The following is a 113523-nucleotide window of genomic DNA, read 5'->3' on the forward strand; positions in this document are numbered from 1 at the left end:
CTGGTTGAACTTGTATGGGTATATTGGATGATCACTGCAATTATTGGAGTAACTTGAGGGGGGATTTTGAAATGACAAAGCTGAGACACTAGGAAAGATTATACAAGTCATAGGGTTACATCAATATCAAGTATATAAATACAAGTCAGGCTTTTTCTGTGGCAGCCTAAGAAAGTATTTTATATTATGTAGCATTGCAAGCACATACTGATCTATCCAATAACTGCTTATCCAGCGCAGGGTTCAAAGCTGGGAAATCTTGCCAGTGGATGGCATATAGTACACATTATACATTGCAGTGCTTCTGTTGTAAATGGTGTTGCACTTCAGTATTAGTGTACAGTGCATCATCGGTACTGTCCTACAGATGCCAAATACAGTAATTCTACTGAAACTGGAATCAAGTTTGATTGTCCAGCACTGTGCAAAATCTTGGGCATTCAAAAGAAATGTTTAAAGCTATTTATCTGGGTAGTCAGTGCACATTTGCTCAGAACAAAAGAGCACAATTTAACATTAAAACATAAGCAAATTAAGAGTGATATAATAAAAACTAATAAAAATTTCTTCTGTTCTCAAAAAAGTCACTGGTATCTAGTTGGATGGCTAGATGAACAGCGCTTCAGTCCCCAAACCTCTCCTCAGGGGCACCTCAGCCGTTCCATGTGTTTGTTAAATTTCACCACGAGCTCAATTAACTTAACTAGTTAAAATTAAGTTAATTAAGGTATGCTGGTGGTCAAGTAAAAAAAAAATACATGGCTGTATTATATGGTTGCTGGATATAATGAGCTGGTTTTTGCAGAGGTTTTAAAATGGCTGTTAACACACTTTGACAGCCATAACCGCATAGTTTTGCTGTAACATGAAGATCATTTAAACAACATTTTCATTGGCGGCTTAAGAATTTTGTACAGTACTGTGTGTGTAGTAGCTAAATGATAGTGCACTTTGTCATGAGATAAAACGGGGACTGAGACCTGATTAACTCAATTTCAATAAGAGATGCAGTTACGGTGTGTTGCTGCCTTTTCCTGCAGCCTGCCTTCACGCGCGCATGTCCGCCCTTCCCTGCGTTGCACAGACTTCCTACATCTGCTGATGTTTCACCAAAACAAAACACAAAAAAAATCATCCTTGGCTGCCTGGCAATGCATGATTAACAGTTTGTTCTGTTAAAACTACAAACAAACCTTTGACCAGCAGATCAAACCTTAAAAAGGGTGATTAAAATTAATGAACTGGACTTCTTCAACAGGCTGTAATTTAGCAATCTGGACTCATCTAAAAGAAAAAAACTTCATTGTGCTTATTCAGTACCAGTATTAAATCCAACTCTCATTTAAGCTTAATTAAGGGGTCAGCTGGAATGGGACTCAGCATATATACACACGTTAAGGGCACGTTTTGTGTGTTTGTTGGCTCTGCCCCTTGTCACGAGCCCAGTGGGTCCTGGCTGAAAAGCTGGCTGTGATTCATTTTGCAGGATGGAAATTGGGCAACAGCTTGGGCCAGAGACTCCATAGGAGGCTAAAACTGGAGACTGACCATTTTCAAAAAAAAAAACTAAGCTTGAACTTTGAACTGATAAGACATTTTTACAGAGGGTCCTGCTTATATTAGTCTGAATTCTTACCCGGAATCCTCAGCCTATCAGCATACGCAACCAGGTTATGTATTGACCTAAGCTCGTGTTCATTTCGAATGTTATTTCTTAGCCAGTGCAGTTGTAAATATGTAGTCAGTGTGGTCGCCCATCTCTCCAGGTGCCTGTGTTTATGCAGGTCTATCCATCAGTCTCCAAATGTTCAGTTAGGTAAATTAGTGACTAAATCGTCATGTCTGTGTGCCCTGCACTGGACTGGCATCCGTCTATGGTGTCCCCAACCTGTGATACCTGGGATAATCTCAATGTCACTGAAATGCTTTATTAGATACACAGATATGGAACATGAATGTTTGTGTTTAAGTATATCACTATACATAAACTGTCACCAAATACTAGATAAGCAGGATGGATGAACTATGGAGCGAGTGTGCTAATTACTTCCTGTCTCATCATCCTTGTTGGCGAATGGTGGAATTTGTGACTTTTTTAGCTCACTCATGGCGAGTAAACTACTGGTGGTGATTCGGTCCCATCTGAGTAGAGTTGGACCTACTATCAGAGCCAGGAGCTACTGGTAGAAGCCCAGCAAAAAAAAAAAATGTGCGGCAAACAGGACACCATCACCAGCTGTCTCAGGTCATTCGTTATTAGAGAGAAAAAACAAAATCATTTGTACGATGCTGTGAGATTATCAGGAGCGGCTGGAGCACGATCGGTACGCTGAGCTTTCCACAGGCTGCTGCTCATCTGATACATTTCTCATCCAGACACTGCATCATGTGAGGGGGAAGCTATTACTTCTGTATTATACCATCTGTTCTAGATGTTGATTATATTTATGTCATATAGTTATTGGGCAGCGTCTTTCAAATTCATCACATGACCTTGCACGCTGAAGGTCAGAAACGAAACCAATGCCACAGCTCTCGAAAGCCACAGTTAAGCATTCGAAAGAGTGAAATGGTGTCATGAGATGTCCATGTCATTTAGTGAAGGTTCATGCCATTGGCGCAGCTAGAATGCTGTTCCTGTCCCTCAGGAAGGACACGATGGCAGCCAGAGAGCATTAATGGAAGCGTGAGGCCCGGGCCGGCCAGGGACCAGGTGGGCGGCCTGCTGGGAGAGGCCCGGTAATCACGCTTCACCTCCTGCGCGTGGACAGGCAGCTTCACACCCCACAGGAACGTGCACAAGCGGCCAAACTGACAGGAAGCACGTTGCCTGTTTCTTGTCCCCAATTATTGCGACGATAAATGTGCACTCATTTTGTCCTAAGTGGGGGAAAAAGATCATGAATGTGTCATTAACGGCAAATGAAATCGCGGTACCTCCAAGAACGTGGCAGGGAGCAAAAATATGGACTGTGGGAGGGAGCAAAAACATGGACCGTCTGGGGGTCCTTGTAGACTGGGTTGAGAAACACTGCTGTAGACACATGAGAAGGTCACGAGTGAAGACCATCCGAGTGTATATCCGTCTGCTCTCTGCTTCTGTTGGCACCACTAGGCTTCATTCCATTTCGCCCCGCAACTTTTTTTGCATTGCAGTCTTGTTTATGGAGAGTTGGGACAGCATGCCACTCGTCTGGTACTCCCGTCACCCAAGACTGACCAGCTTAACCTACCTGAAACACCCATTACACTCAAAGTCAAAATGAAAGACTAATATATGAGTTTCCTTTATCAGCCGCATCTTGTGTTTTATTTGCTGGGAAAAACATCTTGTCAGCCAAAGTCAGGTTTGAGGTTCTTTCATTTTGTGTGATTTATGCGAAAGCAGGACACATTTACATGCCCTGATACACATTAACAGTCCTGACCATATACACATCGTCATGCACAAATGTAATAAAGATATTAAGGGCAACACAGCCCCAGTGACAAATCTGAATCTCCATTTTCGGGGACGTTGATAGAATCTGGATAGAGATAATAGAAACTATCCCTGATGTTGTCATTCCCTTTTGTACTAAGTTTTGATATACACACAAAAACAAAATCATTAGCATGAACATCATTGTTTTGCCTCTCAGGGCTTTTCAAGCACCAGATGGTCATTTTAACATTGTAGATAACGATATTTTTTTCATCAGCTACTTTGCAAATAACGAGGCCTTACATCAGCAAACGGGCACGAATGGAAGAGCAACTGAGCAGCTGAAATGATCTTGAATGACTGATAATGGACAGGGTGTCAGAGGATAATATGGACATGGATTTTGAAAATTCCATCGCTGTTTCCTCCACCCCAGGGATTTTGCATTAACACCCAAGTCTCCCATATAATTAACTATCATATTTTTTTTTCTTCTACGGGAGAGATATTCAAGTAGGTCAATAGACAATCGAGGACATTGTGCGCTATCTGCTAATATTACTGTTTTTTTTATTATTTTTATATGTTTAATCAAGGGGAAAATAATGAAGGATACAACTGTCCCAGCAGACCCAGCATTCATGTATATGAATGTCATGTCAAGTTTGCATGTCAAGATACCGATATTATTTATAGATGACCTTACATAATCCTCCCATAATTCTAGCTCATCATAAATGACTGACCTACTCATTAAACAGAAACATATCTCAATAAATCAAACCTACAACCTAATCCATAAATTTTTGTTTGGCTTTGAAAATGTTTCACTCTATCAGTATTTACATCTCCGTCTACAAAATTGTGTACTACATATTTCAGGCTAGTTGCGTCATGTCTAATGTTGGATAGCTGATAGGAGCAGTGACAGGTTGCGTGTTGACAGTGCCTGACATATAGGGTCATGCTCACAGTAGATATATTGCATGGCTGGGATTTTCAGCTACCTACATTTACTTAAACGGGATGAGTCATACATCTCAGCTGTGAAATTTGATCTGTCCCATTGATTACCTCAGCAGATGGTTACATCAGAAAGGATAGTATGTCCAGCTACTCTTTACTTGTCTTGAAAGCACTAAGAAGTGCAGCGGGGAAAGGAGTTCAGGTGAACTGCTTCTCGGGTCTGTCAGGCTTTGAGGTGGCAGTAAAATCATGACTGTGATCTAACCTGAAAAGTTCCGGATTGTTTATTTGTTAGACGATACAAAGAAAATCTCACCAAAGTGTCTTCTGCCCTGTTTCCCTTTCTGCTGCTTAATGGCACATTTTCAGCTTCACTCCTTCTTGGAACGCTGTCATATAAGTCCTGACCTGTGTGTAGTAGAGTAATGGATGGTCCTTCAGGAGAAAAACTCCTGCAGTTTGAGGGATGAAGGAGGTAGAAATCTACTTTTTCACTAACTCCAGAGCTATGCAAAAAAGATCTATGAAGTTTATATCTTGTCTGACCAAATACTTTTATATATTTTTAAATGTTTGCAAATAATGCACCTGCACTTCAGGCACAGATAGTTTGGCATTTCTGGAACTCGTGATGTTTTCAAAACTCATTTATCAAAATGCTTGTTAGACCAATTTTGTATCTGGCATATGCTGGTATTTGGCATTTAACCTCATGACTCACCTTTATAGCTCTGTTTGTATTTGGGGTTTAGTTACATCATGGTCCTTTTTTGTGGTGTTTCTATAATCCCACTGTGTGTGCGTGTGTACGTGTGTGTGTTTTTGTGTGGGTGGGTTATGTACTGTATATATTACATTGTGGGGACCAAACGTCCACACAATGTGATAAAAACCTGTTCTTTTGACTTATGATTTTTTATCCATTCCTACAAGGAGAAACTCAGTTTTATTTAGAAAAAAACAAAAAAGAAAAAAAATCAAAAAACTAAAAATGTCAAAAGTGTTGTATTTTGTTTAGTTATTTGTACTTAAGGTTAGGCCTGGGTAGGGGTTATGGTTGTCATTGTTGGGATTAGGATTTTGCCCATAGAAATGAATGGACGGTCCCCACAAATGTGTGTCTGTGTGTGTATTTTCAAGCATAAAGCCCACTCCCCCCCAACAGCAAACTATGTGACATACAGCACACAGGCAGAACCAAAGGGTTCAGTTCCTGTATGAAATCTGTGGCATAAGCATTAGAACAGTTAATATGTAGGATCCAAGTCATTTTGAGTGTAGTTTGATTGTTGGTGCCAGATAAAAATCAGGCATGTTCCATTGGCTCCGGCTCAGCAAAACAACCAGAATAAGACGGGGAAATAAAACCTTTCTCTATTCTTTTTGGAGAGCGTGCTTCTTTCATTACTGAAAACAGCATCAAGCCAAATCACACCTAAGGATGATCAGCCTAATTAGAGCTGGAACCTTCAGCTGGATGAAAACAGTTATTTTTAAAGAAGTTTTGGTAACAGTTTAGTTGAGCTGCAAAAGTAACTTAACTCAAGTACAAGTCATGAACAAATACGTTTTTATTCTTTTATTCTATTGTTTTATTTTTCATAAATGATAAGAAATACAGGGCCACTTAGTAGTGATGTGTAACAAACTGCAGTTTCACATCTCTCAACTAGATTAACTGGGTTTGGATTATTGGAGGCACTTTTTGAACGAAAAGTCAGAGATAATTGGACAGCATAAGATCCAAAATCCTTAGTGGAATCCCTACTGAACAATAAACAAAAACAGGCACCATTATGGCCTCAAGCTGTTTCGCGGCACAAGATCCTGAGAGCATGTTAATCTAGTGAGTCTGAGTCCCCTGTTAATTGGCTGAGGTAATCAGCAGATCCTCACTGGAGGAGACTATAATAAATAGAGTCATCGCAGTGAGTGGAAACTCGGTCCATGCTAAAAGTGCTGGTGCGTGTGCCTGATGTGATTAATGCTTACTGCTGATTCTGTGTTCAACCTGCACTATGAGTTAAAGCTCATCTACTGCTTGCTCTATAGATACTGTGTTAATCAGGCCCCGAACCTAGAAAAACACATCCACCACCTTCTAGAGCAGATTTATAATGTTAGGGTAACAGCTTCTCTAGTTTCCCGGAGGAGCACAGAGCTTGGTGGGGTATCTGAGTACAGCTGCTGTGTTGGTGGAGAGCCGGACACTAAGGGGGAGTTCCGGATGGGGGCTGCATGGAAGGCAGAGTCAATGCAACTGGTGCAGGCAAGTTTGATAAGATGAGTAATAACAATAGTTTATATGTGCCATGTTCTCCCCTAGCTGGAGGAATGGTTGGAACGTGTTTCACAGATGTGAAATTACTGGAGTGTGCTCCCATTTCCCAGAACGGATGGTACCAATTTAAGGGCTTCACGGGGGAAATTAATTTGGAAGGGAGTATTCACTGGAGCCAAAGAAAGTAATGTGTGCTTTGGAGGATGTAAGAACGTGGGGTACAAGCATGTTTGCGTGCATTTCACGGTAATTTAGTGGCATGTTGTGTATGTCTAACGAATGAAAAGGAATTCAACTTCTATCGCCTCATCAAAGTATAGAACAATTATTATTATGTCAATCTAAACCACATGCAGAATTATAGGGCAAGGGCTATATGGGTGTTATCCGTAAAACGTAAGCATAAAAATGCACACTTATCTAGAGAGAAAATGTTACATAACTCAGTTACAAAGAAAAATAAAAAACACTTATCAGGCAATCACAATCTGATTGGATGTCTCTCCCTTCACCATGAACATACAAAAATAAAGTGTTGGCCATTCTGAACAGTACATTTTTTAGGTTAATGACATTACATCCTCCAAAGCACGCCTTTCTTCTTAAACACCGTCAGGAACCATTATCCATTGAACCAGTCAAGATTTTATATCACGTTCACTTATTTATTTCATAGACGCCTTTGTCCAAAGCAACATACATGTGAGGATTTTAGAGCAAGATCAGCCCCAGTGAATGTGGAGTTAGGGCTTGAGGGCAGTAACACGATTGCTCTGCCGTCCCCGGGATTTGGGATCTCCCTTCCAGACGTGAGCACACATCCCAGACCCACTGAGATGCACACCATTACTCATCCTGCATTAGGCTGGGCAATAACGACAACCTCCCCGCGTTCTCAGCCCCAGAGAAGTGCACTCGCTGCCACTTTGGTAAATCTCACACCTAAGTGCAGTGCAGTGGTTCTTAAGGGGTTTGAACGCAGGCGATGAAAGGTGCCAGTAGCATTCAGTTTGTGGTTAAATCCCTGCTTGCGTTTTTTTTTTTGTACCGATGGAGAACTTGTACTCCCAACAAAATGAGCTGTATTGCATCATTGCTGACAGTGCAGGGAAGCCTGGCCAGTGCAGTAGAAGCACCACAGCCTGAGGTCCCATCCCTGCAGTGATCCAGACAGATAACTGGAAAACATTAAAAGCCCTTCTTTCTAATGATCTGTTTTGCAATCTATTTTTTGAAAATATATTCTGCAAAGCTGAGTCGTCCTATTTATGTAAGCATGAGCCTTCACAAGCCTTTGCAGCATCAGACACAGTCATCCATCACATCTCCCCATCTGCTCATTCTCAGCTTTACATCATGGGGACTGCACTGCGATCATGGGGTCTGCGCTGCGATCATGGGGACTGTGCTGCGATCATGGGGACTGCACTGTGATCATGAGGACTGCACTGCGATCATGGGGACTGCACTGTGATCATGGGGACTGCACTGTGATCATGAGGACTGCACTGCGATCATGGGGACTGCACTGCGATCATGGGGACTGCACTGTGATCATGGGGACTGCACTGCAATGGCTCCAGTTTTTCCTTTCAGATAGATCCTTGCATTTTTCTCGAGGACAGAGGTATCAAAATCACATCATGCAACAATTGATGTGCCCCAAGATTTGATTCTTGGAACTGCCCCTTCTCTTTGCACACCACCTCTCTTTTCCTTCCCCTACTACACAGATGATATCCATCTCTACCTGACCTTCCCTCCAGAGGACACCACAGTCTCAGCACATATTTCTGCACGCCTCATAGACAGCACAGCCTGGATTATGGAACTTCTGCTCAATCTGCTACTACTATGTGGATGACATCCAATTCTACCTGACCTTCCCTCCAGAGGACACCACAGTCTCAGCACATATTTCTGCATGATTCACAGACGTTGATGCCTGGATGAGGGAACTTAAGCTGAATCTCTCAAATACAGAGCTTCTTATCTTCCCTGCCAGCTGTACTATTCAACACAACATCACTGTCCAGCTTGGAACGTCAACATTACCCCTGTCAAGTTGTAGTAAGAGTAATGACATCCTGTGTGTGTGTGTGTGTGTGTGTGTGTGTGTGTGTGTGTGTGTGCATGTGTGCGTGCGTGCATTTATTCAATCAGCCTAGATGCAGGACACATTCCTCTGTCTCCCTTGATTGGCTTCCTATTGCTGCTTGCATCGAATTGAAGTCCTTGATGCTTGCTTTCAGAGCTATCAATAGAACGATCAATAGAACCTTCATCAAATTATCATGTAACCAGAGACTATATTACATCCAACCTTTTAACACTGACAGGTGAAGGTGCCTAATAATTTATCCACGGCATGGAAACAAGACTCTTGCTAGATGTTTTACACTGTGGTTCACTGACAGTGCAATGAGCTAATGCGGAGTCCCTGATACACTTAAAAAGCAACTTAAGACTCATCTCTTCCCCAAAAACTTCATCCCCTACCACTGACCCTTACTGATTATCTACTCTTGACTTTGTTAAGTGGTTTGTTTGGCCCTACTAATGGTTCTTCTGTGTCATTGTGTGTTCCACGTAGTTTCTTGCTAGATCCTCTGTTGGGAGTTACTACAGTAACAGGCTTATAGCATTTCCTCTACAGATGTTTTTTTTTTAGCAGCGTTTGTATATCTTTTTCCCACAACAATCTTTCACTTTGTGGTTTGTCTTTGGAAATTTAGCCTAATAGTTGCTGAGCTGGCTCCTTGATAGCTCCTCTTCATAAACTTTTTAATTTAGATATTTCTCTTTATTCCTGAGATTTAGTAAATATAAACTATACAGAAGCACAAAGATTCACAGCATAATACTCTACCTTCTCAATTTACCACATGCAGGGTGTCCCCCTGCCTTGGCGCTATGCTGTCTGGGACAGACTCCAGGCCCCTCCTCGCAACAAGGGGCCGGGAAGGCAGCTGGTGGATGGCGAGAGGGGTGGATTTAATGGACTAATAAATGAAAGGAGGTCATATGACAGTTATAATAAGTAATGAGAAAACATGTTTGTATGAAATCAATAATGATTTTTTCTGCCATTAGGATTTTAAAGGAATTTTTACTCATTTGAAACTTTACATAATAGGTATAATAGGATTTTACTGCAGGGCTGTTTGATCATCTCAGATTGTGCCTACTTTGTGTGCTTGATACCCGTTGTCAAATCATAGTTTGAACACAAAGCTAATATGTTACTTAATGTATACAATAGCACAAATATTTTCAACGACAGTACAATGGAAACACTTTATATTGTAGAACATATGCTCTAGCTATGTTTCCCCTTTTTGTCTATGTATTATGTTTATAAATTTACACAAAAGTTAGGAACTGGAAATCAATTAGATGAGGTATGTTACAGAATTTACTGTTGAGCAGCATTGTTTAAAACGTAAAAGTTTCAGATTATGCTGTCATTACTATGAATAGCTTTTAATCAACTACATTATAATAAGACAAAAACTACTAGAAATATATAGACAAGAACTTTAGTGAATACATTATTCGATGTTGATGTTGCTTGTGTATCTAAGAAGGTTATGCAATGTCCCACTGCATGAAAACATAGCTCTTCTTTAAAAATTAATTCCCTGGCCCAGAGCAGAATTCATAGTTCTTTCAGTAACAGTGTCCGGGTTCAGATGCAATAAAGCATCATCAAACTACGACACCACCTCCACCACACATTACCGTTGATTGGAGGTTTTTACCATGGAATGTAGTGTTTAGTTTTCACCAGACATAACAGGAATCATGGTTAGCTTAGCTCACCTTGGCTAGTGTGACCTTTCAGCACATTGTCCTCAGTGAGTAGTGGTTTCTGCCTTGGTTTGCTACCTTGAACATCATCAATACTGATGTTGCAATCTTATAAATGATGGTGTAGCAGACAAGATTAATATGATTAATATGATATTAGACATGGCCTAGTCTGGCCTGATTGTTTAAAAAGGTGACCACAGTCGACCCTAATTATCATAAGGACTGCAATAGTTTTTCTCCAAAGACTCCTTGACTAAGCGAATGAAAGAAGAACAAATGCATGGTATTACTTGCCTTCTATATATAACTGTGTGTGGAGCCATTTTTACAGTCCCCACAATGTGTAACTCAATTTTACAAAAATCTGCAACTGCAATCAAAAAACTAAAATAGTCAAAAGTCTTGTATTATGTTTGGTTACTTGTGGTTAAGGTTAGGGCTGGGTAGGGGTTAAGGCTGTTATTGTTTTGAATAGGGTTTTGCCCATAGAAATGAATGGACAGTCCCCATAAAGATATGAATACACAAAAATACACCACTGGCCACTACTAATGAGCTTAAATGATATTTCCAGGGCACTGTCTTCACTGGCTGTTTACAGATGCACCCTAAGGTGCTTAATGTTCCTCAGCTAGTAAGAATTGCTCCTGGAGCCAAAGGCCAGCTGTGAAAACAAATTATACAGGATGACCGAGATGTTAGTGCAATGCTGTGTTTTTCTTCTCTTTTATTTTATTAAATTGATGACAAAAGCACTGAACAAAAGTAACTGCATTTTCTATCAGAACCAAAGCTGTATTGTATTAGTTGTGGTGGAGTGCTATGCAGTGGTGGTTCTAGACCAGTTCGATTTGGGGCCTGTTGTTCTGTTAGGAGGGGCCAGATGCATTTGACCTTAGCGTCCTCCAGTTATTATTTACACACAATTGTCAGCATTAAGAAGCAAAAGACAATTTTGAAAAATGTTATTTATGCAGTGCTTTGCAGTCACATTTTACTGTTTTTACAAATATGTAACTCACTCTGATTGTTTAGACTGTCTTTCTTCCACAAGGTTGATTTTTTTTCTGTCTTTAACTCAACCACCCAGTGCACCCGCGTTAAGAGTCCTTCAAAAATATGTACTTACATTTGTGTTTCACCTGTTCAAAGCGCATATATATATAAATAGATAAATGTAAATAATAATAATAGTAATAATGATACATTTATTTCAGACCCAAGTGGCGTACGTATTTACGGGGGCCACGGGAGGGCCATACATGTTGTCACTGGGGCACTGACCCCCCCCTGAACCTCCCCTAGGGCTGTGGGTACTCAACTAAGTGTTTTTTATGCTAATGCTCGGTTGAGGATTCACCCGGATAATGGGCAGCTATCTCAGGCATGACGCTTTCCTGGCAATACCTGTTTCTCTGGAGAGCCAAAGTGGGCGAGATGCCACTATGAATCCACTTGGTTCATCTGCAGTGTGTAAACAACTTCCCCCCTGCGACAAGTCTGCACCTCTGCGATTTGATCTCCTATTTGGAAGAGCATCAGGCTTCACTGTGCCACTGCCACTTAGAAATAGAAACTGCAGTGGTGCAACTGTAACATCTCTCTGAGCAAAGATCCTTCACCGCGGAAGCAACATCCTCCATGAGGGCTTACGGCGAAAACTTTGCACATGCAAAAATGTACTGTTCCCCACACCTGCGTGGGGAAAGCTATGAAGAAATATGATGCGAGATGGCCAAGGTCAATTGATTTTAATATGTCTTATTAAAATTGACCAACCAGGGAACAGCCATTAACTGTACTTAATTTGATTGGTCACCCCTTTCAATTCATATATGAAGCGAGTCCAAAATATATCATATGAACAGCACATGAGGCGCATATGGAAATGAAGAATAGAAACGTGCATGTGGGGACTTGGACATGTTCAGGGATTTCCTGGCTCCTGTTGCTCCGTCCTGGTGCTGGTGCTGTGACAATGATGGCTGGCAGAGTGTGGTAGTCTCAGAAGCAGATGGCGGAGGGACCCTACTGCCTCGGGGGGCGTGGGGCGGGGGGCTGCATCTTAGCATCACAGTGCAGCGGTGCTACTGTAAATAATTAGTGTAGCTGTCAGTGGCCAGACCCGTCTGCCTCCCCGCCGATGTGGCTCTGTCACCTAAGGCCCCTCACCTCTCTTCACCCTCTTCCCCCCATCGCCGCCCCCCCCCCCCATCTGTCCACATGTCACCATGAGGCTTGTTTTCACCTCCTCTCCTGTGTCTTCCTGCAGTTGTCCATGTCCATCACAGACACACACAATCACCAGTTAAATAGAGTTAAATCCCTTATCTTTTTAGTAGGGAAAAAAGGAACGGTAATGCCCACTGGGAGTCCAGAAAGGATCTTTTTCTTTGAGGAATGGAAGGCGAGCTGGAGGTATATTCTTAATCCGATTAATTATGCAAGCTGTATAAATGGACCATGCATTTTTAATGTCTGCCTTCTGGTAACAAAAACGGCAACAGCATCATTTCTGGACACCACTCAGATATGTTTTTATTGTGACTAACAACATATGAAGCGTTTGTGTGTGTGTGGGGGGGCGGGGGGATGAATTAAAAATGCATGATCAAAGGAGGTGGGCTTTGTTCTCTCAGTTGGGCAATTTGGGGATTTTATAAAGGGGGGGGGTTAAAATGAAAACGATGCCTGGAGCTGGATAGGGTAAATGACCTCCATGACCCCCACCCAACCCCTCCAGGCCAGAGAGAGAGGCAGTTGTGCTTCTGAGGACAGGTGGCCAGAGACCTTCAGCCCTGTGAGGAGGTGTCCTTTGACCTGCATCTATGTACACATTGTCTACAGGTGGTCTTACTGCTGGCGTGAGTGGTGATGAAGCAGGAAACATTAATGCGACCCAGAGGGGGGGCATGATGGTGCTGGACTGGGGAGGCTCTGGGGAGACGACCAGCCCGATGCTGTCAGGCAAGCCAGCCACAACGTCTGACTCAGGACTGGAAAGTAACGAAATCCATCGAGGGGACTAGATTTTAAGCTGAAGGAGGCCTTTGCATTTGTTTGTGATCTGAGGCAGAATGAATTTTAAAACATTTTCCAGAGAAGCACAGGCTGGCAAAACTCTGATTCTGTGTCTCTGATGGCCCAACGAATGAGTTAAGAGGAAATTTGACCGGCGGCAGAATTGAAGTAAAGAACATCAAAGCATGTGAATGCTGGACAGGACACTGCTGGAATTAATCCAAAAGCGTGGTGTTTCTGCCCACATCCTGGGGCCCCGGTCCCACATGAATATAAACAGTAGTACCAATAATAAATGCTATTTATGCAAGAAGAATTCATGACACATGCTCTCTCAATAAACTTGCCATTCACATATACATCAATAAAACAGACATACACTATATTGCCAAAATTATTGGAACACCTACCTTTACACACACAAACTTTAATGACATCCCATTCTTAATACATAGGCTTTAATATGGAGTTGGCCCACCCTTTGCAGCTATAACAGCTCTTCTGGGACGGCTGTCCACAAGGTGTTTATGGGGATTGTTGACCATTCTTCCAGGAGAGCATTTGTGAGGTCAGGCACTGATGTTGGACGAGAAGGCCTGGCTCACAGTCTCTGCTCTAATTCATCCCAAAGGTGATCTATTGGGTTGAGGTCAGGGCTCTGTGCAGGCCAGTCAAGTTCCTCCACACCAGACTTGCTCATCCATGTCCTTATGGACTTTGTGTGCAGTCATGTTGGAACAGGAAGGGGCCATCTCCAAACTGTTCCCACAAAGTTGGGAGCATGAAATTGTCTAAAACGGCTTTGAATGCTACAGCATTAAGAGTTACTTTCACTTGAACTAAGGGGCCAAGCCCAACCCCTGAAAAACAACCCCATACCATAATTCCCCCCCACCAAACTTTACACTTGGTACAATGCAGTCAGTCTGGTGACCACCAAACCCAGACTTGTCTATTCGATTGCCAGATAGAGAAGCGTGATTCGTCACTCCAGAGAACACGTCTCCACTGCTATAGAGTCAAGTGGCGGTGTGCTTTACATCACTGCATCCGACGCTTTGCATTGCACTTGGTGATGTAAGGCTTGGATCCAGCTGCTCGGCCATGGAAACCCATTCCATGAAGTTCTCTACTCACTGTTCTTGAGCTAATCTGAAAGCCAGATGAAGTTTGGAGGTCTGTAGTTATTGATTCTGCAGACATTTGGCGACTTCTGCACACTGTGTGCCTCAGCATGCGTTTTCCCCGCTCTGAGATTTTACATAGCCTACCACTTCATGGCTGAGTTGCTGTTGTTCCCATTTGCTTCTGCTTTGATATAATACCACTAACAGTTGACCGTGGAATATTTAGTAGCAAGGAAATTTTACAAATGGACTTACTACACAGGTGGCATCCTATCACGGTACCACACTTGAATTCACTGAGCTCCTGAGAGGGACCCATTCTTTCGTAAATGTTTGTAGAAGCAGTCTGCATGCCTAGGTGCTTAATTTTATACACCAGTGACTATGGAAGTGATTGGAACACCTGAATTCAGTGATTTGTAGGGGTGTTCCAATATTTTTGGCAATATAGTGTAAGTATTATTAAATGAAATATTTCAAATTAAATGCACCATTCATATGGAGGATATTGGCCATCCCTGTGAAGCGAGTACACCATGACACCACCTGAATGGTCTTTCCAGGAGATACACTGTGCATCAGCATGTCATACACTGTAGATACGAAAGGGTGCTCTGCCTGGCACCGATGCCCTTCAACAGATTACCACAGGTGTGTAACCCACTGCAGATTTCTCCATTCACTGCAGATTTCTCCATTCACTGCAGATTTCTCAGTTCACTGCAGATTTCTCCATTCACTGCAGATTTCTCAGTTCACTGCAGATTTCTCCATTCACTGCAGATTTCTCAGTTCACTGTCGCCTCTCAGCACCACTCTTTGTCCACTTGCCGTCCACCCCACCACATTCCCTGTGTCCATTTCTTGCCTTGTACTCCTCGCTATCTCTCACTTGCAGTTTAATCACTTCTGTTTACCTTGCTTTCTGCTCAGCTCCTTTCCTCTTTTTCTCTCCCGCCCTGCCTAAACTCACCTACCCTTTCACTGTGTGTGTGTGTGTGTGTGTGTGTGTGTGAATGTCCCTGCTACGTGATAAAAACCTGTTATTTTCAACTTGTGTGGACATTTTTCCCACAGGGAAAACTCAATTTTATAATAATCTGGAACTGCAATCAAAAAATTTTAATACCCCAAAGTCCTGTATTTTGTTTGGTTACTTATGCTTGAGGTTAGGACAGGGTAGGTTTTTCGCATAGAAATGAATGGAGAGTCCCCACAAAGATATCCATGCCTAATGTGTGTGTGTGTGTGTGTGTGTGTGTGCGTGTGCGTGTGCGTGTGCGCATGTGCACGAGAGAGGGAAATGCTACCAGAGTTTACCATTCAGCTGAAGAGTGTCAGCTTATGTTTTTTCCCCTAAAAACATCTGTAAAAAATAAGATGCTGCTTCAGTCTGCTACAGACAGGGGTTCCCGCTGCCTCTTTGAGGCTGGGTGATGCTACAAAACAAACTGTGCCTCTTCCATACTGACTCTGTGTTCACATACAGGTATTCGTCCATTTTCAGTTCTCCAAAGCAGCTGTGAGCAGTGCATGTGCACGCCACACTCCCATGAACACACGAACTCACTCTCGCCTTTAGCACTGAAGCCTGCCAATAACTAATGGCTTGGAGAAAACACAGCGATTATGCAAATGGACCTGCACATGTGCCACTCACTTGCATTGCATGGATCAATGAGGCAGCTGCTTTTTTAAAAAAAAATAAATAAATAAACATCTAGGAAGCAAAAAGAGAAATGTGGGTCCTGCAATTTAAAGGATTGTCAGTTTTCTTTGTGTGATCAATTAGAGGGTGAGGGAAAACAAACAGCATGATTAATTATTCACTCACTTTAGCAGCAGTGGGGAGGGGTTATGTGCACGGTAACTGGTCCTGCTTCTCTGCACCAGCCTTATACAGGTCTGTCTGAGCTTTGATTTGTTGCAGTACATGGACTTCAGCTGCGTCTGCCATGTTATGCGCATTTCTCATAATTCATTGCAGAGTTCCTTTTCACCTAAGCAGGCAGTGCTGCTTCACATTGTGCATTTAGTTATTAATTGTTTTTCATAAAGTGCTGCTTCACATTGTGCATTTAGTTATTAATTGTTTTTCATAATAGATTCATCCTTTGCCATTCAACGCAATATATCCATCCATCCATTTTCCAAACCACTTATCCTTCTGGGACGCAGGGGGTCCAGAGCCTATACCAGAAGCTATGAGCACAAGGTGAGGAACAACCCTGGATGGGGGGCAGCCCATCACAGGGCACACTCACACACCATTCACACACACACCTATGGGCAATTTAATAATTCCAATTAGCCTCAGCATGTATTTGGACTGTGGGGGGGAAACCAGAGTACCTGTAGGAAACCCCATGATGACACGGGGAGAACATGCAAACTCCACACACATGTAACCCAGGCAGAAACTCAAACCCTGATCCCAGAGGTGTGAGGCAACAGTGCTAACCACCGCACCACCATGTCACCCCCAACACAATATATTGAAGAAAGAAAAAAAAAGCCAAATTTCAATGATACATTTGCTGAATGAATTATTGATAAACCATTGCGTATACTGAGAGCCATCTCATTTTGTTTTTCTGAATTATTTAAATAATTATGAGTGCCAAACTTTTTCAGTAATGCTGCTTGAAAATCGAAGTAGGAAGTGGTCTTGTAGTTAAATAACCAGAAAATGGAAGGTGTTTCTCCCAGGAGACAGAAACGAGATCTGCCCTAGTTTTGCAGCTATCCAACTTCCCAAATGAATGTTAAAAACAAAGATTGTAACAAAAAAGATGGATGCTTTATTAAGTTCTGACTTTATGGACCTTGTTGAAATGTAGAGGAATGGATCTTCTCCTGAACTGAGCAGTATCTTTTTTTCATTCATCTGATTGATTGAAGGTTAGCCTGCCTTCTAAGACCGGAAAACACAAGTCAATTCCGAGGGTTTCTATGGAATATTGTTTCCCAATCCGGTCCTCGAGGACTTCAGACAGTCCACATTTTGGCTCCATCCCAGCTCCCTGCCAGACAGTAGTTTTATATGATAAAACATGGTTTAATTTAGCAATTTTCCCATTTAAACTTCTTTAATACATTGTACCAACATTTCCAGCGTAGGTGCTTAGTGGACCAAAATTTTTGACAGTTGTTCCACTAAACAGCATTCTTTTTATGGAACATTCACAGGAAATTAATGTGCAGCAAAAATCGCCCATATAAAGCAACTTTGTTGGTTTGTCACAGAGCTCATTGACAGTAAAACAAGCTTGCTGTGATTGTGTACAATGACAGTGATTAAAATACATCTTTGTGTTAAGTCTTTTGTAAACCTTGTTGGTATGAAAAATTCACTGACCTGTCAGGTGTTTTGTAAGGAGCGGCCACAGGCATTTTCCCCTGAAAAATAGCTCAGCAGGCATCGGCTGTAATTTCCCACTGAAACTGAATGCCAGCCAGATCCCTTCCAGGCTACATTCCAGCTCCTGACCTGCCCAGGACTACGTTGGGTCCTCCTCCACACCCATGCAGTCGAGTTAGCGTGATGTGAGCTAACAGTCCCATGAAGAACCTTGGTGTCGTCGTCAGACCAGCAGAGCAACCTCACTGGATCCAGAGGTGGGGTGGTAAGGGATGGGAATAAGCCTTGCATCAACCTGTATAAGGTCACAGATATTTGGCACAAATTCATTTATTTTTCATTGTTAGTTCAACATCAAAGCATAACAAGCCTTATTCGTGACATTATTTCCTGTCTGTCTACCATGTTATGCAGTGTTTTGATTATGACAGTCCTATACATCTAGTCAAAGCCAACACCCATAGGAAGGAATTCTTTGTCAGTCTAGTTCCAGGTTTCTCTGAAATGTATTTGTCACTCTCACAGATCTGTCGCAGCTTAGCAAAGCATGGGAAAATAGAAGCAACTGTGATACCTTCTACAAATCCTCTATGAGAGGCCGTAATTGTAATGGGACATGTAGAAAGCCACAGAGAGTGTGATTACATTTATTTTTTTTAGTGCTGCATCAAAGCTGAGATTAGTTAAGTCGACCATCCTAAGCCTTCGGTATGCAGCAGAATGTTTTAGCAGCACTGGACCATTCTTTACCTGACTGCACCCTGCGGCTTGTTTTTCAAGGTCTTCCTTTGCACTGGTGCGCATTCATGCTCTGTTTGCAGCGGATACTGTGCCACTCCACTACTTATTAGTCAAGTTATATTCTTATAACTAGCCACCTGATCATGGGATACCAGAGTAACACAGAGTAAAAATGCACCGACAAAATTATTTGATGGTTCATGTGAGTACACATAGCAAAATACAGTATGTGCTGGAAATATGAATGCATCAAATGTAATGAAAAAGATCCAAACGCAAGAGATCATGTTTTAATCAAACACAAACAACATGACTGAATATTCACTTGTAGCCAAAGCTTTGGAATCTAAAGTCTGGCAATGTGTCTTTCTAAAAATATCAGTTTCTGTGCATGACCGAGTGTGCCACAGCTTCCGCTGAGAACTACTATTCTCATCTCCGTCATGGAGGCCTTTGGTCTCATTAACACTGTGGGAAAGGTGCCCCACTTCAAATGACTGCTTCCCCTCCACCCCAGCCATCTGACCAGCAGGCTGTGCATCTACAAAGATGGATAACGTCACTCCTGATCTGTCTGTAGAAGATCGCACGCAGGTGTCCTTGATTACGGCGCGGAAACGAGAGGATGCGATTGAACTAGGAGAGCACGTCGCGCGCCTAATCCTTATTCAGCGCACGTCGAGTTCCAGCAGCATAACGATAAAGAGCTCCGTCTCCTGGAGACCATGATGACGTTCATTTATTCTACAGTGAGAATTAATAAACCACCAAAATGACAGTACCTAATCGCAACGTGAAACAGTGTGGTAACACGTCGGATGTTTGGACGCGCGTTTTTCTTTCTCCTTTTACTTATGGTACCAACACACACAAATCATGGCAAAATATTCATGTTATATCAACATTATGAAATAAGACAAAAGTTTAGTTTAAGCATATATGTTATAGTGTAATTACCAATTTAATTAACTTAACTGTGTGCGCTGGTGGAGTTAATTCTGTCAAAGAATTAAATTAGTAATTTACGTGTCCCCGCCCGATCGAGCTACCAAATGTTTACCTTCGGTAAAAAGATTTCATATGGGAAATTCGTATTGAGAATCGTAACGTAACCAAAAGTTGTTTAATTTGAAATTGCATTATTATTATTATTTGTTTTCGATAAGAATTCTAATAAGAATAACATCATCTCTGCTTCTAAATATAATAATAAAATTTAATAAATACATATAAATATGACCAATATAAATAGAGATCGACCCAGCAATATGGTCTCCCTGGCATTATAATTTAATAGGATTCAATGTACATCACCGGCCCAGACAAGAAGTATCTCATTTCCTACATTGTTTCGTGGCCAAGATGTGCCGACGTTTTTGAACTGTTTAGGAACATTCTTCTTTCTTCTTATTCTTCCTTATTTCCCATTCTCACTTCAATCATTTTGGTCGTCATGTCTCTGGAAATCTGTATTAGGTCGCTTATTAATTCTTATTTACTGAGGTTTCTGGGGAGAAGCCGGGTGTATATTACTTTGTTCAATTTTATGTAAGTTTGTAAGGCTTATAATTAGTCTCTATTGGAAAAAATATATATATTTAAATTTAGTAGTTTTGCACGACGTGACTTGATATTATTTGCTATAGTTTGTCATTTCGACGAGCAGTTCTGTTTTTCTCTTTGCAGTACGGATATGTGTCCGTTTTTTTGTTATGAATCAAGGTGGACTTACACGCCACCGCTATAATCGCCTACTTTACTAATTATTTTATGTCTACTTTTCAATGCCATCTTAATTTTCAAATGTAATCACGAATCGTTTGTAGAACCCTACGGGATGAGGTTTTTATAGTCACCATCGCTGTGACTGATAATTTGCAGTTTTACATTCAGTTCATGCAAATCACTGTTTTTATTTGTATTTTGCTAATATCTGACCATGATCAAACCCTTAGTCATGCCATTATCGAGGCATTTTTAGTTTATTGCTTACAATGAATCTGAGTTTGTAGGCAATTTTTATTCAGTTATCAAAATATGTATACCTTGTTTTAAACTGGAATTTAGCATTTTTTTATATGTCAGTAAAGTTAAATCCCTTCTGAATTTCTGCTGAATTTCCAGCCTACCCTTACCTGTGAGCCAGGTGGGCAGCCTCTGGCCAATCAGAATCAGTAATTATTAAACTAAGTACCTGGGAGAACTAAAAACATGGCATGGATTTAGAATGGAGGGCCAGATTTGAAGAGCCTTGCTTTATTCTCTCCTGCAGTCCTGCTGTTAATCCGGATTTATAGTATAAGTAAACCTATAATGGATTAATGTTAGGAAATCTGTCTTATTAAGGTATAATGTTTTTTGCCAAACATATCAACAATGCAGTTATTGTGCGGTATTCTCGTACACACCAGAATGCGCTGAACGTACTGAACGTCTGATATTAACAATCTGTGGTGTAAATCCAATTCTTGTATCATTTACTCAATTTTAATTGCTTATTTGAATGTAATTTCTTGCTGTTTCACTTGGTTCAGTACTTGTTCATTCTCTTTCTCATCTAGACCTATCTGCTACAGTTTGTGGTAAAAAATAAAAATAAGAAATTGCACAAGGCAGTGACTGATTCTAAAAGATATGTAGGTGTGTTTGTGATTCGCAGTTAACATCCAATGAATTCATGGACTGTTACCATAAAGGAATGAGTCAAAGAAAATTATTATCATTTGTTTACTTTGGTGTTAGTCATGATGTTTCTTTGTCTTGCCTACAGCTAAGACACCACACTCTGGATTTGCACAGCAACAAGGGCCTGTCAGTTATGGACTGGTCTTTGGTTTCTGACTCTGTCAATCAATTCCAAGAGGAAGGCACCCTATGTTTCAATGTTAGCCATGCATGGATGGATAGCTTTTGGGGCACCACTAAGGATTCAGTATTGAACAATCAAAAAAAAAAACAATGAAAAAAACCTACAAATAATGTAAAGTAAACCATCCATCTTCTGTAGCCATTTGTCCCATTCAGCATCCTGAGCCTATGGGTGTAAAGCAGGGGCAGGCTGGGGTCCTGACACATCACAGGGGGAACAGCCTCAATTCACCCCAGCATGTATTTGCACTCAAGTACCCAGACGAATCTCTTCACTAATACATAGAGAAAACACGCACACAGACACACACAGAACCACAGTGGGGACTTAAGCCCAGGTTGCGGAGGTGTGCAGGAACAGTGTTAACCCCTGCACCATTACACCACACCTAATGCAAAGTGTTAACATTTTATTATTAAAAGCCATATCAGTTTATTAAGCAGAAAGTTATATCTCAGCTTTTCAAAAGTAGGCCCCTCTTGTTCGGATGGCATTCTGCCATCCATGTAGCCATGTCCTTCTTTATGTACACCTTCACCTACTGTGTATGTACTGTGTCCTTCAACCATATATATAGTCAGTAAATATTTCACTATGCACCCCTGTTCATTAATGTAAAAGGCCTACTGTACTAAACAGTGAGGCAGTATGCAGAAAAGGTCAAGAGGTGGATTTACTGTATAGCTAGGCATTAAAATAGGTAAAATGTGTAATCTAAGTCAGTGTTTCTCAGCCCGGTTGTCAGGGACCCTCACACAGTCCACGTTTTTGCTACCTCCCAGACAGACCACATTTTTGGTAGGGAGCTGGGAGGGAGCAAAAATGGACCGGACTGAGAAACACTGATCTAAGTGATATTGAATGTGACGTGATTGTTGGTGGCAGACATGGTGCTTCCAGCTTGTAAGAAACAAGCCCGTACTGCAGTGCCTAGGGATTACAGAGAATGGTCCCGCACGCGAAACATATCCAGTCAGCAGCAATTCTGTTGCCAAAGATATGTTGTCAATGAGGCATCTCCAAACACAGAACTAATCAGCCTATGAAGTGGTTCTGGAGACAATAAAGGGGTCCTACCTGGCACTATGAAGAGACACCTAATAAAGTGGCCACTCGATGTAATTAGGTGTAATTCACCATGTACTCCACTCAAAGGCTGAGTGTGTGCCAAGTACCTCTGAGAGACGGGGACCCCCCTCCCTCCAGAAAACAGGGAATTATGAACGTGCATTCTCACTGGCCCACAAGGCACCCGCAGCCCCCCAGAGTCGCTGAGGTGATCCCAAACATGTCTGCCTGGACAGGGCCGGCGCCGTCAATGGCTTGTTACAGGAAGCTGTAATTAATGTGCTGTGACGGGAGCACGTTCAGTTCCCGGAGCGGGAGGGTGGCTGAGCTGGGCCGGGGCAGCCCTGCTTACGGAGCTGTGGGATTTATGGGCTTGGATGGGGGGGGGGGCTTGTGACTTCTGACTGTGGGTGTCAGAACAGCTGCCACTTTTGAGGTGAATTGAGGGGAGGCAGGCAGTAGCAGCGTGACACGTCTCATATTCCCAAGCGTCAGTCCAGCTCTCAACTGTTCAAACATTTTACCAATCAAACTGGAGGCTCTTTCTTGCTCTAAAAAGCTTGTTTCTTTTAATCAATGACTCAAATGAGGCAGGACATTATGCCTTTCGGTAATAATACCCCAGGTGTTTGTATGATAAATAGAATAGATTAGACTGAGCACTTCTGGAAAACCGTGAAACAATAATCAGTGGCTACAAATAAAATACATTATTCAGCGGTAATCAGAACAAGCATGTGAGAATTATGAGCAGCTGTATGCGACTGTATGCGCTGCTTTAGGGTGTTTTAGTACTTAACGAGTCGGCGGTGATGGAGATTTCCCTGCTGCCTGGCGGTATCTATACTAGGGGCCCGCTGTATTAGGGGCCCGCTCACCGGGGTTCGTCCACCACCACCGAAGCCCTTCAGGAACTAGGCTACGGCCTTTGTCTAAAGATAAACGTGATAGACAGTCCCAGGTTTAGTGGAGCTTAACGATTCAGGGGAAGCCAAGGGCCAGCTTTAGGCTGCTCTCTTTTCTCACCTCCCTCGGATCTACGATGCTAATCCGCTTACTTTTCGCACACCCGCTAGGGGCATCTGTCTATCTACGCAACGTGCGGGCACCAGGACGACGGCCCCCTCTTTCCTGACCCCTTTATTATTTAGAACAGGCCTGTACAGAGCCGTCTGTATTGTACTGGTTTGTGGTCACTCAGAACCTGTCACATTCTAGGTAACTCTGACACAAAAAGCACCTGACTTTCCATCCGCGATGTGCTCCCAGGTCTCAGCATAGCGTCAAAGCCACAAAATGTCACCTTGTCACTCTTCCCTCTTATCCCAGAGTCCCTGTGGACTGCAAGACGTTCTTTTAGACCTGGGCAAATGGAGGAAATCTGCGGCATGAAGGGACCAGGCAGCTGAACTCAAGAGAATCTTGAGGGTCCTTATAGATCAGTATGCAGATTGGCCAAACGCTTGTAGCCAGCAGACCAACCACCATCAGAATATATATATATATCAAGCACATCCTACAGCCAGCAGAGGTTGGCGGGAAGCTAAAGTCATTGGGACTAAAGATGTTACCATCAAGAAAGAGAAGTTCGTAGCGCGAACAGACCCGGAACCGTGCCGGCTGCGCGGGTTGCCAGGTGTCACACGAGCAACAAAGATGGCCTTCTCTGTGAACAAAACCCCAGAAGCCAGTCACTAAATGAGTCATTTTATTTCCATCACAAATACACAACCCAAAATACTGCGAAACAGCCCGATACCATTATTCTGGTCTCTGGTTAATGTTAAAACATAACAATCTGACAGAAAGATAAAAAAAAAGACAGAAAGAAAGTTTCTAAATAAAGTTTAACGCAATCCGTATTTTGAAAACAATCGAAAGAAAAACATAGATAAATTATAAAATTAAATGTGTACAAATATAAAGTGACTTTAACTTGAAAGCACTTGTGGTTTAGAGAATTAGTCCTGCAGGATTTCAAAACCTGAAAATATACTGAAACACTACTCTCTAGTCATCCCACAAGCTGTCTTTACCCCTCAATTTTCTATCATAGTTGTGCAATTATTTTATCACAGTTTTTTTGTGTTACAAATTGCTAGAGTAGGATATTGTATATGACAGTCAATTATGGTAAGTCTCAGCTCTAAGCTAAGAGCAGAAGTCATTGTTTTTACAGATCACAGGTCAACCACTTATTGATTCTGATGTCAGCTGATCAGGACCAGACACTAAAACTTATAAGGACATGAAGTGGCCATGTCACAGTGCGCAAAAGGCCCAATGCTTCAGAAATCCCCACTCAACCTATTTCCTTTGCGAATCGCTGCATTTGACTGCTGAAATCCCCATTCCTCCTACATCTCCATTCTTCTCACATTCAGTGCTCAGCTTGCCATCAGTTGCTTGGCACAGCCAAAATGCACAGTTCAGCACAAATAAAAGCGAAGTCCGTACGCTCGGTGGTTTATATTTTTAATTTATGACATAAAGCCTTGTCTGCCCCAAGAACTTAAGCAAATCGAAGGGTCACCCAACAGCCCCCCGCAGCTTCATGTTCTTTGTTGCTTTCCTTGTCTTTTCTCTCAGCAGTGCAAAGATGACATAGAAAACAATAAATAGAGTTCCTCTATTATACATATAGATCTCTGTTTCTCTGCCTTTCTACATAAGCACGCAGCTCTTGGCCCGCTCCTTCCTCAAGCCCGGGGTGTTATCCTGGACCTCTTGTTGGCTGGGCGGCTGAGAGATCCTCTTCAGGCCACGCCGGGTGGTGGTGCGCTTCAGGTGGAGCCTACTGCCTACTGACGCCAGCGTGGTCATGTGGAAGACGTCCCGCACGCTGTTCTCCGACGTTCTGGAGGAGCATTCCATGTAGGCCACCGCGCCGATCTGCCGCGCCAGCATGCTGCCCTGGGGGAGGGGACACGGGGTCAGGAGCTTTGCCCTACTTCCTGTTACCCTCCCCGATAGTACTGACCATACACCTGCATGGTACGGAGTTATAATGCCAAATACATTCCCACCAATCTAATGCCTTCACCTCCAAGTTAACCAGAAGAGAACCTCTGGACCCCAAGCTTCTGTCCCGTGCCGAGCTACACAGAAAATGCCAGTGTCAGGTTGGAAATGAAAATGAAAGTGGCTTAGGATGGGCTGGGTGTCACTCCTGGACTGATCAAAAGGCTGACCAGTATGCTAATTATTAAACTCTAAGTATACCTACATATAACTAGACTCAATCAGGGGAGATATCTAAGAATAAGGCTTCCTCACAAGTGAAATACCTGATTTTTTTATATATACGTAGGTCACTATAGTGAGAAGGAGATTAAGGCGGGGAGGCAAGAAGACAACCAATCTGAATTCTTTGAAGCTGACTGGCTTTTAACCATGCAGCCCTAGTAGATAAGCATGGCCCATTGTGATACCGTAAGCCTGCCAGACTCCCTCATTTAAACTGATAAGGGGATCGCATAACAAATAAATAAACAATGGAGAATGAAAACATGGGGGAAGATCATTATATTCCACTCATTTAAATGTCAGTGGTGTTATTTGTGTATTCTTGGCCATTTCAGGTTAAGGCTTATTACCGAAATGCTCTTTTCAAATCCACAGAAGGATGCTGCTGTTGCACTTTCTGCACTTTGCTTCAATAAACCACCAATCTTTAAGAAACTTAACTGAAATTTATATAAGTTCATCAACAGAATAACTCTTATTCCTTCTATAAAGTAAAATTCTTCCGAACAATTGATTTACTGAAAGTCTACTCAAGGAGTTCATTGTCAATTAGTACAAAACAATACTCCCCATTTATGTTGCCACTGTCCCTACACATGCATATCAAATTCCTTGAATGTTTTCATTAGTGACAAATCCAGAACCTTCTCATTTTAGGGTGTAATTCTAGGGTGGGGGATGTAATTGAGTTACAAAGATAATTTGGAAGTATTTCCTCCCAGTGGATTTCTGTTAAACTCTGATTGGTTGAAAGAACAATCTGAGAAGAAATGGGACACTGAGAACTTGTTTTGTGCCCAAAGAGCGAATTAAAACCTTGTGAGGACTTAACAGATGTGGCCCTGTAGAGACAGAATTATTAATTTTCTTGAATTTTCTTGAAGACTGTTAGGTAACTGTTTCTTGGAACATAATTTAGTTATGTTGGGTTAAGATTTTCTATCTGCTTATCTCATTCACTTCACGCTTGTTATGCTCTCCTCTATCACCCTTCTTGTTGACCAGAATGCAAACATTCATTTTCAATCCAGGCTTCCTCAGAGGGAAAGATAATTAACAGCAGCATTGAAATCAGTGTTGTACGGGACTCAATTTACATGGAAAGAGGCTATTAAAATACGCAGATTAAGAAAACAAAGGTTTGCGCTGTGCGTACCTGGGGGACACTACGGCAGACAATCATAGTCTTCAGAAATTTCATTTTGTTTTGCATTCAAGTCCTTTGATAGTTGCATAAAAAAAGTGTCACGTTCTGCGGAAAAGCCGCTATACTGACCCAATGCAGCCAAAAATAAAGATAAATAGCTAACACATAAAAAAACAGGACTTTAATCTGAAAACAACATAGTAGTATCAATGAGGGTTTGTTAACTGTAAATATGTCCCCCTTACACCATATGCTCTTTGTGGATTAGCCAGTCTAACTCAGGCATTTTGTCAGGTGCCAAACAAAACCCCTGACACATCCACCACAGCCGAGAGAGCTTGGGAGTTTCCCACACTGTCGCCTGTGCGTCTCTCAAAAGCCGAAGTCCAAACATGCCTTCTCGCAGCAATCATACACAAAAAAATGGCAACAAATTCCAAAGGAAAAATGAATTCAAACCACAGAATTTGCATGGCACCGAATCCCATGTCAGCCGCCCCAAACAGATGACACCCATTTGAATAATGTCAAACAATGACCCGAGTGCTCATGTGAAAGTCAAATCCTGTGCTTTGTTTTCACATTAGTGCTTATCTGTGTGATCAGCATTAGGCACCATAAGGTGTGGTACTAAGCTGCCATCTATATTGCTTCAAAAGATGCTTCAGATTCCATAGCTGGGTCACACCAGCATTCCTTCGGTCACCCTGCTTGGCAATTTAACGGCAGCGCCTGAGGTGACCTCACCTGCTCGTGAGTGATGGGGATAAGCCTCTGCTTGGACAGCTCCCTTAGCGTGCTCAGCTCCGTCCGCTTGTCCAGCTTGCAGCCCACCAGGACCACCTTGGCGTTGGGGCAGTACTCCTGGGTCTCCCCTTGCCACTGCAAAAGGGACAAACAGGAAGAGGGGACGCTGTGAGCACACGTCTGAGGTGACAGCCTCAGGGGTTAACGACACACTGCAGACGAGGCTGCAGACTGAGGCTGAGTTGCTTGAGATCACCTATATGGTGACCTAATTACAGCACTTCATTACAAGATGAGACAGGGCCAGTCACACTTTCACACAGCATCTCTGTGGAACCTTAAGACAAGGATTTTCCTTAAGATGTCCTGGATAAAGGCCACTGTGAAAGAGCGACAGTGAATCACATGTACAGTGCAGGTGTTGTGGTAGAGCAGTGAGCCTATTAGCAGAGAAACCATCTCTCACAGAACAATACATTTTTCAGGAGCGCAAGTCGTCATGGCGTAAACCTGCAAACGTGTTTTAACTCAACCTTTGCCAAGCTAACTTTTAGCTGTTACGGCCCAAGTATTTCACGAAAAGCATCTTGGCAGTTACATAAACTACGGGCAGAATTTAACCTTCAACCCTGAGGTCTGGATATTTAAAGCCTAAAATATATTGCCCATGACCTCTTAACCCATCTCAGCCAAAGTATATGTGTTGAAAGCTTGGGTAGCCAATCATGACCCTGAACGTTTCATGTTGTCTGCTCTCATACAAAATCTAGCTATACTTACTGTGTGAACACATTTTCTGTTTTATATATTTCAAAGCATTAATGACTCACCTATGATGACGTAAAGTGTAATTTGTTCTTCAGCTGTCATTATTTAATTGTTTCTATTATTTACAAATTAAGGGCTTTATGTTCCTTTATGTTGTAGAAACTGGGACAGTTTTTTTCATCCCACTGTGACGCTGGTAAGTGAAGAGTGCACAAGCACAGCTCTCACACTTAGATGAAATCATGCATTGCATTATAGCCATTGCCTGCGAGTCAACCCAACCTAGAAACTTCCCCATTCCCGGTGCAGAGGAACACGCAACCTATGGCTCTTGGAACGTTGGCTGAAAGCCTTGGATAACGGCATGTTGAAATCCAGGTGCGGGGCACACATTGTTCCCCTCACTGAACAATCAGAGATAATTGAATTATATACTGTTGCTTTGGTCCCCTGATTAGTAATCATTTCACGTGTCGCGTTTTTCTTTCATACGATACGAGAAAGTTCTGAAGTAGCTCTCTACTTTTCCTTAAATAGAAGAACGGTTCTCTGGACTTTGGCCAACAAGGAGGGTCACCGGATACATATTCAGCAGACAGCAGATTAGAGGGCATAATGCCGGGGGGGTTAGGCCCCCCACTCTCACCACCCCCCCCAAAAACGGTAAGGGAGAGGAGGCAATGTGTTCACACCTATACAAGCGTATGCAGGTTCAACAAATCTCCAGCGATGAGAGTGTGATACATCCTGCGGGGCCATGCCAAGTCATGGGGGGGTGGGGGAGTTGGGGAGCGGCTGTGGGGGCTGGGTGACTAACAGACAACAGGCTGAAATATATACAGTCAACAAACACAACCAAGGCTCTGAAGTAGGGAGGCTCAGCCAATTCCTACATTTACCGGAGAGCTTTGTTGTTTTTTACTTTTAAATGCCTTAAGATTCTTATAGCATTGGGAAAATTAGCATCAAATCCATCCATCCAAACATTCATTTTCCATTCCCACTTGGGGGGGCGGAGCCTATCCCGGAAACAAGAGGGGAATAACCCAGGATGGGGCACCAACCTATTGCAGGGTAGCATCAGATCCGTTAAAAAATTCAACATAACAATTAATCTACTTATGATGAATTTATCTTTCCCTCTATATTCTTTATATCTATTCGGTAGTGATTTCTACATTCTGTTTTGTGCCTGGGTAACTAAAGTAATTTCATTTCACTTATTCATTATGTCAGTGTCCCCCAAGCTGAGTCTATTTGGGGGTCGATAGCCCCTGTCATGAAACATCACACTTTGATCCCGAGCCACAAGACCTTCACAGGCGTGGGACCCAAAAGCTGCTCCTCCTTCACAGGAGAAAAAAAACTGCTTTGTTTCTCAACATCTGCCTCATTCCCAAGAGGCTCAGAGGGTCAAATAAGCTCCCAGGAAAGGGGCATGGGTAAGTGCCAAATCAGTGTGTATACAACAAGCCTCCCCTGCTCACTCATACATTAAAGTATATACTTAAAAAACTATAAATCTATCTTCCAACCACTTCTCCATTTCAAAGTGGCAATGTACATAAACACAGTAACAAATTTCCGATTTCTTATTTATAATGACATTTATATTCAGCATTGTGGAATGTAACAGTAAACTAGTGGCCAAAATTGAGAAAAACCGACTCTAAAAATTACTACACGAATATTGGCAGTAATGTTTATAAACAATCAAAGAATGTTACAAATATCATACACTGGGCAATTAAATATGTAACTGGAGCAATAGTTGAATAAAGTTCTGTAATCTCAAAAAACTGGAAGTGTTTCCACAATTTTTCCCACTGCTGTACAGTGCTTCGGATATAAAATAAAATACGATGATCAGCTTGGCAGCGGAATTAATTCCTAGCTGCCTTTAGTTTCTTTAGCCGTGTGAGCTCTGTGCTGTAATCCTGTAATTACAAAAACTGACAAAAACCTTTGGGTCTCACCGGTGACCCAGCCGTTGGGGGCAGTATTGGCAGCTGTAGGTCGCTTCACCAGTCAGAACTGAGATCTAATGTGCTGCGGGAGGCGGGGGAAGTATTGGAAATGGGTGCTTTGTGCACTCTCTGACAGGTATGGCACATAGGGGAAGTGACCATATAACTGCTCATGCAACTAATTCATAGCAGGAAAATGTCTCTGGTGTTAAAAGAGCTTCCTGGCCGTGTAAGACCTGGAGGTGGTGGATTCATTAGATTTTTAGATATTTGGTATATGTGACAATAAGAAGTACAGTGACTGAGAATCAGGTGTAATTACTGCTGTGAGAATAATGATGCATGAGAGAAGTGATTGGTGATGTGAGCAGGAGGAAGAGGGATTCTGACCTTCTTCAGTACGCTGTCCAGCGTCTCTGGGCGGCTGATGTCAAAGCAGATGAGCACGGCATCTGAGTCCGGGTAGGCCAGAGGTCGCACGTTGTCATAGTACGAAGAACCTGTGCACACACAAACACACACACACACATATGTAAGAGTGTGTATCGATGTCAATCCTGTCTCGTGGAGAGATTTCTGCAGTAGAACAGACTGCACTTAGCATACAGGCATACCTTTGGCCCCATTCTGACATCATCCTGCGACTCTTTCTCAACATCGAATTACAGGCGGCACATCCCAAACCTAGACAGGGTGTGCAGAAACACACAACGACAACTAGAGGAGCAGGGTGTGCGGAAACACACACCGGCAACTAGAGGAGCTGTGCAGGAAATGTGCATTAAATAAACGATCACTCCGAGTGTCACACCTGTCGTCACGTGACACATGCCCCCCAGCACGCCTGCGAGGCACAGTCAGATGACCTACTTGGCTTCAGAGCACACACCCCCCCCATCCCGCTCCATAGGCCATGGGGAACGAGTGTGCCGAAAATGATAGGGCACCCCAGGAGAAAGGTCAGACGGAAGGCCGTGCCCTTTTCTCCGGCCCGGACCGCCAGCCCTCATCGCGCTTTGCCCCCTAAGGCAGCTCCTCAGTGCCAGCTGCACATGCTGTGGATGCAGTAGACACACGGCACCCCGGCTCTGGCCTCCCCAACTTCCATTAAAGTCCCCATAAAAGAGCAGCAGCCTCCACCAGTTCCGGCTGCATCTGGGTGCCATTCTTGCCAGCCACAGACTTTTGGTCCAGGAGCTCTGATCAAGAGCCCCCCCCACCCCCCCACCCCCCCGCCATGCCAATGCACCCCACTGAAAGCAGCAGAGTGCCAGGAAGACAATGCTCCATTCAACGTCCTGCAGTGTGGCTTTGCTGGCCTAAGACACTAAGGCAGCCTTCTAGCCTGTCATGGATCCTACTGACAAGCTCACAACTAATACAATAATTCTATTTGCACTGTCTGGGGTGTCACTGCCAGAGATGCATGATGGGAAAGGAAATGGATCCTGCATATTTCAGCGTGGCTCCGCCCATTCAGAAATCGATATGGTACAGCACACCTGCGACAAGTTAAGAAACTGCCCTCCTAGCCGCAGGCGAAGCCTTCGGCTAGCAGGGTGGCGGCCTAGCGCAGCGAGTTTGCTCAGCCCATACATACTCCTCCCTTGTACACGGGCCCTGCTTGCCTTCCCTGCTAGGCGCCGTGCCCCACCGGCGCAGTGCTACGCCCAGCTCTCAACAGGAATGCGGCTTAATTGGTCACACATGGCGGCGAGGGGCAGTTAACGGCAGTGTGTGATACACGTTCACACGGCCGGGGTTAGGAAAGGCGCCAGAGGCATGGAGAGCAAGGGAGGCGGCAGGAGAGAGAGGAAAGGAGACAAATAAAGAAGGGAGGAGAGGAAAGAGGGGAAAATAACAAATAAATGATGGAGAGTTGAAAGAGGGGGAGGTAGGCTAGAGCAAGGCCCCCCGGGCAGTCGTGAATACATGTCAGGGGATGTTGCCGTGGAAGGAACCAGAATTGTGAGGAAAGGCATAGGAGCTAGCAGACGTGAAGAAGAGCCCAGCTGGCAACAGGCTGGCACTCAGGCATCCTCCGGGAGGCCTAAGCGAATTGGATGGAAGACGAACGAGCAGCGTTGACAAGAAACAAAGGTCTGGGTCTATGGAACGCCCTGTTCAGTCCAGCCGGGAGGGAAAAAGGAACTATAACGACCAACTGCCTGAATATGACAAAAAACAGGGCCGCCTGGCTTCAAAAACAAGCACCTTCACAATCATACACTCCTCGTGGCTAAAACGGAATTATTCAGTTATGCATGCCCCAAAGTGGCTGATGTTTCCCCAACACTGCGCTAGTGTAAGTCGTTTTTTTTTCCAGGCCATGGTGTAGTAATGTTTTAGCTTTTTACTGAGCTTGAAGAATAGAGCAAACTCAAAGTCCTAGGGGATGTCAGAGTTCAGAAGATTTTATAGACACGTCAGTTACAATACAAGTCAAAAGCACTCTGTGTGTCAGTTGACTTTAATAAGGCCATCAAGACCTGGGGTGGAATTAAACCCAGAGTCTCCAGCTGCATCCACCCTGTGACTGGAAACCGACTCATCACTCTCACACGCAATTCCTTCCTTGAAGAATCGTTACCGTCTGTCTCCATTTGAGAATTATATCTGTCTCATCTGAATACGTAAGCAGCCCATTGGCCTCAGACTGAATCCCTTGAATTATGAAATTAAGCTAAGAAAAATGCTTCCTGGCAAATAACACAACTGGGCAATTTAGCAGGTATGCAGCAAATGACTTCTGCTTATAGGAAAGACGTGTTTGTCATGCACCTTCTAATGAACATGAATCGTCCTTTGATTGCCTTGTCATCCTAAACATGAATGAAAATGAAAGTGACAGCAAAGAGAAAACACTTTTAGCCAAAACCCAAAGTTTGAAGTCTGTACATCATTTTTCATTTATATTTCTGGTCAACCTGCAGATGTTAGAAAGTTGGTATAAATGGTTTTTGACCACTCTAACGCTAATGGTAAGGCCAGCTTCACGATGAAGCCAATACTCTAATTCCACATAAGCATGAATTATTTCATGAGATTCAATATAGATGCTGCAGTTGCACATCAGGCCTTTGCATTCTGCTTTATTTTGAGTTTCTTCTGCAAGTTTCTTTTTAAACAATGTAATGAGCGAATAGGAAGGGTGTGTCTTCATGACCACTGACTGGGAACCATCTAAAATGCTGCGTGGGACAATTAGCATAAGAAGACAATGCAGTCACATTTAGCATGCAGCTTTGATTATTTCAGATTAATTTTATGCTGCACTGAAACTCCCCTCACAGCCCCACCCTTTTCAAAAACATAAACATTTCTGCTACTTAAGGTCAGGGTTTGCACCCCGGTCCAGTTTTCCACCAGGCCACAGAACGCTAGGAGTAGAGTTACCACCTATCCTGACGTAGAGTTACCATCTCCTGATGTAGATCCCATGGTGGCCTTGCTTTGCTCTACTGACATCCTGTCTGATGTCCTCCACAATCACAATCCTCCAGCACTATAAGCTTGAACAAAAACTAGGCTGAATCTCACAAAACATTTAAAAAAAAAAATGCTGAGAAAACTTCATTCATAAATTATGTATTAAATAACCCCTGTTCCAAAAAATGTAAGTGTTTCTAAACAGGGAAATAATAGCGTGTAACTGCAGTACTACAAGCTTGACAAAAGGGTCACTTGAAAACCCATAACAGCATTATGAATCATGTGTTAATCTATACCACCTGACTCCTGTCTGCCTATTACCAACAGGCTGCCAATGCCTTATAAGTGCCCATTAGCTTACATTACAGCCCTCAGCCAGGTGATTATTGATCTTATATCCCTGTGCCGGGGGCCTCTCAGGAAAATAGATAGCAAGACCATTCCCAGCTGCACTAGAAGGACAGTCTATCATGCTCAGCTCTGTAACTGGCTCGGAAACAGCTAAAACCTGGAGCTATGAAAGTTATAAGGCGATAGTTCAGGCCTGTTCAGCTTTTCTGTCGTTTCCTTCTGCTATTTTGTTGCACCTTGCTGTCACAAAGCAGAACTATTTGTATATTTGATTTTTTCTTTTGCATTTTTGATCTCTGACTCTCTCTTCCTGTTCCTATCCGTCTGTATGCCAATATTTGTGACATTTCCTCGGTTAAAAGAAGACCGTATTCCCAAAATACTGGTTTTAATCAAAAGCAAGCATGTGCTTTTCTCTGTCGCCGGTTGCTCGTGGATGTGTCAGCACAGTTTGCTAATGGGGCTCTACTGAACTGGGGGGGGGGTCCTAAAACAGCCACCCTGCACAGCACAATGTGTCATATCTACCCTTCACATACACCCAAAAACAGATCATACATGACAACGTACATAAATATGCAAACAATGTTATGTCAACAGCAGGAACAAAGGGACCAAACAGGAAATTCCAGTTTATGACTAATTTGCCTGGTGGTTTTATCAGCTGGTAGTGGGATGGGAACTGAAGAGATGGGCATACCTGTTTTTTTGGGGGAAGTGAGGGGATGAAGGGTGCTTTCCCGTCTATTGTTTGCCGCTCTTCCGCATACACACCCGAGTACCAGTAAAAATGGCTCCACCCTTCACCACAATGTACCCCCATCACACTTTGAGCTGCCATCTGAAAGTCTCCTAAAAGCATCAGTTGCGAGCTCTGAACTCTGATCTGCGATCTATATAAAAGGCTCGGCTCCACCGCAAGGTGCAGATACTTCAATACAAACTGGGGCCATCCGCTCGGTCCGCCCGCGAGCTGGCCAGCCGTTTCACAGTCGCATTATTTTCGCCGATTCCCAGAAACTCCATTATGCAGTTAAGGGCCTTTTTACGCAGCTCGTGCTTTCGAGCCGTGTGCGAGCTCTGTGCTCTGTGCTCTGTGCTATGTGCTGTCACCTGCCCGTCCCAAATGTTTTTAATTGCTGCTTTTGAAAAAGAAAAAAAAAACAAGCACATGCACAAGAGAAGAAATTCTGCTTTCACTCAGAACAGCTAAAAAAAAAAAACCAACCCCGAAACTGGGGTTACACGCTCTCATTTAAAGAATGAGAACAAACGTGAGAACAAAGCAAACCTTGGAGCCATTGATCCAACACCCACAAAATTTAAATGTTATTAACTAATTCTGCTCTTACTGCTCTGGCACAGTATTTTGATAGTTCAATCTTTCAGGTTGCTTTAGTACAAAAAAGCGCAACGGTTTAAAGCTTTTTCTCCTCTCTTTTTTCAGTCTCCTTCCTGCCTGGAAGAATCCACCCTTGCACGTTGTCACGGCCATATTGGGAGGTCTGATTCGTGGCTGAGGTGCACAGCGGGTCAGAGATGGCGCGAGGCAGGAATAATGAGCCGTGTGTCTGTGGTGGCTGGAAGGGGTAAGACACCCAATTACCCGAAGGCACGGGAGTCGTATGTGGAAAGTATGACATTATGACAAAGTTCCTAACGACTTCAGAAAGAAAGTGGCAGGACCCAGCCGGTCTAATGGCCAAATGATCTGCCTCTGACACACACCCATGACAGGCCAAGCTCCCCCCGGCAGCCATGCAGCCCATGTGGCCTCACACATACCCCCCCCATGCCCGAGGGGCGTTAGATTCGCTGTAGGATAGAAAGGGAATAGAGGTCACGAGGGTGGGGGAAGGGACAGCAGTGAGGTCACCCCCCCCCCAAGCCAGACAGGCCCTGCATTATTAAACAGGAAGCGCATTTGTCTCAGCTGTCCCAGGAAAAATCATCGTATTGCATTTTCGGGAAGAGAAACACGGTCAGCGAATGGCGTGAGAGCAGCCACTGACTCGGAGCGTCGCCTTTGTTCAAAAGTATCGTGCCACAGTCCATAGGGGGAAGGGGGGAGTAGGAATGGAACATTATGACTGTCTGCAGCTCTTCATCCAGCCCCACCTCTTCGTTGACTCCATGCTGCCAATCGAGTCAGGGGCCACTGGGACACACAGGGCTGCCTGCTACGACAAGGGGGGCAAAATATGAATGTAGTTGGATATGAGCCAGGAAGATAACGGGAGGAAGCCTAAAGGGGAGGGCAGGAGACGGCAGGTGGACTCCGAGTGGCTTAATAGCCGATGGACCAATTTCATGGGAGGTCAGGAGTACAAGGGCCTCCAGCAGCCCAGCTGCTGTGAGCCCCTCCAGGCAAGAGGAGAGCCACTGGAAATGGGGGGGGGGAGATACTAGCACCGTGTAAAGTCCTGCATTCTCAGTCCATGATAAATAGCAGACCCTCATGCCCTCAACCTGGGGGCTGTGGGGTTGGGGCACAAAGACTGCTAAATCGGGTCTGTGTTAACTGGCTGCCATAGCAGGCACAGAAGGTTGGCGTCACTGGGGATATACCAGCGTACTGGTAGGAGCGGTCTGGAAAGTCTGCGCGCATCATATCACCCAGTACTGCCTGCACTTTTTACTTAATTTTATGACCAGTGTAAGTATAGATGCTGCTGGACACCACTGTATGAACATTTAACAGGTTGATGAAATAATAGTGGCTAATGTGCAGCCTAACAGGAAATAGCTGTTCTCTTGCTACTTAGCACCAAGCTGAAATCAAGTTGAACCAATGAGCTCATGACAGTAGGACACAGAGGGCTTTACCCCAGAATAGTGGTGCACAGTTATGTCACAAGGCTTGTTATTATGAGATCAGTTGTACCAATAGCAAGAAAGAAAAACAAATCTTCTATAGCGGGTCTGTTTCTGCTTCTCGTGGCTTCTTCTTCCTCACAGGGGGCCTTGTGGGAGTTGGGCATACTGAACAAGAGTGAAGCAGCAATCATAAGCAGACTGTTAATTCTACACCTGTTCCACCTACTCCCTCTTGTCTCCCGTTGCTCCTCCCATGCTTTCATCGAAAATACATTCTCCTGCCACTCTGCCACTCTCTAAACTTCACCCCCCCCCCCCCAACCCCCCACCCCAGCAGAGAAAATGGGCCAAGCAGCACAATTACTCAGGACCTCTGCCTAACCCTTCACCCTGTTCAGTCCATCTGAACTCTCCTCCCGGCTTCTCTGATCAGCTTAGATGTAATGAAGAGGTCAGTGGGTCAGGGCTGCTGGGATTCCCATGGGGGAGGGGGGGGGTTGTGGCTTAATGAGGAGTAGGTCCACCTCTCCATTCAGGTCCATTCTGGGGCGGCATGGCATGCGTGAGAACTATGAGTTCAAGTGTTCAAAGCATGAGGAAATGCTTGTAGCAGTACCAGACCTGGAAGTTAACGTTCTTTATGCAAGAAAGCCGTTAAGGTAGCTTGCTATCAGTCTAGCTGGTTCATTCATGGACAGATTTTGATGATAACTGAAAAACAGTGAGTGCCTTAACCACAAACTGGTATTATTGAATTCCTTTGTGAGCTTTCTGCCAGGACTACCTGTGAAATAACGCGATAAATCATACAAGGAAACAAACTATGTTTGGATGACTGTGGTGTAGAGCTGAAGTTCTGCTCAGTTAATGGTCTTATATGCTTCTTTACGTTAAAGGTTTAACCCATGTGAAAAATGTTTAATGGTTTGTTTTCCTAATGAATGTAACAATTTCATCAGTTGCAGTGATGGTGAGATTATAGCAATGACCCTCTAGATAAACCACTGAATTAATAATAATAGAACTACTCCTAGTAGTAGTCATCTAATTGTGTTCTTGCTTCGTTTACTTGTGGCTCTGGCACCAGCACGGCTTACACATGTACCTGGACATTCACTGAAAGCTCATCCCAGCCTCACTTACGCCCAGTCGTCTCCCTAAAGGCCATACGTTTGCCTCACTGCATACGTTGATTTGCACAGTACTGTGCCTGTCACAGTGTCACAGTGTCACAGTGTGTCAGAAGCACAGAACAGTGCTAAATCACAATAAATGTAAATGTGAAATGTGACAATAATACCGAAGAAGAAGTGTGAGAAGGAGAGCATCACACACGAATACATAAGGTAAAAACAGAGTACTGCAAGAAAGCGGAATATATAAGGTAAAAACAGAGTACTGCAAGAAAGCGGAATACATAAGGTAAAAACAGAGTACTGCAAGAAAGCGGACAAAAGTAATGGAGCTTTTCTTAAGCTGCATTGAAGCTTTGGGAAAACGTGTTATGCTGAAGGAGGAAGGGGAGGGGCTAGTGAGAGGAAGTATAAGGGTCATATGGGGAGGTCAGAGGAATGGAGCACGACCGGTGACCTTGGTGGGAGAGGGAGAGAAAGAGGGACAGAAAAGGAGATGGATGAGTGGATGCTCAGCATGCTGGTGGCTGAACAAGGAAGAATGACAGGGCTAATTGCTGCTCCCATGTTCCTGTCAGCAAACGGGTCTCCCCAGTGTCTCTTACACCATGTCCCCAGCTTGCCGTTAATCATGGTACTAATGACCTGGAGAAAGGAGGGGAGAGGGAGCAACAAACCCCACCCCATCTGTCCTCCCTGCCAGGCTTATTGTCCCATGGGCTGAAGTTACAGGGCAAAACCCTGAACCAAGAACACGACTGGGGTGAAAAGACCCAGGTATGAACTTCATCTCCCAGAAGCACCTCTGTTTAAACAGACGCCTGTCAGACGCATGTATCTGTGTTTAGGGACACACGTCACCAACACCGTCACAGGTTGGTTCCTCGAACACAAGCACACGGACAGACAGTGACAGCTCATATGCCCAGGCCTCACCAGTGCCCTCTCCCCCCCAAAAAAACGCTCAGCCATTCATGAAGAGGAAAAAGACAGGCTTAGCTCTCATAACGCAGGACCCCAGCGCCATTCGTGGCGGTTACGGTGGGCAGCTCCACGTAGGATGAGGTAAGGCCCCAAGGGAATCCGCTTCAGACTCAAGGGAAATTCTGCTGATACCAATGCAGAGAGCCATGCTACCTCCTTATATCCCTCAAATCCCTCAGATCCCCCTTGCGTTCCCTAGTGACAACCCCCCTACCCTCCTCCAGGGGCTTAGGACACTCCCACTGCAATTTAGGCTTATCCCAGCATGTCGGAAGTGGGACTACTGACAAGCCCCAGTACACAGCGTTGACATAAGCAGCAGTCAGCAAACTAGCAGCAGTTTATGTGTGGCGATAAGCACTGTGTACCGTGATGTCATAATAGGGGGTGGGCGGGGGTGGACTGGTTTGGAGTGGCTTCACTTAATGTATTGATCTGTTGTTCAGCTAAATAAAAATAAAGTTGTCCTCCGAAGAGTGGGATGGTAGTGGTTGGGCATTAAGAACAAAAAGAAAGCATGTAATGGCTCTGGATAGACCTCACATCAGCACTGAGGGTCCCCCAGGTTAGCTGGTGCTTCTACGCCAGGGCTGGGGGGCTTGTCACATATTCATTCCAACCTAACACTCCCTCAGCTGCTATGAGGAGTGTGTAATCAGGTGCCTTGGCAGTTGTTGGTTGGGTTTTGGGAGGGGGGGGGGTGTATAATATGCATAAACAACTTTTGCAACGGGCATGCCTGCGGTTTTCAGTGGGGTAGATTCTACTACAGAATGCTATAAAAAGGTTTCTAGGGAAATTGCCCAATAATGAGTTGGATTCCTGCTAGCTGTGTTTAGAAAAGACCTGTATTTACCTCAGTGGGAGTGTCAATGTCCACCCCCGTGCGACAGAATTTATAGGCAGCACGTACATCTAATCTGACTCTCTGTGTAGCGCTACTAATAGCAGCTGAGTAACTATTTGCCCAGCTACCAAGACCTGCATTATCAGATCATGATGACTGTCAGCAATCACTGACTTGCCAATCCTGTTACTTCTCCTTTTAACATTCCAACTGCTCAAATGAGGGGAAAGAATGTTACACTGTAATAGATATTTTTAGGAGAAATGTACTAGAGGCCAATCACCAGAATCTCTAATCAAAGCCGGCTGACAATTTTAGCATTTATTTCCCACATTACCATTGTCTACAGAGAAAGAACAGATGTAAAACTAAAATCATGACATGCGAAGATCTTTGCACCGAACAACAAAACTACTGTCAATGGGCAACTATGCCAAGTTTCCAGGACTAATCAGATACCATGTAAGAAATCTGTCTGGCACACCTCAAGCACACACCCTGCCATTGTGTCCCTGTCTCTCTAGAGCTACGGCTCTGCGCGTAACGGGGCTTCTTTGCTTCTTAATCACCAAAAAATTGGGAGAGGCCTTTGAATGCAGGTGCGCACACCTGTTTTTCCAGTGTGCTGAACGAAGAGCACACAAGCCCGTGGCGGTTATGAGATTCAACTTTAACCAAGAGAAAATTCCCAAAAAAAAAAGAAGCAGTGCGATAAATATTTTTTAAAACACAATGATGCAACCATATGTTAGTAATGACTTGTTTGGAAGCTCGAGACATAACTCAACATTTGCACTTTAAGAAAACTTAGGAGAGCGTGCAGCAGAGCGTACAACTGATGCTGCTTCTCAGCCCAGCTGAAGATGTCAAAAACAACGTGATTTGGCAGCGAGTGAATTGCTGTGCAGTGTTCCGCAGACAGAATGAGGATAGAGGATGTGAACTTAAAATGTGTCACATGAAAGGACCGTAGAACATGTTCACCCTTCATACTTTATCTATTGGATCTATCATAACATTTCCCCCCCGCTCAAATAGCTTCTAAGAAGTTATAGTAAGGGAAAGTTTGGGCAACAGAGCTGACATCTCTTGCAGAAATAAAGTGATTGACTCCAAGCCCCTTGTTGGTCTGCACGCTTGCCCAAAAGCAGCTACGTGCCTCCAGAGCCATGGCCTCCAGCATTCCGGCTTTGCCCACAGGTGGAAAGGTTACCTGAGTCACCGCGACTTTGTCCGGTCCGGCTCAAGGCCGACATAACTCACCCTTTACTTGTTATGAGTCAAGCTAGTCTCATCCATTCTCTTAAACACCTAAGTCTCCTATGTAAACAGGCCGCCATCATTAATTAGCATTTTCCTGCTGCTTTCCGCACCTCGAAGGAACCAGACTGGCTAAATGGCTCAACCTCCTGTCACCACGTTAATCAACGGACACAGCGGCATTATCAATTGTAATGCGTACCCTGCAGAACAAACAGTGCTTACAGGTGCGAATGATCATTCTACAGACACTACTCCACATCGTCTGCAAATTAGATCAACTAAGGGCACTCAGACAAACATGAGAGGACAGGTGGCCAAGTTACATTAATGTGTGTTTTGTTTACGATTTGTTTTTTTTTTTCTAGTGTGAATCTCAAACATTCATGTGATCCCCAGAGGACAGGTCTTTTGTTCTCACCAAAGGGGCTTAACAAGGACTGTATGCTGGGAAGACAGGCCAGTAACTCCGAGTGTAGAACTTTATCCAGTTAAAACCAGAGGGTTTAGCCAATGTCCGGCCTCCAGTGGTAATAACTGCTGAGGGCTTGGCAATGTACTGCCCAGGTCTATATCTATAGAAGCCACATGCCTTTGTGGTAGCGTGTGTGTTTTAGTGCATAAATGTGAACATGTGAACGGGAGGGAAGCTAATGATGTGTGTGTGTGTGTGTGTGTGTGTGTGTGTGTGTATGTGAGTGTGCGAGAGAGAGAGAAAGAGAGAGATGAAGCAGTGTCAGATTACCTTATATTTATTTTCTTACTCATTCAGGCTTAATGTCAAGCCCTCAGTTGTGGTCATGACGTAATTTTTCAGGGCAGGGGGTTCTTCGCTGAGGAGGAAGAGCTAATCACTGGCTAAGTGTCACTGGGTCTGCTAGGAATAGACTTAAAACTGCTACTATGCACTTTCCAGCTTTGGAAGGCATTACACAAAGAAAGGAAATCAAAGCTGAATGCAACACCCATTGTTTTCTGAATCAATGAATCAGTGTCAGTTATGGGAACAAATGGTTTTCAGTGTCAATAAAAATGCAGCACATTAAAAAAAAACCTGCAACTACCACATACCATAACTATGCTATATTTACATATAAATGGCCACACATCAGTAAAGCCATCACCTTCGGGTACCGTCGTTAGGTCCTATAGTAAAAGCTACAGTATGACAGTTTACACAGGAGAAACTGGTGCGATGCAGAAAACGTGTCCCGAGCATCGTCCGATGGCATCAATAGTGCGCATTGAAAAGGGGGAGTCACTGATGTGGCAAGCTGTTTTAATAATCGTAGCTCAAAACCCCTCAAGATAGAAAACACACTAAAATTATAACTATTTATATGTAGTACATACAAAATGATCTGGTCAAATCAACCACAGCCGCGTCAGGTGGTCGACAAAATACATCTATAAGAATTTCCCATGTATTTCAAACAAATTTAACCATAGGTATACTGACATTTACAGGAGTGTGTGTTTCTACTCTTAAACCCCGACTGCAGTGCCCTTACTTTTAACTTGGACAAAGTCCAGTATCCCGCATAGTATTGATGCGATTAGACCATCTGTTCGAGTGTATGTCAATAAAAAATCTCAACCACGTCTCGTCATTGCGTTTACCGGGACAAATAATATAACTGTTGCTTTTATATTTAAGGCATAAATACACGAAACAAGTCATGGCTATTTACCTGACGTGTCCCACATGTTCAGTTCAATCCTTTGTTTGTCGATCTCAAAACTAGCAGTGTAGTTCTCGAAGACCGTAGGGGCGTAATTCTGCGGAGAAAATCATGTTTTGCGGCATTAAAGCGCCAATCCGCCCATTCAACAAATTCGGTTAAATAAACACGGTGGCAATGATCCACTTTAGTTCTCGAGTTTATTTAGGACTACCGGTATTTTTTACTGTACTTATCCAGTACTGGCGTATTTTATCTGTGTATTGGTGCCGTCTTTTCTATTGTTTTTGCTTTTACTTTGCTTGTACCTTAGTGATAATAATAAGAAAACAACTAGAATAACGTCAAGGAAATACGGTTAAGTAAGAAGAACTTATCAGTGTCATTATCTTGGGTAGATTAAATATACTAGGGCTCAGTAAATGAATGCAGCTATTAAAAGTCTCGAAATTATTGTTATGATTTTAAAACATTCAAAATCTCAGAATCATCTACACCTCTATAATAAATAAAATATAATAAAATAAAAAGGACCATGCAATAATCTTCCCACGATTGCTTAGATTCAAAGCACGCAGGTGCTAAATGAATATTCGGGAACATGTAGATGTCCGCCTAAAAACTTAAAATTAATTGTTAATTTCGTGCGTTCAATTATAAACGTCATTTCATAGCGAAGCGTGTGAGTCTAATCAGTCGACCTATACATTTTTAAATTGATTTATTTATACATTTTCGTTTCCCATAACTATAGTATTCGTGGCGATATCTAGATAAAACTGTTTGATACTTGTGCACACACGCTGTGCCGTAATTATACAATCACTCTTATAACATCACTTTCAGAAAAAGACATATGAAACACGTACCTGGGGATAGTAGTCCTTCGCGAACACATGTAACAAGGCTGTTTTGCCACACTGCATATCCCCAACTACAACAATCTTACATCGGATGCCCTTACTCGCCATTGTGGTGTGTCAGTGTCCCTTCTGGACAAGACTGGTTTTAGGGTCCGATGGGCTTTGGGGTAAAACTAGATGCGTAAAAATCCAAAGGGCAGCAAAGAAGCTGCGGGGCGCCCCTCAGTCCTCCGACTTTGCGCTCCCTTCTGTCGCCTCGTCCTCCCTCTTTCAGCCTCTCCGGTTCCCACGGTGACACTTATGCACTAGGCGGTTGCAAACTCACCGCCTGAGCATGCCGCTTGATTTCCTATAAACTTAATTTTTTTCTTTTGGGCCCCTCCCAGCAGCTGATATCGCCCAATAAGATTGAGGCGAAGTCTTACTGTTTTTTTAATTCAGATAGACAGATAGACGATAGATAGATAGATAGATAGATAGATAGATAGATAGATAGATAGATAGATAGATAGATAGATAGATAGATAGATAGATAGATGTGGGTGTTTTAAAGTACACCTTTATGGCTTCCGAAATTTGTTGGGAGAAAACATTATTTTTAAGCAAAGGTGGGGAAAATACATTACCATTATGATTATATGGCAATACCAACTTTTGTAATAAAAGAAACCAAACTATAAGTAATATTTGCCAAATGAAATCATTCATCATTCTGTGTTGTAATTTATTTTTAGATGGCTAATTATGTCTGGTCGCCTGACTATGCTAATTACATGTACGGTTACAAGATGTATAGATACATCGATGGATCGACGTATGTTATATAGGTGGATGTTAGATGGATTTGGATGATACCCATTGTTTTATGCTGAATTACGTGCAATACATTGACATTATTTGAATGCAACATTTGTTGTTTCTTTTCCCCCAATAACTGTTGTTTGTTCTTATTTGCCTTTTATGTCTGCTGACTTCTTAAAGTTTCCTGTATGGTGGCCTACCGGTTCTCGACATGTAACATTTATTGTGTCAGTGCATAGGAATGTTTAGGTGAGCGAATGTACAAGACGGAAGACTTATACAGCCTATATAACACTTAACTTACTGATGAAGGCAAAATAATAAGAGCCCTGCGTTTTTTTCCGTCCATTTTATTGACAAAGTGAAACTATTAAACTCTGCTACGAACCAGAATTGTTTATTCCCAGTTTACTTTTTGCCATAGGGCTCAAACAGCCTGGTACATGTTTGTCACACATGCGAAGTGAAACGTCACTGACGACCCGTAATAGCTCGAGATGATTGTTCCAAATGTCAACGCATCTGATAGCAATCACACATCTCTGATTTCATCGTAACTTTAACCTTTACTTTGTTTCAATTACGACCCTTATCTGTGTGATTTTTTTTGATTAACTTCTTTTTAGCTGGTATTTTTTATAGCCTATAATTTGGTTATTTGGTTTATGGAAACGCAAAATAGGCCAACATACTGTCACCAATGGCTATATGAACTGGTATGTTGTCGCCATCTACCGTCTTAGATGTGAATTTGTTCTTCTAGGAATCCCTTGTCAGAAATACATAACTTCATTTTGGAATATCTCTTATTATATGGAAAAATGCATCTCCTCAAATTTTGTGAATCTTCAGTGAATATGAGGACTGGGTCAATAATAAAAAGTGTACAATTATTTCAACTGTTATGGTTGTGATGAGCAGACTGAAGAGGGTTTAGAAGTAAGTCTGTGATTAACTTTTGGTGTGACAGGGTCAGGAACTGAAACGTTTTCATAATCTTTGAGTCCATTTCTCTTATCCTTCTTTGGAACAGGAACGGCGACGGGCGTTATGAAGCAAACAGGAACCCTGCACTGGTCCCAGGACTAGTTAAACAGATCAGTGCATCTAGCTGGATAGCACAAGTTCTCCAGTGATACAAGAGAGAGTTCATTCAGAGCAGCGGCTTTTCTGCAGTACTATCTCCCGAGGAGCCTTCAGATACTGTGCTCTTTGATGAAGAGGTGATGTGATGGAGGTGTTAAGCAGACAAGAAAGGTAGGCTTGTAAGTGTTCAGGCAGCGGCAGGGACGTGGGGGCAGGGCATGGCGAGAGCCAGGCTGAATGGCTAGAGGTGAGAAATACGGTCGTTAGTTGTCTGGCTATTTGAATTGTAATCTCACTGAAAGTTCCGTGATCAAATTGGGTTCCTTTCAGTTTTGATCATTTTTTGTTAAGTTCTGATATTGCCTTCTTACAGCCCTCGTGATTCTCCCTCTTGTGGACCGCCTGCTCACCACTCAGACCTCTCAGCTCTTTAGCGAACCATGGATTGTCATTGAGGACAAAGGTTTTGCTAGAGATGCAGGGCTTGTGAGAGGGATGTGAGAGTATCAGTGTACTCATCAATGTCATCACCACATGCAACTTTTAAAACACATATATAAGAAAATGTAAGATATTTGACTGAAATGTTATTTTTTAATATCAAATGATCTCTGGATTGAATGAATGACAAAAAGAAAATACTTTAAATGTTAAACTCAATGTCTTAACTGAAGTAATAGTTTTCTGGTAGTATTCTAGTTTAACTGTAATGTTAAACAATGATTTATTTTTAATATATCTTGGTCTTATTGCTTTAAATTAGTAATACAGTGTTTGATTAACCTTGACTCACTTAAATTAAATTTTTAAAAAATCACCATAGGTACCATATAAAGGGAATGTCTTTTAATAATAGGTGTAAGCTTTTTAAAATAATGGGTAATGTGATTGTGGATAATGTGATTAAGTAAGGTATTCTGTAATGCAATTTGAATCTCACAATACATTTAATTAACATAATTTAATAAGTCTAATTGACAGCTCAACTAGACCAAAAGGCAGAAACCATTTATCACAGTTGGGAAATTCTATGTATAATGTTGGTTCACAGTCCTCTGATGGCTTTCTCAGCAGTGTATTTTGAAAAATGTATCAGAACAACTAGCCTAACCAGAAAAAGGGATAAGTGTTGCATTACATTAGCTATAAATGCGTATGCCTTAGTGAGTCAATAGACAGTCAGTGTATTCTGGGTGGTGCAGGGCAAAAGACTGGGGACACCCTAGACTGGAAGTGGAAACTAACTAGATAAAATGTAAATAGAGCTGCTTTCAGTTAAAGCCCATACAAACTAGCGGCAAGGCCTAGACGTATATTCACAAGCAATCAAACACAGGATAACAAACAAGGGCCTGTATCACAAAGTCAGATAACTTAATGGATGTAAGATATTGCAATTCAAATAAACTTTTCTTAGTTCATTACATTCAGCCCAGACCACCTTAAATCCAAAATGTTATCTGGCTAATGTTGGCCTTACACCAAATGACTTTTCAAGCAATTTCACTGTCGCAGACAAATTTCCAGTGTCGGAATAAAATCATGAGTGTTTTGCTGGAGTTGTGGCTTGTTCCTGCCTTCTTGATTGTTTAGCTTAAGGTGGTCAGGATAGCTGTCTTAAGTCAGTCTTTTTCTTGTCTTGACATTCCAATAATATCAACCATTAATATTATCATAGATTTTAGTTCACGCAAAGAGTGACATTGACATTGTCAACAACCAATAGGACAGCTCTCTCCAGCACCAAACAGGAAGTAGCAAAGTGGCTACAGAATCTCAAATAGGACAGACCAACATGGAGGAGCAGGTACAGTATATCATAGAGTATATATAGTATAGAGGTACAATATTTTGAATGCAGGTTGCATTGAATTTCCACTGCATTTGAAAGTCACTGTTCTATTTCACACTATTATATCATATTGTGCAGTGTTGTTTTTATATGCAATAAATACACATCTTGCAAGAATTGTGGTCTTTATTGCATTTATTTTATGTACAACAATTCTGTATGTACGGCTATTCGGTACAGCAATTCTTTGTTGTACAAAACTACAGCAAAATCAGACGGAATCTAGTTGCAGTCTTGCAAATCGTGACCCTGCAGGATGCCCAGTTTTTGCAAAATCATAGTCTGTGGCAAAAAACTCTATCTTAAGAGAAAAGAGCAAACTGGATCTAACCAGATAAAGAAGTGAAAGGCCTAGATGCAAAACTGCACAAGATGGTATGTACTTCAGAGTTTGTAGTTCGAGAAACTGGTGCCTTACAGGTCTTCGGCTGGCCACTTCCTTAAATAGTTCATGCTAAATATCACAATATCAAAAAGAAAAGGTTAAAATGGGCAAACATGTACAGACTTTGACTGGTGGATGCTTGGAAAAGGACATTATGGATGGATTAATCTAAGTTTAACGTATCTCGATCAAGAAGGAGAACAAATGCAAAAAGGATGCTGGAGGGCTGCTTGTTACAACACATTAAGTAATAACACTGCATTGTGCAATAACTTGACTAAGTGTCAACGAAGACATCCATTTTGGTTGTTTATTGCATAAGGCAGAGTAAGACATTTTCATCATTAAAAAGTGTCACTCCCACATTTTGTAATAACCATCACAATAGGCAGTGGTGGAGGAAGTACTGAAGCTTAGTAATTAAGTAAAAGTACAAATATCCTGCAAAATATGTACTCAAGTAAAAGTAGAAGTGCTACATCAACAATCTTACTTACGTGAAAGTACTAAGTACTTACTTTTAAATTTACTTTAAAGTATTTTTTTAAGTAAAAGTACTCACACAATGGTTTGTCTCAACGTCTGGGGTGTGCCATTTTGTAAAAGAATAGTCGATATACTGACTTACGCCTCTACCGATGTCATTGCTCGTAATAATTACAAGGAACTATACAGTATATGTGTATTGGAAAGTTTGGTGTGCTTATTGTGCGTGCACTCTGCAATACTGTGTGTACCCTAACTTAGAATTATGTGGATGACAAGTTATCTACTAGGTATTACCCACTAATATACCATTAAGATAAACCATGTTGAATGGGTCCATGTTGAATGTCTCGTCTTCTTGAGATCAAGCTAGTCTACCAGCTCCTGCTGCTAATTGACGCGCGCTCTGCCATCATTGGAGCTAATAAAGCCACCTGATTGGTAGGAAATTCATTGCATATTGTTTTCAAGTTGTCTATTACAAAATGCAGCAAATAATTACAAAACGCTGGTACTGTTACACAATGAAGTGAAAATTTGCTGAGTTAGTACATAACGTGGTATTACATACTGTGTTGTAACACTGCTTGATGCCTTCTGTTAAACATAGTGGAGGAAATGTTGGGACTGCTTTGGTGCTGGTAAGATGAGAGATCGAAACAAGGTGCTAGGGCTGTAATTAGCATTTGCGTGGTGCAAATTTCATTGTGGAGGAGGTCAACAATCTGAAACATAAGCTATGTAAAACCCATTTGGTGAAGACAGGCTCGACCTGAAGGAGGGAAACATTGTACCTGGCCAGTCAGATGGGAAGACAAGTTTCCAAAAATAAATAAATATGTAAATATCGTATATATTGTAAAAATAAATCAATAAAAAGATGAACTGAGATTAATTCATTTAATGTTAATATCAAAAGTAATTTAACAGTAGAACAGTAAATGACACAGGCAAAATACTGGACTGCTAAAAACTAATGTTAACTTGGAGGTGGGTGGAGACTCAGTTTTCTGACTGACTAGCATACAATTGTAGGCTCTTGAGGATTAATTTGAATAAATGTGGTAAAATGGACATTCAGCTCTTCTGACGGTTCTGTCGAATTTGGTTTCTTCACTTGCTTAAGATTAAAACATAGGCCTTATATGTTGGTTATGCTGCCTATGGTTCTATGCCAATAATGAGTGTCTGTCAATTGTTGTGGCTTTAATATTGTCATAGCAGTATTACTAGCATTACTGTTGGTGGGTTAAACTGTACCCCCTGCATGATGTTTAGCCCAGGGCTGGGTATAGAAAGGGGAAGCCAGAGTACAGTCTTTCCTGAACAGGCTGGTGCAATTATCAGATGTGAACCCTATCGAGATCCTGTGGGAAGAGCGTCACTGTGAGGTCTGAGAAAATGCACTAAAGCTACCTCTGGGAAAAGCGTGAAGGCGTGAGTTGAAATTTCCTTGTATATCTTCAAAAACCGACAAATAAAGCCAAGGGTATGATTGCTGGAAAGTGAGGATTCCTTGAAGAATGCAAAGTTTGATGAATACAACAAATTAGATGAATTAAAAAGAATGTTATGACACTATGAGTATAATGACTATAATTTCTGGTTGTTTTAATGCCACCTTGGTGAATAAAAGTATCCGCTTCTACCAAAAAAAGTTCTGGGTGATTCCAAACTTTTGAGCACTACTGTATTTCATTTTTATGTTTATTTCACCATGATGTGGACCCTGATTTTTCAAACCGAAGGCAATGCTTGGATGGGTTGAGATCAGTTGAGATTTTGAGAGGAGACTGATACTACAGATTCTGAAAACACTGAATGCATTCAGAAGATTCTAGTGTTGGTTCTATCTATCCATCTTCAGATTGATTTTCCAGGTGAGGGTTGCAGAGGCAGCACACCAAGGCCTCCAGCTCCTTCAGCAGGAAGTCAGCTGAGAGATATCATCCCCTTTTGCATGCCCTGGGTCTGCCCTGAATCTCCACTCAGTGGAATGTGTTAGGAAAAGCTTCAGACAGGTGACTGGGTGATATCTTTCTGAGATGTCCAAACCACTTCAGTTCAATCCTCTGACTGTATTTGAAGATTACTTTAACATTTAACCTGTAACAGCCAAGCAATACTGTTGAGAAACTTAATTCTGCTTGTTTGTATTTGCAAATGTTCTTTTAGTTATTACCCCTAACTCATGACCATAGGTGAGGATAGGGATGGAGATTATCCGGTAAACTCACGTCATGTGACTAACACAGACCTGTAGCAACCAAACTGATCCATCTGTCAGTCTCACGTTTAAGTCACTTGTGAACAGGATCCAAAGGTGCATAGACTCTCCCATTCCCCCCAAGCCATCCACTCTTTTCCAAGAAAATATGATGGCCTCAATGGTTGCTTAAAACTAAACTGCTTAAATACTTGCAGGAGGTTCTGGTCTTATGATGCCAAGAGAACAATATCAGCTGCAAATACCAAGGATGTCACCTCAAGCTCCTCCCACCTTTTCAGCTAAGACATTTCCAACAAACAGGAACAGAGCAAAACTAACACTAACCATGACCTGGACCTAAGACAATGTTAAGCAGATCTTGGTGAGGGATGGCCCATACACTATGTTGCCAAAAGAATTGGGACACCCCCCAAATCATTGAATTCAGGTGTTCCAATCACCTCAGTGATCTGTGGAGCTTCTTCCTACCCTGCATTGTTGGTGGGGTTTGCTGTCATATAGGGCCATCTTGGAGAACACTGGCTCTGGGGGGAACTGTCATCGCCCTAGTCACCATGATCCCACTGAGGATGCTGAGACCCAAGAGAAGAAGAACTTGGTCAGTCTGTCCACAAGCAGTATTCCTCTGGCCTCCAGCCCCAAGCCCCCCACCAGCTCTGCCCCTCCCCAACACAGCCACAATGGCAAACATGGCGTTCATTGGATCCCTGTATTAGCAGACCAGCGAGGGCCTCAATGAGGGGAAGCAAGCCAAGCTACGGGTGCACAGGCCCTGCTCCCTCACCCTGATTAAATGTGGAAGAAAATTAGACTGGAGGAGGGTGTTTGGCCACGGGTGGGCTAGAGCATCCACACCTAATGGTGCATTTACATCCAACAGGGAAAAGTACAGCGGACACTGAGCATTTTCCTGCAAGGCGAAGAGATCTATGGTTGCCCATCTGTCACACCCCGACCACAACCCGAACATGCAAAGTGCACCAGCTAATCAACGGGAAATCACCCACACCTGAAGAAGCGTTAATAAATAGACTCACCTCGTGTTGCTACAACGTGAGGCACTGTTGGTTTCAATGCAACTTACTGAGCGCTTTCTCTTTGTCTTCTGTACAGCCCTAGTCCAGTCCTCTCGTGGTGCTCCCATTCCTCCCCGCTTCCCCAGATCCTGCCTGTCTTCTCCTTCCCCTCGTCTGGTGACAAACCACGGCTTAACTTCCCTGGCTTCTCCGACCTCTTGCTTCGTGCCCCGTTTCCATCTCTGGATTGCCCCTTCTGACTCTGGTCGCCTCTGCCCGAATAAACCTCCCCACCTGCAAGAATCTCCTGTTTCCAGTGTGTTCTGTTCTGTGACACCATCCATATCTCTGCCATATCTGCTCAACTACCTTCACTCTTCATAGAGGGCGGGTTTCCTCTGGACAACAGATCTGCCCCCCTGTTCAGAACACCCACCACCTACATCGTATGGAGCAACAAGAACTGGGTGCTGTACCACATGATCAGCTTCCTGGCTAACTGATGCAGCTGCAGAGAGCGAGTGCCGCCCTGACGACTGATACAAGCCACCACCTTCGAATTGTCCAACTTCACCAGAACATGTCAGCTTTGGAGAAAGCACTGGAAGTATTTGAGTGCTAGAAACACTGTATGCAGTTTCAAGTAATATATGTGCATTACATCTATATGGGGGGGGGGGGGGGGGCACACCATTCACAGCCCTGCCCATCATGGTTGCATCCCACCCCGACTGGGACCCATCTGTTCTCAGCGTCACTCTTGGGGACACCACCCCTAAAGGGGTGCCCGACATGACAGCAGTCGAGATTCTCCACTAGCGAAGTGCCCTCACACACGCCACAGTCACCTTTACCAGCCGGCCAAAATAACGGAGAGGGCAAAGATGTAACTGCACCACCCAGCACTGAAAGTTCCTTATCATGAGGAGACCTAAATGCACCATGATATCACTGACACCATGAGTCTTAGCAGACGCAGGCTGGTTGAAACCACTTACCCTAACTGAAAGCGGGCAAGATATTGCGTGGAATACACTATCCTCCTCTCCGCTGTTACCCGACAGGAGAGGGAGTCATTGTGGAGACCCAAGTATTCCATGAGCTGCAAAGCGATCAGACGGCTCTTTTCCATATTGATCCTGAATCCCAGATCCATGAAATGAGTCCAAAGCATTTTGGAATCTCTGATTGCTTGCTCCTTCAAACAAGAACATATTAAATAGTCGAATATGTAGGAGAATATCCTGATGCCATAATGGCCCAAGAGCCACCTCCACACACTTGCTGAACACCCTCCGAATGTGATCTGCTGATACTTGTAGGCTGTGCCTTTGGAATGCAAACCTGAGGAAGTTCCTGTGTGGAGGATAGATGTCTATGTGAAAATAGGCATCTGACAGATCGATCGTTCGAACTACCTGTAAGAATCAACTGACAGAGGGTTTTTTGTGTTAACATCCTGAAAGTGTACTTCCGGAGATGAGTGTTTAATGCACAGAGATCCAAAACAGAGTGAAGAGATGAGCCCTCTTTTTTTTAATGACAAAGTTACAGCAGTAGAAGCCCTACCGGCTTTCCCTTTCCAGGACAACTGTCACGTCCACAACAGGAAAACAGGTGAAGGGAGCCGTGGAGACGAATGAACAGGGTTTATTCCGGGCTGACACACTCCAAAACACACAATAACATCAGTAACATCAATGACCGGACTGGGGAAACATACTTAAATGTGGACTTAAATACATTGGACTAATGACAGCAACAAGAAACAGCTGGTAAACAGGAGGATTCCAGATGGAATAGATAAGGGGGCGTGGCACATGGGACGATCGGACAAGTGGAGCATAAACCCACTCCCAAAGGTGCGCACTCTGAGGAGCCGGTGGGAACCCCGGCAGGCAAGAGGCGAAAGTGGCAGGGGCAGCAGGCCACCACGAGGCCAGAGCATGAGGGACCCTCGGCGAGCAGGAGGGAATGTCGGAGGGGGCGAGGAGGTAGGTGGAGGGAATGGCGAAGGTGGCGAGGAGGAAGGCAGAGGGGGCACTGGTGGAGGGGAGGAGGGAACAGAAACCGCAGCAGGCAAAGGTGTAGCCACAGCCTGCCAAGGTGCAGGCGACCCACGAGTCGATGACGAGGGACCCAACAAGGCACCACAAGCAGAACCGAGGCCGACCCTTGAGCCGAAGCCAGGGGGACCGCAGGCGACTGCCGAGCCAGAACCGGAGGACCCGCAGGCGACCGCTGACCCAGAGCCGGGGGGACCATAGGCGAGCCAAGGGGCAGGGTGGGCGGGACCTGACTATGGCACAGGTGTCCTCCCCCTTTCCAGGAGACTGAGAGGCAGGGACCTGGCCGGGATCTGCCACGCTGGGGTGGTGGCTGGGGTACTCCACAGGAGGGGTCCAGTGGGGCCATCAGGGAAATCCCTGAGGGGTCCCATTCAAGCTCCTTCTCCACCAAGGGGGAAGGAGTGGTGATCTGATAGTCCGGGACCTCCTCGGGGACAGGGACTGGGGTCATGGGGGCAGCTCTGATAGTGGACCGTATGGAAGACCGCTGTCCCACGCTACCTGTCGCAGGTTAGATTCCACCACCCCACATCTCAGCCGCCACAGGCTTTCACGCACCTCCTGCGTGAGGTGCGCGTCTTTGGGCTGGGACATCTCTTCCAAGATGTGCCTGCTCCGGTGGGCTAGAGCCTGAAATACGGGATTGTCCTGGACTTTGGGCTGATCAAGCCAGTAGATTACCTCGTTTGTAAGACCGAGGTACTTCTCGGTCAGGGGAGGCGTCTTCCTTTGGAGTCCGGTCATTCTGTCACGTCCACAACAGAGAAACAGGTGAAGGGAGCCATGGAGACAAATGAACGGGGTTTATTCCGGGCTGACACACTCCAAAACACACAATAACATCAGTAACATCAATGACAATGACATTGGACTAATGACAGCAACAAGAAACAGCTGTTAAACACGGGGATTCCACATGGGGTACATGAGGGGGCGTGGCACACGGGAGGATCGGACGAGTGGGGCATGACACAACTCTGATTGCTCATGGCAGCAATGATACAATCTCTAAAGATGGCCAAATGAAGCTTCATTAAGCATTTACTATGTTTTTGGCCCCCACCAAATGGTGCTATTGGTTTGCTTTGGGGCACGCATTGAGCCCTTTTTTGCATAGAGAGTACCATCTAGTGGTGTCAGATAACACAGCAAATGTCGATGCATGAAGCATCATCACGCAGATCTCATCCCAAAGGACCAGGCTTGGTATCCCTGAGTCTACCTGCTGGCCCATTTTCTCCAAGATCTCTGCCTGGTATGCAGACAGTAGTCTGACTGCATTCAGAGAATACAATACACATACATCTTCGGGAAAGTGGATGCGGTCAGGCTGTCCAGCTTATCAGGCAGAGAAATGTGGGAGCAAGCATAGATGGATCTGCGAGTCAGGTGGAGGTGGTAAGCCACTGGAGGCTCCACCACTTGGGGCTCCAGCCAGCCCCAGCTCCTCCATCCCCTAGATTTTCAGCTTAGAGTAGCCCTCATGCTCTCATGCTGACACAAGAAATCTTACGGCAAATCTATATTATTCCAGATAAACTTAAAATGAGCTACATCAAAAGAATTGGGGTAGTTTCAGAATCAGAATCAGCTTTATTGTCATTCAAACCACTTGACATGATAAGAACGAAACAGTTTCAGGTCTCGGTGTACGCAGCGTGACTACTAAACAGTAAATAGATAAAATAATAATAAAATACTAGAATAAAATATCTAAACTAGGTATGGAGAGCCTAGGGTTTGGTAACTATACAGACTATTTGCAAGGTAATAATACTGTTACATACATGTAAGCCTGTATGTGTGGGCAGACTTATCTTGAATTGAAAATCTCACTCCAGTCAGCTGACTAAAGTTCAGTGAAGGTTTTAGACTATTCGGGGGTGGGCAAATGGGGCCAGTTGTTCTGTTAGGGGGGGCAGATGCATTTGATCTTCATGTCCTCCAAGTATCACTTACACTAGATTGCCAGTATTAACAAAGCAAAATTTTGAAAACGGATGTTACTTATGCAAGGCTTTGCGGTTAAAAGAAAATATGTGCTTACGTTTGTGTTTCGCGTGTCCAGCAAGCAAAATTTTAGCTCACATATATGAATGCAAATAATAATAATCATACATTTATTTCAGTCCCAAGTAGCATACGTATTTAAGGGGGGCAATGCCACCCCCCTCAGAACCGCCCCTGCCAAAGTTAGCAATATTGTTCCGCTTTCATACGGGAAGAAAGCGTGAACGACGGTCGACCGCCTCCTAAGTGCAGGGGCGGAGCCTGGGGCTTCAGTAACTGTTTACGGCCAAAGCTATTACCAGAGTGAATTACAGGGCGAAGTTAGAAAAAGTTAGGGACGGAAAGTTTCGGTTGTTTGCAGTCAGAAGAAGAATTTATTACTATGTCTGCTGAAGAAGCATCTGCGCTGCAGCATAAAGCGGAGGAGCAAATGCAAGAAACTGAACTGAGCAAGGAGCCTAATGAGAAAGAGTCGCAGCCATCCTCCGACACAGCTGCTGCCAGCCCGGAGGCTGAGGAAGACGCCTTCACCTATCGCTCCTTAGTACTCTGCGGCTACGGTGGCTACGATAAAGTAAAGCTACAGGTTATGCAGGGGATGCCCGTCCCGAAGAAGGGAGAGGTGATGATCCGCGTCAAAGCATGCGGGCTGAACTTCGCGGACCTAGTGGCCAGGCAGGGTCTGTACGAGCGGCTGCCGCCCCCACCGATCACTCTCGGAATGGAGTGCGCCGGGGTGGTGGAGGCTGTGGGTGAAGGAGTGACGGGGAGGAAGGTGAGTCCTCTTTCAACTCTATTTTTATCGTCAACCTCCTAATCCACATATTGTCGTGCTACGCCCCTGGTCGATATTTTGGGCCCCTGACACAGCAGTGCCACAAATTTGTTTACTCAAAAATAACTTTTCAAAACAAATATATTATAAACATATAGCCTACGAAAACAAAAAATATCAAAGTCATAAGCCAAAGATGCAATAATAAATTATCTGGGGAAAGAAAAAGGGGTGCCACTTCACAATAAGTCTACCCGTATAAAGAGTTTGTGAATGGTTTATAATCTGGTTACTAACTATAGGTTGTAATACTTTGTAAATTATTAATAGACAATTTTAAGCAAGTTATAGCACAGTTCTTTTTATTAATGAATTACTACCATTTACAAGTTGCAAAAGGGAGCCTCATTGTAAAGTGGTACCGAAAAAGAAACACAAAAGGTGCTTTACGTAACAAAATCAGGATACATCAGCGATCTAATTTGTTGCCAGCAAAGTGGATGCTGTATGTAAAAGCGAATGTATCTTGCTTGTCTCCGTGTGCTTAACACACTGTGCGATCAGATTAACCATAGATCAAACGGTTAACCACTGAAACCGTGCCACGTGCAAAAATTGTACCAAACACAAATCATCTGAAATTCTCGTGGAGTGTGCTTACAATTGACAAACCATATGCTGTTGGTGTCATGTGATCTGTGGCTGCAAGGAGTCACAAACCTCTGGCGATCTGAACTTTACAGAAAGTCTCAATACTTCTAGTTTCCTCCTCTCGTCTCATCCGTGAATACAACGATGAGATAGTGAGACTGATGAAGACAACGAAATACAGTGGTACCTCAGAACTCGAATTTAATCCGTTCAGAACTCTGAATCCTAAAAAGTTCGAGTTATGATCGAATTTTCCCCATAAGAAATAATGGAAAACCAATTAATTGGTAACAGGTGTTCTGTCATAAAATACTACCTATCGAGACGTGCTATCGAGCCTTTCTGCGCATGTGCAGTTCCACCGTTTTGGGATTAGGGTTAGGTTTTAGAGGTTAGGGTTAAGGTAAGGGTTTTAGGGGTTTTGGGGTGGTTAGAGTTAGGGTTAGGGCTATCGATTAGCACTACGGTAGCATTTTTCGACAAGGCAGCATATATCGACACAACACCGGCCCCAAAAAATTACACCTAAATATGTCTTTTATAGCATTTAAACGCAAAAATGAACCGGATAAAACAAGAAGAGCATATACTGTACTAAACACATCTAAGCACATTTATCAAAACAGTAATTTGTAAAGTAAGAAAATAAATGTATCCAAACAATGTCTCCTGCCCGGATCGTCCGCTCCTTCCGTGTGCCACGCCCCCTCGTTAACCCCGTGTGGAATCCCCGTGTGATCAGCTGTTTCTGGTTGTTCTCATTAGTCCTCTGTATTTCGTCCGCGTTTCAGTTTTTTCCCCAGTCTGGTCATTGTATTTTCCGTCTGCATTTTGCCTGCCTTACCTATAATTGAACCCAGTATTCCCCGATACCCTGACGTCTGCGCCTTTGTCTCCGTTCTGTCCACGCTCGGCACAACAATATTATTATAATTAAACGTATTAATGGTTTATTGATAATATTAAAATAATAAGAAATCTTTATTTTAAAATGAGTTTTATTGTATAATAATAATTACTGTTACTGTCTATCATTGTCTAAATGTATTTTTACTGTGTAAATATATGCATTCAGTTAGCGTAAACTTGCGCGATGCTATCACAGCTAATCGAGGCTGAGACTAAGGCATTACCCTTTGTTTCCGCTGAGAGATATGCTGCGTGACTCATTTCACCGCGCGTACAAGTTATCTTCAAGTTATCTGCGTTCACGGTTTGACTTCTGAGATTCAGATCAAGCTCTAGGTATTTTTTTTTCGAACTGGTTGGTTCGACTTTTAAGAAATTCGAGTTCTAATGAGTTCGAGAACTGAGGTACCACTGTACTAGTAAATTGATTATTAATACTGGAATACATAGGGAGGCTATGGGGCGGGTCCTCTGGGTAAAGTTTGCTAACGGGTGGGTCCTCGGTAAATTGTCGCAAATTTTTGATGATGGTCTATAATGAAAAGGGGACCTCAGACCCCTGGGGCACCCACTACCGTGAACACCACTAAAGCTGTATGGGGGGGTGGGCAAGATGTCTTTAGATACCCCCCCCCCCCCCAAAAAAAAAAAAGAGAATCTACAGTAATTGGTTTAAAGTGTTTTCTCATTCATTTATACTAAATCAGACCCCTCTAGTAAAAGCTCAAACCCCCTTTTCATATGTTTGTAGTGACGATCTGGCACTCCATTATACGGCTCTCTCTTCGCTGCGTGTGAGTGAGCTCTGTCAGCCTTCTATATCTCAGTTAGCTGCTTCTGCCCTGCACTGCTGGTCTGGCCCTTCATCCCTGAGCCCCGTCTTGGAAAAACAGGAAAAAAAACAAAATGAGTAGGCAGGCTTTTTAGAGGGGAAGTAGATGTTTCTGTAGATAAGTATGCAGTGAGCTTAAATGGCTACTATAACATGGACCTCTAATGTCTTCAAAAGGCAGCCACCAAATCTGAAAAACAAAGATCAAATGTCTTAAGGTAATAGAAAGTCCTTGGACCGGTATGTGCTGCACTGTGTGATAGCATTTCAAATTGTGAGAGTTGCATTACAGATTTCTGTGGTCTTTGGAGAGTGTCTGGCTGGTCTAGATGGTTGTTGTGCTGTGCAGAAAAAAATATATATATCCAAATTAAATGCTTTTGCATGCTCGTTCTCAATGCTAGATTCCTCATGTGGTCATTTGCCACAGTTGAGGTGATTTTTCCAAGCTGAAAAGCTGCGCTCTAGCCCTACAGTCCCCTCTGGATACTGGTTACGGATTCAGATACACCAGTGTGTGGCAGCTATTTTTAATAAAACGAAAGCTAGCTCATTAAATCTAAAATGCTCCTGAAGATCACCTCTTTGAACACCGTTTAGTGAGCGAGTTTAGTCTACTTTTGTCTAACATTAAGGTAACACACTCTTATTGTCACCATTTGCATACAAGACATTGTCAGTTTAGCTTAAATTACATTAATTACTACATTAACTTCACATTGAGATGCAGTGCAGCTCAGTTGCTCCTCTCTGCACCGTCATGCAGTCTCCTGCTGTGAGCAGACGCTGACGTACATGTTTTAGCGCAGTGCTGTAGCTAAGTTTTTTACAAGTACACTTGTTCTGATTTCCAGATTTGCCTTTGAAATGTTTCTATGGACCCTATTACTGATACTGTCCCCTTCATAATCTGTTTATTATTTTGCATTAATGGCATTATGTGAAATGTGAGTTACACTAAATGGGTTAGATTAGGCTAACACGAAAGAAGTCCAATCTTTGACATGGTCAGAGTACTCTAGCCTTCGCTTGTATTTAACATGTTTTCTACAATTATGGGGGCGGCACGGTGATGTTGTGGTTCGCACTGTCCCTGGGTTAGGGTTAGGGTTAGGGTTAGGGTTAGGATTCTCCGGTTTCCACCCACAGTCCAAAAACATGCTGAGGCTAATTGAAGTTACCAAATTGCCTGTAGGTGTGTGTGTGAGTGAGTGAATGGTGTGTGTGAGTGAGTGAATGGTGTGTGTGAGTGAGTGAATGGTGTGTGAGTGTGCCCTGTGATGGGTTGGCAGCACATGCTAGGTTGTTCCCTGCCTTAGCTCAGCAATTCAGCGCATTTTGAGGATGATAATGATCAATGGCCCTCATCCCCCACCCACCGATTTCTCTGTTTTCAGGTGGGAGACAAGGTGTTTGCTGTGAACGCTTATGGGCTGTGGCAGGAAGTGGTGCTAACGGGCGCTCAGTTTACTTTCACCATGCCGGAGGGGATAAGCTTCGAGGAGGCTGCTGCCTTTCCTGTCAACTACATGACTGCCTACCTGCTGCTCTTCAAATTTGCCAACCTGCAGCCCCATCAGAGTGTGCTGGTGCACATGGCGGCAGGTGAGGAGAGCCAAAAAGGTCCATAGCGTTGCTGAAAATTGCGCCACCTGGTGTTTGAGGAGCGCTTTGTCATTCGGCATGTGTCATAATTACCCATGGAGTGATCGTTCTAAAATTTAGCAACTGCAAATGTCCATCCAGTCAAAGTTGGAGAACCATGTCTGGTGATAGAGAAATGAAAGGTGTGTATATGTGTGTGTGTGTGTGTGTGTGTCGTGTATTTGAGTGGAGCATGCAGACATGTATGGGGGCCGCCTGGGTTTGCATTGAGAATGAGTGAATAGCTGCAAAGGAACTCAGGATTAGTCATTAGCAATGTGCACATGATGACTGAAGAAAGCTTAGCAGTGCTGAAGCTGAGTGAAATGTTTCTATCCATTAATTAAAGTGCTGAATAGCAGTGGAGCAGTTTGACATTTAATTAAGGTGTCCCTCCATATCCCTTAATCTCTCTTTTTCTGCATGCTGTCCCTCTCTGTCCTACCTCTCCCTTCTTGATGGGAACCCTTTAAACGCGAAGCCCCATGCTGTTATTTTACCGTGAGCTATTTCTTTTACGCTGGGAGGTGTTTGGCTCTGCGGGTTAGAACTCTATGCCTCTGATTGGAGTGATTTAAGCCCATTTTCTCCAGCGACTGGTCGACCCTGCTTTGTCAGTTTTGTGTTGCTTTGAATAACAGTGCCTGCTAAATAAATAAATGTGAATACATTGCTTGGAAAGTTCTGGCTGTTCTGTGGATGGATGTTCGATTTTAACAGAAGTGGAGCTAGTTCAAAATGTCCTTTCCTCCTTTCACGGAGGAAGATGGCACTAAAATCATGCTGGCTGTCCCTGCCTTTTGCAGCCATAAGTTCTCATAACATCTTCACCCAAACAAATACAGCTGCACAGGTTTTTCTTATTGCTGAACATATGTTTCTATCCATCAATATGCATAAAATTTCTTAAGAATGGTCGTACACTTTGACTTAAGAGTTAAAAAAATCTTAGCAACAAGTAGGACCTAAGAGCATTGTATAAAGATGTAAATGCACATGTATTTATTATGGGTCAAACACAAAATTCATAGCACGCCAATGGATTCTAAAAGAGAACCAAACTGGACAACAAACGAAACGATTCTTTTGGCACAGTTGGTGCTTACATGGAAGGAGGTAGTGCGAGGAAAGTTTGGCCCAGCTGTTACAAGCACGGACAAAAAAAGCTTAGGAGGCTATTGCAAGCTCCGTACGTGCTGCGACACCTCGGACAAGGCGTTCAGCAGAGGAATGTGAAAAAAGGTGGTATAATGTTTTATCAACCTCGCGAAAGGAAATCACAGTTTATAAAGCAAGCATGCAATCTACGGGTTTGTGTCATTACTTATATTGCTCTCATGACCCTCGCTATAATAGATGATGATGATCATTATTATTATTATTATTATTATCATCATTATGTTTTTTCCAGTTGCCAAAAAAGTAACAGCATCACCTTCAGTTCAACTGTAAGTGCATTTTTAGGTGACGTAGGAGATTGTATCCGGTTCCTAATTAGGTTGGTAACAAAAAGAACGCCTTCATGATCGAGCCTGTACCTTTTTATCAACTCATTATTGTCGTACGTCTGCAGGACGTCCTTTCTTTGACGGAAAGTGCGCGGTCAACGTCTGGGTGCGCGTAGTGCTGCTGCCATCGAGCAACTCCTAACTGGCTTAGGAGTCCTCTCCAGCTCTCTTAAATAATTTAGGAGCTGAGACCAAGTCTTAACACTTATGAACTTTTATACATGCCACTTACTCTTAAGTCTGAGAGTAAGAGCAAAATCACATCACTCTTAGAATTGTGACGCATTTAAGAGAGAAATTTTACTCTGAGAAGTTTTATGCATACCGGCCCAGGTCTTTGAATTTTTTGCCTCCATATTGTAACTATTTGTTTTGGGGTGTCCCAGTCCTTGGATGAATTATTACATGGTGCAATTTCTTTCCCTTCTCTACCTGATTTTGTCTTTGCCCTGGGTTTTGGCCCAGTAGGATTTCAGCTGTCACTGGGTGTAATGGCTAAAGCATATTGCTGTTGTCTTGGGGAGATGGAATGAGAAAAAGAGAGTCGGAGTGGAGGATGCATGCATGCGCGAGTGCAAATTGCGAGGACATTTCTTATAGTGCAAACAATAAATAAATGGGTAAAAATAATCTTGGTGGTCCGTGAAAACTACCTTCCCTTCTAATCTTTCTGTTCACCTAATGCAAAGCAAGACTCCATTATGCTGTACGAAATTCTCATGACTAATTTTTTTTTTCATACATTGACCCGTTAATGCAAATCTTTGACTAATTCACCTTTAATGCAACTAGTGACAACTACATACACTTTTGATTCATTGGAAGAGGTGACAAGACAGTATTTGTGTTGTGATTCCTGTCTGTTATCTTCCCATTTGGTCAGCAGAGGTCACTGCTAATGCGTGTCAACCCACATCCCAGTTCACGTTTTTAGATGTACTGTCATGTCAAGGTCTGAGTTGATGGTATGAATTATTGGCATGCACATGCTAATAACCTGCAGTTCCCTGCTTTACAATGGGTGTCACCATTTTCCAATTTGAGCAAGATGATGTGTGCAACTCCTGAGTCTCTGGAAATGTATGCATTTTTCCCCATCAGGTTTTGTTTAATGAATTTGGGATTTTGCGTAAAAAGTTATGTATGCACATTTTGGGTGTCTTTTTGGTCTTGCATCTCCCCCGGTCATTACTGCCCCTCCTCAGGTGGTGTTGGCACCGCGGTCACACAGCTCTGCAAGTTGGTAGAGGGCGTGACTCTCTTCGGAACGGCGTCAGCCAGTAAGCATGAAGCCATCAGGCAGGGCGGAGTCACTCACCCCATCGAGTACCAGAGCTACGTGGACGACATCCGCAAGATCAGCCCCAAAGGTGAAGCTACTGTCAAGGCATTCCACAATCGTTACCATATTTCAGTTCCGCTGATTTAGTTCAATAATGATTTATTGGTATTAACAGTATGTGGTAGGCATACTGCCAGTGAGGACACATGCATGCTGGCAATAAAACAGGTTCATAAAGACCATTGTCCTTAAAAATGCTGAATTATTTTGCTGTTGCAATAAAACATTACTGCTGTCATTAAGCTAAAATTCTGATTTCTCAGCTCTAAAAAGTAAACTCTGCTGTCATTTAGGAGTCTGCACATATTGAGGATTGGTGATCTCATATGTCTGATACCTTGGGATGGCCAGTTTGTTTGAATTCCTTGTCTGATGACCAATGAGCTCCTCCCTAAGGGAAGGTGGCCAATCACTGAAGACAGGCTTTAGCATCTAAAACAGCTAGCATAAAAATATTCATGTTCTATACACCTTCAGCAGTGGTTATAGTGAGAAGGAAGATACCCAGATGAATAACTTTAAAAGTTTACTATGGCTCCCTAAGACTTTTGTACAGTTTTACGAGTTTTGGCCTTTTGCAGGTACAGTAAAATCTAGTATTAGCTGAACAGTATAAATAGACTTCACATGAAGTTTTGAAAATTTTTCTGTTTCAGAAAATGATCTAGAATATTTAGTAAAGTAGAAACAGTTCAGCTGGGTAAACATTAAATTGCTACCAATAAATAAGCTACAACTATAATAATGTATAATTCATAATGACTACAGTATCTACAAAATATGCCCTTTGTTCTGCAGTATTTCCTGTTTTATTTATGCATTTTTTTGTTTAAAAATGCTTAAGCACAGGGTGAGAGGACTGTGACCTGATAGTTACACATATAGTTCCTCTAGTATCACCTCCTCATTCTTCTCTCATCATTCCAAAGGTCTGGACATTGTCCTGGACCCTCTGGGAGGCTCTGACGTCCAGCAAGGCTTCGACCTGCTGAAGCCCATGGGCAGACTTGTTACTTATGGTAAGAATGAAAATTGAATGGATGGGATGGATCAAGAAAAAAGAACCACAAAAACTTAAACGTGTGAAAAAAGTGAGCTACTCTGAAGCTAAAAAATTGGAGATGTATCCATCTTTTCGTTTGACCAAAACCGCTGCTTCTGTGACAAAAAAATCAGTCTGAATAATTGAGCACCAGACAGACCTGACCTGTCACCAAAGATAGACTTCAGTCGGTTAGTATTAGTAAGAGTTCTTCTATTACAAGAACTACGACTGCAAGTTCTCAAAGTCAGACTGTACCAGGCCAGTTCCAGACTAGTCAAAACCAAACTAATAAAAGAACATCAACTACAACAAAAGCAAGTCAAGATGATTATTCAAAGACTCAGCAAATTTAGGGATGTAGAAATGAGTAATGTTGCTTGTTCTCAAAAAGGCAAGACTTGGGCAACTTTACCAGTTTTACCCACTTGGTTTTGGAATTGTATGATGCAGTGGAACTGTGGTTTTACAGTTAATTTTGCTGAACTGTGGTGGTTGGCTGAAGTCTTCAGATCCAGCTTACTTTGCAGTTTCCAACCAGAAACATTCAAATCTGAATTATTATAGACTTAAGTATATTCAACCTTTAGAATCAAGGATCTAGACCTCATCTGGATCACCTAAATATGGACCTGAGCATCCTAGACCAGACGCACATCTATAGCATCCCTCCCCAGGACCTGAAGAAAGCAAATGCAGTCCTGGGCCTATCAAGGAACAAAAAGTCCCAGATTCAACCCAACACTTACCATGAGCAATATTTGGATGTTAGGGAAAGTTTCCATGTCATGTTTCAATTTCTGCAGACAGTCCAAAAACTGACTCTTGTGTCTCTGCTGTGGTGATAATTGAACAACTGCATGTTGGTATTGACATACCAGAAAGCTCAATTTTTACATCGGATTCTGGTGCCCTTCTGTTGGCGCTCGATTATATTGAACATGAGCAACAGAAGGCCTCTTTTAGTATTACACCATTGTAAAAATGTTGACCAAGCTAGCTAAACAGAATATTAGTATTCATTTTTGTTGGGTTCCAGGTCATCAAGTCAACTTTACTCAGCTGGTTCCAGAAAATCATTAAATATCCATTGGAGTAATTGCATACACTGATGGCATATTCTGAGTCTAATTGGTTTAAACATTCAGCTTGTCCAAGCTTTTTGAACTAATTAAGAATAAGTGCTTAGTTAAAATATGTTTCACTCCAAATGTATATTGTAAATGTATATTGTAGAGTTATGACATTTTATGTATATATTTAAAATTATCTTAAGTGTGTCGTACAACTCTGCCTTCTGCTTTACTGTCCTTGTCTGTTTAGAATTCTGATCGAATTGTGATATTGCTTGGTGAACAGAGATGATTCTAATGTTCCTCACTGTCCTCACCAGGCTTTGCCAATGCACTGACGGGTCCAAAGAAGAACCGGATGGCTTTGGCCAAAATGTGGTACAACGAGTTCTCTATCAAGGCCATGGCTCTTATGCAGTCCAACAAGGTGGTGTGTGGCTTCCACTTGGGGTACCTCTACAAGGAGCGTGAGGTCTTTGAGGAGGTGGTGGGCAAGCTGCTGGAGCTGTATAAGCAAGGCAAGATAAAGCCACGTGTGGACTCCGTCCACCACTTCGAGCAGGTGAGCAAAGATGGAGAGATTGACCAGCAAGTGTAAATGCTAAACTAGATTAGTGATGTTTATCGTCACCTTGAACAGAAATCTATTTGATCTTATCACTCTTGTTTTATCTTTAATGGATCTTATTACCACTATAGAAGAACATGTGGATGAGAATTTACACTTGATACACCTCAGACAAATCACCCTTAAACTGAAGCAGCAACGATAGGTGGCAGTAGAGGACATCTCATGAACACAGTCATCTAAGCCATCTAAGCATATTTTCTAATGTTCTTCAGCCTGTACAGGAGCATTATACCGGTTAGCAGTTCTCAGACTGTAGAGGTGTGAGATGATTTTCTGAATATTCTAAGATAAAGTTTATATGTATGTTTTTTCATCAGCCCCCCCCCCCCCCCCACTCGGCAAAATTTATCAGTAGCTGTCAGTACCTCCTCCTCCTCGCAGGATTCTTGAAATTATGCTTTTTTTTTTTTTTTTTTTTTTTACTAAATTGAAGTATATTGGAATGTTTCTTCTCACTCATCCCATTTTGCTCATTTTCAGACATACACACATGCACAGTTGAGAGTCATGCTTGGGGTTATCTGGTTAATGTTGGGACAGGGGGAGAAAAATGATGTCCAGTCACCCTGCTCATCCATTATGCTTTTGTTTTTTATTCCCCATCTCTCCCCCTTTCCGCTCTCTCCAAAAACCTCTTCTCCCAATGGCACAGGTGGGCGACGCTATGAGACGTATGCAGGAGCGACTCAACATCGGCAAGGTGATCCTTCTGCCAGAACCCAATAAGGAGGAGGAGTCGAAGGATGAGGCCAAGAAGGAGGCAGAACTCAAGGAAGACACAGCAAAGGACGAGGAACCCGAGAAGGAAGATAATTAAGAGGGGGAAATGTGACTTTTTAGATGACTGGTCTGCTTCTGCTGTGCGCTGCCCATAATTCTCAGTCATGGAGTCCTGCATGGGTTCAGGTGCTCACGGCTAGAACTTATTGTATTTTTTTGATGATGTAAAAACACTCTTTGCTCTAACTAGTTGCTTTGTAAAATCACTGTGGATCTGTGCTGGTGCATCTCTGTGTCTCCTTCTCAATGCTCTGGTCCACATTGTCGCTTCAGCCATGAAATGAAATGGGTAGAAATCACAGGCTGTGAAACAGAGGAGATTTTTTCTTTAGTATTTGAGTAGGATGGATTGCTCTAGGCTTTAAAGAGGTGGTTGCTAGGATTAACTTAATTCCTCCTTACTAAACCAGCCTGCATTCTGGCACCAGACTGTAGTACCTGTCTGAGACCTGGATGTTCCATATTCAGGAACTGTAGTTTGCTAGCGTTGCCCACGTGGTGTAAACAGGTAGTGTGTGGCTCCGCAGGTTAGGCTGCCGTGGTTGGATGCTATTAGTGATGGCCAAAACAACGTTTGCTGTATTTTTTGACCCCACTAGATGGTGCTATCTGCTCAGTAAAGGGGTCGAAGCTTGCCCCAAAGCAAGCGTAGAGCACCATCTAGTGGGGTTAAAAATACAGCAAATGGTTCATGAGGCATCGTTTTGGTCATCTAGTTTCCATATTAAGTGAGAAATTAACATATTAGTAACTCCATCCATTCATTTTCTATATTACCAGTTTCATTTTCTTTGACTTTACGACAGTGCCATATCAATGCAATTCATGTAATACATGTTTGACAGTTTGACTTAGCGGATATTTTGCATGCTAGTATTTACACAATCAGCATGATGATATATTCAAAAAAACAGTGTAATCCATTTTCATGACTAAGACTGAATGAGAGAGACAATTGTACTTGCACAATTGCATAAATTGATCCTTCATTTGAATTTTGCGTCAAAGCAATGAGAAATGCTTATAATGTTGTGAATAAATGTGATGTTGATATAGAGAATTACAGTGATCAATGAACAGTAACTGTCATTTGAGGATTGTCCTTAACCAGACAGCCACAGTAACTGGGTGCTTTTCATATGATGCTGTCCTACTTGAATATTGTTGCAAGCCCTAAGGTGATGGGTAGTGTGTGTGATCGGAGCCAACAAGATCCACACCTTGACCTCATTTTACAAAATCCCTGATATAACTAATAGCTGTGTTTAATATATTCAATTGCTTCATAAATTACCATAGTGAGGGCTTTTCTATTGACTGGTGAGTCATACCCACAGTGAAATAAAATAAGATCAAAAACAATTATAAACAATTTTATAACTTGTTAATGCTGCTGCTGATGCTCTCCAAATGCAAAAGGTCAGCGCTGCTCTGCATTAGCTGTGAGAGTTTGGTCATTTAGTAGAATTTATTTGTTCCCATTTCTATATCAAAAGAGCAGCCATGACAACAAACTTACGGTCACCCATGGTGGTCAGATTCACAGGGACACATAATGGAGGGAGTGCAGCAAACTAAGCTTTCAGAAATAATCTTCTAAATCCTAGATAAAATATTCTATAATAGATCTTCAGAATATCCTCACCTTCCTTGGTTACAAGAAATACCAGGTTTTTGGTAAAGTGCTTTAATTAAAGGAGCAATTGAGGGTTCGGCACCAAAAAATGAAATATAAGATATTGTTTTGTACAAGTTGGATATGTGCATTAGACCAGTGTTTCCCAATCCAGTCCTCAGGGACCCGCAGACAGTCTACGTCTTTGCTCAGATGAGCAAAAATACAGACTGTCTGGCAAGGAGCTGGACCATCCGCGGGTCCCAGAGGACCAAGTAAGGAAATACTGCACTAGACCAATAGCCTATACAGTAGCAGTTTGGTAGAATTTTCCCCAGACCATACTTTGAAGATCAGACACTCACATACATTAGCAACTGAAAATCTTCTGTAAATAATTACCTTAACTGAAATCTTACCTACAAAAAGAACAATTAAGGGAGCTCAAGTGTCTTTCAAGGCTGCTGGACAATCGTATGTAAAAATCTCCCCCTGTATCTCATCCCTTTTTGTTAGTGAGACAATGCAAATATTTATGTCAACACAGTAATAGCCATTCCAACCTCTGTCTTTTTCATCCTCTAGAATTTATTATTCTATTTAATGGATCAAATGTGTATTATACTGTCCCCTGGTAGAAAATTAAAAACTACAATCTCTCTCTACATGGAGGACCACATCACAGTCCAACTTTCATAGACTTTACACTTCTGTTTTGCTTCATACAAATGTAATTACTATTATAAAAACACACCATACAAAATGCTATTATTACAGAATATGATGATGGATTTACATAATAGAATTGTAGAATTGTGCATTTTCCTGTAGATTTTATTTACATTCAGGCCTGCATGTCAGAGAATAATGTGTGCAATACAGCCAGCAAATATGTTTTTTCTAATGATGCCATGGCTGAACCACATCCAAACATAAACCCAGGTGGACCTTACGGAGTTTGGATCATCTTTGCATATCTCTCAAAAAAACCATTCCATCTCATCCCTCCTGCTTATTCAACGTGGAGCAAGACAGCTTTGCTGACAATGGGCTAACGTGCCCGTCATGTCGTACACTTACAGAAATCCAGAGGATCTGGAGGAAATCAGTGCAAAGGGAAAACATACAAACACATGCATACAAATTGGAATTAAACCCGTAATCTTGAAGGGAAACCGCAGTGCTACTTACACAGACACTGATAGAATGCTGTTGCTTGAAGGAAAACAGTCCCACAAAAACATATTTGTCATTTCCAAGTTTTTAAACCAACCAATAATACTATAGACATTTTCTCACCGTTAATAAAATTGTTAATGATAATGTTATATACTACACCATATAAGAAATGATTGTGTAGTTGCTGTGAGTAAGCGGCATGGTGTAACTTACATGCTGTGGAAAATTTGGAATTCCAACACTCCATCCAAGACTGACTGTTTATAACTATCAAAGTGAATATTCCTGTAATATTCTAGCTGCCTCCTTTGTATATTGCTTTGGACAAAAGCATTTGGTAAATAAATAAATGTCAATAAATGCAGAAATATAGGTAACGTAGTTATCGCTTCTTCAGTGATATGAATAAACCATGGTACCTGGGCCTTCCACTAATGTGGCTTATCCACAAATGGCCACATCGGCTATATCCAGTGGTTGATGCTTGTCCACATTAGACTGACAATCAGCATATGTCAGGAGTCCTACTTGCACATATAAACATATCCTCATTAGGTTTTTTTCTGTTTCTAAATTTTCCAGCAAAATTGAAAAATTTTGGTATCAATTTTCACCCTGTAAAAAATCAGTTTAATTATTTACTAAAGCTGACAGCCCGGAATATTTTCCTCAAAAGCTTTGTAAAATGAACAGAAAATTATTTTTGAGTTTTCATGTTTGCATGGATGTCTTTATACTATGTTTTATTAAAATCCTGGAAGACTATGCGGTACAAAAAGCTAAGAGGATTATCAAGTGCACGTGGTTTTCTACATTGTGGTAGCTTCTGCCAAAAATGCACTTCTTCGCATTCAGCTGTTAGTTGCATAATTAAGACTGCAAAATATACAGAAATGTGGCATGTGGCATGCCCTGCAGAAGACTGGCATCCTATCCATAGGGCACCCCTGCCTTGTACCCTATGCTTAAAGGGATAGGCTCCAGACCCCCCCCCCCCCCAAGCCTGTAATGGATATGCATGGATTGGAATAGATTGTTACAAATCAAATTACCTGTTCATAATTCACAAGTGATTACAAGTAATTTTGAAATCTATCATTATATACTGATGTAAAGGCACATAAGTAAATGTAGGTTAGACAATATTCAGGTTTTGTTCTTTTCATGTCTTCTTGTACTTTCTCTGCCATCTTCAAGGTCCAAAGCTGTCAGCACTTCACTTAACTTTCTGAGGTAGCTGGAGTCTGGGTATCCATTTCTGCAAAGGAAAAGCAGAGGATGGTGCTGAAATGCAAACCTCAGCCTTTATCTCACCATGTGCTCCCTTGCAGTGAGCTTTGACTCACTACGTTTAAGCCTGTTGTGTTGTTATACATACCACATTGAACCATAGACTGACTCACTTTGACTTGAGTTCCATACTGGTCTTGTGTGGTATGCTGCCCCAGATGACCTGGCCGACCTCGCCTTCCCCAGAGACAGTGAAAGTCAGGTCCCGATAAAACGCCTTCTCCAGCAGTGGACGCAGCCTCTGCACCTGATCGTTGAGTGGGAGGTACGCTTCAAATGTGCCTCCTTCAAAAGGGGCCCCCGGATTTGGATGCTTCTCCTGCAAAAGGGGTAAGATACAGAATATGTATTGGCCGTTCAAGTAAACACAACTGTCAGCCACAATTAGTAAATTCAAAATATATGTAGCACTTCAGTGTCACTGTAAATACAGGACCAGTCAAAAGCCTGGAGAAACATGCTTTTAATGTATTGGTCTCTCTTTTAGATGTTATTCATCTTACAGTAAAAGGCTGCAGGGTAATAAAGTGATACATATCAAATACTGCAATGACCAAGAGAGCTGCTGAAACATCTCAAAGTTCTCTCAGATTTTAGATTCTTCAAGCCCCCCTTTTGCTTCTATGATACATTGCAGACTCATTCTTTCAACCGGTTGCCAGATGTAGCCACCTAGAAGATTGCTCCAACAGTTCTGAAAGAGTTTCCACAAATTTTTGGCACAAGTTTGCTACGCTGCTCTTACTCTTTGATCCTTCTCACCCCAAGCCAGCTCTATATGGTTTAGGTGGGGGGTTGTGGGGGCCAGGTCACCTGTTTCAGTACTCCATCTCTTTCCTTGTTCACAAGGTGTGCTTAGGCTCATTATCTTGTTAAAAAACAAATGACTTTCAGTGTCTCCAGACTTATGACTGGTATAGGTATCTCCTGTTTAACATCCACATTATGTTCTGTTAAACAGTACGTTAAATGATTTGGATGCTGGTCAAACATTACCATAGTCACTTAGAAAGTTTAGGCTACTCTGCCCTGCTGTAAGAAAAACATTTAGTACAGAACAGTAATGCACAATCATTCTTATCTCTTTATCTTTTATAAAACATGAAACCCTTACCCTGCATAGTACGTATCAATCACATATCATGCGACGTAGCATGTCAGTTTTAAGAAGTTCCATATTCAAAGATTCTTTAAACATCAGGCAGGGCTGTACAGTACCGTGTCTTCATTGGCTGTCAAAGCTGCCCGTGTGTTTCATAAACAGCGGCCGCTATGTCCAGCATTAAGACATAGATTTTAGTTTTTATTATAATACGGCCACAGCCGTTCCCGCGAATGGACGGGGGGTGTCTGTACTCTACATGCTACTCACCTTGTCTCTAGTTTCTAGCTTATATACAAACAGGAAGCATGAAAAGGTTACTTGCTTACATATAGCCTTCAAGAGTTAAGACAAAAATCCCAGCAATTCCAGCTATGGCTTTCAAAAATTATTTTAATGGGAAAAACTTACCCCTTGGATACCATTCGGAATGATGTAGGTAATCTTAAGTGTCATGTCCTTTGGGTGTCCAGGCAAGGTGAAGGACATCTCATGGAACCTTATTTTGCCCCTGATGCCACTGACTTCTCTTCCTTTGTGGCAGACCTTGCAAGTGTAATGGGACTCCACAGGGCACTTGGAGCAGAAGGGGAAACCACAAGCCAACCTGATCACTGGTCCCTCATTCGTTCCACATGCACATGTCTTGCTTTCATATTCCTGAGTCTGGATCTCCTCGTGTGTCCGCCTCAAAGTTTTGGGATCCTTCTGTTTGGAGTGCTCCCAAAGTGGATTTTTTTGGTCTTCTGGATCAAGACAAGTGTGGTTATTAAGAGCGTTCGCCTGTGTATTTTTCTCTTTTGGCCCCAAGACCTTCTGAGTCTTATAAGCAGAGGATGACAGTACTTTTGGTCCACTCTGTGCTACAGCAATCTGGCTGCCCTCTATCAGCGGAGTCTGAGGTGTATCAGTACTGAAGCTCGCTCTGCCTGTTTTCCCATACCTTCCCATATGCTTCAAACCAGAATCTTGCTTCATAACAGACTGATTACCTTCACCACGACTGGTTGCCAAATCACATGTCTGGATATTGTTTTTTCCTAGTCTGCTGGGCACACTTCCATCTTCTCTCTGTGTGCCTTCACTGTCCAGGGTATTACTGCTGCTGGTAGAATCCCGAAGTAGACTTCCATTAATCAATCTGCCACTTTTGTAGGGAATCTCTTGGTCTTTATGGAATTCGATCTGTTCCTGAGGGGGGGAGTGCTGAGTCTGACTGGGAGCTAAATTGGTATGGTTGGCATCCACCCCGAAGATCTCCACTTCCTTTGACATCTTCCTTTTTTTTGCATTACTTAAGGCCTCTATTATATTAAGATGCACCTCATCACACAACTGTTTTGGTCCCGAAAGATGTATGGTCTCTGGATTTTGAACAATCTTTACCTTATGAAACTTTCTTCTCAATTCCGTGCAACAAATCTCCAAGGTTATGTTTAGGTCTTTTGCACCCAGCTTTGTCAGTGATAGCTCCTGTACGGTAAAATCAGCGGAAACAGCAGATACTTGCTTCTTAACCTCTTGCTGGCAGTTGCTGAGCTTTTCTGGGTCAGTCCCACTCAACACGAGAGTGAAAAGGTCTGCCGATTTAGCTTCCTTGATATTCACAGAGGACTTTATGTCCTCAACCCAAGTGTGATACATATCCTTCATGTAAATCCATGTGTCTTTTGAAACAGGAACCTCCAGACTGTAGATTCCCCATCTCCCTATGCTGTCATTGACACCAGTAGTTCCAGTTTTACTCTTACTTTGGTTGCCCTTTGACGCATCTCTTTCTTTCTCATCCTGCTGAGAGCGCACTAAGCCAGAAAAACTGTTACTCCTTCTCAGAGTGGATTGGGCTCCCAGTTTCGGTGAAGGTGCTACAGTATTGAAGAGACTTTTTTCCTGAAATAGGTCACTCTGCAAGGTAGAAGGAGAGCCCATAAAGTATTTTGCTTTATTGGGTAACACAGCACTGGTTGGCACCAAGGTCCGGAGTGAACTAACTTCACTTGTGGAGGCAGATGCAGAGTCGGTCCTCTTAAAAAGCTTACTCTGACCAGGATCACTTAGTCCTTGAAGGATAGGTAACTTTCTAAGTCCACCCCCATCATGAACTCGTCCACCTAACCTCTGCTCATTACTTGTCATCTGTTTTATATTAGGAGAGGAGAAATCTCTCTGTGTATCTACATGTGAAAATGTATCATCCAGTGAGGATTTTACCCAGTTTTCCCCAGCAGTTTCATTCTTGACTTCCTTGAAATTGGCAGCTAACATGTACTGCCTACCTGCCTCTGCTCCCACAGCTCTGGTTCCTTTGTACAGCTTGTCCTCACTGCTGTCAAGTGTTTTGGGCGTGGAGGTGAAGAGACGTATATCCCTCACCTCCTGCTCCCCTGACTGAGTGTAATTTGCTGTCTTCTGCTTAAAGCCTTCCTCTGAATCTCGAATGTAAAGGAGATGCTGTTTAGCCTCAGAGACGTCGCTGCTGCTGCCCACAAGGTAAATGTATGTTTCATCATCAGTGAGCATCAGCTTGGGCATCAGAAGCTGCAGGGCCTTGCAAGTTGCCCTGAGGTCAGTCGTGAGAAGGCACCTCTTGGGAAGCTGCTCCTTTCGTAACTTGATCTCCTTCTCCTGGTACAACTGGCTCAGCTCCCCGTGCACCTGCTGTATACGGTCCAGCTGCTTCCTCGAACCACCCTTTGCTCCCTCCAGAGCCCGCAGGTAGAGCGTGGTGACATCCTGGGTGGTAACATCCACAACCTCCACCCTGTGCTGTTTTAAGATCTGCATGTATTCTTCACCACAGAACTGCTGCAGGTAGCGGAAGATGTCAGAGTCCAGAACCAAGGAGTAGTCCTCCAGTGAAGGCTCCTCTGTATGGGCTGCCCGCACCCCATAATCATCCTGTTCAAGGCCAGAGTAATAAAGTCTCTCTGACTTCGCTTCCCCAGATATTCCAACATTCAAATCAAGGGCTTTTCCAGGCTGTGTGCTCTTCTCCTGACTTTTGCTGCTCCTGTGCTGATGCTTTCCCTTACTATCAGGGTTCTTTTTGCTTACTTGTCCATCTGTCCCAAGCACAGAGGTGTCTCCGGGTGCCTGTGTCTCTAAAAGGCCCAGAATCTGGTTGATCAGGGCCTGAACCTCAGAGTAGCTACCACTCAAGGTACAAAGCTCTTTCTCAGGGTTGAATTTGAGCTCCACATTAGGGAAGCCTTTTTGTAGGTGGGTCACTGTCCCTTTTCCCAGTGGAAGCTGGCTGTAGTTTACAGTGAGCTGTAACTGTACAAGAACCTAAAGGAGATAGTAAGATGACAGAAAGGTTAAGAGAGATAAATAAAGAAGGACATGAATTAACATTAATATCTGAATTTTATGTGAAATAACGCTGATATTTTATTCTAACGCGCCAGTTATTCTGTCACACCCATGTAGAATTTTACATTCACCAGAAGGCACAAGAAGTAAAGTGATGGAATCATGGCTTGAAAGAAGGTGTGATTTGTTTTACCTCATCTCGGTTCACATTTCTCTTGAACAGACTCACAGAAAGCTCGTACTTCTCATTGTCAACCAGTAGGATGTGTTTTCCGTGCTGAACTACCCTCTGAGCCACTGCATTGCAAAAACCATCACTGTTACTATGAACAGGCACCAACAGACAGCTGTGATCCTTCAAATCCACTTCATATCTAACCTCAAACTACTTGTAAGTAATATCTTTATTTCCTGGTGATAAGATAATCCCAAGGTAACCTTGATCCTGGATTCCTCCCCATTGAAATTTATTTATTTATTTATTTATTTATTGAGTCATGCATTGACGTTCTTCAAATTGCCAACTGACCTTTACTGTCCTCAAAGGTAATTAGTGCACAGCCAGGATGGACTTTGGAGATGACGACTATGGCTATTTCCCCACCTCCGTTTCTCTGCCTCAAAAAGTGGATGTAGAGCTTATCTGTTAGCTTTTCTTCCTCAATGTCCGTCGGTAGTCCACATACCCTGACAGTCTGTCCATCTCCTTCCATCTTACAAATAGAGGTTTGGCCGTATTTACAGCTGAACTCAGAAAAGAAAATTAAACAATGCAACATTAAAGCAATACTCGTACATACTGCAATTTTATCATGTATTTTAATATATACTTACTTTTCTGTTATAACGTGTCTAACGGCTTTGCTTATAAGCTGTGTCCTTGACAACAGTAGGCATAGTAACTGAGTTAAAGACACTGGTTCAACCTACGTCGTGCACTGAATAACGTTGTTAGTTATTAACAATTCATCGTTAGTTTAACTGGAAATGGAGACATGCACTGGAACTTCTAATGCAACATCTCGGGAAAAAAATTGACATGCAAATATTAACAATTGCATTTACCTCTTTCTTCCTCAGAATGTGCGAAGCTACAACCCGTGTTTCTTGACACGACAAAATCTTCCGCATGCTAAGAAAAAAAGTAAAAACAGCAAACTTACACGAAGTACAGTTTAGTTTATCTTTTAATGTATTTTCACGGGGTTTTGGCGTCCGTGTATTATAGTATGTTTCAAATAAATGACGCAGTTTTATAGAATCCCAAATTACCTATTATTTCCTTCTCAAAATGAGGACTGTTTACGTGCACCGACATTTTCAAGAAAGAGAAAGTAAAACAAGATTGTATGCGTTGTTTCTTCTGAAACGCTAGATGGCGTATAGTTCAGAGACGTGGGAAGGTGTTATTCGCGTGTTAATGTTAGGTTATGTTTAGGCTTAGCCCGTCTTTTTAGAATAAGGATTATATGACTTTTGTAAATTATCTTTCAAATGAACAATTTCCACGGTGTGATATTTACTACAAAATGATGTGCGCTGGACAGCTTGCATTGCATTTCTTTCTATTTTTGGACTTTGTGCTTCTTCCTTGTCTAAAATAATGGATAGTTCTGATTATTGACTCTGTATTTATTCATTTTTCTTTATATCCACTCATTGGAATAAAGTATATTAGAAGTAGGGTGCATTTGATACCTTCATATAATCATCACATAGGCCTAATGTAAAATGTTAAACATTTTGTTCCAACATATTTTGCCGTATGATGAATGAGTCTTTTTTTGGACGTGATTTTCGATCGTTGACCATTAGCATTGTGAGAAATATAAAATAACCTATTTTACAGAAAATAGATGGATAGATAACCTATTTGGTCTAGATGACAGCACATTTCAATTGTGTATTACTTTTTCAGGATAAGCAATTGGAAGATAGATGGGTGGTACATTTTTAACGATACAAGATTTATAAAGTAGCATAGGAAGGTCTGGGGGAAGTCTTAGTGTTTTTATATATTAGTATGATTTTATTTGAATTGAAATACCTATGTATTTAACATAACGCTTCAGAAGCAAGCTGGAATTCTGGAGTGACAATGGCGACATTAAAACTACAAATCCCGGTATGTTTATTGCAGCAGAATCGAGCCAATCAGGAAAGAGATTGTTAAAATTGGTGGGCATGCGCTAAGGACTATTCAATGTTTGCGTTTGAGCCAGTACCTAGCAGTCTGTTGGAGGTCATACCGAAGGATCCGACCGGTGTATAAAATAGGTAATTTGGTTTTATTTGTCACAGAATGAAGCGCAATCGTAAATTGTATATGCTGTTCATATCTCATAAATGGAGTTTAAACTGAGAAATCTATTTAAATATACTGAATTGTCAACTTTCCGATATTTATGCATAGATATGGCAGTCTAGCGAAAACTGGCAGCATGGCCTTTTAAGATTTATCTATACATTTTAAAAATACCGTTTTGCTGAAAAGTCGCATCATGCAGTGATAACTGCGAGTGTGTGTGTGTGGTACAGGTTCGGTAACTGGTAGTAAAACGTTATCTGAGTCGGCGCTTGCTAGCTAAGCGCCAGCGTGTGTGATTAACCCAAAGACGGAGTGCAGGCCGATTGCAGGTGGCGGACAGGGATCGAAGGCCAGGCTGCAGCTACAGTTAGATTTTATATTAAAGTAGCTAGATAGTCGTGTCTGCTCGTTTCGGTTTTCGGTAAAGTAAAGCCCAAAGATCTCGGTTAAAAGCTGTATTTTTGTCCTTGACTTTACGAAACATGTGAGAGGTAGGGCGTAATTTTGTATTCCTAAATTCTGGAAAAAATACGATGTACAAAGATTTTGCCTAGGGTAATGTGCCCTTTCTATTTTTCCTTTTTATGTTAATCCAGTGTGGATTTTAAAACAAGATTGTGTCACTCACTGTAATTATCACATAAATGTTTACATATAGGCAGAAAATGTTTCAATTTTGACTGATACGTTGATTTTGAAGTGTGTTCAGGGTTGCCACTGTGCAGTGAAGTTTCTGTAGTTAACCGTGCGATGTTCCCTTTCCTTGCAGAGCTGCTAGTCAGAATGGCAAAATTGTTTGAGTCCCTTGGGAAGTTGGGTCTGGCCCTGGCTATTGGCGGTGGGGTGGTGAACTCTGCGCTTTACAATGGTGAGAATGCAGAGAAATTTCTTTATGCTCATTTAGAACCCTGGAGAGGTTGGTTTTTGCTTTAAAAATAACAGAAGTTAAGAGAAGTGATCTTGCCAGTATGTATCCTGTGTTTGATCGACATATTTAAGATGTGACCATAAACATTTAAAACAAGGTGTGCATCATATAATATTTGTATGATGTTTTTAAAAATATGTTTCAGTGGATGCTGGCCATCAGGCTGTGATCTTCGACAGATTTCGGGGGGTGCAGGAGACTGTGGTGGGCGAGGGTACCCACTTTGTCATTCCTTGGGTGCAAAAACCAATTATCTTTGACTGCCGCTCCCGCCCCCGCAACGTCCCTGTGATCACCGGCAGTAAAGGTGTGTGTGTGTGTGTGTGTGTGTGTGTGTGTGTGTGTGTGGTCAATCTCCCAGCCAATATGTCTGTTAGGCAGCAGCCAGGAACACTCACCATGCATTCATTCCTGTCCTGTTAAACACTTGTGCTCCTTTCATTTTCTACCTTGGTGCTTTAGTGAGTAAAAATCAACCAGTTGTGTGTCATTCCTGCATCGACTATAATATAAAACATTATACAATGAATTAGGCAATTTAATTATCCAGACCTTGACCAAAACCTGTCTCAGGTGTCTTTTTGAATGAGGCACAATTACCGATACATTGGGCTTGATTCAGTTCTGGCTTTGGTCCCTGAAACGGTTCCTTACCTCCTCCTCACGGCCTGCCATCCCTGTCCTCCACAGATCTGCAGAACGTGAACATCACGCTGCGCATCCTCTTCCGGCCAATGTTCAGCCAGCTGCCACGTATTTTCACCAGCATCGGGGAGGACTACGACGAGAGGGTGCTGCCTTCCATTACTACAGAGGTCCTCAAGTCTGTGGTGGTGAGCACCTGAGTGGGAGGGGTGGGTTTTTGCAACTGGTGACGCACAGGGGACGTGGCTCTCCGTACCTTTCTCAGCCATGAATGATGCTAATGAGCTTGGGTTGAAATGGGCAAGATGTTTCTTCAGTGATGAATTTATTGTGTGTGTGTGTGTGTGTGTGTGTGTGTGTGTGTGTGTGTGTGTGTGTGTGTGTGTGTGCGCCTTTCTGTTTTCTAAAGGCTAGGTTTGATGCTGGAGAACTTATTACCCAGAGAGAGCTGGTGTCCAGGCAAGTCAGCGAGGACCTGACAGAAAGGGCCTCCACCTTTGGCCTCATTCTGGATGATGTCTCATTGGTATGTTGCCTTTCCGACCAGACGTGCTGATCCAAGGCGGCGTTTCAGTGACACCTCAGCTTCAGTGTTGACATCCCCCCCACCCCCTTCCCACAGACCCACTTGACATTTGGGAAGGAGTTCACAGAAGCTGTGGAAATGAAACAGGTGGCCCAACAGGAAGCAGAGAGGGCGCGGTTCGTTGTGGAGAAGGTACTGGCGGCTTTCTGGCATGCGAGAGAGAAGGTGCTCGGGGTACACAACAACTGGGAGAGGCCCTGTTCTCAGGGACATTTTAACTCTAGTTCCTAATTCCGAAGAATCCAACAGGTAAAACTCTTTTGGCTTACAGAACTGTGTCAGGGATACAGTCCGTGGTTGTACAAGTGTTACAGTAAAGTCCTAAACTGTGTGGGTGGTCAGATATTCAAGGCAGCCATTTCCAGGTCTGCCACGTCATTCCTGCCGTTCGCAAGCTTGTTAAATTTGGAAAGATGTCAGCTGACTTATTAACCATCGCTGTGTATAATTTATCATTAATATAATGATTACATAAGCCTGGCTCTGGACACTTGATTCCCAAATGAGAGCTCTGGCCCGACCCCTTGCTGTCATCCTCCTCCCCAAAAGGCTGAGCAGCAGAAGCAGGCAGCCATCATCTCTGCGGAGGGTGACTCCCAAGCAGCTCTGCTTATCGCTAACTCCCTGGCCACGGCAGGCGACGGCCTGGTGGAGCTGCGCAAGCTGGAGGCGGCCGAGGACATCGCCTTCCAGCTCTCCCGTTCCCGCAACGTCACCTACCTGCCCTCGGGCCAGAGCACGCTGCTTCAGCTGCCCCAGTAGGCCCCACCCCCTTCGCGTTCTTGCCCCCCAGCCCCCATTGGTTGAAACCGTCACCCACTTGTGAGTGGTCTAGATCGTGAAGTGTATGCCCAACTCTCATCTAACTGGGGTCCAGTGGAAGCGAAGCCTTGAAGAAGCTTGGAGCTTTGGGGGTGTGTGTGTCTGTGTGTGTGTGTCTGTGTGTTTGCCAGAATACACGGGCAGTGGATCCTATAGCAAGTGACCATTTATCCCAATCGGAATGCTATAGTGTGTGTCCTATTGTAGTAATTCTGATTCTCAGGCTCTGTCCACTTCATGTGTGAATGCATCTGTGGGTGTTTCCTCCTCTGTGACTGAGGGCTGGGGGGCAAGTGTGTCACTGGGGGGATTTGAAGGTATCTAAAGTTCAGCAACCCGTTCAGTCCTTGAAAACTGTGGAACGGGATAAAAATGGAAGATTATTATTATTTGTTTTTTTTTTAATTTAATGATCTGCCCTTTATTATAAGCTCTAATGTAAGAGTCAGTGGGTTTGGGCTATCCCTGAAGCACAGTGAGAAGATCTCCCAGTCTGGCTTTACAGGAGAGATGCACCCAGTGCCATTTTGTCTAGAAATAAAGTTTTCATTCCACCGTATGTCTCAGCTGAACTATTAAAGTATACAGTTTCTACTCAGCCTTGGTGTCTGTGCTGTGTTTGTATGTCACACAGTCCTGGGTGACATTATAACATGCTCTTAGCTAATGCTGCAGTTGTTTTATTATTGTTACTCATTTAGTGAAACAGTAATTGACTGCGAATGAAAATCCTTCCCACGCTGGAATTTGAATCCTCCTCGCTGTCCACTGGATGGCGACAATGAGCTTAAACGGCTCAGAAGTAACTAAAATGTATTCCGATGCAGCAGTAGCTTTTTCACCAGTTCATGAAAAACTGTGTTGTATTTATTTACATCGGAAACTGCCCATACTGTGAAACATCCCCTGCAGTATTTAGGTATAGATTTGAGTACATGTAAGTTAGAGTATAATTGTGTGCCGTAAAATGTTATGCTGAGTGTTTTTTTTTGTTTTCCTAATTTTCATACTCTGGTTTATTGGGTCTTGTAACACTCAGAGGGATGTTCATTAGTAGTCAATATTCCCGTCTTGATTAGTGGAGGACCACGTCTTGAAGAGCAGACTATGCTGGGCAGTTCTTTCAAGTGTGATTTTTGGGGTTTGTTGGTGATTTTTATGGCCATTTGATTGTGGTGGGGTTTGTGTTTGGGCTGGTTTTGTCAGATCCATATATCTGGTTATTTCATACTGTACAGTGACTCGCTGGTGATCACCTTCTACGCGCCATTATCTAATCTGAAGTTGAGGCATCTCGACATGTGAAACAGGTCGATTTTTTTTAAGCACAGGAAGTTAGTGTCTGTTTCCTGTTTATTTTCTTCTCCGGTCCGATAGCAGGTCTATGCACGAAGCCACGCTGGGGGGCTCTGCACGGGGTCGTCTTTTTCCGATAATGTTACACGTTTCATCCTTGAATTTCTATAATGCTCATTGTTACCACAGTGAGATGAATAAAAGTTCAGTTGCAGGTTCCAGTGAGAACTGGAACAGAACCAACCTGAAGAACAGAACAGCACCTGCAGCAGTGATTATGTTCCACAAGATAGCTCCCTACTGTATCCCACGCTTGATGTGGGCAGCGATTCAGATCCATCTCAACCTAGAACCCAGCACAAGCAGGATGCTGCCGCGCACAAAGGAAGATACAGTTTCATATAATGAACACTAAGAAAATATAATGACAGGATACCACTTTAAACTCATGGTTATATTTAGTGTAATGCAGCTGTCGCATTTTGCTTATGTGATATAAACATATCTAACAGACATCAGTGCAATACTGCTCAACTTCTCACTGCAGTATCTGCTCTTTGGGTGCTTCTCATTAATTTTAACAAGTGGATTTATAGCATGCGTGACTGGTCGCCTTAAGTCACTCTACAGTTTTGTAGATAATTCCATATCGTTTTTTCCGATATGTCAGCAGTAATACCTGGGCTGTCAACTCTCACGCATCTGGCGTGACATGCACGCTCACTGTTACGCTCACGCAAAAAATCGCGCTAAATCTATATTATAAAATATAATAATGTGAGATTTCGACGCAGGCCTACGTGAATTTAATTGGTATGAGTTTTTAAATAAATGCGTAATACTTGTATATAATTACTGGCTTCTGAGAGTGGAACAGTAGGCTGGCTGTTCAGAGAAGCGGTGAAGCACGCAGGATAGTTAAAAAGACGCGCACGTGTGCGCATCCCATAGTGAACGGCGGAGGAGAGGGCGCTATACAGTATATGCAGGGTGAGTATTACCGTTTATACTGTGATAGGGATCTGTCCTTTATTTAATAAGATGGGGAAGAATCGCAGGAATAGGAAATGTTATCTTTAAAGTTTTTTTGTTTGTTTGGTTTTTTGGGGGGGGGGCATCCGTCGAAGGTTTAGCTTCCTATTTTACAGTTTTGTTTTAAACAGACTCCACGCAAACTAGCATTTTTTACCATGTGGAATATGTACTGTAACTAGTATTTCGATTCTGCTCTCCCTGGCATTTTGGGTGGGAAGTAAAAAGAGTCCTTTCGAAGGAGAAGAAAAATTGCCTTCCTTGAGTAATGCATGCTACGTAACGGTTTGAAAAGTATAATATTCATGTCAAAACTTGACACTAGCCGCAGTACTGAAGTGATCGTAGTAATAGTAGTAATACAGGGACGGAATTGAGACTGACAGCCGAAGGCAGTCGACGAATTTACTGAATGATCGAGTGCGTGAAAGTGCTGGAATTCACGCGGGTTTCAAAGCACGTGTCCGCATCGTGATCGATGCCCGAAGCTCGTGACTAAATCATTTTTCCATCTAGCTAACAAATGACATTCAACTAACATTCCTGAATGAATTTAAATTCTATCTGAGCATTTGATTTAGTGATAAGAACTGAAAAGGCTTGATTGATTGTGTTACCGGTCTTATTTGTCCGGTCTAGTATGACAATTTTTTATCTTGTTTGATAGTTCATATGATAATACAGCCTTGAATGATGCTCTTAAATGGTTTGTTGGCAACACACGCATTGTCAAGCTCTGCTAACCACTCAAAGTGAAATTCCACTGGGTTATGCCGCAAACATGGTGAGAGGTTTTGGTTTTGGAGATATCTGCAACAATCTTAGGTAGGCTATCAGTGCAGCAGCAGAAAAGTAAGGTAATTCCTAAAATTCACAGCTGCTGTACTGTACATGATTAACATTCATAGCTGTGAGTATTTGTGTTGGTGATGTAGTTGATATGTAGAGACACAAAATAGTTTTACCATAAGATGGAGCTCCTGGCTTTGAAAACAGCCACTAGTCAGCCAAAGTTGAAAGCAGCGTTCTGTAAAATATTGTGGCTCTTTGTGGTTTTGTCTTTTCATTTCTAAACTCTTTGAAAAACACCCACGTAGTGCTTCGCCCGCAGCGTAGGCGTAGTAATCATTGGAAATCAGCCCGGAGGTTTCTCTACGAAAAGCCGACGCACCTGACTTCCTGTGAAACTCACTTTACCCACAGGCAAAAGTAAAAACAGTCAAGATGTCCTCTGTCCTTTCTTGGAAATCACAGTTTCATTAAGCTGTGTTTCAATCCAAAGTTTTTCAGAATGTTTTACAAAAGTTCCAGATCTTTTCCTAAAAGTACTATTCTCTCCATGGGAGATGAAAGATTTATAGGCTAGTTCAGGGGGTTCTAGCATTTGTAAAACCAGGGATCCCCAAATGAAAACAGAAGAGAGGCTGGGTGTGTCTGATTTTTGTTACAAGGGGAGGTCATGCCCAATTTCACATGTGACACTCCTCTTTTGAAAAGTGCGATGGAAACCATCTTGGGGTTGTTAGTGGATGATGTTTGCCAGGTCTGTGTAAGAACAACCTTCATCCATCATCAGCATCTAGGTCCTGACAGCTAAACTTTTTCTGTATTCTTTTACCCCCAGATTACTCATGTGATTATATATAATTCTACTGTAATGTATCCCACAATGTATATTTGTGATGTTCATCTTGGTCAACTTTCCCCTGTGGGACCTCAAGTGCCTCGTCTTTGGGTCATCTTGACACACACAGGGGTTACGCTTCTTCAAAGGTACACAGTAGGCCTGTGGTGGACCTGATGCATTTTGCACAAATGGTCATTAAGTTAAGCATTGCATTGCCTAGTGTCGAATTCAAGAAATTGGAGATAAACTGCACAGTCAGAGAATATGGAATTTTGTGCTTTTGTTTTCTGAAGAACACATGTGATTAAGATCTGAAAACATTCACTAACAACACAGGGTTCAATCTCAAATATCGCCTCGAAGTTTGCTGTCATTATGGGTCTTATGACACCATAACATTCAGGCAGGAGGCTCACTCTCCTAGCCAATCTGCACACCAAAAACAGACACTGCCTAACAATATGAACAATCATTTCTTTTTTGTGTTTATAAATTGCTGAGTTTAAATTTTTCACAGAAAGAAAAAATTTGACTGATATTTTGGAAATTGCATTAACAAAATAGACAGGATTTTGGTATTTATAATTCTTTATTTGGATCAGAAGTTAATTGTATGGTTTATATGCATTTGCATTTAACCACGACTGAGATAAATAATTTGTTCACCTATGTTTTGAAAAATATAGGTTTTTCCTTTATGTACACTTGTTCAGGTTAAGCCTATGTTTAGTTATTAAACCCATGCACTTACACTGATCAGCCATAACATTAAAACCACCTACCTAATATTGTGTAGGTTCCACTCATACCACCAGAACAGCTCTAATCTGTCGAGGCCTGGACTCCACAAGATCTCTGAAGGTGTCCTGTGGTATCTGGCACTAAATTGTTAGCAGCAGATCCTTCCAAGGTGGGACATCAATTGAAAACACTTGCTTTTCCAGCACAGATGCTTGATCAGATTGAGATGTGGGGAATTTGGAGACCAAGTCAACACCTTGAACTCTTTTTCACGCTCTTCAAATCATTCCTAAACAGTTTTGGTAGTGTGGCAGGGCGCAGTAACCTGCTGAAAGAGGTCACTGCCAACAGGGAATACTACTGTCATGAAGGGATGTTCTTGGTCTGCAACAATGTTTCTGTAGCTGGTACGTGTCAGTAGCATCCAAATGAATGTCAGGTCCCAAAATTCCCCAGCAGAACATTGCCTAGAGAATCACGCTGCATCCACCGGCTTGCCTTCTTCCCACAATGCATCCTGGTGTCATCTCTTCCTCAGGTAAACGACACACACACACCCGGCCTTCCACATGATGTAACAGAAAACGTAACTCGTAAAACCAGGCCACCTTCTTCCATTGCTCCATGGTCCAGTTCTGATTCTCACGTGTCCATTGTTGGCACTTTTGGTGGAGGACAGAGGTCAGCATGGGTCCTCTGACCAGTCTGCAGCTATGCAGCCCCATACACAGCAAGCTGCACTGCGCTGTGTGTTCTGACACCTTCCTGTCACAGCCAGCATTAACTTTTGCAGCAATTCGTGCTACAGTAGCTCTCCTGCGGGATCAGACCAGACGGGGTAGCCTTCACTCCCCGTGCACATCAGTGAGCCTTGGGCGCCCATGACCCTGTCACTGGTTGACCAGTTGGTCTTCCTCTGACCACTTTTGGTAGGTACTGACCACTGCATACTGGGAACACCCAACAAGACCTGCTATTTTGGAGATGCTCTGACTAAGTCATCTATCCATCACAATGCGGCCCTTGGCAAAGTCACTCAGATCCTTACGCTCGGCCATTTTTCCTCCTTCCATCATTTCAACTTCAAGAACTGACTGTTCGCTTCCCCAGCATACAATGGCACCTGTGTAACAAGATAATTAATGTTATTCACTTCACCTGCCAGTACTTTTAATGTTATGGCTGATTGGTGTATGTAAGCTGATAAACTGAAAAGAACAGCCATTTCACAACAGGAACTGTCTAGCATGTGTGATGGGGGGGGGTGTGATGGGGGGGGGGGGGCATATGCAAGCCAAGGGTTGACTGGTAAAGAGACATTCACAAGCATTTTCACTAAATGCAGCAGTATGTGTACAGACATACAAGGCTGGGCTACAGTGTGGAGTTTGAAGTAAGTTTGTAGGAAGATAAGAGAGTGATATAACCTTGTTATTCATGAGTAAACTAGTCAAACATGTATACAGATATCATAAAGCTTTTTGATTTGCCATATATTGTAAAATTGATTGCTTTGATTAATTTACAATTATTAAGAGGTTAAGCGGATAAAACATATAGGTGTGCTTATGGAAGAGTAATTAAAAAAATACACTGAGATTGCTAAAATTGGCATATACACATATAAACTGAATCTGGAAAAGGGAAGAAAGTAGGGTCCGAAGAAAGACAAGATGGCTCTAAAGATACCGATCAGGGTTTGAAAGAGATATAATGCCAAAGATCCAGTTATTTAGAGAAATTGGGAAGCATTGCAAAATAGGCTTAGTCAAGTGAAAACCTAAAGAGGTGATCTGGAGCGTATGTTGATCTTTGGGAAGTACCGAAATAGTTGAGAGCAAAAATCAATTCAGCTGAAGCAAGTAAGGGGAAACAAGTCATGGAATGAAGGTGAAATTACTTTGGCCAGTCACAGTGAAATGTATGTATGTCACATGTCACTAAAACGTATGTAACCTGGAATCATTTGCAATGGAGCTGGGCCAATCTTAGGTGTGACTCTTTTGCATGCAAAGCAAATAAACAAACCTACAAATGAAAGAAGTTTTCCACCAGCCCCTTCTTTGATATTTGTTTATTGCTAATCTGCTGAGATGCAGTTTTTCCACCGCATGACTTCCTGGGGGGGGGGGGGGGAATTCAATTCAATTCAAAAAACGTTATTTGTCTCCAAATACCGCTGCCAAGGGAAATTTATCTGAGAATAGTTGACTGCTCTGACCCTCACTTCACATGATGTTACTGTGTTTGTATTTGAGTGTGTGTGGAAGCACCTGCAGGAGAAGGACCTGCAGGAGAAGGAGAGGTAGCATTTGTGTCACTCAAACTGGCATTTGACAGGGTGGGTCACATACTGTATGCACTAGAGTGTTGCACGGTGTATGTCCCTAATTTGCTGTGCTGTGTGTGGTTTTCTGGTAATGAAACGAAAGCTCTGCGGTGAGACACTGTAGAGTTTTCTGCATGAGAAAAGCCAGACTAGTTTTGCATTGCTGTTGTGTGCCTGGGGAGATTCTGCCATGGGGCCCAGAGCAGAGGAGGGGGGGAGCGATTGGGGTTTGACTTAACCTCTGGATTTTTAAATGACCTCCTCTGACTCACCCCTTCTCTGCCTTTCTGCAGATCATGATCTTGTAAGACTGCTGCCTCCCTCTCAAGCTTTAGGCAACATCTGAATACCAGCGTTGCCACCACCCAGCCCTTGTCTCCAGTGGACCAGTGCCACCGATGAGCTGCCGTACTTGCTAGTAGAAGGGCATGATAGCTTGGTGTAGAAGGGCATGATAGCTTGATGTAGAAGGGCATGCTAGCTTGGTGTAGAAGGGCATGATAGCTTGATGTAGAAGGGCATGCTAGCTTGGTGTAGAAGGGCATGATAGCTTGGTGTAGAAGGGCATGATAGCTTGATGTAGAAGGGCATGCTAGCTTGGTGTAGAAGGGCATGATAGCTTGATGTAGAAGGGCATGCTAGCTTGGTGTAGAAGGGCATGATAGCTTGGTGTAGAAGGGCATGATAGCTTGATGTAGAAGGGCATGCTAGCTTGGTGTAGAAGGGCATGATAGCTTGGTGTAGAAGGGCATGCTAGCTTGGTGTAGAAGGGCATGATAGCTTGGTGTAGAAGGGCATGCTAGCTTGGTGTAGAAGGGCATGATAGCTTGGTGTAGAAGGGCATGCTAGCTTGGTGTAGAAGGGCATGCTAGCTTGGTGTAGAAGGGCATGATAGCTTGGTGTAGAAGGGCATGATAGCTTGGTGTAGAAGGGCATGATAGCTTGATGTAGAAGGGCATGATAGCTTGGTGTAGAAGGGCATGATAGCTTGGCAGAGCAGCTTCCTTACTGGCATGAGCCTCTCCTCTTGTCATTTTCCTGATTTAGTGCAGATTTGCATACCTGTGGAATGTATATGAGCCCCTTCTAGCCATTTTATACTTTCAGTAGTGAATTGAGGTATATGCTGTGTTTTTAAAGCATTTTTATAAATACTCTTACTTGTTTTTCTTTTTTGGGGAAATTGTGGAATCACTGTTTGTTACTCTTTAACTTGAAAGGGGGCACAGAGGATACACATTTTCAGCTGAAGCAGTCTTCTCTCTCTGGTGCTCTTATAATATCTCATCAACACCTGCAGAGAGGGTCTGGGGTGAGGATGACTCAGAATGGCAGCCAGAGAACACAGGAAGCTGAGTTGTACCCTTGCCAGGAGCTGGGTTTGGGACAGACGCAGCCTCTGCCCCAGGTGGGCCCTCGGCAGCGCCCTCTAGAGGCTGTGCAGGAGTGCAGTGTGGGTCAGCCTTGTACTCACTTCGTGCAATCAGTGGATTCGGAGGAGGAAGCTGCCAAGCTGGAGGAAGAGCCCTACCCACAGCAACAAATAATTGTGGAGGTGAATCTCAACAATCAGACTCTCAGTGTCTGCAAGGGGGACAAGTTGGCTACCCCCACCGGGCCTCCTTCCCAGGACCGTGTCTCTGTGGTAGAGGCAGATTGGGTGAACCCTGTGGATGAGGAGCAGCAGAGCAAAAGGAGATATCGCAGGAGATGGACAGCAAAGGACTTAAAGACCAGCAGAGCTTGGGAGGCTGATATGTCACACCCCACAAGGGGGAGCCAGAGGGCTATTAGTATTACACGTTCCTTCTCAATGACGCTTGGCCAGCAGAAAGCTGGGGAGCAGCTTGAACGGATGCAGCTGTCACCCCAAGAACCCCAGAGGGCGCTGTTCATGCCAACACCCACCAACTCCAGCAAGTGCCCCCGCACCTTGAGCACCTCCAGGTCTGAGCAGAAGTATGGGAGCATCGTGCACCAGCACATGCATGTCTGCAACAAATGCAATAAGAAGTTTATGCTGGATAGCGAGCTGGCCCTGCACCAGCACACAGATTGTGAGAAGAACATCCAGGTATGGCCTCCTGTGTCTGTCATATTAAAGGGGCAGTACACCCAAATACAGAGAAAGGTATGTTTTAGAGGGACTTTAGAGCTATCAGTCCATCTAGGTTGCTAAGCTGGGAGGCCGTAGGAATGTCAGTCTTCTCTTGAATATATCGGGAGTGAATGACATTCTTTCTTTGGTGATTAAATCACCAAAAAAATACATTTAAAATATTCAACAGCAATGTCTCTTACCAGAAATCATGACCCAGTTACTCAAGATAATTCTCAGACTTTGTACTGAGCAATGTAGGAACTATTCTCTTCTATGGAACTCACCAATCGATTCACACACCGATCATATAACTGCACAGAAGATACAAGCACGGGCACGACGGCGATATCTTTTGTGCAGTGATATGATTGGTGGGTGGAGTTCCATAGAAGAAAATGGTCTTTTCTCTTAGTGTAGGAACTGACATTTCTACAGCCGACATCTCCATTTGGGGTCACTTAGAAATTTCCTTGCTTTTGAAAAAAAGCACGTTTTTTGTCCATTACAATGACATCAGATTGATCAGAAAAACTGTGTAGACATTTTTAATGCTGTAAATGACTATCATAGCTGGAAACTCATAGCTGTTTTTTAATGGAATATCTACAGGAGTACAGAGGCCCATTATCAATAACAATTAGTTCTGTGTTCCAGTGGAATGTTGTGTTTGCAAATGCAAGTTTATCATTTTAAAAGGTTAATTGATCATTAAAAAACCCTTTTGCAATTATGTTAGCACAGATGGAAATTGTTGTGCTGATTAAAGAAGCAATAAAACTGGCCTTCTTTGGACTAGTTGAGTACCTGAAGCATCAGCAATTGTGGGTTCGAAGCTCGAAATGGTCAGAAAAAAAGAACTTTCTTTAACTCATCAGTCTATTCTTGTTCTGAGAAATGAACGTTATTCCATGCGAGAAAATAACCAGGAAACTGAAGATCTCGTACAATGCTGCGTACTACTCCCTTCACAGAGCAGCGCAAACCGGGTCTAACCACAACAGAAAGAGGGGAGGGAGGCTCCTGTGCACAACTGAGCGAGAGGACAAATATATTAGAGTGTGTAGTTTAAGAAACAGACGCCTCATAGGTCTTCAACTAGCAGTTTCATTGAATAGTACCCACAAAAGACCAGTCTCACCATCAACAGTGAAGAGGCAACTCCGGGATGCTGGCCTTCTATGCAGAATTACAAAGGAAGAAAGAAAAAGCCGTATCTCAGAATGGCCAATAAAAAGAATACTGAGATGGGCTAATGGTATTCTGTGCATAATGGAGTGACCAGCACAGTCATCGGATCTCAACACTGTTATGGGAGCAGCTTGATCGAATGGTGCGTAAGAAGTGTCCATCAAGCCAATCCAGCTTGTGGGAGATGCTTCTGGAAGCACAGGGTGAAATCTCATCCGATTACCTCAGTAAACTGGCATCTAGATTGTCTTTGACAAAAGCAAAGTTTGAAGAACATAATTATTATTTTAATTTCAAAAATGATTATTTCTAATATTTCTAATTATTTCTCTGTCAATGACTATTTCCTATTTATTTGGCTATATTTCCTATTCAAACCCATTTCATGTATGTTTTCATGGAAAACAAGGACATTTCTAAGTGACCCCAAGTTTTTGAACGGTAGTGTATATTTTTCAGTTTTGAGGTTGAACACCCCTTTAACCTGCAGAGCTCTACTTTATTCGGGGACCCCCCCCCCCCCATTTAAGAAGACCATATGTATTGCTGCTTCATTGCTAATTTTTCACAGCTTCATACCAATGTGATCAGTAAGCGTAGTTTTGTTTTGCCAAAGAGAATGGGCACCACTGTTGAACGGACTGCAGGTTCCTTGGCCTTGTGTAGACCTAAGCCTGCATTGTTGGTGTCTGATGCAGAAGCTGGGTAGGGTTCCCCTAGCAAGGCTCTCAACACTCAGTAGGTCCTAATGCTCAGAGTTCATGCTAACCAAATAGAGATGGGGTGACATACCTTCACCACCATAAGAAGTGGTTCATGACTAAACCGAGATGTTTCCATGTGATAAGTTGTATAAGTGACATGTGGAAACAATGCCTTATGTTTGATGGTAGAGGGCAGCACAGATTCACCCATAAACAGTATATCAAGACCTTTTAATAATAAGACATTTAATTTGTAGTAGAGGCATCTTATTTGTTTGAATTAATGTAATAAGATTTATGAAAAATTCTACTTAGGTATTGTGACCAAAGGCATAATGCTGTTATGAAAAATAAACTTTTAAACTTGATATGAATCAGATGATGCAATAGATCAGGGGTCTCCAACTCCGGTCCTGGAGAGCTACTATCCAGTAGGTTTTCTATCCTACTTGGCATCTGATGAGCCACACCTGTTCCTGGTATTTACCTGAGAACAGGTGTGGCTCATCAGAAGCCAGGTAGGATTGAAAACCGACTGGATAGTAGCTCTCCAGGACCGGAGTTGGAGGCCCCTGAAATAGATATATGCAGGTGATATTATTTTATTGGGCCCCATCTGTTTAACTGAATCTTCTGTAAAGGACAGACTTGATTTCTGGTAGTGAGTGTCCTTACCTTCAATCTTGGGCCAGGGTGACCAGATAATCTATGTCAAGGAAAGAACTAGGAGATGCTTGAGGTTTTACAAGCTACTTTAAAACTGAAAGGCTCCCATGCTTGGCTAAATAGTTAACCTCCTCTTGCGCTTTCATCTGTTTTGTTGATTGAAAGACCCATCCAGCTGTTTAACATTAGTGACGTGTGATTATAGAAGACTGACCAATCAGCACACAGCAAGAACTCAGTGCTTGAAACCCAGGTCCTTTTAATTAAAGTGGTGGTTTACAAATCCTGTCCCAGCTCAAAGTCTCCGCCCTGACATGGAGTATCTGGTCACCCCTCTTGGACGCAGTGAGTCCATGTTGCTAACGGTAACAGAGAAGTGTGTGAGTGACACCGGCCCTGCCCTGTCTCTGCCTCCAGTGCACGTCATGCAGCAGGTCTTTCAAGAAGCTCTGGGTGTTGCACAGGCACCTAATGGCCATGCACAGCCTTCCGGAGAAGAAGTTCACATGCAAGCTATGTGACAAGAAGTTCTACACACTGACGCATGTTCGCAAACATATGGTCGGTAGGTGAGGCCTGACTATCACATGTCTGAAAACCAAAACACCTGAATCTCTTTCTTGCTTCTGTAACCAGCCTTTAACCCATTGCCACCAGTCTTACCTGCATTGTGTCAAACTCGACTTTGTTACTCTGGTCACTTAGCAAATGGTTTAATTTACAAAGCTAGTTAGCCTCCAGCTCTGTACAGTCATAACTGCTTTTCTGTACTGAAGAAGTTCCAACCTTGTCACTCGTGAACAGACACCCAGTCCAATACAGATTCAAACTGTCCTAGCAGTGTGCTATCAAGAAAAATGTAGCCTTTAAATAAGAGTATTTTTAATGACTTTGACTATTTAAAAAAGCATTTTACCTGTTATTTACATTTAATTAGCAGAGATTTTTATCCAAAGTGATGTACAATTTGTAAAGTATGGTTAGCAAGTCTGTGGAGTAACTGCCTGTGGGCAGTTGAAATTTAAAATCGTTTGACGTGATTTCAGAGTAAGTCAGGAAATTATCTGCCACGGGCCATGCTGACAATCTCCTGTCCCAGTAACTCCTGTCATATGTCTTCCATGTTCCCAGCCTGTAACCCCCTCTGCCCTGTGACCCAGCATCTGATGTTAGCTGTTCTCTCCCCCCCCCCACCCCCAAACCACCAACAGCTCACACAGAAGACATGCCCTTCACCTGTGAGATGTGTGGCAAATCCTTCAAGCGCCGCATGTCCCTGAAGGTTCATGCCCTTCTGCACTCTGGGGAGAAGCCCTTCCCGTGTCAGGTGAGCCCTGTGTCATATAGCCTTTATAGCACTTTTCCCTCAGCGGTCCTCGAACCCGGACCTGGAGGCCCTTACTCAGTATTGTGATTATTCAAGCCTTTCTGGGATGTACCACAAGACTGATTCCACTAATAACCATATCAGTACTCCAGTTGATTTGATTATTTTTTTTATATGCTTTGTAGATATTGCAAAAATTACTATTTAACTGTACAATAGCCACAGAGTAATCAAGCAGAAAGAAATCTTTACTTTTGCCCATATCAGTATAAATAAGTCTTTGAAATGCTCAGAGAATTTGAGAAGATCCGAGTTTGTCGTGGTTAGCATTGAACTCCGGCTTCTGGCTGACATGCATGTGGTGGGGCGGTGTCAGCTCATCATAACAGCTCACGGTAAGGCTGTGGGGGGCATTTAAGGCACTGGTCTGTTATGGAAAGCTGCCGAATTACAAATTAAACATTGTTATTATTCTTATTGACTCATTTTCCATTCGTATAAAACCTATGTTTTTGTTCTTAAAAGGCTGGTGTTAATAAATGTTTCCAGAGAGGTTTGTAGGGGAGGTAAGTGCACTCGGGGTGACTCAGATGCAAAACGGTCATCTACCATCAGCGTTTCCACCAGGATAGTCATCCTTGCCCCATGACGGCACAGGTGTGATGGTAATTACCTGCACTGTTTTGATTGTAATGTGGAGACATTACTTCAACAGTGATATTAACAGTGTCTGGTCCCAATGTGCAGTATCATATATTACTGTCATATAATGTTCCCATGAAGGTTTCGGCACAGGTCACAGGCGACTCCGGGCTTTTCTCCTATGGGGTGCGAGGGGAGAGAGGCCAACCAGTCATTCATTCAGATAAATGAATTTATAAAAAAAACATAGCAAATACATTTGGAATCCCGTCCTGGTTTATTCCCTGCCTTGCGTCCGTAGCTTAAGGGATTGGCTCTGGACCCCCACGGCGCTGCATAGGACAAGCGGGTATAGAAAATGGATGGATGGATATGTTCAAATAGCATTTTCTTCTGACCAATAAATAAGCGGCTCAATTACATCCTTGGTAAAATCACCTGTGGTGCAGTTTGAATTATCCATAGTATGTGTGTGTGTCTGTCTGTCTCTGTCTGTCTGTCTGTCTGTCTGTCTGTCTGTGTGTGTGTCTGTCTGTCTGTCTGTCTGTGTGTGTGTCTGTCTGTCTCTGTCTGTCTGTCTGTCTGTCTGTCTGTCTTAGCTTCCTGGCATAGGTTCCAGGTTCACTCCTTCCTTTTACTGGATAAGCCATTAGAATGGATGGATGGATGGGTCTGAGCTAGACTTCAGTGCCTGGTGACATCTACGCTGCACTGCATTTGACTTTCCCTTTAGGTTTGGATTAGGTTCTCCGTTTGTGAATAACATGTGATAAACTTCTGCTTCGTTTGGGCAGCTTTGTTGGCACAGTGTGCCTGAGGCTGAACAGGATGTGAAATTCAGGGAAATCAAGGAAATTTGGCCTTTCTCTCTGCATGGCAGAACTGTGACAAGAGGTTCCAGTACAAATACCAGCTACGGTCCCACATGAGTGTCCACGTTGGACACAAGCAGTTCAAGTGCCATTGCGGCAAGGACTTCAACATGAAGCAGTACTTCGATGAACATGTGAAGACCCACACAGGTGAGAGAGTGAGTGCTAATGGATGCTTACTGATGGACAAAGTGTTTTATTTTCCTTTATCATTACAAATAATTTTCCAAACAGAGCTATCAGCTCCTGAGGATATGCTCCCAAAAGATTACATTGATTGCGTTTTTAAATACGCTGTATGTTTATGCTTCAAACATTTGTTTGATCTTTCGTGGCTCATTTCTTCTGCGGTCTGATGTTCTTGCATTGCACTTTCATATTACTTTGTAGAACAACTGTTATCTTGGCTTTTATCTCAGTATATGATTGATGTCAAAATGTTGCAGTGTTGCCACGAGTCCCTTCTATCACCTCTTAGAGAAATAATGTCATCAACAATTCAGCGAAGAAAAAATCAAGTAAAAAATTCCCCATTCTCAACGCTAGACTTTTTGTCATGCAGACATTTTTCTGACGATTGCAAAACCTAAAGATGCAGAACTTACACCTCTGGATTATTATTAGAGGCAAACTATCCATTCTTGATCATGGTGGGGCAAAGTGAACTCTGGAATACACAGTAAACATTTGCACACAAAACACCTTTTTATACATTGCAGTCTGCTGTGTTATTGTGTGCTTGTTTGTATAGCTGCATCCTGGTCCGAGGTTATGCCTGTCAGGTCAATGTATGTAATAAAACACGTAAGCGACATATGTGAGATGGAAGCAAGGTAAGGGCCAAGGTGGTAAACCATGGGAGATGTGTGCTTTGTTTACGGCATGGGCCCCAGGATTAAAGAGGGATCAATATCAACAATGGGACCAGCACGCCAGGGCAGTGGTTAATGTGGTCACCTCACATCTCTGCAGACCAGGGTTCCATTCTCCACTGTGTGCAGATAGTTTGCATGTTCTTGCTGTTGTTGGGTTTCCTCTGAGGTGAATTGGAGTTCTCTGACTGTTTATGAATGGTATGTGTGCCCTGCAATGGGTTGGCACCTCATCCTGGGTTATTCCCTGCCTTGTGGCCATTGTACAATGTCTTGAACACGTGATGCGATCGTGCTTCAGTACAAAAGGAGCATCCGTGAAAGGCTCAGTTGTTTACAGGCAAAGATGGGTCAAGGCTCACCGCTCTACGCAAAGCTGCGTGAGCAAATAATCCACCAGCTTAAGACTGTTTCTTGACATACAATGCAAAGGAATTTAACTATTCTATTCTCTACCATGCATAATATTATTAGATGATTCAGAGAATCTCTACTGTTAATAATAGAGGTGTGTTTTAAATAATAATAAATATCAAGTGAAAATCTCTGCGACATGATACATGTGATGTCAAGTTAAAGTTGTAGCATTGGAACGTAAGGTTATTAGTCCCTAAGGTATTGCCTATTCATGATCTCATAACTGACTTAAGTCTCATTACCTTATGCCTAACAGAAATCTGGTTTAAACAAGACGACTTCATAGCACTAAATGAATCTGGTCCCTTTGGATATGCTTAAGAAAAACCGTCATCCTGATTACCAAGGTGGTGACGTTGCTGAATTTGAGTTGAATCTAGAGATCTGAGAAGTTGATTTGCAGATTAAACACATTTTAAATCGTTGTTCTTAATGTTGCTGGCTGTTGTAATTCTTCTTTATGATTTACTTTTGTCATTGTTCACAGAGCTTCTGGGGTCTCTATCACCATGCCGAATTTCTTGCTTACCTAAGTAACTTGTCAGATTTAAGGTAACCCAGTTTAAATGGACTTTATCTTCATTCACTTGCTTTTAGCCAAGGTTACCTTAAATCCGACTAGTTATCTTTCTAACCCAAGACTCCAGATTCGTGAGACAATCCTCTGTTATTTTAGTAGTTTTAAAAAGGAGTTTTCAGACTTCCTGACTAATCTATTCATTTGCTCAGATAAAGCTTTAATTGTTGGGGATTTTAATATTGATATGGTAAATACTCTTCCATGCTTCATCCTGTGTAAAGTAATAAGGCATACTTAGATTTTTTTCATGGTATTTCTGTGGAACATCTATCTGTTCTTCCTCTAAATCCCTCTCTCTCAAATAATTTAGTTTTGAGGTTTAACTAAAGCTTGCTACTCAGTTTTGCCCATTCTATTACTTCAGTAATTGCGGCAGCCTTCCATAGTCATTCTCCCTGACAGGTGTGGCCTCTAATGAAACTGAACTTGAACTAGCATCTATAAATACTAAGCATTTTTGTAGTAGCTGTGGTCTGTTTGCTTCATTTAAGAAAAGTCTTATGAAATGTACAGCCTGACATATTGGTCATAAAATTTAAACTTCACACAAACTAATGTGACGTTCGGTTATAATACTCCAGTCCTGGAGGGCCGGAGCCCTGTGTAGCTTAGTTCTTTCCCTGTTCCACCACAACTGATTCAGCTCAACAGCTGTGTGGTAATTAGCACAAGGAGCTGAATCAGGTGTGTTAGATGAGGGGAAACCTAAAAATGTGCAGGGCTCCGACCCCCCAGGACTGGAGTTTGACACCCCTGTATTAAAGGTTTACAAGACTGTCTGGTTTGGCCTCATTTGATCTCTCTTTAAGAAACCAAGTCTAGAACCTAGTGACTATACAAATTTACAAGTTATCACTAATCTACCACTTGTCTCAAAGATCTGGAAAAATGATTTGCTATTGAACTTTCTTCTACAGGAGAAGGGCAATTCATTATCGCCTTAGACCCCATCACAGTATGAGTATAAAAACTGCATTTGTGAAAAATATATCATGACCCCAAATTGTGAATTTTTGTCTGCGGTGGTCCTGTTAGATATAAGTGTAGAATTCAATACTGGTGACTAGGATATTCTTTTGCACTAGCTAGAATGCTCAGTCGGTATTAAAGGGCAGGCCCTCTCCTGGTTTCAGTGCTGCTACCAGGCTCTTCATGTAAACAGCCATTGCCCTGAATCCACCACAGTAAAGTATGGTGTCCCACAAGGACCAATTCTAGGCCCATTATTGCATGGTGTTGGGTTGATTATGTACTAGAGACAGGATTTAGATTTCGATATCTGAAGATTTAAAAATCCGCTAATGAAATATGGGCCGATTTTTTTTATTTCATATTTTTTTCCCAGAAACACGTAGTATAAACAAAGATTTTCCCTAACATTTGTTATGTGTAGTACTTTAGAAGTCCTCACCAAGCTAACATGACATTTTAAAGATGTTTTATTGTCTAAATAGTACTTTTGGACAAAAACACGACAAAATATATTGAAGTTTTAATTGATAAGAGTGAAATGCATAAAAATACAAGCAAAAGTTTCTGGCATTCGAAAACACATGTTGTCAACAGGGAGTTGCATTGTGCCCTCTAGTGGAAAAACATTGCAACGACAACACTCATGGTTGAAGGATCCATCTTCCATCTGTTTCTTTTTGTCATTTATTGTCTGTTATAAAAGCCAGTCCTGATTTATCTGCAATTAGCTCATATTAGCCGATGATATCGGCACGCTGATTTATTTGTCAGGCAGATATTATGTACAGCAATATGTATCATTCAAACCAGGTGAGCTGTCAACAATTGAAGACTGTATTATACATTGTAGATATATGAAGCTGGACAGCCAGTAACTACTTCTTAACACAGATAAAACAGAAGTATTGTGAGTTGGTCCTTATTGACGAAAAACAGGGTTTTCTGATAAATGTAGGACAGTGGTTAAAAATTCTGATGCCATAGTTGAATCTTTCGATGCTCACATACAAAGTGTTGCTTGAACAGTTTTCCTCCATCTGAGGAATATAGCTAGACAAGGAAGATGCTGTCCATCCATAATATGGAAAAATGCATGCCTTTATGACTTCTTACCATAGCACTTAGTCATTAATGTTACAGTCAGTGCTCTTATTGGGATTTCCTGTTGACTTCCTGATAAGCTTCACATAGATTTGAAGCTATTACTCCTAACCCATAAAACTCTGGTCTACCTTACTGCAGGTACTCGTCTGATCTTTTAGGCCTATACAACACCCCTTGCTGGCTTCAATTTCAAGGGCAAGGTTATCTGTTTCCAGAGTGGAAAGGACTGCATTTGGCTGCAGGGTATTTTCTTACCTAGCTTACAGACAGAAGTCTTCCAGCAAGGAAGGAATCAGGCCCAGTTTCAAGCTTTTTAACTCTGGGCTAACAACTCTTGTTTCGTTTAGCTTATACTGCATTCCATTTACCTCCAAGGCTAGAAGTCGGAGCAGAGACTGACATCATACCTGAGTTAACTGCGTTCCAGAACAGCACCTTGGAAAGCCATTTAGCAATACCAGGGACCTGTTTCAGGAAGTAGGATTTCTTGCTTAGCCAGACAACTTGTCAGATTTAATTTACCCCAGTAAAAATGGCCTTTATCTTCGTTCACTTTCATTTAGCCCAGACTACCTTAAATCTGACAAATTATCCGGCTAAGCAAGAAATCCTGCTTCCTGAAACAGGCTCCAGTTCTAGCCCGGTTATTTGTTAGCCATTGTTAGCAATATCAGTTGATAACACATTACGTGGTATTTTGCACAAAAAACACGAAAGTGCTAATAAACAGTATAAAACTTCAGCTTTAACTTCTGTTGATAAAGGGCACAGCCATCTTGAATTCTGAGGTCAGGGTTGTGTAGATTCCTCCTACTTTTATGAGTAGGAATTCCGACTTCAGGGGGGTGTTCCAGTTGAAATTTCCAGGAACTTGGAATTTCCGAGTTACGAGTTCAAATGGAATGCAGCAGGAGTGGGCAATCTTATCCAGAAAGGACTACTTTGTGTGCGGGTTTTCACTACAACTCCATTATTAAATGACTAATTAGACGACTGATTAGATGAAGAGTCCTCACACCTGGGCTTGAGCAGCTGACCTAAAGGTTAACCCAAAATCCAGCATACATACCGGCCTTATGCGGACAAGACTACCTACCCCTGGCTTTGGGGGGCACTAGCTGTCTGTGCAGTCAGTCTGTGCCTGCGTTCTCACCTGCCTCTCCAAAGCTAGACCTACCAGAGCTTGCATGTCTTGCATTGTCAGTATCCTCTTCCTCATTTGCCAATGCACTTACCTTATTCCCTCCCCTCTCTTTGGTGAACCAATTGGAAGCCTAGATACAAGGGCGTTCCCTGCCTTCCCAATGGCCAGACATGTCTCTGCCTACCTGTCTCTTGCCTGTTCCAAACTACCTACCTAATCCACCTCACCTGCCTGCCTCACTGCCAGTATGACTACCTGCCTAACTGCGCTATCCTACAACCTATCCTCCTGCCAGCTACAGGAGGATAGGTTTCCCCTGATTTCTGCCAAGGTTTATTCCGCTCTCCCATTGGTGGATTCCGCTTCCTTGCCACTGTCACTTCAGGCCTGCAGCCTGGCAGTGTGTAAAAGGCAATGTTCCTTATTAAAAGTGCTCTATACTGGAAATACAATTCTATTGGATGAATTGAAATTAGTTAAGGATGTCGAGATTTTTCAGGCGACTTCTTACCTAATAAAGTAACTGCTTTTTATGACTGATTGATTAGTAGATTTATCCGCGGGTTAATGTCCAATTGCCAGCTCCCCTGCTGTGTTTCTACCTCCACTGTTTGTCTCCAGGAGAAAAGCCTTTCATCTGTGATTTCTGCGGGAAGAGTTTCACCAGCCGGCCCAACATGAAGCGGCACCAGCGGACCCACACGGGCGAGAAGCCGTACCCCTGCGAGGTGTGTGGCCAGCGGTTCCGCTTCTCCAACATGCTGAAGGCCCACAAACAGAAGTGCTTCCCGCTCTCTGGTTCTGTCACTGACGTGCTGGCCAGTGGCTGTGAGGCCCCCCCTTCACCATCCCACCCCAGCCCTACTGGCACTGTGTCTTCCTCCTCGTCTTGGACCCCCAACCCTCAGTCCAGTGAGTGGGACACTTCCTGCACCCTCCCACTGTCTCCTCCCTGCGTGGTCCCACCTTCCAGTGCCTCCACAATCTTTAAAACTGAGCCCCCCATCCAACTAGGGTATGACGGCATTACACTGCTTCAGAAGAACACATCTGCAGGCCAGAAGCACTGCTGACATTAAACTGGGGGGGGGGGGCACATCTTTATGGAGAAAAATAAAGCCATAGTCAAAGATCATCATCACTGCCCTGCGGCGGAATGGCATCCCATCCAGGATGTACCTCTGCCTTGAGTCCTATGGTGCCTGGGATAAGCTTCAGCCTCCCTGTGATCCTGACCAGGATAAGTGGTTCGAGGATGGATGGATGGATGGATGGATGGATGATGGATGGATGGATGGATGGAAAATGTCTGCTGATAATAATAAATGCACTTCTGTCACAAAGCGTTAAAAGACCTCCTTGAATCATCCTGTATCCACTATGATTGTGAACTGTAGTTTACGGTGGTTGGGGGCAGTCTCTCTCATCAGACCATGTGGAACCATGCTACCTTAGTCCTACCAATGGGCAGGTCTCACAGACTTGGGCTGTCATAAAACGAAGCTTATTAAAATTATGTATTTGTATTGTGCTTTGGGAGACTTTCATTTCAATGAAGAATCATAATATAACCTGATAATTGCTCCTTGTTTCCATCTGTCCTTTTGGAATAAATAAATATAATTTGTTCAGGCAACTCAAATCCCTCAACAAAGTGAAACCTCAGTCCTTGCCGCAATAACGATGCTGATACCTATCATTTGTGTTTCATTTGGTTTGCATCATGGAGGTGTGGGATGGGGGTTGAAGTGGTCTGTCAGCACTCATACTTCTTTCTCATGGGAGTTTTAATTACACAAAAATGTTCTGAGGGCAGAAGCAAAAATGATTGGTTCAGCGAGATAATCAGATTGTAGAGGAGTTGGGTCCAAGCAACTAGAGGAGGCAGGACCCACCTCCTCTACAATCTGATTGGTTATCACTCTGATCCAATCATTTTTCCTTCTGCCCTGAGAACATTTTTCAGTTCTGAATATAATACATAATGTAACCTGTATTCTGTATCATCGGCTAATTCTGGATCATAGCCAGAAGAAACATGTTGCCTTGATCCAATTTTTACACTAAAAATAAATCCTATTCATGTGGTGTTGGAGGAAAAACAGTACTGACAAACGCAAGTCTAAATAAACTAATTAAGTTTGATCAACCTTGTTTGTGGTTGTATGCAATAATGAATCACAAGAATGCAATTGTACACGTCTGACGCAAAATCCAGTAATGACCAGTCACTTACTCCTAGTGGTTAATTTCCTCACGGGAGATTAGATTAAATCTGTGTTTATTGTATCATAACCGGCAAACTTCAGACTTTAAATGCTGGATCATAGTGCATTTATTACTTTGGGCATTGATCAATGGTTGCAGTTAAACTGTAATTTAATGTGTTTGTGTTTGATTCTGTTGTTTAAGTGGACCCATTGACTACAGTAGAATTACTGAGGGTGAGTTGCATAGCTCTGAACTGTGTGGACACTGCACTTTTCCAGTTTCACAGACACCCTCTTATGGGTAGCTACATCTCAATGTTACTCTTCAGACCACCGTAGCCCTTGATTGGGGATCCTTTGAATCCATAACCAAGCTCACAAAAAAGTGATTCCTTTCCCATTCATGACATTCTGAGCATTGTCTTTACAGAACCTTGATGCTGTTTGTAAATGGGTGACTTTTTTGTGGTTGTGTTTTCATGTTAGACCTGTTGCAGTGTCGCTTCGTGTCTGGGAAGGAGAGATAGAGCTCCATATCAATTTACATCTCTCAGTCATAGTGATCTGTCCACTTGAGACCTGTGTTAGCAACTGTTAGATGGGCCATTGGCTCAAATTTCTCATTTTCACTTCTGCTTCAGCATTGCTTTTGGGAGAGCGAGACCAGTCAGCTTGTGTGGGTATTTCTGGGTGAATGAATCACCGGATCATGCATTTAAACAGTACTATGCATATATCAAAATTCAAAGGAAATGTTTAAAGCTATTTAAACATTTGTGTGTGTGTGTGTGTGTGTGTGCATGCCCAGATGTTCCCATGATAAAAGCCTGTTATTTTGATGTTGTGGGGACCATTTTTCTGGTCCCCATAAGGATAACATCAGTTTTATAAAAATTGGTGACTGCAAGCAAAAAACTAAAAATGCCAAAAGTCTTGTATTTTGTTTGGCTACTTATATTTAAGGTTAGGGCTGGGCAGGGGTTAGGGTCGTCATCTTTGAATTTTGGTGTTTCACATATAATTGAATGGATGGTCCCCACAAAGATATGACTATAGGTCTGTGTCTGTGTGTGTGTGTGTGTGTGTGTGAGAGAGAGAGAGAGAGAGAATTCTCTGCACTCCTTTGGTATGCTGTAAAGTGTGAAAAATTTGCTTTAAAAAAATAAATGTATTGTTATATTTAATGTATGTATAATTTATACCACTGGATGTAAGATGTAATATATTTTGCAGTATCTATGCTGGTACCTTGTACATAGCATGAAACTTTTTTAATGATTTAAAAAAAAAAGTAAATACATGTTTAACAGCTAATGGTGTATTACTGAATAAAACCTAGTCATAGGTCTTCAGCATTTCCTGTGTTTGTTGTCCTTGAATTTGAAGGAAATGACTCATTATGACTTTGCTGTGTTAGCTATGTCTACTCATTGTGACTGCCTGCTATGCTGAAAGCCTGTTGGTACAGTCCTTATTTCACAAAAATCCTTCCACCGCCCTGATTTGCGTAAAGGCTGGTAACTTCCCTAAGCACTTTCAGCTTTGTGTGTTACTACACACTCCTGTTTACCTTACTTGCCTTACTTTTTGGACTTTTGAGCTGATGAAATGCATTGGACCTGTTATCAGCATTGTTGCTAAATGAAGGCCTGAATCCAAAGGGCTCATAGGTGCAGAAGATTTGTGCTTTAGAGCTGATCAGCTTTGTCATATTTGCTTTGTCAGGTGTTCAGCTTGCTGCACATAGCAAAAACGACAATGTGTGAATTAAGTGAAAAGGACAGAGCATCTAAGGACCGCTTTGCCCATGTTGGCAGACTTGGCTTCATTAGCAATACATTTATAAATAAAGTTAGCTTTAGAAATCCCATTTTCACCCTGATTATACTATGACGTTTAATGACTGTTCATTTTGTTACAGTCAAAGAGCTATGTAGCAACAAACACAAAAAGTGCAACAGGAGGCCACATATCAAAGTCATAACAGAAACAGCAATGTAAAATTTAAGACAATCTCAGGGAAGAAGCAGAGTACACAAGGCAAAGGGCGATCAAATTGTAAAAAAGCTTTACAATTATCCCGCAAAGGTATAGCAGTGGGTCAAATGGTTGTTAAAACAAGATATAATACTTTTTAATAGCTTTTGTTATGGGACAAAGACTGACATGTTCTAACATAACTTGAGGCACATGTTGAAGCATTTAGTGACTATTATTATTAGGTTTTATGGTGTCAAATCACATTGTGAAAATTCTAAATATGTGACCCATCAACTGTGCCTTTTTTGGCAGTCTGTTCCATGAAGTTCAATAGCTGGTAGAGGCAACTGTGCTGACTCATGTGCCATATTAGTGTCTTCCTAAAATGCTGTGCGTGACTCCCGTTCTTGGCAAGCAGAGTTGTTTAATGTTTGATCATGGCCTGGGACACTCTGACTGGCCCTGTCCTGTACGAGCCGGTCCGAATCTTCCTTCCGCCATAGAAGCCTAGACGTGTTATCTTCTCTTGATTGCATAGAGTAAGACTGCATCAGCTTCTGATTAGCATAGAATGGGGGCCCAGTAACACGGCTGTGTGTGCATCTATCAAAGAGCCAGCGGAACCCCATAGTCGCTCAGAGTTTTAGGTGTGTTTCCACGTACAGCGAAATGAGAAGGGAATCACTGATTCATGGTGAGGAGCTGAACAAATAACGTTAGACCTCGCAGAACCTCGACCCACGCTGGCACTTGTAGTCTGCTCCTAAAATAACTGCCCATCAGGCTGTAATTTGAGCTGCCCCTGAACAGCGTAGTCACTCGTCCTCCAGAAAAGAGAGTGTGAGAAAGAGACAGGTACACTCAGACAACACAGGAAGATACTGCAAGCAGTTCCTCGAAGAGTTGCGCAGTTTGCCGACAGCTTCCAGATGAAATGCTCCCATCTAAACAGTAAAGCAGGGCTTCAAAGCAGACTTGCTAGTGGCTGTTGTAGTACTCTGTACATCTCCCACTCAGACAAAGCGCTAACTTCTGGACAGCTGCCTCAGGCAGGACTGAATGTGCAAGAACACTCCATAAAGGCAAAACCGCTTCCGTGGGTATCTCCATTATACAGAGCAAACTGTGTTTTCATAGTGACTACAAACAAACAATGCTAGTCGCATGCAATAAACAGGCTGCAGGAGGCTTCCTTCTTTATACTATCTTCCCTTCCTCTCCAAACTAAGTAAACTGTGGCTCACAAACACAGCTCACTTATGGATGCAAGCAAAATGGAGTACAAACGTTTGATACCATAGTTTTAAATCGTCATTAAAATATACTTAGGTTAGATCAGATGAACTTTATTGATCTCAGAGGGAAATTCTTGAGCATGCAGCAGCAAGTACATTGAGCGCAGATGAAATTACATATAGTGCAAAACAGACAAGGTGCAAAGACGGTACACATAGTGTAGACAAATGAAAAATTACAGTGTACAAACACAGTCCTGAAAAATAATATTATGGAGCATTAATGGAATAATAAACATTAGGAACAACATTATTAATAATAATAATAAGAAGAAGAATTACATCAAATTAGCAGATGGTGAAAAACAGACAACACCAGCTATATTTTAAAAAGTCTAGAACTAAAATAATAATAATAATAATAATAATAATAACTAAATAATTGAAATACTAGAAGTAATTAAGTAATACAAACCATTTCTAATTCTGACCAACTAATTAACTAGTTCTGATCCCAACACCCTAATATTCACACAGAAAAACGGGCAAAAATTTGTACATTTGCTTGTCACTGGGGCTATACTCTGGTAATTGTACCTTTTAAAGTGCAAAAAATGGACTCCCAAAGGTACAAACAGCAATAATGTTCAATCAATGGTACAGAAATGTTCCTCAGAGTCCATTTCTGTAGCTTAAAAGGTACAGTTTCCTACAGCCAAGGAAACTGATTTAGAGTAAGAATACTTCTCCAGTAACTGTTTGTAATGCCATATTTTAATATGTTTAGTTATAGCGATATTAGGTTAAGTATATACATTTTAACTGAAGTACTTAAATGACCATCAAAAAAAATAAAAAATCAGCGGCTTTGATAATAAACGCATGACCACAAAGACCCTTTAAGTAGTAGGGATAGCAGCGCGCCTCATTGGCCCGTTGCCCCAAGACGTCATCGGTACAGCCCCGCACTGTGCCGCTTTGACAGTCCATATTACAGGGCCGAAAATACCCTGTTCCAGCTGGAGAAATATACCCGTGTCCAAGGTATGGATATTCCTCAGTGATTTCGCACGAAAGAAAAGTGAGTGATTTAAGGAACAGGGGGTTTCTTCGTAGCTTAAACCGAACCGGGACAAAAAAAAATATATCTCTCTAAATGCACTTTTCTCCTTGTGCGTGTAGTGTAACGGGACTGAAATGAATATTATGGCTAATATGTTAGAATGTGTATTTTATTCAGCTTTGTTTTCCTCCTTTCTTTCTTTATTTCTTTTTAATTCCGCAGTTGTCCCGGACTCCGCAGTTCTGGGATTAAGGCTGTTTTATTTAGGGTAACTATAAGGATTTATTTATAATTTATACCTATGATTACATCAGCGTACCGCTTTAAAGTTCATTTATTTATTCATTAAGTGCGCTTTAAAAAGCGGGGTACAACATTTACAGGCTACCTCTAATCCGCAGACCCAGCTATGCGGGTAATTGCGGTACAGGCTGAATTAGCTTACTGCAGTGACCGCTACCGCAGTGCAAATTGTCCTCACACAGTAATGGCATGTCTGACCACACGTGTCCGCCTATACGCTGAGCCGGAGTGGCAACTTTTAAAAGATTTTCGCCCCTTAATAGCATTAATATTAGCACATTTTAGTAATGTTTCATAATAAGATAAACACGTGTATCATTGGTTCTGATAATGCATTGAAGGTGTTGACATTTCCATTCTGAAGCAGCGTTACTGTCCCACTGTCTCTCTTTCAATAAACTAGTATCAGTAAAATATATTTAGGCTGTTCGAGATCTATTGCATTACATCTTGTAGTAAATTTTTAACCTATGTGCTATTTCGTTTCCATGCAATATTTATAATCTTATTTACTCTAATAAGTAACGTACGTAATGAAAATGAGAAGCGTGCTTAAAATAACCTTGACCAGATCGAGTAACATTGCAGTGTCTTAATGTCATTGTCGGATTCATCTGTGATCGCTTCACGGTTTTTTTATGTACCCACCTTTTCAGTGTTCCCTCACTTGATGGAACTGTGTCCTGTGAAAGCGGCGACGCAAGATTTTATTTCGACTCTTTCTGTCTGAGCCTCGGACTCCGCGCTCAGTACCCGGCCGAGCGGGTTAAACACTCCCGGCGACTGCAGTCCTGATGATCGCGCTCGTATTTATTTGCCGAGGCTGCTCTCGTGTTCCGTCCAGTCGCCACTTCTTTACCTTACCGCAGTGTGGCGCTCTAGCTCCGGAAAGTAAAAACGGTTTGTAACCTTACCGGCTTCAAGTCGGTTAACGTCCAGTGGTGTTCGTTTATTGCTAGAAAATTGGGCATTGCGGTGTTTTATTTCGTCCCATTTCGTGGCCTATCCTTTTAAAATCTCCCTTTTAAGTTTTGAGTGTATGGTTGCTTGTGCATTTTGGTTCAGACTCTTAACAGTCTGGAGAAGGCAGATTTAACACTAGGAGTCTGGAGTATTTCATCTTTACAGTAATCTAGAATAATTTTTAGTTGGTCATATAAAAAAATAAAAATTAGACTTGCTATTTTAAATTCATACGTAGACGCTAATGACATTTATTTAATTTGTACAAATGCAATGGTTTAATTTCTCTTCAAGAAGCTGCAGGATAGTAGCAAAAATGACATTTTCTATCCACCCATGTGTTTTGAATAGTTATATGTGAATAGATCGGGTTTACAAGGGTCACTTTATTAATGCTCACCCCTCTGGAGGAAGTCAATCACTCAAATTTTGCCAGGGGGTGTGGGGTCCCCTACGCAATAACTTTTGCTGGGATGATGGTTCCTATGATAAATGTTCCTGAGCAATATATTTTGCCGATTTGTGGTGGTGGTCCCCCAAAATAATTTTTGCCGGCTCACAGCCATTGATCCATCAGTACATCAGATGGATAGCCCTGTCCTGCCCCCACCCCTGTCCTGCCCCCTGCCCTACCCCTGCCTCCTGTCCTGTCCCCTGTCCTGCCCCCTACCCTGCCCTTTGTCCTGCCCCCTGTCCTGCTCATCTCCTGTCCCCTGCCCTACCCCCACCCCTGTCCTGCCCCTGTCCTGCCCCTGCCCTGCCCCTTGTCCTGCCCCACCCCTGCCCTCTGCCCTGCCCCCTACCCTGCCCTTTGTCCTGCCCCCTGTCCTGCCCCCTGTCCTGCCCATCTCCTGTCCCCTGCCCCTTGTCTTGCCCATCTCCTGTCCCCTGCCCCCTGTCTTGCCCATCTCCTGTCCCCTGCCCCCTGTCTTGCCCATCTCCTGTCCCCTGCCCCCTGTCTTGCCCATCTCCTGTCCCCTGCCCCCTGTCTTGCCCCTGTCCTGCACCATATGTCAGCTAAAATACATTTACAGCTAGCCAAGTATATGGAGCATATATGTTCATATTGAGAACTTGTGTACTCCATCTTCAGTCTCTGTTCTGTTTGTGTCCTTATCCCTCACACGATTTATAGATCTGGTCTTCTAGGCACCACATGAAAAGGAGATGTGTCAGAAAGGGGAGAACTTTTAAGAGAATGAAATGCATTTGTGCCATGACAGAAGCTGTACGTTTCGATCCTCTCTCTAGGCGAGGTCTCCTTGCATTCAGACAGCATGGAGGACCAGAGCGCCCCCAGTGGCATGAGCTCACGCTTCCTCATCATCTTCGACTTCGACGAGACCATTGTGCACATGAACAGCGACGACGCCGTGGTGCAGGTAGCGCCAGGGAAGCAACTGCCCGATTGGCTGAAGGACTCATTCCGTCCGGGACACTTCAATGAGAACACGCATCGCGTGTTGGCCTACATGGCGGAACAGGGCGTGTCCGTAGAAGCCATCCGCTCGGCCGTTGAACAAATCCCCCCCTCGCCTGGCATCCTCAATCTTTTCCAGTTCCTTCAGGCTCACCCCCAGGACTTTGAGACGGTGCTGGTATCCGATGCCAACATGTACTTCATTGAAGCGTGGCTTCATAGGGCTGGCGCACGCCAGCTCTTCCTTAAGATCTTCACCAATCCAGCCAGTATTAACACCAAGGGCCAGCTGCAGCTTCTGCCCTACCACTCTCACAACTGCCCCAGCTGTCCAGACAACATGTGTAAGCAGGTGATTCTGCAGGACTACCTAGCACGCCGGACTAAGGAGCGCGGGTGCCCTTTCCAGAGGGTCTGCTATGTGGGAGATGGTGCCAACGACTTCTGTCCCTCACTGGCCCTGGGGCCCAGCGACGTGGCCTTTCCGCGGGAAGGCTACCCCATGCACAAGATGATCACAGCGACTCAGCAGGGCGAGCCTCCAGGTTTCAAGGCTGCCATGGTGCCTTGGGTCAGCGGTGAGGACGTGGTAGCACATCTCAAGAGGCTGGTGGAGGAGAGGTGAGGGAGGGGTGCCTGGCGGAGGAGGTTGCGGGCGAAATCAAGATGCTGCGACACCTCCCGCGACACCTCCTGTGACACCCCTTCCCACGGTAGCGCACAATCAAGCATACGGTCTTAGCTCAGAGAACCCCGGTGCTGGAAGATGTCATGCTGTGTGAGGCGTGTATTCTTTATGCTGTGACCTCTAACCCCAGTTGCCTTGAGAAATCCACTCACTTTTTCTTTTTTTAAAGTAAAGTCAACGAACCCCGGTACTGAACTACAGACAGAGAAGAACCAAGGTCAAAGGTCACAGGGCCAACAGAGAGAAATCAGAAACTCCAGTCTGACTTTCAGACCGGGACTCTTTTCTGAGGTTGTCAGCTGACTCAAGGGAAGAAATCACACTTTTCTCCATGATTATTTGACGTTCAAAACTAAAAAAACAGATTTTAATTTACAGTTTTTTTTTTTTAATGTAAGGCTTCAGACTTTAAACCTTTGAACTTGAAACACGCCAGTATAAAGAGTATGTTATAGGTATAGAATTTATTATGTATTGCGTCATTTTTTATATATCACACTAGCAAGAACCCCTTGGAAATATTTCTCGTCATTTTCAGACTGTGGAGAATGACAGATGTGTGGATTTGTTTTACATGTGTTGCATGAAAGATGTAAAATTATGCAGGGTAATTTAATCTGTTTATTTTCAACACTTTATGCATAATTTTGGTGCTATTTAACCTACCCTGGAATGGATTAGAACATGTATAACATTTTTATAAATTATATCTAGTGTTCTGTGTCCTTCACATCTTAAATGTGTAAATTTGAACATTCTTTGTACACAGTAAGTTAATTGGCCCCATCTCTGTTGGATTAGGGCAAGGTGGAAAGTGGAAATTTGGAACAGCTGCCATTTATTGACTACTAAATGAAAGTATATGCAAGTGTGCAAGTATTTAAATTAATATATGAAACATACATATAATTTGAATTATATAAATTATATTAAAATGTAATAAATATTATATATACATATATAATTCACATTCATGCACTGTTCATTTTATTAGGAAAAGCTGTTCACCTGCTCATTCATGCAATAATCAGCCAATCATGTGCCAGCAGCTCAGTGTATAAAATCGTGTAGCCAAGAGCTTTGGGTGATGATTATATCCAACATCATAGTGGGGGGAAATGTGGTTGTTGGTGCCAGATGGGACGGCTTGAGTATTTCAGTAACTGCTGGTCTCCTGGGATTTCAAGCTGACAGGAGGGCTACGGTAAATCTGGTAACCTCTCTTTGCATGACACCATATTTTGAGCTGGATGGGCTACAACAGTAAAAAGTTACATCAGGTCCCTGTCAGCTAAGAAAAGGAAACTGAAGCTACAGTGTGCACAGGCTCAGTGAAACGCGACAGCTTGTTGCCTAGTCTGATGAATCTTGATTTCTGCATGCAGACGGATTGGCGTAACCAGCATGACTCCAACCAATGGATTCAACCAGACCTCAGTTGTTCAGGCTGGTGGTGGTGTGGTGATGTACTGTAACGATGTGGTGGATGTTATATTGGTACACATTGGGCTGCCTAATAACAATCAAGCATTGTTTACATGCCACAGCCTACCTGAATATTGTTAATGACCATGTGCATTTCTGTACGGCCACAGTTTACTATTGGCCATTTCCAACAGAATCTGAAACCAGTTCCATGAATATGACAAAGAGTTCTGTGTACTTCAGTGGCCTCCCCAGTCGTCAGATCTGAATCCAGCGTATTGCTCCTCTGGGATGTGGTGGAATGGGAGATTCTCAACATGAATCTGCAGCTAAAATCTTCAGCAATTACATAATTTAACTCAGTATCATATTAACATTGCCCATTTTCCTGGTTAGTAACTAAAACACTTTTTGAAAACGTCTTATATTGTTCTACTGATGTTTTTTTATACAGCAATGTATCATTCTGAATTCTGAATCATTCATACCAGAGAATAACACTATTTTATACTGATGATCTGACTGGAAAATCAGTTCAGTGTTAATAAGGGTAAGGAAGGGCAATGGAGACATAAAGTATTAAATCGGCAATGTTGAGCACCCCGGGGGAAGTGTTTGATTGAAGCTGAAGCTTCTTGGCCTATTCTTTTAAGGAGGCCAAGTATTTTGAAATATCTGACATAGTTATTATACTTGTATTCCGAATAACTTAAATTGAAACTGTACATTCAGTTCGTGCTGTCTTCATCCATATCATAAATGACCTGAATAATTACATTCATAAGCAATAAAGGGGAACACAGTGTAAGAATGTAACGTTGAGTAAGTAACTACTTATTAACTACAGGCATCCAGTCAGTTAAAGAATTAGTTTTGTCACAAAAATTGCTGTGGGTGTTCTGATTAGTCATTGCAAGCATTGGCCTTAATCCATGACTTCATTTTGCAATTTTATGTGAGAGGATGATTCACACAAATGTTAGACATTTCTGGAACAAATGAGGCAGGCTCTTCTTCCAGCAGCCTATACCTAGAATTGATCAACGATATTAAAAACATATATAAAAAAACAACAACACATGATTTAAAAATAACAAACAAAAACCTTTCCAGTTTAAATTTTTCTGTGTATTGTTTTTAATGTAACACATTTTGTATGCCAAAACAACATTATTCGACACCTCCAGCTAACATTGTTTTTTTTTTAAGTTTCGTTTGTCACTTTTACACTTCCGTACACATTTATTTATATGAAGGGTCACATATTTTTATGAGATTTGACAGTGGATGTGAAGTCCTGTATCCAGGCAGGGGACCGACATCCCTGTGGGACCAGAGTCAAAAAGGGATTCCCCTGTAGTTTCTGACCCTATATAGATTCAGTAGATCCCAGAGATCCTGATGAGTTGTGTATTTTGTTAAGCTCCTGTATTCACTCTGACCTCTACCTTCTACCCTGGGCTTGCTGGGCTTGGTTATAGGCTCATTGTGACCATATACTGGGTAAGTGGGTATGGATGATGTATTGGTGGAACTGCAATCTGGAAGGTCAATAGCGGAGTTTTGCACTTGACCCAGCTATTAAAGGAAACCAGGAGGGATTAGATGTGGGACCATACAGACAGGATTATGACAAGTCTCACAGCAGTGTGTTGAGTAAGATACAATAGCACTGACTGCTTGTCTGACCATAAGGGGCGGTTGGTGCAATATTCTAGACTGCCATAGCCCGGACTAGGGGAGGGGAAAGCTTAAGATGTGTTTATGCTGCAGTGATTGAATTGAGCTGATGCCAGGA

General features: G+C 42.8%; 6 protein-coding genes across 11 annotated transcripts; 4 read left to right on the forward strand and 2 right to left on the reverse strand.

Moving 5' to 3' along the window:
* Positions 1-24362: 24362 nt before the first annotated feature.
* On the reverse strand, positions 24363-44256 carry LOC111856125 (rho-related GTP-binding protein RhoN-like). Its single transcript, XM_023835816.2, has 5 exons — positions 43922-44256; positions 43062-43149; positions 30937-31046; positions 27812-27946; positions 24363-25584 (listed from the first exon to the last, which is right to left on the reverse strand). Exons 1-5 carry the CDS (start codon positions 44021-44023, stop codon positions 25336-25338), a joined length of 684 nt encoding a protein of 227 aa, XP_023691584.1. The 5' UTR covers positions 44024-44256; the 3' UTR covers positions 24363-25335.
* An 11788-nt stretch (positions 44257-56044) lies between these two features.
* LOC111856109 (synaptic vesicle membrane protein VAT-1 homolog) lies at positions 56045-68097 on the forward strand. Its single transcript, XM_023835781.2, has 6 exons — positions 56045-56625; positions 60415-60622; positions 63375-63539; positions 64441-64530; positions 65947-66188; positions 66910-68097. The coding sequence occupies exons 1-6, from the start codon at positions 56233-56235 to the stop codon at positions 67072-67074; spliced, it is 1263 nt and encodes a 420-aa protein (XP_023691549.2). The 5' UTR covers positions 56045-56232; the 3' UTR covers positions 67075-68097.
* A 1121-nt stretch (positions 68098-69218) lies between these two features.
* LOC111856108 (uncharacterized) lies at positions 69219-76891 on the reverse strand. Of its 3 annotated transcripts, none has more exons than XM_023835778.2 (7): positions 76808-76891; positions 76601-76667; positions 76065-76248; positions 75729-75832; positions 72635-75511; positions 71235-71440; positions 69219-71089 (listed from the first exon to the last, which is right to left on the reverse strand). In XM_023835778.2, the coding sequence occupies exons 2-7, from the start codon at positions 76664-76666 to the stop codon at positions 70978-70980; spliced, it is 3549 nt and encodes a 1182-aa protein (XP_023691546.2). In that variant the 5' UTR covers position 76667; positions 76808-76891; the 3' UTR covers positions 69219-70977. The 3 variants fall into 3 exon arrangements, with proteins under 3 accessions (XP_023691546.2, XP_023691545.2, XP_023691548.2); XM_023835777.2 differs by having other exon boundaries at positions 76065-76284; XM_023835780.2 differs by having other exon boundaries at positions 76065-76279; positions 76808-76876.
* Positions 76892-77756: 865 nt separating this feature from the next.
* On the forward strand, positions 77757-81422 carry phb (prohibitin). Its single transcript, XM_023835753.2, has 7 exons — positions 77757-77812; positions 78613-78711; positions 78917-79078; positions 79462-79604; positions 79826-79942; positions 80039-80134; positions 80552-81422. The coding sequence occupies exons 2-7, from the start codon at positions 78627-78629 to the stop codon at positions 80762-80764; spliced, it is 816 nt and encodes a 271-aa protein (XP_023691521.2). The 5' UTR covers positions 77757-77812; positions 78613-78626; the 3' UTR covers positions 80765-81422.
* A 57-nt stretch (positions 81423-81479) lies between these two features.
* LOC111856114 (uncharacterized) lies at positions 81480-104003 on the forward strand. Its single transcript, XM_023835790.2, has 6 exons — positions 81480-83110; positions 89070-89923; positions 92926-93073; positions 93720-93835; positions 95358-95499; positions 101060-104003. The coding sequence occupies exons 1-6, from the start codon at positions 83104-83106 to the stop codon at positions 101509-101511; spliced, it is 1719 nt and encodes a 572-aa protein (XP_023691558.2). The 5' UTR covers positions 81480-83103; the 3' UTR covers positions 101512-104003.
* Positions 104004-106810: 2807 nt separating this feature from the next.
* On the forward strand, positions 106811-111264 carry LOC111856092 (probable phosphatase phospho1). Of its 4 annotated transcripts, none has more exons than XM_023835757.2 (3): positions 106824-106944; positions 107149-107194; positions 109444-111264. In XM_023835757.2, exon 3 carries the CDS (start codon positions 109470-109472, stop codon positions 110235-110237), a length of 768 nt encoding a protein of 255 aa, XP_023691525.2. In that variant the 5' UTR covers positions 106824-106944; positions 107149-107194; positions 109444-109469; the 3' UTR covers positions 110238-111264. The 4 variants fall into 4 exon arrangements, with proteins under 4 accessions (XP_023691524.2, XP_023691525.2, XP_023691523.2 ...); XM_023835758.2 differs by having other exon boundaries at positions 106861-106907; XM_023835756.2 differs by lacking the exon at positions 107149-107194 and having other exon boundaries at positions 106811-106907.
* Positions 111265-113523: the final 2259 nt, after the last annotated feature.

Source organism: Paramormyrops kingsleyae, chromosome 5 (genome assembly GCF_048594095.1).
Source record: "Paramormyrops kingsleyae isolate MSU_618 chromosome 5, PKINGS_0.4, whole genome shotgun sequence".
Lineage (NCBI taxonomy): Eukaryota > Metazoa > Chordata > Actinopteri > Osteoglossiformes > Mormyridae > Paramormyrops > Paramormyrops kingsleyae.

Excerpts from the sequence above, each read along its gene's own strand:
- LOC111856114 (XM_023835790.2), top strand. Across the intron at positions 93,074-93,719 it reads TGTTCGCAAACATATGGTCG|CTCACACAGAAGACATGCCC; the intron begins GTAGGTGAGGCC and ends AACCACCAACAG. Across the intron at positions 95,500-101,059 it reads ACATGTGAAGACCCACACAG|GAGAAAAGCCTTTCATCTGT; the intron begins GTGAGAGAGTGA and ends GTTTGTCTCCAG.
- LOC111856109 (XM_023835781.2), top strand. The coding sequence starts at position 56,233 with ATGTCTGCTGAAGAAGCATCTGCGCTGCAGCATAAAGCGGAGGAGCAA. Across the intron at positions 60,623-63,374 it reads GCTGGTGCACATGGCGGCAG|GTGGTGTTGGCACCGCGGTC; the intron begins GTGAGGAGAGCC and ends GCCCCTCCTCAG. Across the intron at positions 63,540-64,440 it reads CCGCAAGATCAGCCCCAAAG|GTCTGGACATTGTCCTGGAC; the intron begins GTGAAGCTACTG and ends ATCATTCCAAAG.
- LOC111856108 (XM_023835777.2), bottom strand. The coding sequence starts at position 76,666 with ATGCGGAAGATTTTGTCGTGTCAAGAAACACGGGTTGTAGCTTCGCAC. Across the intron at positions 75,512-75,728 it reads GAAATGTGAACCGAGATGAG|GTTCTTGTACAGTTACAGCT; the intron begins GTAAAACAAATC and ends TATCTCCTTTAG. Across the intron at positions 71,090-71,234 it reads AGTATGGAACTCAAGTCAAA|AAATGGATACCCAGACTCCA; the intron begins GTGAGTCAGTCT and ends TTTCCTTTGCAG.
- LOC111856092 (XM_023835756.2), top strand. The coding sequence starts at position 109,470 with ATGGAGGACCAGAGCGCCCCCAGTGGCATGAGCTCACGCTTCCTCATC.
- phb (XM_023835753.2), top strand. The coding sequence starts at position 78,627 with ATGGCAAAATTGTTTGAGTCCCTTGGGAAGTTGGGTCTGGCCCTGGCT. Across the intron at positions 78,712-78,916 it reads GAACTCTGCGCTTTACAATG|TGGATGCTGGCCATCAGGCT; the intron begins GTGAGAATGCAG and ends AATATGTTTCAG. Across the intron at positions 80,135-80,551 it reads CGCGGTTCGTTGTGGAGAAG|GCTGAGCAGCAGAAGCAGGC; the intron begins GTACTGGCGGCT and ends CCTCCCCAAAAG.
- LOC111856125 (XM_023835816.2), bottom strand. The coding sequence starts at position 44,023 with ATGGCGAGTAAGGGCATCCGATGTAAGATTGTTGTAGTTGGGGATATG. Across the intron at positions 43,150-43,921 it reads CGAAGGACTACTATCCCCAG|AATTACGCCCCTACGGTCTT; the intron begins GTACGTGTTTCA and ends TTTTCTCCGCAG. Across the intron at positions 31,047-43,061 it reads GAACATGTGGGACACGTCAG|GTTCTTCGTACTATGACAAC; the intron begins GTAAATAGCCAT and ends GTGTGTGCACAG.